General features: G+C 35.3%; 3 protein-coding genes across 5 annotated transcripts in view; 2 read left to right on the top strand and 1 right to left on the bottom strand.

The window, feature by feature from the left end:
• Window positions 1–18,109, top strand: part of LOC115450278 (structural maintenance of chromosomes protein 4) — a 26,007-nt gene extending 7,898 nt beyond the window's left edge. The window contains exons 3-24 of the mRNA XM_030178277.2: window positions 514–690; window positions 1,357–1,461; window positions 2,169–2,356; window positions 2,835–2,975; window positions 3,076–3,244; window positions 3,590–3,702; window positions 4,226–4,438; window positions 4,906–5,028; window positions 5,351–5,468; window positions 5,960–6,162; window positions 6,823–7,007; window positions 8,722–8,848; window positions 9,239–9,380; window positions 11,784–11,912; window positions 12,556–12,713; window positions 12,787–12,925; window positions 13,544–13,723; window positions 14,354–14,536; window positions 14,798–14,927; window positions 15,391–15,508; window positions 16,136–16,319; window positions 17,282–18,109. Coding sequence (XP_030034137.2) covers window positions 514–690; window positions 1,357–1,461; window positions 2,169–2,356; window positions 2,835–2,975; window positions 3,076–3,244; window positions 3,590–3,702; window positions 4,226–4,438; window positions 4,906–5,028; window positions 5,351–5,468; window positions 5,960–6,162; window positions 6,823–7,007; window positions 8,722–8,848; window positions 9,239–9,380; window positions 11,784–11,912; window positions 12,556–12,713; window positions 12,787–12,925; window positions 13,544–13,723; window positions 14,354–14,536; window positions 14,798–14,927; window positions 15,391–15,508; window positions 16,136–16,319; window positions 17,282–17,443 — 3,387 coding nt within the window. The 3' untranslated portion in view covers window positions 17,444–18,109. The remainder of the gene's footprint in view (window positions 1–513; window positions 691–1,356; window positions 1,462–2,168; window positions 2,357–2,834; window positions 2,976–3,075; window positions 3,245–3,589; window positions 3,703–4,225; window positions 4,439–4,905; window positions 5,029–5,350; window positions 5,469–5,959; window positions 6,163–6,822; window positions 7,008–8,721; window positions 8,849–9,238; window positions 9,381–11,783; window positions 11,913–12,555; window positions 12,714–12,786; window positions 12,926–13,543; window positions 13,724–14,353; window positions 14,537–14,797; window positions 14,928–15,390; window positions 15,509–16,135; window positions 16,320–17,281) is intronic.
• A 1,201-nt stretch (window positions 18,110–19,310) lies between these two features.
• Window positions 19,311–30,612, bottom strand: LOC115450277 (UBX domain-containing protein 6). Its single transcript, XM_030178276.2, has 9 exons — window positions 30,199–30,612; window positions 28,498–28,830; window positions 27,985–28,115; window positions 27,511–27,652; window positions 26,360–26,454; window positions 25,600–25,753; window positions 25,197–25,354; window positions 24,046–24,175; window positions 19,311–23,485 (listed from the first exon to the last, which is right to left on the bottom strand). The coding sequence occupies exons 2-9, from the start codon at window positions 28,744–28,746 to the stop codon at window positions 23,210–23,212; spliced, it is 1,335 nt and encodes a 444-aa protein (XP_030034136.2). The 5' UTR covers window positions 28,747–28,830; window positions 30,199–30,612; the 3' UTR covers window positions 19,311–23,209.
• A 6,135-nt stretch (window positions 30,613–36,747) lies between these two features.
• On the top strand, window positions 36,748–139,286 carry LOC115452912 (laccase-4). Of its 3 annotated transcripts, none has more exons than XM_037444420.1 (11): window positions 36,748–36,864; window positions 93,330–93,391; window positions 104,449–105,038; window positions 108,348–108,505; window positions 109,506–109,649; window positions 112,030–112,222; window positions 113,146–113,269; window positions 126,983–127,094; window positions 128,222–128,324; window positions 136,520–136,706; window positions 137,677–139,286. In XM_037444420.1, the coding sequence occupies exons 2-11, from the start codon at window positions 93,337–93,339 to the stop codon at window positions 138,414–138,416; spliced, it is 2,406 nt and encodes an 801-aa protein (XP_037300317.1). In that variant the 5' UTR covers window positions 36,748–36,864; window positions 93,330–93,336; the 3' UTR covers window positions 138,417–139,286. The 3 variants fall into 3 exon arrangements, with proteins under 3 accessions (XP_037300317.1, XP_037300313.1, XP_037300326.1); XM_037444416.1 differs by lacking the exon at window positions 36,748–36,864 and adding an exon at window positions 41,860–42,315; XM_037444429.1 differs by lacking the exon at window positions 36,748–36,864 and adding an exon at window positions 64,333–64,528.
• Window positions 139,287–144,179: the final 4,893 nt, after the last annotated feature.

Here is a 144,179-nt window from a genome sequence, read left to right as displayed (position 1 = left end):
ATGCGCGCTGCAAATATCCTTGGACACAAATGGATCGGTTTATAATTCAATATTCATAGTTAAGACAGGACAACGTCTGTCAGGTTAGCTAGTTTGTTATACAACTAACTTTAATTCAGTGGACCATATTTTATTATGTAATGGCAAGCCATAGATTATGGATAAGTAATAAGAATTTTACAAGCCGCTTAATACATATTATAATCGGTAAAGAAATCTTTATATCAACCTCTTGTTTTATTTAACTTACTAATTGAAAATTATTGAGATATATTATAATGTGAAATGTGAAAAAATAAAAACTTTTTAACAACGAATTATACCGCGTTCAAAAACCAGTAAAAACAAATTTTGGAGTCGTTGACTAATTCAAATTACTAGTTATCGTACATTTATCTAGCGTAACTAGCATTTTTTTCCGTAATAATTACATTCCATACATTACCCCCTACATGTCACCAGTTTGCCTCCAATTACTTCTTCACCCCGTTTAATAATAAATATTTGTTTCAGGAAGGAGAAGAATTTACTGTGGTGCCGAACACTGAGATAGTGGTATCGCGTACGGCATTCAAGGATAATTCATCATATTACACATTGAATAACAAAAAGGTGCAGTTCAAAGAAGTGGCCAAAATGCTGCGATCCCACGGTATTGATTTGGATCATAATAGGTTCCTTATTCTGCAGGTAAATATAGTTCGCACTATGCATTTCGTTCGTGTATCTCAAAGTTGAAACGTCAGTAATAAATCTAAACTAATAAATAAAGCTATAGAGTTTGTTTGTTTGAATGCTCTAATCTCAGGAACCACTAAAGCGATTTGATTTTCTTTTCACGAATAGGAAGCTACATAACTCCGGAAGTTTGATTCCGGGAAAATATTTATACTGGAAAAAAAAAACACGCGGCAGAAACCGCAAGCAAAAGCTAGTTAAATATATTTGTATATCAATGATTTAGTCGTTTTAAACTTTAGTATAAGTATACAAAAAAAAATTTAGCCCATACAAGCTAACCCATACAAGTATCATATAATTTATTTCTTGAGTAACTTAGATTATAATAAGTATGGTGGTCAACATTGCACTGATTTCGCTAAAAACCGAAAACAGTCGTACCGTAATAAAACGTATTAAAAGTATTTCGGATAAAGCCAGAAAATAAGTTAAAATTAACATGTACGAAATATTGCCTTTTAATAAGGAATTTAAACTAGGAAATCGGTGATGTTTTTGACAGCTATTTAAGCAATTCTTAACCACATCCTAACACTAAAACAAGTATTTAAGTGAGACTGGCAATGTTTGACTTTTTAAATATTTCGAATGTTTTAAAAAGTTGGTATTTATTAGGGAGAAGTCGAACAAATTGCTATGATGAAACCGAAGGCGCAAACAGAGCATGAATCTGGCATGTTGGAGTATTTAGAGGACATCATCGGCACGTCTCGGTACAAGGTTTGTGAATAAAATTTCGACTTTAGATAATATTTTTGTACATGTATAAGAATGTTCTAGAACATGTCACTGAATGTGGGCAATTTAATTTTTCTTTTATTAAATGTGGTACATATATTCTGCATTTGAGTAAGAATTATTTTAAATTTTATTTAAATAAATGGTATACATATTCCGCCTTTGTGAATAATATATTTTTATTTTCATCTGTGTCGAAATATTAATAACAACATTGGAAATATTTGTGATCTCATACATTATATTTTCTATACATAAATTTTCGTCATAAAAATATCTAAGTTAAAGGCAATATTGTAATATATATATATTACATGACTTAATTCTGGTAGGTCTCTCATATGTGAGTCAGTCCGCCTGGGTAGGTACCACCGCAATGTCTATTTCTGACGCCAAGCAGCAGTGTGTAGTTACTGTTGTGTTCCGATTTGAAGGACATTGTAGCCAGTGTAACTACTGGACATAATAAGACTTAACATCTCATGTCTCAGGATGGCGAGCGCAGTGGAATGCCAAACAATACTTTATAATTAGAGGTGTTTAATGGCGTTTCTATTGTTTACGGGCGGTCGTATCACTTACCATCAGGCGAACGGCAAGCTCGTCTCGTCATTCAAAAGCAATAAAATAAAAAAAATAAATAAACAAATATGAACACATTACATTGCAATGAAACTTCTTACAAACAGGTACCCATAGAAAAGTTATCAATAAAAGTGGAAGAATACACGGAGATGCGCAAAGAGAAGCTAAACAGGGTCCGTCTGGTGGAACAAGAGAAACAGAGATTGGAGCAGCCAATGAGAGAGGCGGTGGAGCAGATGAATCTCACCAACGCAACTCTCAGAACTAGGAATATGTTGCTACAGAAGTACATGTATGTATCATATACTGGCTTAAACGTGACCTGAGTTTTTATACTATGAGCTTATTTTTCATTCCATGATTTTTTTTTATTAACCCGTCATGACTTGTCAAACAGCTACGCGTGTGACGGAAAAATAACCTTATTATGTAGTATATAAGGTTATAATCCCGTGACACACGCAAATGTCATGTAGCTGTCTTGGCTCGCCGGCGAGCCACGAGAGACCAAGAGTTAATGATTTTCAACGTACTTTTATATTGACGAGTTAACTTAGGTTAACATTGATTTTGTTTCTCATTGGGTGCGGGGGGGGGGGTCACCCATAAAGTGTTAGGTGGTGAACAAATTCGGAAAACCTGTAGCATCATGAAAAAAATACTTTTTATTAATAAAAATACTCAGACGTGAAATACATAGATTTGTATTTTTGTAAAAAAAATCGTTAAGTTTTTGTAAAGATTTTTATTGTACGTAATATTATTTTTAGTCATGAAACTAACAAAATAATAGAAGCCAAGGAGAAAGAAATGAACGAATTGAAAGAAACACTCGCAAAAATAGATGAAGTATTGAATAAAATTAAAGAAGATTTACATGAAAAAACTACAGTACTCAATAATGGTACACAGTGAGTATTTGCAATATAAAAAAAGAAAAATCTATATGTCTCACTAATATGTAGTTATTTAATTTTATATAGACCATAAAAAAACTGAAACTTTTTTTAGGAAATATGACAAACTGCAAAAACAGAAAGAAGAAGTGGCAGAGAAATTGCAGAGTTGTAAGAAAAAATTGGTCACAATCCAAGCGGACACGACGCAGTCCAACAAAAAGAAGAAAAATCTGGAACAACTGATTGAACAGGAGAAAGGGAAACTCATTGAACTGGAATTGGTAAGTCACGAGAATTATAAATAAAAGTGATGTAAAATAGGGTAAATAGGGAGCTGAGGTGAATATATTAAATATTTGAATTAATTCTGATTTTTGACATTCATGTGGTATAACTTTAATTATGAGTTATATTTGCAACCTATATGCAAAAAACCTTTGCTAGAAAAATGAACATTTAACTAAAACCCCATCAAAATCGAATTAGTTTTTAAGAACATCGTGGATACATACATACTTACCGACCGTTAAAAATATTTAATTATATCTGACATTTCTACCGAATAAAACACAGACAGGGCCTTTAAATGACATGATATAATTCATCTTTCTTACACAATATGTTAGGTACCAGACAAAAACAAGCGCGAGATAGAAGACTGTGAGAAGTTATTGGTAAAGCACGAAGAGAGTAAGAAGAATGCTGAGGAAGAACTGCAGAGTGTTGTGGCGGGTGTCAGGTAAACATTCAATAATAACTATAAATTATAATAATTTCTATAAGTTTATTTAAATATAAGCTAATTTATTTTGATTAATTATTTCTTTTGTTTATGGGAATGTAATTAGACATCGTAATAAATATAATATATAATACTTTTCGGATTTTCCCCCCGTGACCATGAAGAGTGCAAAGTCTTCGAAATGTTGAGAGAATTATAATATAAAAAACTACGATAAAATCCGAAAAATAGTTTAATGCCGAAAAATTGTATTGGTGGCATTATTCGCTTAGGAAACGGAAAATCTAGCGTTTGAAATATTCTGAGATAATTAAAATAATTTTAACGAAAAATAAACGTGCTTTAGTGCAGGGAATTTGCATGTTATGTTCCTCATTGGCCCTTAATGCTTTAGGTAATAAATCCTAAATTGATGCTTCGTTATATATATCGAAAAAATATATATAAAATTGACGGTGGCTGACAGTTATGACGTTAAATCTTGATGAAAGATTATATTATGTAAATTAATTATCCACAGAGCAAAAACTCAAGGGTTACAAGAAACAAAAGATAAGTTACAATCTAAACTAATGGAGCTGAAAAAGATTGTAGACGAAACCAATAAAAATTACAAATTGGCCGAATCTGAATTGAAGATTTACTTGAGTACTGAACAAAAGGAAGCTGAGAAATTGGAGAAACTAAAGGAGGCTTATGCAAAGGCTGTCAGTGATTTGGAAGAGAAGAAAATGTAAGTTAAATTAATAGTAGATATAAATTAAGTTTAAGACCTGGTATTAGAAGGACTGATGTGAATTCTTACGCTAAATGTAAACTGCAAAATGTTTAAAAAATATTTAACTCTAGCTAAGAAGTTGTAACTTTAGTAGTATTAATACCAGAAATATAACAACTATGTTGAAATATTTTGTAAGCCAACATTTGTTTAGTGTTTCTATTTTCATAAGATATATAAATATGGACCATTATAGTGCTTAGGCACAGATTGCATATCGTATGCATATTAAAAGGCTTATACATCTATGCACAGGGCTTGTGGCAGCACGCGTGCGCGCGCAGTGCCTCCAAAGGAAATATCGAAAATATAAAAAAAAATGCTCTTAAAAAGTAGAGGAAGGGAGGGTGTACAAAAAAGAAGTGGGATAAAGGCCTGCCAATGCATAAATTTAATCCTGTCTAAAAGATAATGAACTTCAGCTTACAGCAGGAGTTAGTAGCGTCGGTGCCGTCCAACGACAAGTTAATGAATGAACTGCGGTCACAGCTGCACGCGTTGAAGAAGGAAGAGTCTAGCATATGCAACGAGGCCAGGGTTTTGAGGTGAATTAAATATTTCGGAAGCATTTTATTAATAATTATCAATCATATACGTGAGCGATTTTGCCAACTGTGGATATTCCTACGAAAAATTTGTCATTATGGTCATATTAAATTAACTAGTGAAGTTCTTACTGTTCTTATCCCATTCCTTTCGCTAGTTTTTGTTTGTCATAAATCGATATGTATTATATGACTTGCAAGAATCCATACATTCAACTGGACTAATGATTATAATCCAAGCGCACATGCTCGATGACGTCACTTTGAATTGAGATCCCTTTCAGTTCATTCCCAATATGTGAATAGCATGAATGTTTCACAGAGCTCAATTAGAAGAGTCGAAGCAGGCAATGAGTGCAAATAAATCCAGGGGCAGAGTGCTGGACGCTCTAATGAGGGAGAAGAGGAATGGCAAGATACCTGGCATATTTGGAAGATTGGTATGTTCATTGTATTTATAAGATGCTGATGATAATGACGTGATTGATAGTACGTAATGATTTTGATGATAGTGATGTAGTTGATGATAATGCAGCTATCGATGGTAGTCACGTAATGGAAGATAATTAAGATATTCGATAATGACCCTGTCAACTATAGTGATAAATTTGATGGTATTGACAATAGTCAGTCAGTTTACAACTACAATTCTAATATGTTGGAAAAATTAGATTTAAAGTTTTCATGCTGATAAAAATTTTAAAAGACTATAATTCGTGGTTCTTTCTTACTTACCTTTCGAGATTATTGGATTTTTTTTATTGGAAAAGGCGTAGAATCATGTGATACATACTATTCAATTTGTGCAAAATATATATCATACCTTGTAATAATGATCCAGCGTCATGTCAAACTTTCACCGTCAATAAATAAACTGACCGTATGACATCATTGACGATAACATTGTTAATAATGACGTTTCCGACAACAGGGCGACCTCGGCGGCATCGACCGTAAGTACGACGTCGCCATATCGACATGTTGCGGCGCGTTGGACAACATCGTGGTGGACTCGGTGGACACTGCGCAGGCCTGCGTGGAGTTCCTCAAGCGGCATGACGTCGGCCGCGCCACCTTCATAGCACTCGACAAACAGCAGCATCTCTTGCAGCATATACAGAGGAGGAGCAGCTTGTGAGTGTTGTTACTAATCATACTTGCTACCCATTGTAAGTACGACTGCCTCGGTGGCGTAGTTGTACTGCATGCGCGGTACGACAGCGCTCTGAGGAGCTGGGTTCGAATCCCGGGTCGGGTTAAGTGAATTTTGTGTTTTTCTGCTCAGTATCAGCCCGGAGTCTGGAATTTGTGCCCGATATGGCGATAGGCTCGCCCCTATCACATCATGGGACGGAACACACTTGGCGAAACGTGGGTGCCTTGGTTGCGCCTCTGCATACCCCTTCGAGGATAAATGCGTGATCTTGTATCTTGGACACTAAGTAGGGTAGGCTGAGTGTTTTCAGAAATTATTGGTTTTATTTAAGGCGTTTTTCCAAGCAAAACGGCGCGCTAACCGCACTCTAAGAGGCTATCTATTAAAAAAAAATTAAATATGTAGAAAAAATTAAACATGCCACTTAAATTGTTGATTTGGTGCAACTCCTAAGTACTCATTAATTTGCAACCAACACTATTAAATAGAAAATTTAATTATCTAAAAAACCTTAGTCATATTCTTTGCAGCAATACCCTCGTACCCTATTGCACGGAATCTAAAACAGCTGGAGAAATGTTTTACACATCTGCCTACCCATAAAAAATAGGAAAAGCGTGATACTATTCTTTTTTTAGTCCAGAAAACGCGCCCCGCCTCTTCGATCTGGTCAAAGTGAAGGACGAGCGTGTGCTGCCCGCGTTCTACTACGCGTTGAGGGACACGCTGGTCGCTAACGACCTGGAGCAGGCGACCAGGATCGCGTACGGCGCTACCAGGTACCGCGTGGTCACACTGAACGGTGACGTCATAGAGATTGCTGGTGAGTTTTCTATAGTAAGATTATTTATTTGGTAAAGGCAAAATTTACAGAGGATTTTTTTGGTGATCATCGGAATGTTTGCCGGCAAACATGACAGCTACATGACATTACGCGTGTCACGGAAAAATAACCTTATTATGTAGTATATAAGGTTATATTCCCGTGACACACGTAAATGTCATTTAAGTGTTTATGTACGGAATGCAAAGTTATTAAAAGATTACTCGTAATAAGTAAAGAGTATTAATACAGCAATGGCAAAGTAATCTAAGATGTTCGGAGAATTCTTTTTAAGGAGATTGATGTACGGATTGCAATGTTGTTTGAAGATTGCTTGATTTAAGTATCGAGTAAATCGTGGATCTAGAATATCAAGATTTTAACCTAAGTATGTTAGATTTAAACCTGTATTTTTGATATTATCTATACTATTATATAAAGCTGAAGAGTTTGTTTGTTTGTTTGTTTGAACGCGCTAATCTCAGGAACTACCAGTCCAAATTGAAAAATTCTTTTTGCGTTGGATAGACCTTTGTTCGTGGAGTGCTATAGGCTATATATCATCACGCTATACCCAATAGGAGCGGGGCAGTAATGGCTAATCTCAGGAACTACCGGTCCAAACTGAAAAATTCTTTTTGTGTTGGATAGCCCTTTGTTCGTGGAGTGCTATAGGGCTATATATCATCACGCTATGACCAATAGGAGCGGAGCAGTAATGGCTAATCTCAGGAACTATCAGATCGAACTGAAAAAAATATTTTTGTGTTGGATAGCACTTTGTTCGTGGAGTGCTATAGGCTATATATCATCACGCTATGACCAATAGGAGCGGAGCAGTAAGGAAGCATGTTGCAAAAACGGGGAAAAATTATTAGTTTTGAGAGCTTCCGTTGCGTGCGCTGCGTAAACGGTTAAAGTTATGCAACAATGATGTATGACGGGATTATTCCTCTTAAAAAGTTCTAAAAAATATATTATAAAACAAAAGTCCCCCGCTGCATCTGTCTGCCTGAACGTGTTAAACTTAAAAACTACTCAACGTATTAAGATGAAATTTGGTATGGAGACAGTTTGAGAGGCTCCCGGGAAACTACTACTTTTATAACGGAAAACTTTAGCCTGAAAAACTTTATAACGCGGGCGGAGCCGCGGGCAAAAGCTAGTATAATATATTTTTCTACTGCTTGATATTTGGCAAAGTTCTTGCAAAACACATTTACTTTCCTCCTCATTGTCAAGGAACTGCTGGTAGATATTTAAGAGCGACCTTAATAGACATAAAATAATGTAAATTTTTATAACTAATAGCCGGAAAGTAAACGAGCTATTGGTGGATTGTTTCTTTTATCCAAATGAACACATATTTATTTGTTGTGGAACGGACTGCCGAGACGAATGCTCGCTGGTTAAAATCCCAAGGGCACACACCTCTGACTTTTCTAAAAATCATGTGTGTATTCTTTGTGAATTTATCGTTCGCTTTAACGGTGAAGGAAAACATCGTGAGGAAACCTACACATCTGAGCAGTTCTCTATGGGAATTTCGAACGTGTGTGGAGTCTTCCAACCCGCACTAGGTCCGCGTGGTGGACTAAGGCCTAATCCCTCTCAGTAGTAGAGGAGGCCCGTGCTCAGCAGTGGGCAAGTATATAATACAGGGCTGATATTATTAAGTATTATCCAACACGGTGTAACGTGTGTGGTGGCGCAGGCACGATGTCGGGCGGCGGCCGCAGCACGCTGCGCGGGCGCATGTCGAGCGCCGCCGCCGACACCTGCGACCTCGAGCCCGAGCAGCTGCGCGCCAGCGAGGACAGGCTCGCACAGCTCGACACCAGGTCACTACACTTATACATATTTATAGGGGTCCGTACCTCAAAAGTTTACACAAAACCGATAGGATTTTTTTTTTATTCCTATGAATGATGAGACGAGCTTGCCGTTCGCCTGATGGTAAGCGATACGACCGTAAACAGTAGAAACACCAACATCTTGAATTACAAAGTATTGTTTGGCATTCCACTTCGCTCGCCATACTGAGACATGTTAAGTCTTATTATGTGCAGTAGTAACACTGGCTACAATGTTCTTCTAACCGGAATACAACAGTGACTACACAGATGCTTAGCGGCAGAAAAAGACATTGCGGTGGTACCTACCCAGCCGGACTCTCACATATAAGAGAACTACCACCAGCAAAATATAATTTATATCGATAATTTCCACAGGCTAACAGAGATCCGAAGTGAAGAGTCGAGTCTAGAAGATTCTCTAGCGTCACTGCAAAGGACTACACACGAAGGCAAGACGAGACTGAACAAATTAGACGTCGAGTTAAAGAATTTAACTGAACAAGTGCCCGTTTTGAAGGTATCCAGTTAGAATATTCGGTTTCCGTGGTATTTAGTAAAGAAACAGGTTAACTTACCAACAAATGGACGCGGTTTTTTGTATGTATAAGGTGACTCCACTGCACCTGGTGGTAAGTAGAGATGCTTCCAAGAATGTCTATGACGAATGATAATTCTCCCTCGCTAGTTGACACAATTATGCCGGCCTGTTCCAAATCAGATATATACGATGTGAAACCGGAACGTGGACTTATTCATGGCACAATATGGCTGTTTTACACCTTGTGTTAATCGTTATTTCGACGTATACAAATTTGAGACCATCCATAAATAATGTCATACGAATTTTATAATTTTCTAACCTCTCCTTCCATCCATGTCATACGTGGTTAAACTACCACTTTTTAAGTCATGTCAAATATTATTCTGATTAATTAGTCAACTTTATTTCGTAGCGGTTAAGATCGGTTATTATATGTAGATCATTTCATTCAAGACGCGCCTGACTACTTTCATTAATCGCTTACAGTGCGCGTGCGCAGTATGAGTGCACACGCACACTCCGATTGATAGCAAAAAGGAAAATGCAAAACCGCGCCAAAAAAAAAAGGATTACGAACCAAAAAATTTGTGTAATAAGTATCAATTTTAATTGTGATGATTCTGCCATTGCACTTTCCCCTATGCTATATCACAGTGTACATTCATACTGTTTACGCATACTGCAAGCGATCAGGACAGTGGGGTGCGTCTCGTGAATGAATTTTTTTATAGTCGTAAAAAATGAGGACCATATTTTGTAGTGTTTCTTAATTTTTTATTTAATATTGATTAAGCTTTGAGCTAGTGTCCATTTGTTGGTAAAGGTGTAAAATGATTAATCGTTTAAAGAAGAAATTGTTTCCATTTACTAATGTCATTGTTTACTTTCCATGCTATATCTATAGGTAATGATATGGGTAAATATATTTTTATTAACTTATATTGTTAGTAATTATTATATTTTTTATCGTAACGAAGTCAGTGCGCATATTGATTTCTTATGATTACGCGAATGTCAGATATAAAAATGAAACTATTTTTCGGATTTATCGAATTAAATTAAAATATCAAAACCGCGATAAAATTCGAAAAATATTTTAATTAAATCTGTGTGTCCAAAAGTGTCCGATTTATATAACTTATTATTCTGCCACGCTAAGCTCAAAAGCGGTATCCCAAAAAAAATCAAAATCTTGATTTTTATGTCATCAGATAGCTTAAAGAAATACCCATCCAATGAATTTACCTAAATAACGGTATCTTGTTTAGAACTTGTTAAAAAACCTTAAAAGAGTTTCTCTATCTCAGTTTTACATACAAAACTATATTTACAAAACTTCGATTATCTCGAAATAAGGTTGCCCTGACATACCGCTTTTGCTCTTAGCAGTATTATGCCTCGCGTAGATTTAAGAATCGTAAGGCGCCGAATCATTTATTTTGTATGCGCAGTGATTTATTTCGCTGTGCTGCGACGCGTTTCTAAAGGAAGCGCTTTTGTAGTACTTGTAAAGCAGGCTGATAGGGTATTTGACTTATTATTATTTATAATTTTTGTAAAATATGTACGTCGATTAAATTCTAAAACAGAAGAAATCATTGAAATCTGGTGATAAGTCTACAAGTTATAAGCCATTGACATTAGGCAGTAGGAGTGAGTGTCAAAAAACAGAAAGGGACGTAATACTTGCATGTGACGTCAGCGGTTTACGATGCGTGCGAAAGAAAGAGATGGAGCGATATCCCAACTCCACGCCCACTCCTGCATGTAGCAATATTTTAAATATGAATTACTGCCTCATTTCTTATCGAACTGTAATGCTCTTATCATAGAAAGATTTCCTTTTCTTTTAATATAAAAAAAAATACACAAAATCAAACATATTCAAATACCCTATTGACACGACTTAATTCGATTCATACAATGCATATATCTAGGTTTAGTTTACCGAGTAAACTTGCAGAAGTTGACTTATGTAAGCAATTTTAAAGCTTGCGGACTTGCGGCGAGTCGCATATGTATACAACTATGGAAGTATTGCCGCTAGTACGCATTTGCAAGTTCTTGCTCAATATATCGCTGCGGCAAATATCTAGTTTAAACTTGCTTAATGCGCAACGCTTTCCGAGACGTGCGTGAAGTTAACAGCAAGACTGAAATAAAGAAAAATTTTATTATTGAAACAATATTAGTATAACATGTACAATAAAGAAGGAAAAAAATATATAACATTTATACCCATTGTGCCAACAATCGGAACCCTCATTGAGCTGCTTGTTGTAGTACTAACAATACTGATACTTCGAATAATATTTGTATTTTTAAATTAAACTTAAAAACGTTTTAAAACAAATCGATAGCAACAGCGATTATTTGTAGGGCCAAATAAAGCAGCAAGAGGCCAGAGCGGCGTCGAGTAAGGTCGACGCGAGACACAAGGCTAAGTTGGAGGACACGCTGAAGGCGTCCGAGGAGAAATTGAACAAGGCGAAGCATGATGCTGGGGAGGTATGGAAATATTTTAGTATAATAATAATAATAATAATATAAATATATAAATAAAGAGAATTGACCATAATAATATCAGCCCTGTATTATATACTGTCCTACTGCTGGGCACGGGCCTCCTCTACTACTGAGAGAGATTAGGCCTTAGTCTAAATTTAACTTTACCCTCAAAATTACTATAGAAAATTTCTCAGGTGTGCAGGTTTCCTCACAATGTTTTCCTTCACCGTTAGGGATAATTCACAAAGAATACACACATTTTTTTTGTTAAATCTTTGGTGTGTGCCCTTGGGATTTGAACGTATAGACACTCGTCTCGGCAATCCATTCCACACCCAACTAGGCTATCGCCGCTTTTTTGGTTAATTAATAAACCAAATAGTGCCATATTCTTTACCTAAGAGTTCATTTTTAATTGAATCGTTGAAAAATCAATATTAGTGGTTGATGTCAATTTTAATAGTCATAAAACTTTGTCTATTTAGTTATTAAGTTAAATTAATAATCGGCATTAATCGATGCCGAAAATATTACTATTAATTATAAAGGCAGTTTATGATCGTAGTTTTCTCTCTGACTTTAGACTTAAACATAAGAAACTTTCCTAGTACTAAAAGTAAGGTTACATTACATAATTGTGTAGGTGGAAAACGAAGTGAGCGGAGTGGACGCCCAGATATCGGCCATAGCCGGCGACAAAGTCAAAGACCTGCAGAAAAAAGTCGATGAAATAGCCAAAAAGATCGACAAAGTGTCCACCGAGATCACCAAACTGAAAGTCGCAATCAACACAAGTGTGAGGTAAATCGATTTTGTGTATTTTTATCGATTTTGTATGTTAGAAGATTTGCTCTAAATAAAAAATATTTCATAGGAACGCAAAAAAATCCAAAGACAAAATAAACCAAATGGAGTCGGATTTGAAGGAAACCGAGAAGAATTTGGAGAATTACAGTAATCAGAAAAAACAGTTAACGTTGGAAAGTTCTCAGCATCAAAAGGAATTGGAAGAGGTATGCATTATTTTTTATATTCTATCAAGAGTCACTTCACCACACCTGATGTTAAATGAAGTGAATGCTGAATAGGGCCGTACTAGAGTTAAACTTAAGGTAGGGCAGCTGTGGTTACAGTTAGGGCGGAAGTAAGAATGTTGCTAGACTAGGTCTGGTCTGGCAAGAAATGTTGTATATATTGATGGCTGCATAAATATGCACAATTATTATATGTTCTTCAAAATTACAAAATCTTAGGTTTATACAAATTTTATAAGTACTTAATACGTATCATTATGATGTAGAATATACTTCTGCTGTTATACAGTAGAATGCAAACTGTTAGGTCTGGTTTGAAAGACTTTGTACGGTCAGCCACAAAAAGTTAAATAAATATATAATTTCAAATTGTCTTTAAATTTTTGTGTATCAATAATCGCCTATTTTTCGTACTAAAATAAACTTCAAAGGTTTGAGTAAATTTTAGATAAAAAAAAATAATATTTCAGTTAAGTTAATGTGTAGAAGCGTTCTGATAATGTTTATTTGTTTTGCTCCTTTTATAACCGATTGTACATGACTGCTATGAACTTAGAGTCTAGTGGTTGTATGTAAGGTTTTTTTTTAAATTTGTAGTTAGAAGAGCAAATTAGCGAAGGCGTGGGTGAATTCTCCGACTTAAAGAAGGAAATAGCGCAATTACAAAGCAAAGAGAACAAAGTGAAAAGCGAACGCTTGGAGGCCAACAACGCGGTCGGTAAGATGGAGAAATCCGTTGACGATTGCAAGAGCAAGCCGCCAAAGTGGGAGAGAGAGGTATTGTTACTATGGATTATTTTTAATTCAACAGTTATTTAGATAAAAAAAAAGTTTTTTTGTGTTTTAGTAGATGTTTTTTATGTTTTTGAATGTAAAAAAATCGAAGGTGTTTTTTTTATTCTTATCCGATATATTTTTTTATATATTTTTTTCACGATTTGGAACAAAAGAAAATAAAATTTTCCATAGTTGTCTATAAAAAATAGTGTAAGTCTTATAAGTACAAGATACTACAATATTTCGAAACATATTATGTACAACAAGATAGAAATCATAATTGACATTCAAATTTAGGGATGTCTTAAAGACGATATTTCAAATCATAATTAATGTAAAATACCGATTATTGAATTTATTGAGTTAAATAAATCTAAACGACACTTGCAATTATATCTAAGCGACAATCGGTAAATTTTTGAGTATAGTGCTTTAAAGTTTTGAAATATAAAAAATCATAACAACTTTTTACTTTATAAAGATCCAAATGACACAGAAAAATTTGCCGATTCTAAATATTTATATAATTAATTTTCAGTATATTTGCGTATTGTCGCATAGATATGATTGCCTTTTAAGCGTCGTAAGGAATTTTTATTTACTTATATACGAGAAATATATTCGTCACAGCTACAAACCTTAAAACTAGAAGACCCTGGACTAGAAGGTATCCCTGGTATCGAAAGACCGGCGCCTCTGGACACGCACACGCCGGAGGAACTCGAGGAGGCGTCTGTAGAAGACCTGAGGAACAAGCTGGCCGCTCAGAAAGCCCGGCTAGGCGATGCGAAGCCTAACATACAGGCTATACAGGTGAGGGCTAACTGCTTTTGTTGTTACCGTATTGGCTGCCCGCGATTAACTTTGAAATTATAATAAATAACTTTCCCACTATGTCGTCTAAGAAATGGTAAAAATTTTAGGCGCCTAGGTGTGCACTATAGCACTGTCTTGGCAGTCTTACATCAGCATTTATTTAACTGACCTTATATTTTCAATAAACTGCATTAAGTATGAAGTCTAGTGTTGTTATTATTCCGTGTGAATATTTTTGATTCTATTAACTTTTTTCAGGATTACAAAACGAAAGAGGAGCTGTATCTAAAGCGAGCGGCTGAGTTGGATGAGATAACGACAAAACGAAATGATATGAGAGCGCTCTACGACCAGCTCCGGAAGAAACGCACCACCGACTTCTTATGCGGTTAGTGATTTAACTGCTCTGTGTCTACATTCTATATAATAATAGCGTATATAACTTTATACCCTCAATCAAAACTAGCTTTTTCGGTTTGAAAAGATTTTCCATGATTAAATGGAGTCAAAATTTTTAAGTTACACCTTTAGCAATACATTGGTGACATTGAATTACATGCAGTTTTTTTAGCGTGATTCGTTTACAATCATAGTGACAGACAAAAATTCTGATAACTAGTTTTGGCTTGCTTGAATATTCATAAAAAAACTTGATTCATGCCGTTTTATAGATCATTCCTCTTAGAACATATAAATAACAAAACGAACGTCCGTTTCGTTTGATTTTGATTGGTTGGGAGGCAAAAACTCACTCGTTTCTCTTATCCAATCACAAACGATAGGGACGTTCCTATCGTTTTTATTATGCCACAGTCCTAAGGTTCAGAGTAAAATGGTTATACTAATTTCAGGTTTTAACACGATAACGGCTAAACTGAAGGAAATGTATCAAATGATAACGTTAGGAGGTGACGCGGAGTTAGAACTAGTTGATTCTTTGGATCCGTTCAGTGAAGGAATTATATTTAGGTATGTAACCATATTGTTTCGTCTCCATATACATGACTTGCGTTTGCGCATGTATGAGTTTAGCAGCACAATGATGCGTTTGAGAGGATTTTGTGGCCAATTTAATACCATTGGGCTGGGTCCGATCAGGCCACTAGGTGGCACTGCGCAAAGGTGGCTGGGGAGAAAGTCTTAGATACTATACGTCAGAGGAAGCCCGCAGCCGTCTCTAATGCTCTGAAGAGGGCCACCGCGGGGTTTTGGGATGCGTCTTTAATGGACGCATTTCTATACAAAATAACCCGATCCGCCCTAGCTGGATACGCTATCCATAAATAACGAACTCAAATCTGTGTCATATATAACACAATTCTTAGATCTAGGTGGTGTCGTTATATGTCAGCGGTCGGCAAGGGCCAAAAGATGGCAAAATTAACTAAAGGCGGGCCATACGTATAACATTAAACCTAGAAACCCTGCTTTAGATGCGCTTACTGTTAATTTAATACATTTATTTTGATGTTTAAGACTTATTACAAAACAACCAAGGGCCACAAACAGAACGTTCGCGGGCCGCGTGTTGCCGACCGCTGCTATATATGATTAAATTGTATAATTTTTTTCACTATAAATCTTGAATTTTCCCAGTGTTCGACCTCCAAATAAATCGTGGAAGAACATATCTAATTTGTCCGGGGGAGAGAAGACGCTGTCGTCGCTGGCTCTGGTGTTCGCGCTGCACTACTACAAGCCGACGCCTCTGTACGTCATGGACGAGATAGACGCCGCGCTCGACTTTAAAAACGTGTCCATCGTGGCTAATTATATTAAGGTATGAGTCTATTTATTGATCTGGAGATAATAAGCCTGTAGTTACTATTCGCGCTATACTACTGCAAGCAGACGCCTCTGTACGTCATGGACGAGATAGACGCCGCGCTCGACTTTAAAAACGTGTCCATCGTGGCTAAATATATAAAGGTATGAGTCTATTTATTGATCTGGAGATAAGAAGACTGTAGTTACTATTCGCGCTATACTTCTGCAAGCCGACGCCTCTGTACGTCATGGACGAAATAGACGCCGCGCTCGACTTTAAAAACGTGTCCATCGTGGCTAATTATATTAAGGTATGAGTCTGTTTACTTATCCAAAGATAAGACTGTAGTCTTAAGTGTTCGCGCTACACTACTACGTCTCTGTACGTCGTATTTCAAGATTTTTTTCGCTAATTATATAAAGGTATTATTTAGTTTATCGCGGCGATAGCCTAGTTGGGTGTGGAACGGACTTCTGAGACGAATGTCCGCAGGTTCAATTCCCAAGGGCACACACCTCTGACTTTTCTAAAAAAACATGTGTGTATTCTTTGTGAATTTATCGTTCGCTTTAACGGTGAAGGAAAACATCGTGAGGAAACCTGCACATCTGAGAAGTTCTCTATAGGAATTTCGAAGGTGTGTGAAGTCTACCAATCCGCACTAGGCCAGCGTGGTGGACTAAGGCCTAATCCCTCTCAGTAGTAGAGGAGGCCCGTGCTCAGCAGTGGGCAAGTATATAATACAGGGCTGATATTATTATTATTATTATATTATTTAGTTACTAGAAAATCCTACAGTTTTTTCTTTTTAAATATATATTTTACCATAAGCTATATATTGCTACAGAATAGCGGGCGATACTGCAAATAATCGCAATATAACTTATTTATAGTAAACAATGTCTTTAGTTCTAATACAATGGTGGAATGGCAACATTGAGTTTATACTTAAAATTCGTACGTTTTACTTTCAGGAACGCACGAAGAACGCCCAATTCATAATAATATCGCTGCGGTACAACATGTTCGAGATGTCGAATCGTCTCGTGGGTATATACAAGACAGAGGATTGCACCAAATCGGTCACGATTGAGAATAAAATTCCGGAGCCGGCAACCATTGATGCTCAAGGATAGACGGTTACTTAAGGCTTAATGCCCTGATGCGAACGGATACCAGAATATACAGGGTCATTTTGACACTGCGTTTGTAATGAAACCACATACTTATCTACTTGGAAATAACACTTTACAATAAGTTACTTGAGCTGTAGATGTAAAATAAAAAAGTTTAAGTTTCGAACAAAATAAATATTAATAAAAACTACTACTACTCTAAGAGAATTCGTTGCAGCGGCAACATCATACTTTCAGGCAGATATACACTCACGCACGCCATATTCGCTTTAAACTACAAAATGATCAAAAAATCAGAAACTAAAACCAGGATTTTTGGTGAAAATATTAGTAATTAATGGATGACTTTTGGTACAAAGTCAGCAAAGGTGAAGACGAGTATGTGGTTTCATTTAGTAACGCAATGTCAAATTTACCCTGTATATTTTTGCTTATATAATGGTAATTGTGATTCTTTATTGTTGTAAAAACTATTAGAGTTGCAGTGAAGAAAGTGATCTTTAATTATTGTTTTATTAATGCGTGTAAAATTGCTACTTGATCCCAGATATCTAAAACATATTTTGTGTGCTTTATTTTGTGAAATTCGATAAGGATTTCCCGGCATGTTGCTAATTTTAATAAATAAGTATGTACATTACTTTAAAATAAATAATGTTACTGTTTCAAGTTTTTTTTTTAGTAATGAGTAATGACCCAAATTAATTGATCTTGATATCTCGAATGATCGACCAATTCGATTGTATGATCGAAATGGACGGAATGAACTTTGATAGCAATGCTCACGTTATTCGTTTTGATTGGTTTGTCTTTAGCCTAATGTTGAGTTAGTTATTGGTGTTATTAATCTCGGTCGTTTTACGTATACTTATCCCTTACTCACATTTTCAGTCTTACGTATAAACTTGTTTTAGCGTTAAGAGGTGGTTGAGAATTGCTTAAATAGCTGTCAAAAACATCACCGGTTCCTAGTTTAAACCTTTCAGAGACAAGATGGCGGGTTTTGAACAGATGATCGAGTAAATTAATGTTTTAACTAAGCATAGCTTAGGGAATTTTAATAAGACTGAGTATGTATAATAATATTATATCTAGGTGGCGCAATGGTAACTGCAGCTGTGAGGTCTGGAGTTCGATCCCCGGGTCAGTATTACGTTTGTCTGCTCAGTATCAGCCTGGAGTCTGGAATTTGTGCCCGATATGGCGATAGGCTCGCTATCGACGTCATAGGACGGAATACATACGGTGAAAAGTGAGTGCACTAGTTGCGCCGATGCCTAGCGTTTCAGGGATGAAAGGTGGATGTGTGTAACATTATCTCTGCGAATCGTCGGGTATATGCTGACCTTGTTTATATTACCGGAACAATTGCGAGTTGGACTCGCTCTCCGAGGTTTCCGTACAACTTTTAGGTAAGGTATTTAAATATACAAGTTTAGACTTAACAAACTTAACTTTGCCGTCCGATCCCTAGACACGGCTATGCACTAACCGCACATAAGTTTGTCATAGTAAATTCTTCTTTTTGTTATTTAAGGTTTTCTGATTTTTCTTTTACATGTGCTGTAACATATTACTCCTTGCCAAATTTCATGATTCTAGGTCAACTTCGAGCCCCATTTGAAATCGTAAAATATGCGTTATAAACGTCATATCTTTTGACCGCGTTGTCTTAAAACTTTCGATTTTTTCACATCTGAAAGAGATCTTAAATCCGAATATTTGACATCGATCTCGACACTTCTACGCGTTCCCAAGAAAAATGGTCTTGACAGACAGGCAGACAAAGTGATCCTATAAGGATTCATTTTTGGGGTACGAAAACCTAAAAAGGGTTGTAAAGGGTGTGAAATAAACAAACATTACATTAACAATCTTATAAGATATTTATTTAATGAAAATAAATAAAAAGCGATTCTATCGCCCATAACAGTCTCAACTTTCCGTTCATACAATAAATTACATTTTTATTTGACGCCGCGATATCCAGGGCAGCTTAAATCTCAATAAGTGTTAAGATATAGGTGGACCCTAAACTGACGCGTACAACAAATGTTGCGCGTGTGTAGTGTCTGTGAATAAATTAATCAGTTGTCATGGCAACGCAATGCTCACGCATCGACAGTTAAGAATATAGCATATTTTGTTTGCATCTATCTACGACCTTTATTTATAATGTCGCCAAATGGGTTAGGGCTCCTTCAACGTAACAGCGCGACAGCAGCGCTTCGGTCACGAGGAAAGGTAAATCCATATTATAAAACATGCCTCAACTGCCGAGCTGCAGCCGTGCGGCACTTAGAGGCAAATTAATAGCCCCCTTAGGCCATTTACTTTAGAGTCGTTTGTATTGTAATTTTTATAGATTTACCGCGCCACGTGACCGCAGCGCTGTTACCGCGCTGTACCGAGCGGTTAATTTGAAGCCGCCCTAATGTTAAAAACGTAAAATTAACACGATAATTTGTGGTTACATTTTTTTACATCGATATTTTTGCACTGAAATGTGGAGGCTTGTTATTAATAATCTGATTATATACTAATGTAATCTAACTTAATGTTATTTATCAGTATGTCTTCTGAAAAATAAATAAATATAAAATACATCAACGCTTCATCTCTATTAGTGCAATAATTAATGCAATAGACGCTAGTGGTCCTTAGCATATTATAACCAGAAATTTATATGACTATAATGTTGATTTTTTAAATTATAGCTTTCAATAATTATACATAGGCCTGCATTTAATATTATATTAATAGTATTAGAAGCTACTCTGGTTGTCGCGGCTTTATATTAAATTTAAACAGTGCAATATTAGCATAACTGAATATATCCACATACTTCGAATGTTATTTTATATTTAACAATTCAATCAAGAGCTAACATAGCCCGTGTGCCAATGTGATTAAGATATATTTTCAAATGGAAATCTTTATTTTCCATCATAGCAATTTGATAATGTTTAAGGTGGCATTTCGTACACGCTGATGACCACAAACACTGCTAAGTTATAGGGATAAGTGGACTTATTCAAAATGAACTACCAGCATAGACATCCGCGAACCGATCTCCCGTCTTTTTTGCAGTCGCGATCTGCTGTTTACAGCACCACAAACACTGTTAAGTTGAATAAATTCATATAAATTTTCGAGGTAGATATTCGCGTTACGATTACCTCCATATGTTTTTGCGGTTGCGTTTCAAAGTTACCTTCGCCCGTTTTTGCAGTCACGATTCACAGCACTGTACGAAACACCCCCTTTAACATCATATTGCCTTTAAATTTTATAATTTATACTATGAAATGGAAATATTTTTCTCCATTTCAATAGATAAGAATAAACATGCTATATATTTTATGAATATGTGTAATACTCAATGAAAATACCAGAGGAACAATTAAAATCTTTTCTAGCACACCGCGAGCCAACATATCCATACATTATATATTATGCAGCACTAATTATATATTAACATACATAATCTATATGATATGGACCAACAAAGTTTGCGTAAAATGTAAACAAAAAGCATAGACAATGTATTGGAAGTTATTTTCCTCTCTTAAGAGCATAGTGTGTAACCAAGGAGGTTATAATTGTAGGCCGAATGATGGAAATTACTGTTTTTCGACTCTAGAAACATTTTTTGCTTATATCACTTAAGGGGACGGAAATAAGCTCGCTTAGATATACGAAAGATCAGGGAAATGTAATTTTTGCATACTCCTTACTTTCGGGGATTAAAACATAATATTTAGTTACTTTTAGGTGACAATAGTAGGTACAGTTTTTTCTAGATTTCCCATATGACTATTGAGTATTGCCATTGATTAACAAATACATATTGGGAGAGTGCGATGAATTGTATTAAGGTAGTTTTTTTATACGTGCACGCTATAGTAACCCCACTGCATCTGGTAGAATGGAGTGGGGTCCAATAGAATATCGAGTGACGAGGGATTACCCCTCAGCAGTCGAACACAATTATCAAGCTGTTGGAACCGGATATACACAGGCTGATCCTGGAACGCGACACTACGGGTTTTAGTCTATGAAATATTTGTTTATACTTTATTCAAAGTTTATCGATCCGGACTAAAATATATTTATTAATAGAATTGCAGATATTGTACATACTTTACTCAATATTTCACTGATTTTTCGCGAAATGATCTTGAATTATATGTATTTAAATATTTTTAAAATTTATAACATACAAAACAATTGGCATTTAATCATAGTATTATACACTCTCTGCAAAATCTATTAATTAAATAAACAGTTGCATAGCTCTTATTTTATTTATTCCATTTATATACATAATATTATATAGATTAGTTCTAATAGTATTGATAAAATTTTGCCTGGGATCATGGGGCAAATCCGTTTTTGTGCGGCAAATAACATTAAAATGTTTACACCAAATTTAGGGAAGTAAAAAAATATGTATAACAAATTAATATATAGATAGAGAGAATGACAAAGGGACTGCATCTGATAATTAAAAGCGGAGTTAAGATACAATATCGACTTAAAGAGATGATTATCTAACCTCAGTGGACACAATTATGCCGGCTTGTTGGAACTGGATATACATAGGCTGATCCAGGAACGCGACACACTTACGTGGGCCGCTATGGCGGGTTTCAACACATTACGTTTTGCAAAAATTAATTCTAGAATTGAAAATAGGTTACTCGTTTGTTTACATTTATTTTTCTCTTCTGAATATGGTAGAGAATTTCGTTTTGCAACACGCTGTATAAGCAACAAGCGATACAGGGTGATTACACTTAATAAACTTAAAAAATCTATAGGAAATAATCAGTGCATAGAAATATCTTCCTTAGAAAAAAATAAACAAGATTTTAATTTAAAATAAAAAAATCTTCCAATTTGCTTCAATATATGTCTTTCAATACATACAGATATAAAATTTTCCTATTAGTACAATGTTTATTAAAAGCCTCAAATTATAACTTTTTCAGCAATTTGGACGTGAGAGCACAATATATTTAATAATAACATACATAATATTAAAGAGGGATTTAATAACAGTTAAAATTTGCCGACCGACATAAAGTCGCACGAATTTTTATCACGTACACTGCCTAAATTCGTAATACCAAATAATAAATAAAAATTGCATAGAGTTAAAAGCTATGTAGAGTTTATGTTTGATAAAATACTGAGTTATATAATCGGTCATGTTATAATTACTTTTTATTAGAGTTACACGAGTTGAAGCATGAAAGACAGTGCGAACAGTTTTCTTGTTTTAAAAAGAAACACTATGCCATAATAAATTACATCAGAATGAAGGTTGCGTTCATATTTCTTCAACATTAAATATTAAAGCATAATATATTTACTGACAAAAAATCGCACGACTTTTTGTCGCATACCGATTATCATAAACTAGCAAAGCTATAAGTCTGCGCTGTGCCTTAACCATTATTAATCAGTGACGAACAGTTCTCCAAACACAACTTAATTAAAACATTGATCGGTTGTACCTTGTAAGACATACATTATCATTAAGATATTTTTATTTGCATATTAATTTATTTAATTTGTATCGTCACATTATCTCCCTTAGGGGGGAGGTCGGGTGAGTGACGTATCAAATAACGGAACCTCCCTCCTACAGCCAATTCGCCAACACAATTAGTAATATTGTAGCAAATATGCGAATTTTTTTTGTGAATTATGTAAAATAAAACCCTGATTAACAATTCGGTAAGACAATATAAATCGAAATTATATATCTTGTACCAATACCATTACCTCTGGCTTGAGATATACATCTTTATTTGGACTGTTGTTTATTTCTTCTGCAACTGACGGGTGCCAGGCGAAAGTGAGCACTGTTGCCGGCACTAATCGAAGGTCGATAAGGGTCTTGTTCGCTTCCTCTTCTATGTGTAGTTTATGGCCAGTAGGGCTATTTAGTAGGAACGGTAGACCGCTGTGTTCTAAGTTGCTTTGGACGAATTCGTGTATCTCGTTGTAGCGTTCGTAAACTGAGAATGTGCCCTGAAATTAGTGAATTATGAAATTAGTACATTTTAGAAGTAGAAATTCAATCAGAGAAAGAACCAGAAGAATAAAAAAATCTGGTTTGATACATTCTTTATAGGAAAGACAAGTTTAAGGCTATATTAACCATTTAGTGTACAAAAATAACAAAAAACTAAGAAACAGAAGAATAAAAATAAATAAAAAATAAGTCATTCTCTATTATTGTGTCAGTATACTATAATACACTGCTGCCTCCTCTACTACTGAGAGGGATTAGGCCTTAGTCCACCACGCTGGCCTAGTGCGGATTGGTAGACTTCACACACCTTCGAAATTCCTATAGAGAACTTCTCAGATGTGCAGGTTTCCTCACGATGTTTTCCTCCACCGTTAAAGCAAGCGATAATTTACAAAGAAGACACACATAATATTTTAGAAAAGTCAGAGGTGTGTGACGTTGGGATTTGAACCTGCGGACATTCGTCTCGGCAGTCCGTTCCACACCCAACTAGGCTATCGCTGCTGTATTGTGCCTTCAGTTAATTAATAATAATAAAAATAGAAATGTCCTGTACCTGTAATAGAATCCCGTCCGGGAAACGTATCCTTATAATGGCGAATTTGTATTTCCGCATCTCGCGCAACTCGTCCTTCTCGCGCATCGCTTTTGTGCGCAACATCTGACTCCTTTCTATCGCTTCGGTTCTGAAAATAAATAGCATATATATAATATATGATAAAAAAGCTATCTCTTGAGCTATGTAAATAAATATTGTACAGTCAGCCACAAAAGTGGCTGAACAAGGTCAACACTTCAAATCGTTTATAGGCGTTAAGTGTAATAGATTTTTTTTTTGTAATGGTCTTTAATTTTATTTTTTTTTGAAGAAAAAATAACACAAATGTGTAGGTGATTTTGAATTTGATCAGTTACTCATGTAGGTTGACTGTGTATAATTAAAAAGAAATATGAAACTAAGTCTGCACATGTAATCTATAATCATTACATTTGTATAAATAATGTAAACAAATTTATACCTATTTATGAGACATTATCTCTTAATTCTGTCCTAATAATGAAGATAATCTTAATAATGCAAGAGATTTTATAATCATTAGTGGCTCTGATAGAATTTTCCTGCCCTAAAAAGGTTATAAAATCCTAGAACCCGAGTACAGCGCCTCCTACCGAGTTCAATTGAGAGTCTAAGCCATCCAGGGACCCCAGCCACCCACTCGTAAACACATAAAATATTTCATTAAAATCAGGCCAACGGACTAGCAGTTCAGTGACGTACATACATACAGAACAGTATATTTATTAAAACTAAAAAAAGGAACTTTATTCTAAGTTCAAATTCATCACACAAATCTTTTCTTTATTTTTCTTTCCATAAGAACCTTCTATAAATAATTAGAGGACTTAAAAAAAATACTAAAAACCAAAAAAATTACGGCGGTAGTACTAAGTAAGGCACTTTCACCGCGAAACAAAAAAAAAAGGTATATACTGAGTGCACGGGGGACATTTGAAGCAACCCGAGACACACAGTTCAGTGAAAAATCACTTTGAAACCTAAAGGGACCGCGTATATTTCCCCTCCGTCTCTTAAGCAGTTCCCATCTTTCCCCACTCTCTACCGGGCCTCTTTGCAGTCGCAAAACTGGGGGATTTCAGTATCCCCCGGTTTAGACTACAGGGACGCCTAATAAATAAAATACCAACCTCAACTGTTGTTCCCGTTTTATTTCCTCAGGCGAGAGTGCGTAGAAGGACGGCGGTAGTTGCACTTTACTTGCCGCTTGGGACGGAAGCAAAACTTGCAGATTCCTGTCCAACTCTAACTGTATCGGCTCGGCTGTACGCAAAGCGTCCACTAGCGTCTGTGAATGGGTAAAATTGGGTGAACAAAAATTACCAACACTAAGATGACTTTTGTTTACGCGAATGTTAGTCATTAAAATAAAACTATTTTTTATTTTTATCGCGGTTTTTTTTTGTAATTTTCGCTCGACGTTTCGAAGACTTTGCGGCCACGGGGTGGACAGACCAGGTTACAACGTCTTTGAAACGTAAAATATTTTTAGTAATAACGAAATCAATAACTAATTAGTCAAAAGTAGCTTACCGTTAAGGTTTCCATAGAGGGCACAATCTCCTTGTTGAAAACTAAGAATTCCTCCTCAACGCCCTCCGCGTTCGTTATCTTTTGTTGAAGAAACCCAGCTGCTAATAGCAGTTCCATCGCACCTTCTATAGGCATTACTCGCTCGCAAAAAGCTCTGAAAATATAATAAAATAAATGTTAGGAACTGAAAAAAAAATTAATAATAATAAATTAAATTAAAAAAAAATAAAAAGAAATATCATTGAGTCCAGAAATACTTTCACTAATATTTCATCAACCAACAAACCGATACTTCTGTCAATGACTAACTACAAACTGCCAACTCCCTCGGTCTGTCAAACATTCAGTATTTTTATTGCACAATGTATCACAAATACCCTCACAAGAATATTTTTATCCTAATTATATATTATTATTTATTTTGTATATCAAGTATCAACTGTACTCAGGGAGTCTTAGGTTAAAAATTCAGCTACTTTAAAATATCTGACGTACCACTTTTTATAGGTTTTTTATTCTATTCCTAATTCAAAGTCTTGGTTTCAAATCTAAGATCGGATTTCAATTTCCATTCTTTTGTACCATCAATATATAATTTTTATCGTGGTCTCCCAAGATATCTCGAGCATATTTAATTGCACGAATGAAATCATTTGAATGTAATAACAAAGAAAAAAACCCATTCGTCAGACGTAAAAGTGTAAATAACTAACAAAGATAATTTATCTATATTTATAGATAAGACAAACAACACACACACCTATTGGACATTCTTATTTTATGATATTTGTCTTCATCCGGATTGTTGGTAATATTCTCTAAATATTTGCATAGCGTTTCAACACATGTTTCGATCTGAAAAAGAATTATATTTTAAATTATATATGTTTATTAATTTACTTACTTTTTATACATATTGTATCAATACGGTCTTAATGCGGAATGCGTGAAAGAGTCTTCTAGAATAAAAGTCCCGCTATATTTGTTCCCGATTGGAAAGTAGCCTATGTCCTTCCCAGGGCCTCAAACTATCTCCATACAAAATTTCATCGACACCTGTTAGGTAGTTATTAAGTTGATCGCGTTCACACAGGCTCAGATACTATGCTGGGGACTTTGTTTTATTATATACTAGCTTTTGCTCGCGGCTTCGCACGCGTGAAGTTTTCCGGGATAAATGTCCCACTATATATTTTCCCGGGATAGTAGCCTATAACCTTCCCAGGGTCTTATACTATCTCCACACTAAATTTTGCTTTCTTATACCACGTCTTATGTCACGTCCAGTTCCCGTGGGAACAGGATAAAAAGTATCCTATGTCCGTCTCCTGGTCCTAAGCTACCTCTCCACCAATTTTCAGCCAAATCGGCTCATCCGTTCTTGAGTTATAAATAGTGTAACTAACCCCACTTTCTTTTATATATATAGATTTTTTTAGAGATTTTTAAGAGGAACAATTCCATCACACATGTTTTTTGTGTAACTTTAACCATTTAAATAGCGCACGCAGCGGAAACCTTTGAAAGGAATAAACTAGCCTCTTTTTTGCAACATTTTCTGTTGATACTCCTTTTATATTGAACATAGCGTGAGGTTATATTGTTCATAGGCTTCTTCGATAAATGGGCTATCCAACACAATTTTTTTTTTCCTTTCGAACCAGTAGTTTCTGAGACACGCAAGATTATTTACAACCACACAACCTCTTCAACAGTTATCATTATATTTCAGTCAATTCACATAAAACAGAAATGTACTATTAAACTAAACCTTCCAAGAATTGCACTATCTTTTAGTAAAAATTGTACAAAAATCCGTTCAGTAGATTTTGAGAAAATCGGTCACAGACATACAGCTTTTGAGGACTTTTTTCTATATGTATAGAAGGTCGGATTAGTAAAATTACGTACCTTCTCTCTGTTGCTATTACAAGATTGTATTATAAGGCAGGCTGTTAACCCCCTTTCCTCTTCTAATTGTTCATACAGGAATGTCTTTATGTTTTTCTTCCATTCGTCCCGTGGAAGTACTTCATCACTTATTATAGGACATCTGAGAATTTGGAAACACATACATGTTTCATGGGTTTAAAATGGCATGATGGGTGAATTAGATTGTCATAAAAAGCAAATTTGGATTCTTTATTGGTACAGCGAACTCCACATATGGTAAATGGAGGGACCTCTAGATAAAATATTAATTTACAAAAAAAAAACAGACATTACTAATTCATCTCTAAAGAGATTGATAGAGGTACAAACAAACTTTTCACTATAATATGTTGTCTGTCCCAAAATGTGATAGGCAAAAGTGTATCCAAGTTATCAATTGACAAAGGTGATTATTCGCCGTCAGTGAACACGATTGTTCAAAACTAAACTCACTTGAAAAATACACCAGATGCTGCAAAATTCCTTGGCAGGTCTATCTCCACTTCTTTTCTCTCTTCAGATGTAGATGTTTCCAATTTGGAAGCTGCGGCTTTCTCATTTTCCAGCTCCTTCTTAACTTGTGCCTTGATAAAATAAAAAATAAAAACATTAAGGATTGAAATGCAATGTCGAAAAAATAACTACTAATGTCCATAGCATTTGTTGCATAAATCACACAGTATCATAAGTAATTGTTGTAGATGAAAGAAATAGCAGTTATAAACGAATTGTACAGAAATCTATTTCTTACAAAGTGTATTCAGTCTATTGGGCACAAATTCCAGATGCACCGCTAATACTGAGCTGAAAAACTTTATATCACTGATCAGGCCTGGGTTTTGAACCAAGGACCTCAGAATGGTTTTGAACCATACACATAATAATAATAAATAAACAATTCAACTACACCACTGAGGCAGTTCCTAACATAAATATGTTCCTAATATTTCTAATATACTTATTTACCTGTATAGCAGCAAGTGAAGTGTTAAATGCCGGATTTTCCCTCTTCTGTTGCAACCTTATCAGGGCTGCCTCTGCCGCAACTTTACTCTCTTCTGACAACCCTGACCGTTTAGGTACCGGATCATTTTTAGAAGAGTTTGAACTTGCCGCACTTATAGTGGATTCACTTAATTTATGACCCGGTCCAGCCAATTTAAATTTTGCATCAACTTTCTTCTTTTGAAAGAATTTTTTTATTTTGTCATTCATTTTTTCAGATTCTGGGTGTGTGTTCTTTGGGCAGTTTTAACTTTGACACACTTTCTTTCAATTGTTCGATTGTGGCAGATGTAGCTGTAACAAATTGTTGAAACTTGAATACAAGATTTGTGGACTTATACCACATAAATCTAGAAGTCCTTCAACACATTGATTGTGGAGTCAAGACAATTAACAGACAATGATTCAGCAGAAGACACACCACCCAGTGTCAACCCCCATAAAATAATAAATACATAATTGAGTCATAAAAAAAGTTGCTCAAAAAAAGCAATCAGATAGAAAAGAACAATCCTGGATGGCTTTATGGAGCATATTTTTTTTTTATTAATAACTATTGACCCGACAGACATTGTCCCGTCTTAACTATGAATTTGCAGCATGCATTCTGTCAATCGCTGACAGTTATTTCAAACAATCAATAGTTATAGAAAATTAACATTTCGGTAAGTTTTCTTAAATTTAATATTTCTAATTATTTATTATCTGCAAATTTTTTTTGAAAATTTTCTTTTATAAGAACCTTCTCCTGACAATAGCAAACACAACAAAAAAGTAGTGAAATTGGTCCAGCCGTTCACACGTGATGGCGTGACCAAGGGAAATAGGGATTCATTTTTATATATATAGATTTCATGTATTATAAAACGATAGGATATTTTTATTTTGTTCAAAATAAGCATAGATTAATAATAGTGTTAGTAAGTTTCATCAATAGGTTAAAATTAAGTTGCAATTACAAGCTTTCACCTATGAAACTCTTAACCTGGTACTTTTCTACAACAGGATATTTTTTTTTGTAGTTTTAAAATAAACGGCATGGTGTCATAGATTCCTACTGTGATTTAGCAACTTTTGTAGCAGGAAAGGGTTTACACAGGCAAAGGCACAAGCAATACCTATTTATTACAAAGTGAATCATAATACGAGTGAAAAATGGTTAAGAAATAAATAAACCATAGTGCAATCCAATTTAAATGTTATGTAACACATAAAAATAAAATTTTTACCATTGATACAATATACTGGTTTATTAAAAATTAGATTACATATATAGGGAACAATGAGATTAGGTAATTTTAAATAAATTACTTATTTACTTTTTAAGTTTTACTATAAAATAAACATAAATTGCTAATTTATTAATTGAATTAAATACAGTGTTTTGATTGGGTATCTCAATTAATTGCTCATGTTAATTAAATTATGTCACTGTGGTTTATATCACAAGTTACCTGCCAGATTCAAAATGAATGTCTATAGACATTAGACTAATTATTTCGTAAATAAAATGCAAATGGCTCTTGGACTTAAATATTCTTAGAACATGTTTCTGCATATTCTACAAAATACTAAGAAAATAGGGGAAATGTCCTAATTCAATTGGGTTGTAGGTATACTACAGAATAAATATATGAAGGCAAAGGTATTAAAATGACTCACCCGGCTTCATAAACCGTTCTGAAATGCGTTTACCGTAAACACGCCACGAAACGAAAATCAATAACAAAGTGAACAGTAGAATCAGGAGGAACGTTTTCAACAACAAAAACTGGAACTCGTTGAAATAAAAAACCTCCGCAATCTCCTCGTAAAAAGACAATTCGTTGAAATTAACGAATGATTTGGGAAAATTTTCTAAAGGTAATGACGACACACAAGAATCAAAGAAATCTTTCGCGAACGACAAAGTATCTCCGATCTGAAGATACAGGGCCTCGTAAAGGGTTGTATTGAATACAGCGTTGTCGAATAAAGACATTACATAAATTATATTATGATATGAAAAAAAAACAAATTTAAATATCAGGAACACTCATACTAGAACTGTAAACCGCATGTCACTTTTCTTTGACACATTGATGGTTGACGTAACAAACTACAGTGTTGCCTCATTTGTAATTGGCAATATTTTTTCTTTACTTACTGTGAACACTGGTAATGGTCATAATATATTATTATTTTAGAAATTTATTGACCAAAAGAAGTATGTAATTGTTGGTCCCTTTTTGCCATTACCGAAAATCAGGGAGCATTGAATGAACATGAACCTATTCTTGGAGTCCTACTGAATTTGAATTGTACCTATGGTTACCTACATTTTACACAATTTCTCGGTTTTGATTCTCTTGTTCGTCAAATACTGTCAGGGTGGCTCAATATGTTCAAGCCTAAGATTGAATCACGGGTGGCGGGTGAATTAAGTATCTCTTGAAATGTTTTTTTGCTCTCGCCCGGTACCTTACGGGCAAATTTTAGATCCGCTACGTATTGAAACACCGGCGTGGTTGGCATAGACTAAACTTTATTTTGATACATGCAATAGACACACAAATCAATCTGTGTACGCACTAGATGGCGCCACTTGCATATTTTGATACAATTAACACACTCCCTTATCAAAATAATGTAACAACTCTAATAATCAATTTTAGTAATACCTAGCTGTTTCACAAACCTATAATGTTTACATGAATTTAATTTTTGTCAGAATATCAGCTGGCATATCTGATGTCTTTAAATACTTTATTTCAATTAGACCTTTATTCACAACTGATCTAACAAAGTGATACTTAACATCTATATGCTTAGTCCTTTTGTGAAACAAACAATTTTTTGACAATTTTTGAGCACTTTGGTTGTCATTGTACAATAATACTGGAGAATCATCTCTACACTGTAATTCACATAAAATATTTCTGAGATAAATAGCTTCTTTACTCGACTCACAAATTGCAACATACTCTGCCTCAGTACTTGATAATGCAATTGTCTGTTGCTTCTTGCATTCATGTGAAACAACACCACCTGACATTTTGAATACATATCCTGTATATGACTTTCTATCAAGGGAATCAGAGGCCCAATCAGCATCTACATAGCCAATTAAATCTAAATTATCTTTAACATATCTTAAACCATAACTTTTAGTGCCTTGCAAGTACTTTAAAATATGTTTTACATGTGTCCAATGAGACTCATTATATGCGTTATTAAACTGAGATAAATAACAAACTGCATATGATATATCTGGCCTTGTTAATATTGACAAATATAACAAACTACCAATAAGTTGCTGGTAAGGATATTTATAACAACAATTATTATCTTTTTCTAGTCTCAAATTTACCTCCATTGGAGTGCTCATAGGTTTACAATTTTCCATATTAAATTTCTTAAGCAACTGCTCAATAAACTGCTCTTGATCAATAGTAAGTATACCATTTTCTCTTTTTATTCTCATACCTAAACATTGTTTAAGAGACCCTAAATCTTTTAGTTTAAACTTTGTACTTAATACATCTTTTAGATATTCTGTTTCCTTAACACAATTAGAAAAGACAAAAAAGTCATCGACAAATAACCCAATGAAAGTTCTTTCATTTTCATTTTGTTTTACATATAAACAAGGTTCATAAACAGAATTTTTATAACCTATTTTCTTTAAACAATCATCAACTAATTTATACCATGATCTAGCCGACTGCTTAAGACCATAAATTGCCTTTTTGAGTTTTAATGCTTTATTTTGCCTATCTGCACATACAAAGTTTGCTGGCAAATGCATATAAACAGTTTCATTCAAAGAACCATTAAGGAAAGCAGTAGTAATATCTAAATGGGTTATTTCTAAATCATATTTAACACTTAAAGCGAACAAAAGTCTCAATGTAGAATATCGAAGCACTGGGGAAAAAGTTTCATTATAGTCAATGCCTGCTTTTTGTGTAAAGCCTTTCGCCACCAACCTAGCTCGATAACGTACTTTATTGTCAGATTCTATTTTCTTTTGAAACACCCATTTACACTGTACAACCGTTGCCTTGTGATGGTTTATCCACCACTTCCCAAGCATCACACTCTTCAAAAGATTTTAGTTCTTCCTTTATAGCTAAGCACCATTCCTTAGATTCTGCTCCATTCATAGCTTCCTCAAGTGATATCTGATTTCCATGTAGATTCATGTCCGTCTGCACACACATGTTCCCAACATCATAATCCTTATATCTGGCTGGCATTCGCCTTTCTCGCCTATGACGTACTGGCATATCATTCTGCAGAACATTCTTCAGATCACTTCTAGGTAATGGATCATACAACTCATCTGATGAGCTAGTGTTAGCATCTTCAACACATGTTCTATCTTCATGATTCATTAAAGGTGATAGAGTAGGATCTGTAGACTCACTTTCTGGACTTTGCTGAAAAGTTTCTGATATAGAATTTTGCTTATCCTCTATAGTAACCTGCAACATATCAGACTCATTATTTGGTTCTATAATTGTTACATCTCTACTTGTAATAACTTCATTTTGAACTGGATTATATAATCGATAACCCTTTACATTATCTGAATAACCAACTAAATAATGCTTAACAGCTTTTCTGTCCCATTTCAACCTTTTTGATTTTGGAACATGAACCATGACTACACTACCAAATATACGCATATGACTTATGTCTGGTTTATTTCCCGTCCAGACCTCATATGGACTTCTTTGGTTTAATCCACTGGCTAATGACCTATTTCTTAAATAGACAGCTGTATGAACAGCTTCAGCCCAAAACTTTTTGTCTAAATTTGCATCGCATAATAAACATCTGGCTTTTTCTACAATTGTCCTATTTAGCCTTTCACAAAGCCCATTCTGCTGTGGTGTGTACGGGTTTGTGCGTTGGTGAACAATACCCATTTGCTTCAAATAATTCGTCATTTCGTTTGAACAAAATTCTGACCCATTATCTGACCTTATCATTTTGATACTGGTATTTTTCTGTTTCTCAACCATCGACTTAAATTCTTTAAAACACTTAAAGACTTCATCTTTACTTTTTAAGAAATACACAAATGACATACGGCTGTAGTCGTCCACAAATAGTAAGAAGTACCTGGACATTCCAATCGATTTTGTCTCCATTGGACCGCAGACGTCAGCATGCACTAAGTCCAACACACATTCACTTCTATTACTACTATTTGGGAAAGGTAACCTTGATTGCTTTCCTTCACAGCATACTGTACAATTAAGTTTACTAATATTTGCTTTTTCTTTGTACTCAAGTCCTTTCACAGCGCCATTTTTCATTACATTTAAGTCTCTGCTATTTATATGACCTAATCTTCTGTGCCATACCATAACCGAAGTCGTTGTTGCTGAGGCTGCTAACAAACTTTCTGACTTTAAGTTTAATCGGTATACACCATTCACTAATTCAGCTATGCCAATTAGTTCATTACTCTGATTTCTTATGGAACATATATTCTTGTTGAATATTACCTTGTTGCCACTAGATATCATCTTGCTAACGGATAGAAGATTTGTAGTAAGGTTACGCACGCACAAAACATTGTTCACTTTTATGTTGTACTCTGAATCTCCAACAGATGTAGTAATGTGTAGATTTCCAGAACATAAAACAGGCACACTTTCTTTATTGGCCACAACAATATCTCGTGTTTCCATGTCGTACGAGACATCCGTCAATAAGTGTTTATTTTTCTCTGAAATTAAATGAGTACTTGCGCCCGAATCCACGTACCAATCCTGATCGCTGAATTTACCGGTTAAAAACATTGAACTAAACGCGTTCACTTGATTCTTGCCTTGATTATCAAAATTCCGACATTAATTTTTGTAATGTCCTAGGCGTTTACATTTATAGCATTTAATATTTTTTACCGGCTTGTTACTAGCATAATCGACGCCATTTGCTTTTTTCTTTATATACTTGGCGTGCCCTTTGGTATGTGTTTTTGGCAATAAAAGCACCTTCGGACTTCGTATTTTCGCAGTCTGCACTCATGTCCAATAATTTCGTTTTTATACTATCTGCACTGATTTTCATCCCTGAATGTTCTATCGCCATGATCATTGGCGCGAACTTGTCTGGCAATCCGGCTAACAAAAGCGACCCGACCCACTCGTCATTAATTTCGAAACCTGTACCTTTGAGTTTCTGAGCTGTATCCACAAGCTGTGTCACGTAGGCTGTCATGGAGTCCGAAGTTTCGAGACGAATGGAAATTAAGTTTCTGAGTAGACTGATACGGCGCGTGAAACCAGAGTCGTCAAACAACGATTTTAACTTGGTCCACAAGCTATGCACTGTTGTTTCACTTTTTATGTGAACAAACAACGACGGATCAATCGTCATCACCATCTTAGCTTTAGCCTTCCTGTCGTCTTGCTCGCTTAAATTACTGCTGTTGCTGATGTCGATGCCTTCAAGGATGAGGAAATTTTCAACCGCGAACGCCCAATCATCGTAGTTATCTCTACCCTTTAACTTCGGTACATTCAATGAATAATTTCCGGCCATCATTACTGTGCTGTATAAAAACTAAACACTTAATTTATAAAATTTTACGCGGGCCTGGGCCCATAACCTATTGAAACACCGGCGTGGTTGGCATAGACTAAACTTTATTTTGATACATGCAATAGACACACAAATCAATCTGTGTACGCACTAGATGGCGCCACTTGCATATTTTGATACAATTAACACTACGGAAGATCATTAGTATACCACTGGTAACCTCTCATTGTTGCTATGAGTATTTCACTAATGGAATTAATTATTGCGATTGATTAGCCTTCCAGTTGTATAAAATTTATCCGTTCAATAGTGAGGCATAATTGTAATTGCATCTGTAGATTTAGATATCCAATTAGTAGAAATCGAAAACTTAGAAAACAAATAATATTTTTTTTATTAGTCGCCAACCAGAGTTTTTGTTAAGTCCGGAATAATAATTATTGCAAGTACATGAGTAACATTATGATCATTATGATTTTAATTTCGAGTCAAATTATTGGATTATTAAAACAAAGAAAGAAGTAGGCACGTTCTTTGAGTATCGTTATATTTATAGTTGTGATTTTGCGGCTGATTCAGCAGTGCAGTTGAAAACTTGATTTTTTTGTTGAAACTCAAGTGCTAAAGTCGGGCAGCGAGTCAAAATATTTTTCGTTTCGTGTACTTGAAACCGTAATGGCTGCTTTCGTTTTTGCTTTACTTTAAAATATAGAGCTCAGCGGGAATGGAACGCTTTGGTGATGTAGTCACTGGTTCGCTGTTACCTACGCAACAAGACTTTTCATTTACTTTGTATCCATTCAATATTAAATATCACCAGTAAAAAAAAAATTCCACCATAAGTATATTATTTGCTTATGATTTAAATATAAAAAATAATACCTACAATGATGTTGCGTAAGGGTAACAATTAAGTATTTAAAAGTTTTTTTTTGTTTTTACTTAGCATGTCCTGCACAAGTTTAAGGTATATCTATTTCTATTTGATTGTTTGCGCCTGACTGCTTTTTATGCAAATACATAGCAAGCACGAATAGTATTAGAAGTATAGGCGCACGCGCTTTGCGCCTATAAGATGGCAAGTAAATGCAAATTACGTGCACAGTTCGCGAGCTCTCGCGGCGTATTCAACTATTTAGACGCACTCTAAAGCCTCTTACTGACTGATTAATTATTGCTAGATATAATTGTAAGCAATTATTACTGCCAATATCGCCAATAATAGTTATGCTCTGTGGTTTCCTGAACCTCTGTCAAAAGACTCATATCTTCGCGGCGGGCGAGAATTGCCTCGCTCTTACACAATATGTTCAGATGTTAACTTTTTAAAGCAATAATTGCGTAATTTTATTGCTGGCTATAATTGATCCGTCTTTATGAGGTCGAGTCGAATTGGTGCGAAATTACTGTTGTCTTTAAGAATGTCTAAAAAGTTTGTCTTGTAAGTTTAATATTATGATTTTATTTGAATATAAAAGTAACTTAGAAAGGCAAAATACTTATGTTAAAAAAAATTAATACATTATAAAAAGTGGGCACATTGTTTACTTTTCTAGAATAAGACCGGTAACGTTTCTTGTATGCCTACCCTTTTTATCTACCGCTGAAGATGTCTATGTCAAGATCATCTATTGAATTATCTCAATGATTGTATTATCTTATATCATGTGAGGCAACAAATAAACACAGAATAATCTGTTTGGGCCGCTCAGTGTGTGCCAGGCTATCTTTAAGATCTAAGCCTGTTGGTGAGTGGTGTGAGAATATAGTGAAAAACCTAAAAGTTAGGTAAGTTTATGTTTTTTTAAATAGTAAAGAGGTTCGCGCGTTGTAAAAAACTAAACCATTTTTGATGCAAGTTTAATTTTAATTTTATTAGGGAAACAAATAGAAAAATAATACGAATTTAAACAAAATAATTATAGGTTACATATCATATCCCAATCAAGTTTCCAAGAAAAAATATATTTTGAGAAACTCAAGTAATAAACCTCAACCTCAACACAAAATTTCAAGAGAGTGTAATTAGGTAAAGAATAAATATAATTAGTAGCGGTATCGCTGTAAATCGTAGCGTAATATCTTAAATCAACTGTTAAATCGCCATAATACAATAAAGCCATTTTTTTCTGCAGCTACACTTTTCTTTTAATGTTATGTTTTTTATGAATATTAATGTGGTTCCAACAATTAAAACACACAACTTGATAGAAAATGTTACTACAATCAATTGTTGTACAATACAAAAAATTATAAGTATTTTTGGTTTGACAAACGTGTTATTGAATGCTAACAAGATTAGAAACCGAATAAGTATCTAAAAACATTTTATGGATGCCCTGTTGCACCTTTGCTCACCTCTTTTGGTATAAAGCCGTGATGTATTTTTGTTTAAAAATCTTTGCGTCAATTGAAGAGGAATTGCATTGACGTACAGTTTTGTTTATTTGGGAATTATTGAACCATAAAACGGTATTTAAAGTCTTCGAGTCTACTAACTTCGGATAATAAAATTATAGTTTGTAAACTATTAATATTATTAACAGCTTCACGCTTGATGAAAGGAAATGAGCCGTAAATTGAATTGTCAATATTTTGCTTCGAATATTAGGACTAGGTTTTTCTTGTAGCTTTGCCCGCACCTGTGCGAAATTAAATGCTTCTTCGACGGTAGTGTTTATTTTAGGGAAATGTAGAGTCTGGGCGAATTTTTATTTAAATCTATTTAATATTCGCCAGGCTAAGCGGCGATAGCGTAGTTGGGTGTGGAACGGACTGCCAAGACGAATGTCCGCAGGTTCAAATCCCAAGGCCACACACCTCTGACTTTTTTAAAATCATGTGTGTATTCTTTGTGAATTTATCGTTCGCTTTAACGGTGAAGGAACACATCGTGAGAACACCTGCACATCTGAGAAGTTCTCTACAGGAATTTCGAAGGTGTGTGACGTCTACCAATCCGCACTAGGCCAGCGTGGTGGACTAAGGCCTAATCCCTCTCAGTAGTAGAGGAGGCCCGTGCTCAGCAGTGGGCAAATATATAATACAGGGCTGATATTATTTTTTATTTATTAATATTCGCCAGGATAGCGTATATGAGTGTAAAACTCGCCATAGTGGCCCACGTAAGTGTCGCGTTCCTGGATTAGTGTGCATGTTTGAGTTTAAACAGGCTTCCATTGTCTCGACTGGCAAGGAATAATCATCTCTCTTCAATCAATTCTCCATATAGACCAGTGTTTCCTTATTTTTTTAGGCCATGCCCCACCTTAACATTTTTAAAAATTTTATGTACCCCATACATAATTTTTAACCATTAAAAATTGTTTTGTTCTCTTAAAAAATATAAATGATAAGTTTGAGGTAGAAATCACTATGAAATTGTTATCAAAACAATATAAGTAAACTTTCAAATGAAAAACCGAAAATTCTGTTTAAATTGCCCCCTTTAATTATCAAATTGTCCCCGTGTGGGGCGTGGTTCCCACGTTGGGAAACACTGATCAAGATTTCTTATGTTTACACGAATGTTAGACATTGAATTAAAACTAAAACCTATTTAACGGATTTTATCGCGTTTTTTTTTATATTATTATTTAGTTAAATCGGATCCCAAAAGACCGGCTGCCAGGCCTCAAGACACTGTGAGCTCACTCTGCGTAGATCGGACCGTCAGCAGCTAAAATTTAAAAAAGTTGTATATTTGAAAAATGTAGGTAGATATTGTAACTTTGACTTTACGGATGAACAAAACCTCAGTCCCCCCCGTGGCCATGGAGGCTGCAAAGTCTTCGAAACGTCGGGAGAAAAATAAAAAACAAAAAACCGCGATAGAATCCGTTAAATAGGTTTTACTTTTAATTCACTGATCAAGACCCTACTCTTTTTATCAACAGGGTCACAAGGTTTACTCTCCATGGTCGTAATCAAAAATTATTTTATGCTTAAATTCTTTATTTATACCCTACTCTTCTTATCAGTGCATAAGGTTCACTTTCCGGTCATTAATAAAAACATTTTATGCGGAATGTTACCAAATATTCAAATATCTTTACAAATTTTCTCATTTATACCTATTATTTTTGTAGCTCCGTCCTTACAATATTTTTCGGTGTAAAATCTTCTAAAACTATACAGGATCAGCTTGAAATTGCTTTACTAAATGAAACCACATACTTATCTTCATGAAAATAATACTTTATAATAAGTTACTTGAACCGTAGATGTAAAATAAAATAGTGTAAGTTTCGAACAAATTAAATATCCATAAAAAATCCATAATTTTAATTTACACGCTCTAATGCCATCATAAGATACTGCTCCAAGAGAATTCGTCGCAGCAATATCATGCTTTCAGTCAAAAATACATTCACACACGCACACACCATATTCGCACTAAACTAGAAAATAATAAAAAAAATAAGCCTGCGATTTTTGATGAAGTATTCGTTATACATTAATGATTTTTGGCACATTGTAAGCAAATATAAAGACGAGTATGGAGCAATTTATCAACGCAATATCGAAATAACTATAATCAATATACATTTCTGGGATAGTTAATTCTATCGTCCATTTCCTGCCACATTGTTTCTCAGAGACCCTTGTGTGTCACATCCTACCGTGTCTTTACAATCACTCAATGATAAATGCACGTATGAGAGCAGACAGTACAGTAAATGCACAATAAAATTATTATAGCATATGTCTACACCTTGACAACGGACATCGTAGGGAGATGTTACAACTTGTTTCGTTTAGTGGCGCCATATTGTGGATTTAGCGGGATTGAATTTTCTGAAAATTATACACTAATAGGTAAGTGCCGTATAGTGGGTTGTGTCCAAGCAGACGTTGGAATAATATTGGACTCTGAATAATAAATGCACTAACAGTAGTGTCAGTTTGCCATGCTCGTATTAAAAAAAATGCTATCATAACGTGTACTTTTTGTCTTACAAGGATGTTCTTGGCTTACTTAAACGTTGTTCTCATGTGACATCGCCCAATGGGAAGTCCAAATCTTGGTTTAAAAACAAAAAACACTTCATTTAGAATATTTCTAGACTTCAAGTGTGTGGAATTATTCCAGTATCGTTACAATCATTTTGCATGTCACTATATCTTATTGGAAATTGAGTGTGCTTCGCGTGAAGTTGATTAGCAGATAAGATATACTTTCCCGGTATTTTTAGATGCTACCATTACGGTGCAAGAGTTGGAGAGAACTTCGATCTTTTACCAGGCAAACTATGGATATTGCATTATTAATACTGTTTATGTTTTTTCGGTAAGTCATTTGAGTTAACACATTATCAGCCCTGAATTTCATATTGTTCTAATGCTGGCTAAAGTCCTTACCCACTCTATAAAAATCTTTGACATGTGAAGTTGTCTCCCAACCTATCGACCAACATTGTGGACTAAGATTTAAGCACTCAAAGTAGTAAAGACGGCATGTCTTTTAATTTTGATGTAACAACATTTTCGTATATTATTTTTTCGACATTTAAGCATATTGCGATTTTGAAAATTTTAATAAAGTCAATCCAGAGACTGTCACTTCAGAAACTGGTAACTGAAAAGGGTTCAGATTTGCCAAACTCCAACAGATCAATTTAATTGGTGCCAGTATAAGATCTGACCATAATCCTTCAACAGACGAGGAGATGTTGCATAATATTGTTTTGGCTTTTCATCGAAAATAAATGAATGAGTAGTAAGTATAATATCTTTCACATTTTCATTGTTGGATTAAGTTACGTAGTATTTATCGATGCTCTTAACATTGGGTCGTTTTTTTATCTATTACCAAAGACTGATAAAAGATATTTGTGTTCGTCTACGTAATTTTTTGGTAAAGTTTACCAGATGTTTAGTGATTTCTACTGCCCGTAAAAATCCGCCATCCAAAATCGTGGATTCATCGGCCTTAAATCTGTTTTCAATAAATGATCCTTATCTCAATTTTCAATCCAATTGGGAGACTAAACCAATCAAAATTGCTCATTTGTAAGCACGTCAAAAAATCTTTGTTCTGATTGGTTCATTTTTGAGATATATTGAAAAAAGCTATTGAGATTGTTCATTGAAAATGGTGGTTAAAAGGAAGGATTATGAATTGGAGTGGGGTGTTTAAATTTCCGGAATCCTCACCATAGGAAACACTATAGCAAACTGTCATTTTTCGTTGGTTTTCTAACAAACTGCAGTGATATTATCGTAGTGTAGCTAGCCTATTCGCGTTGTAGACGACTATCTATATCAAAACGTATCTCTCTTACTTGTCATGATTATTATGTCTGAAGGTAATAGATGAAAGTTAAATATTTTTTTTTGTTAATTATCTTTCTTTATATCGGCGAAGGAAAATATCGCGAGGAAATCTATACCCGAGAATACTCTATAATAATCGGGAAGGTATGTTAAGTCTGCCAATCCGCATTGGCCAACGTGGTGGACTAAGGCCTAAACTTTCTCAGTAGTAGAAGAAATCCGGGGCCAGATATGTGAGTGTATATCATACAGGGCCAGTATTATTCAACTAATTTCTTCCATGTAGACTTTACCATTATTTGAAACAAAGTAACATCTATCTCTTCGTAAATTATTCAATTAAACTTTATTAGTTCCTATTGTATCCCCTCTATATAATTACAAGAACAAAGCGTGCAAACGCGACATCCGTAGCACGTCGCATACAGATCGCACTGTACACACTCGTCTTAAATTATTACTGAATATTTGACTAAAACGATTGTGAGAGCTCCTTCAGTCGCGCACGGGGACCGCGTGGGCTCAGATGCTCACGCTACGCACCAATCACACCATTAAAGGCTAATTTTCTAATAATATAGAGCAAAATAGCCACCACTTAAGTACTTCCGTAGAGCGCGGCCATATTTGTTGTATGACGCACGTTTGCGTTCTATTTTTGAATTTTGCCGCGAGATTTTAAATTGAGAATAGATTAAATGTATTTTTCGGGGGCAACGGTTGTGGTGTATTCAGTTTGTGGAAAGGAGTTTGCATAACGGGAACCGTAAGTGCTCAGATACTATCAAAGTGGATCCTTTTGTGAAGAGAAAGATGAAAATATTTAAGAAGAAGATGCGTTTCTCGATAGCTCCGAGCTACGTTTAAGAAGGACACTATTAGTGATTAACTACGTATTTATCCGGGATATTTAAATACACATATCAACAGCGAGATTTTAATATAACTGACTTATCAATAAAGGTAAGTGATATTATTTTTTCTCGTATAAATTGTATTACACGTACTACTACAATACTTATAATAGTCTATCCGTATGCCAAATTTCAGCCAAATCCGTTCAGCTGTTTCTCTATTTACAACTAACAAAAGTCTTCACAGTCCCCCATTTATAATACAATTAAAATATATCTTAATTCAACGTTTTTATTTTTAATTTGCACTTGTCAAGCCGCAGACAAACATACAGACAAAGTATTTAATCCTATTGACAGTCGAGTAAACATCTCAAGATAACTTATCGAAAGTAGTCAGGTGGTTAGACTTGAATCTAATTCCGTAGTACTTTAGGTAATTCTTATAGTATTCTAGATAAACAATGTTCCTAGTTTTGGAATATTTAAATCATCCGGATTATACCCTTCTCTGTTCGACCCACCAAAAGGCTATTTCGTAGAATAAACGCGATAAAAGTGTCTGTAGAGCTTGATTGCAGTGGACTTTGAATGTCAGATATCTGAAATTTTTAGGAGAGGACGTGTTAAAAACACCTTCAATAGTCGGGAATCCATGAGGATATAGATGAAAGTGAATGAAGCGAAAGAAGTGTAGCAGAATGGAGGAAAGAGGCAGTCTGTCTACTCCTTTGTGATAGAGGCCTGATCTTTTAAATGTATATAAATCTACTATTAACACAGGATTAATATTAGTATTCAAGGCATTTTTAAGTAATAATAATATTATGTCAATTTATAATTGGATGTCCATATTCTGCAAGTAACTTTATCCAATTCAAATTGGGAAACACTGCAGGCACTCCACTGCACTGGTCATCCTGAATCATTAAATACAGGGTTTGGAATTGCGTTGATAAATGAAACTACAACTCCTCTTTATATCTCCAAAGTGCAAAAAATCATTTAATAACAAACATTTTCAAGAATTAGTAACGCAGTAAATATCCCTGTAGAACCCTTAAGTTCACTTATTCTACTTCCATTATCTATCAAACAGGGATACATTGCTACCACGGGGTTTCTTAGTAGCGCAAATAGATATGTTAGTCCGTCCAAGGGTGTCCAAGGGCGTTGCAGGGAGCGGCAGCTGCCTCCCCCTAGAGATTTAAAAAAAAAATGCCAAATGTAAGGTAACCAACGTCCTAAGTCTTTGACTTGACTTGCTTGATTTATCATTTCCGTATTATTAGAAGTCATTACCTGATCTTTTCATTATTTATTTATTTATTGCACTAAACATACAAATGTATATAGGAGACTTAATGCCATAGGCATTCTCTTCCAGTTAACTATTACATCATAACCATTATATATGTACAAAGATCTATATTATAAGATGTAAGTACTATCAGAAATCTTATCTACCCGTCGGTATTTGAGTTTAAATTAGCAATTGCTCATTCAATGTGTAATTATTACGAAATCCTTCATGTGATAGGTCTTTTCTAAGATATTGCCTGGCTGTTTCTTGTGACGAAATACTCTGATTATGACAGCCAAAAACTACCCAAAAACAGTAAAAATACAAGAGAAACTTGAATTTCAAATAGCTGATAATTTTGCGCTGAGCTCCTCGCTGTAATGTGATGCTATAGTCTGACCAGGAAAATAAAAAACCTCGCTATGTTGTCGTAAAATATGGAACCAATTTCTTGTCAACGTTAATTTTAAAACGATACAAAAATGGCGCCCCTAATGCTGATTTTATAGTCCTGATCAGTCCCAAGACTCATAATGCAAAGTTATTACCAATAAAATTACTCACGCTTTTCTTATTTCTACTATATTATAATATCCAAGCAGTGTTGTAACATGCTACGATACCCTATTTTTAAATAAATCATGATTGATGAGTAATTAATTAACCACTTAATAAAGAGTTCAGGTGAGATTTGATTTAATGGCTTTATTAAAACACGCCTTGAACACGTGACATTCTTAAAGAACGAATGATTAATGTAAAGAAGTCTTCCCCTGATGGTAATTGCGCCTAGACATATGTAGTAGCAACACACTACACAACTCTGTCTTGAAATAATACTATTTTTACGAATTTTATCATGGTTTTTATATTATAACAAGCGACCCGCCCCGGCTTCGCACGGGTGCAATGCTGACTATTTAATGGATGTTATTATTATACATATAAACCTTCCTCTTGAATCACTCTATCTATTAAAAAAACCGCATCAAAATCTGTTGCGTAGTTTTAAAGATTTAAACACACATAGGGACAGAGAAAGCGACTTTGTTTTATACTATGTAGTGACTAGCTGACCTGGCGAACTTCGTACCGCCTATTAATGTTACCATCGTATAAATATTGAGAAATCTTGATATTAATATTTATACGATACTAACGTCACTCAATTGTTTTGCCTGCCGGAACCCCTCCACTAACACCTAAACCTTATGTTATGGTATTGAAGTTCAAATTGACTTTAAGTATTATTACGAATCTTTTGATTGGGAATATAGAAAAGTGTTGTTTTTAGGCTTTTTCAGGCAATTTTGTTATTTTTTCTCTCCGTAAGAACCATCCTTGTACTTCAAGGAATATTATAAAAAAAGAATTAGCGAAATCGGTTCAGCCTCTCTCGAAATTTGCCCTTAGCAACACATTCAGCGATTCATTTTTATATTAAAGATTTTCTCCCGACGTTTTGAAGACTGCAGCCTCGTGGTCACGGAGGAGACCAATTTTAAAATAGTTTTATGTCAATGTCTAATATTCGCGTAAACATAAGAAATTAAATTGATTTATAATGATAGATAAAGCTGAACAGTTAGAACGCGCTAATCTGAGGATTTATTGGTTCAAATTTAAAAATTCTTTTAGTGTTTGGTAGCCCATTTATCGAAGAATGCTGTAGGGTATATAACATCACGCTAGAATAGGAGCGGAGCATTAATGGAAAATGTTGCAAACACTGGGATAATTGTAAAGTTATTAACATTATTTGATTTAATATAATTATGTCGGTGTTTGAACACAGGCTGATCCCGAAACGCGACACACGTGGGCCACTACGACGGGTCTTACACCTGGGGCTTTGTTCTCTGATAGTATAAACTCGTAATATGGCCGTGTTATTCACGAAATTAGCGTGAAATGTTATTCTGTATGCTAATTTATATTGTATTTAACGCGACGCGATGTGTTACTTGCTTGTTATATACTGTCAAAATAACATATGGCATAGAGAATGACTTCTGTACGGTGGTCGCTATCCGGACGGATACAATATCGTAACACCGATATTGATATATTTAAAGCGACCTGTAGTAACCCTCCACGAAGTTTGGATGGTAGTCATAATTACGTACTGTTAAAAAAAATTGTGGCATAGAAATTAAGTCCTGTATGGTGGTTGCTATCTGGACGGATACAAAAATACGATTTTGATATATTTAAAGCGATTTGTAGTCATCCCCACGAAACCTGGGATGTAGTCATAAGGCACTTTCTCCGCGAAACTGACAAAAGATGTCTAGCGGAATTAGATTTATGGGGAGATCTTGAAGAAGACTTTTGTTTTTATGTCTTTCTGTCCTTTGAATGACGAGGCATGCTTGTCGTTTGCCTGATGGTAAACGATGCGGCCGCCTATAAACAGTAGAAACACCTTCTAACACTTTGAATTACAAACTATTGTTGGGAATACCACTGCGCTCGCCAACCATTAATATTTAGATGAGATGTTGTCTTATTATGTCCAGTAGTTACACTGGCTTCAATGTCCTTCAAACCGGAACACAACAGTGACTACTCACTGCTACTTGGCGGCAGAAATAGACATTGCGGTGGTACCTACCCAGGCGGACTCTCACATATGATAAGCCTACCACCAGTAAAGCCTTCTTCAACATTGGCACTTCATTTCATTTTATATTTCATGTTTACAAAAACAAGTCTAACTTGATAGCGGCAATACTTAACCATTCGTTTGCCCTGAGAAATTGACCCGCACGTGATTCCAATGAAGCCCTACATTAGCATTTATCAGAGCCAATTTAAGCAACTCATTAAGGACAATCATCAGTTAATGCCCATATTGTTCAGAAACGCGTATGTTAGTACAGGACAAATAATTTGTTTACTGAGAGATTATTTCGTGACGCACGAGAAGTGTACTGGTGGTAGGTGTCTCATATGTGATTTTAAGTACGTAAAGCCCGTTGGTCCTGCGCCTGATCTATCTCCAGTCATGTCGGATTACCGTCTCACCGGACTATGAGAGTGAAGGAGCATAGAGTGCGTCTGTATTGCGCACACGCTTGTGCACTATATCTCCTGTGTACTTGGCTGTTGAGATTTGCCGCCGTGGCCGAAATTCTGTTAGGAAGGAATCATTGTTTATTTTGTTCGTAAAGTTTATATCCTTGTATTTTTTATACGTACGAAAGCTTCCATCTGTGTGAATTATTTAATGTTTTTCCTCATAGCAACTTCTTGTGTGGGCGGGTGGCAGATAGGTATTATTTTTTGTGTGTATTTTGATTATTATTTGTGTGCATGTTGAAACATTTCTATGTCGGTATCGTCTGTAGTCATTATAGTAATTGAATGATCTTAATGATGTATATTCCAAGAGTTAGATTGAGTTAGCTTGGTCGCAAAAGGGGAAAAAGAGCGCAGCTTGAGTAGGCCGAGGCATCTAACTTTTTTGTTAATGTGGGCACGGCATAGTACACTGCACCTATGGTACGTGAACTATAAAGATACTATAGAGAACTTCTCAAGTATGCAGGTTTCCAAAGCAAATTCCAATAGAATTTTGCATAATCATGATCCTGTTTGTTAATTGGTTGAACATAATTTCATTTAAAGGTGCAAAAAAACAAACAAAATGACGTCCACGTGCCCAAAGACGTGTTTCGGGTGACATCGAAGTTAAACGTGTTTTTAGTGATGTAATAAACAACAATATCTACATTAAGGTGGTAGCTCAAGGTCCATTTTCATACATTTTGTTTCGGCTTTAATCTGGGTAACTAAACAAGTATTGGCAAGTAAAGAATTTAAATTCACGTCTAGTTAATGATTAGTTCTCGCAGTTGAAAGAAAAATGTAAAAATAATTAATAATCATGGATATTTCTGCCTTTAAAATTTCGTCATATTAAATTTTAAAGGCCGAAATATCCATGATTATTAATTATTTTACATTTTTCTTTCAACTGCGAGAACTAATCACTAACTAGACGTGAATTTAAATTCTTTACTTGCCAATACTTGTTTAGTTACCCAGATTAAAGCCGAAACAAAATGTATGAAAATGGACCTTGAGCTACCACCTTAATGGATTAATTCAAACATTTTATAAGATTTGATCCGGATTTTAATATATGAAATTGTTAGTTGTTTGTATTTTTTTATACAAGCTCGTCTGATCCCAGTGCACCTGATGGTAAGTGGAGTTGGGTCCAATAGAATGTCGAATGTCGAGAAGATTACCCCTCGACAGTCGACACAATTATGCCGGCCTGTTGGAAGCGGATATACATAGGCTGATCCCGGAACGCGACACACTTACGTGTGCCACTATGGCGGGTTTTAACACCTGGTGTACGGTGGTCGCTATCCGGGCGGATATAAAAAATATCCTCCTAACAGTAATTTGTCGAGATGTATTCGAAACTTTGTGGTATATACTACTAAAATTAAAACTATACCTAAAAAAAGTTGAATGCATAACTGTCACCTAGGTCTGTAAATTTAAACTAAAAAATTACTAGCCCATGGGCTGCGCTAAATATTTATAATCAGATGACACCGGTGTTCTAATCACTGCCGAACTTCACAGGATTACACGCTGGGCTTATCTAAAGATACACAAAAACAAAATTAAAATTGATCCAGCCGTTTTGAATTCCATAAGGAACATAAATATGAACCTTTTTTTAAAAGGTATATAGTTTTTGCTCGAGGCTTCGCCTATGTGAAAGAGTTTTCCCGGGATAGAAAAAATTCTTCCTCCTATCTTATGTCCTTGCAAGGATATCCAACTATTATCATACAAAATTTCATCGAAATCCATTGGGTAGTTTTTGAATATATCGCGTTTAGATATATTTTATAAATTAATAAAATGGGAACAATAAGTAAAAAAAGTAAATTGACAAGACTAAAAAAACAGTACCGACACATCTTAAATAGCCGAATATCGATTCCGTTGTCGATTAATTCGATTCGTTACGTCACTAGCTGGATCAGGAAAATCTAGTCTGACCAATACGGCATTAACTGAGTTCATTCGATCACGTGAAACAGCATCCGTTTGGACACGTGGGCAGTGGGTCCGTAATGAAACACTTATTCGTAATGGTACGATCGGGGAATTACATTGTTATTTGATATTTTAAGTTGTTTATATTTAGTAAAATGTGTATTGGATATTCAAAAATTATGAACTTTAAATATCACGTTCTGGGTTCAACTTGTGTTAATAATATAAGCCCTGAATTATATTATACTGTCCCACTGCTGGGCACGGTTCTACTCGACAATTGAGGGATAAAGCCTGTCCCACTGCTGGGCACGGTTCTCCTCTACGATTGAGGGATAAAGCCTCAGACCACCACGCTGGCCTAGTGCGGGTTGGCAGACTTCAAATACCTTCAAAATTCTTATACAAAACTTCTCAGGTATGCAGGTTTTCCTCAAGATGTTTTCGATGTTCAACGAAGCGATAATTCACTAATAATAATCATATTACTTCATAAAAGTCTGCACGTCCTTGGGTTTGAACCTACAGACACTCGTCTCGGCAGTCCGTTCCACCTTATTAGGCTATCGCCACTTTTTGAGGTTTTAGTTGATTTTTTAACTTGCGTACTTATATCGATTGAGCATTGAACAAACCGGAATAATTTTACCAACGGGCGGATACCAAATGTTTGCAACTTTCTTGCAATTGTGTCCAGAGTCGAACCCGAGACACCACGGCAATCGTAGCGTAGTACACCGCGAATCAGTCATGACAGACCATAAAATACGTAACTGTAAACTGGTTTGTGTTTTACATCTGAATCAGTGCGGTTTTCACTTCGATATTGAATAATTTTATTTTAATCTTGGAAATTCCGAAAAAGCAAGTACTTTTTATTTATAAGTCCACAGCAAAGTAACACTGCATCTGATGGTATATGAATATGGTTCATACTTTATCTTGGTAATTTGTTCCCAAGTTATAATAATAATATCAGCCCTGTATTATATACTGTCCCGGGCATGGGCCTCTTCTACTACTGAGAGGGATTAGGCCTTAGTCCACCACGCTGGCGTAGTGAGGGTTGATAGACTTCACACACCCTCGAAATTCCTATAGAGAACTCAGGCATGCAGGTTTCTTCACGATTTTTTCCTTCACCGTTAAAGCAAGCGATAATTCACAAAGAATACATACATAATTTTAGAAAAATCAGAGGTGTGTGCCCATGGGATTTAAACCTGTGGACATTCGTCGCGACAGTCCGGTCCATAACCAACTAGGCTATCACACAGGCGAAGTCGCGAAAAACCCAGTAACATTATAAAACGTCCGAATTTGTTATCTTTGAACTTTGATTTTTTTTCGAATTTTTGGTTTGTTTTTGTCTGTCAGAGCGAATGCCTTGGTATTTTTTTGAAATAGATATCGGAACTTGTTACCTTTTAACTTTGATTATTTATTTGCATTTTTGGTTTGTTTTTGTCTGTCAGAGCGAATGTATTGGTATTTTCTTGTATCGAAAACTATGTATTACTTACAGCTTCTCCGCGTCAACAGCCGTCCCGGTTCAAGAGTCCTTTAATCACTGTGATGAACTAAAACAGCGTTATCCATTTAAAAAAAATGATAAAAAATATCCCACGGGAGCAAATTACTGGGATAAAAGTAACCTATATGTTAATCCACGACATGGTCTATCCGTATGTCAAATTTTAGCCAAATCCGCACAGCGGTTTCTACTATCAAAGACCTAACATTTGTCGCAAACTCGCATTGACAATACATAATATTTTTTATTAAGCAAGATAAATTAATGGGTCCTCTGATTGCAGACAAAACACTACCATAATATTCCAATCCAATTTATTTTGTTTGGCTGTATCGTTTGTACGACAATTCTGCCAATGTCAAGTTTGAAAAGTACCATAATATTATTTGAACATGTACAAAGCTAGATTTTTTTACCGAAATTTAAGTCGTGTTAAGAAAAGAAATTTTGAATAAAGATCTTTGATAAAGAAATATCTATCGATGTTTCCTTTTATCAAATTGATTTAATCGTAAAATTTATTTCAGTAAAGTTTATTTATAGTTACATTCCATGCGTATAAAACCTCGTAGTCTTCATTCATCAAAATGGGAACTTTAATATTACAAACATAACTCGTAGAGCATTGTAAACTTTATTACATTACAATAAGATATAGCTGTTGTTAAACGGCATAAGTATCGTTGTGCGAGTGTTATCTAGGCTCACAAAGGACGAATTGTGAAGTGCTGATTGGTTAACAATGTCATAGTAGATATTTGTGGCAGTAAATTTGTTTTATTTGAACCCGATAGGTAGAGGCGATTCAACATCAATTGTTTGGACGTTGGTTAGTACTAAAAACATAAATTATTGAATATAAAGAGTTCTATTATATAGAGCGGACATTGGAAGATTGTCATAGAAAAAAATTGCGCTTATGTGATGGTTACTCAATCTACCGCGTGATAGCGAAACATCAATGTAAAATACTTTATTTTTTTCCATATCACGATTTGCATGTTTTTAATGCGACAATTATCATATTTCCTTTAAATATATTATTTTTGTATTAATATCTAAGGACGCGGTGACATCTTGTCAACTGACATTTCAAATAAGACAGCGACATTACCAATTGGTAACAACTTTTGGAGCAAAAATTTGGCCCTGATGTTCGGTATATAACTAACTATATAGTTTAATGTTTTTGATTGAATATAATATTTGGATGAGGTTGACATATAGATTGACAACGAATTGATATTTTTTTTTGGGGTACTGCCGTTGTTGTCACCGGTAGTACCCTGCTAAGGGTGTACAAGCGATCCCTCGGCTTAGCAACCACGGCAGCCCTATGATGAGTTGGTGGGCCCTACCGCCATCACTAGAGGCGCCAGCTGAAGGTTCGCTGGCAGCCTGCAGCTAGACGGTTTTAGGGCCCGGGAGGAAAAAGGAAGGGGATAGAAGGAAGAAAGAGAAGAGGAAGGAGTAGGAGTTACTAAGATGGTTGGAAGGGGTAGGGAGGCGAAATGTTCACGAACCCTTATAGACCTCAATGTGAACTTAGCAACCATGAGATATACACACGAGCTGTGTGTCCAGGGTCGCGGCAAATTTACCCCCGTGCATGGGCGTGCATTTGGTGTGGAGACCAAGCGCACAAGAATTGCCTCGGGGGGGAACGAATTGATATTAGAAGGCAGTAGGCACTGATGTTTTTTTTATACGGTTACAGAGAAGTGACTCCACTACACCTAATGGTAAGTGGAGTGGGTCTAATAGAATGTCGACTGACGAGAGATGATTATCCCACAACAGTCTATACATGCCGGCCTGTTGGAACCGGATATACAGGCTGATCCCGAAACACTTTATGCAATATACTTACATGGGCCACTATGGCAGGTTTTAACAACTTATGTACGGTGTTCGCTATCTGGGCGGATATATAAAATCCGTCAGCAAGATGATATGGCGATAGCCTCGGCAATCACATCATGGGACGGAATAAACATGGCGGAAAATGGGTGCACCAGTTGCGCCTCTGTCTACCCCTTTGGAGATAAAAGGCGTGAGTGTGTGTAAACTTTAAAACTTAAAAAATACAACTAAAATATTTATAACTCAATGAATATTTGTCTAATTAAGTATAACATTAATATTCAAAGTTCGTTTTCCTTTAGACGTGAATTTTAGAGAGAAGCAGATTTTAAAGGATTTAGCATTCCTTAACAATGTTCTAACACGAATGATTTTAATTACCGTGTCTAATTGTAGTTAGTTAAAAGGAAGTTTTACATAAGTCTAGAAGACAGTGGTGAAAGTATACAGTCGAATTGAGAACCTCCTCCTTTTTTGAAGTCGGTTAATAAAACAAAGTCCCCTTTTCTGTCAGTATGGTATTGATTTTCTTAAAATACTGAACGGATTTTTATAAAATTTAGTATGAAGATAGTTCAAGGTCCTGGAAAGGTTATAGGATATCTCGGAAATATATAGTGGGACTTTTATCCTGGAAAAATTCTTCACACGTGTCCTCGAGTAAAAGCTAATTACTAATACATATAAATGCGGCCTGCAAATAGTTCTGATCGTAATTAGATTCCACAGAAATACTACATAAAGGAAAGCCTGCAACAATCGTGTTATGGGGACCCTTTACCACTGCTGGTTGCCTCGGCAGACGTCTTGCCATAGATCAAATTATATGTAAACCTTTCGTCTTTTAGGTCTTTAACACAGCTCCACTTTTCGTGTACAAAATTATCGTACGACTTAAGCTTAAACTAACTAAACCCTTACATAAATACACGCAATACATATAGAATATTTTAAATTTCCCATGTCTGACTACACTACTGACATGGACAATTATTTTACTATAATATATACTATTAAATTAATAACTATATGACATTGCACTAAAGCAATGTCAATGTCTAATATTCGCGTAAGCATAAAAAAATCATAATGACTGTATGAATTAAATTTTCCCAATAAATACTATAATAATAATATAATACAGCCACGTATTATATACCGTTCCACTGCTGGGCACAGGCCTCCTCTACTACTGAGAGAGATTAAGCCTTAATCCACCACGCTAGCCTAGTGCGCATTTGCAGACTTTATATACCCTCAAAATTTCTATAGAGAACTTATCAGGTATGCAGGCATTTTCACGATGTTTTCCTTCACCGTTAAAGCAAGTGATAATTCACAAAGAATACACACATAATTTTAGAAAAGTCAGAGGTGTGTGCCCTTTGGTTGAACCTGCAGACATTCATCTCGGCAGTCCGTTCTACTCCTAACTAGGCTTTCGACGCTTTTAAATATATTTGAATTTCCCAGTATAAAGTGCTAAATATAGGTTTCTCCTTAACTAGATACACGTTTAAAAGCCTAATTAAGGCAAATCCAGTTCATTACGTAAAACATTCCGCTTTAGTTTGCTGTTACAGAAATGTAGGTAAGTTTTGTTACTAGTTATTTTTTATCACAAATTAGAATGACTGGAATTTATTCAATGTCTAAAAAGGTGAATTAAAAATAAGGAAAGTTGATATCAAATGTATGGGCTTTAAGAAAGGTTATGTGTTATGTTCTCATTCGTTAAATCTATAATATGTTCCAAAATCTAGAATGTTTACCATTTTATTTTGTTCCACTTATGAATGTAGAACAAATTTTGTTTCCTCATTTTGTCTCGTGGTAAGCACTACGCCTGTCAAATAATCTTAGCAATGTAGCCAGAGCCTTGATAAAACAAACAAACCCATCCATCAGGTTTAAAGATAGGTTTTCTTAACAGCCCTTTCTTTTGGCTAACCCCTTTATGAGTTCAATCTTGAGTTAATGAGAGTTAATCGTTAAATAATGCTCTGTAATCGAAATTAATAATAGAAGAGTAAATTTTTTTACGTGAAATCAACCTTATTTCGGACCACGATTGTAAACCGGTTAATAATCATAAGGTTTTCAATCGTAACTTGAAATAATAATACGGTTTAAATATTAAAAACGATTTTTTGGTGCCCGATATAAAGGTTTTCATCATATCATAACTTATTACTACTAAGAACTACTGAGTTCATTCTGCGTATATCGGACCACCAACAGGTAAAAAATTTGAAAATTTGTATAATTGTAAAATGTAGGTTGATACTATAACTTTAACTTTGCGGATGACCAACACCTCAGTCTCCCACGTGACCACGAAAGCTGCAAAGTCTTCGAAAATTAAAAAATATAAGCCGCGATAAAATTCGAAATACAGTTTAATTTTAATGCTACTAAGAAATAAAAAATCTTATTAAGCTTGTAACTTTGCGATGCTGAGTTATTTTTGTTATTTTTGTTATTATTGCACCTAATAATAAGTGGAATGGGGTCGAATAGAATGTCAACTGACGAGAGATGATTACCCCTCGACAGTCGACACAATTATGCCGGCCTGGTGGAACCGGGTACACACAGGCTGATTCTAGAACGCGAGTGGGCCATTGCAACGGATTTTAATACCTTGTGTACGGTGCTCGCTATCCGGGCGGATATAAAATATATCCTAAACCAGCAGACTATTAAACCATAGTCCTTTGAAAACACTGAACCCTAAATGCTAGTCACGTGGATTATAATATAATCAGCCCTATATTATATACTTGCCCACTGCTGAGTACGGGCCTCCTCTACTGCTGAGAGGGATTAGGCCTTAGTCCACCACGCCCGCCTAGTGCGGATTAGTAGACTTCACACACCTTCGAAATTCCTATAGAGAACTTCTCAGATGTGCGGACCCGATGTTTTCCTTCACCGTTAAAGCGAACAATAAATTCACAAAGAATACACACATGATTTTTTTTTAGAAAATTCAGAGGTGTGTGTCCTTGGGATTTGAACCTGCGGACATTAGTCTTGGCAGTCCGTTCCACACCCAACTAGGCTATCGCCGCTTACGTCACGTGTATTATTGAGAGCATTTGCGTGATCATGTCTTACTTACGACAGCATAATGTTCTACACCTCACGATTTGTGGAACAATCCGCTGATAGTCACATTACCGCTTGGAAATCCGGTACGTTATGATACGACTATTTGTTTTTGTGTTTTTTTTGAAGTCTGTTTAAAATTAGAATCGTGCTGACATTCATGCATAACCCGTTCTTTATAAATGAGGAAACTTGTATAATTTGGAACGTCCTATATAAGAAGGTATGTGAAGGCTGCCAATCGCACTAGGCCAGCGTGGTAGACAATTTCTTCAGTAGTAGGAAAAGCCCGTGCCTAATTTTGGGACCAGCACCTATATAATATTACTCTTTTGTTGGTGGTAGGATATATTTTATATCCGCCTGGATAGCCACCAACGTACAACGTGTTAAAACCCGCCATAGTGGCTCACGTAAGTGTTTCGGGTTTTGGTATCACCCTGTGTATATTCGGATCTAATAGGCCGGCATAATTGTGTCGACTGCCGAGGGATAATCTCTCGTCAGTCGACATTCTATTGGACCCCACTCCACTTACCATCAGGGTCACTTTCCCGTGCCTATAAAAATCCTGTGAAACTACCAGCAGATTTATCACCATTTTTAAAACCACAAAAACCCATATATTATGTTAGCCTCGAAACTTTTCTTAGTCAAACCTATTACTTCAGAACGTAATGGAATACATCTCACGTCATTGTGGAGTCATTGAGGGAATCCCTGTCCAAAGGACGAATCGACTCGATGACATTAATATAAATTAAAGTTGACGTCACACTGTGAGCTAACCTCGATATTTTTTCAGAAGGGAAGTATACACTTATCTTATTAATGTTATTCTTTGTGGCTAGTTAAAAATTTGCGAAAGTAAGCCATCTTAGTTGAGGTTAATGTCATAATTGTGCCGAGGGGTAATCATCTCTGGAGACAGTATCTAGACAAAAGATTTCTAAAAACGAATTATGGACTCCCATTTTTTGGTCACGCCAACTTAGACCCCCGTCTAGTCGTGGACCCCTGGACCACTTTGGGAATCAAGACCCTATTCTACTTACCATTAGGTTCAGTGGGGTGACCGTCGTGCTCTTAAAAAAGTCTATCTTTGTTTTTAGGGCAATAGGTCACGTGGACACTTCTTATTCGTAAAGATTAATGCGTGCATTCATGTTGAAGTGCTTGGTAGTAATATTAGTGGTAGTATTATTTATTGCCACTTTATTACTTGTGTAGTATGACTACCGCTCTGAGGTGTCGGATTTGATTCTCGAGTCGGGTAGGTTATTGGGTTTTTCACTATCAGCCCGGAGGCTGGAATTTCTGCCCGATATGACAATAAGCCCCCCTGTTACATCACGGGGCGGTACACACATGGCAAAAAGTTGGTGCCATGGTAGCACCTCTGCTTACCCTTTCGGGGATATAGGCGTGATGTGAGTTCGTTAAGGTAAATAGTAGCGTACAATGGTCTTAAAAACATTATCTACTTAGCATACGCATTATTTTATGCTAAAACCACGAGACTGTGACAAAAGATTTTTATCACTCGATTTGTCACACATCTATAAAATTTTAACAGTCAACATATTGTTTTTCAACGTACCTGTGTCATTGTCAAGGCACGTTTCCTTATTATTTATATACAATAGCATTTTAAAGACCGGTATAATTAGAAAAGTATAGGTGTTTCTCTACGGGATCGAATCAGAAATGAGTTCTGTAGAAGAACAAAAGTCACCGACATAGCCCATCGGATTAGCAAGCTGAAGTAGCAGTGGGCAGGGCACATACCTCACAGAATTGATGGCCAATGAGATTCGAAGGTTCTGGAGTGGAGTCCAAGAACTGGCTAGCGCAGCGCCAGACGTCCACGCACGAGGCAGACATATATTACTTTTTATGTATATTTATTTTGTTCGACACCTACAATTTTTTATATTACATCCACCAATCGAGTAACGTATTATTTTTAAATTGAAGTATGTGGTTTCATTAAAGAACACAATTTCAATATGACCCTGTATATCGCACACACTACGACAGCGCCTTTACCTCTGTTTTTATGCGATCATCGGTATATCCTTTTCATTATCATTCTGATGTTTTTGTTATTTAATCGTAACTCATGCCAGAGATGAAGTAAATGTCGTAATATATCCTTGATTGATTTACTGGTGGTAGGTCTCATAAGTGAGAGTCCGCCGGGTAGGTACTACCGCAATGTCTATTTTTGCCGCCAAGCTGCAATGTGTAATCACTGTTGTGTTCCGGTTAGAAGGAGATTGTAGCCAGTGTAACTACTGGACATAATAAGACTTAACATCTCATGTCTCAGGATGGCGAGCGCACTGTAATACCATACAATATTTTGTAACTCAAGGCGTTGAATGATGTTTCTATTGTTTATGGGCGGTCGTATTGCTTACCATTAGGCGAACGGCAAGGTCGTCTCGTCATTAAAAGCAATAAAAAAAAACATATAAAACCAGGATTTTGGAAGTAATAGAGAATAATGACTAATGGAATATTTACTGCTATTGTCTATACATCATTTAACGAACATAAGATCATTTAGAATTCATTCTAAGAACTAAATTACTATAGTTGGAAAACACTGGGGAAGTACAATTAATCAGCGGTCTCCAATAAGTCGACTGTTTCAAGTAAGAAATTGTTTTAGTGTGAGAAATTGTATCTGGACGTTAAGTCTAATGTTAGAAGCATTCGTTATTGTTATCAATTATTGGGGCAAGAAGGTTCTGGTGGAGGACACGAACTGGCAAGCTCGGTGTCGGACGTCCACCCACGAGGTGGACAGATGACCTCATAAAAAAAGTTGACCTCAAAGTTGCAGGAGGTTGCTGGATGCTTACGATAGGTCGATCTGGAGATTATTGGGGAAGGCCCATGTTTAGCAGTGGAACTGCGGCTGATAGTGATGAATAATGCTTGTTGCAGAACGTACTCCAAGTTATGTTTAGCAAAGATTTAACTGTTTTGCTACTACTGCTTTAAGAGATATATTCGCAGCGGCAACATGACACCTTACATATCAGAAATACCTTACACTCACGCACATACCCTATTCGCAATTAACTGTAATATTATCAAAGGATCAGAAAGTAATACCGGAATTATGGTAAAAATATTCGGCACTGTTATTCTTAGCTCTCATACTTTTGTGCAGCCTTCACAATATATTACCTAAGCAGCAGAACCATGCAAGCGAAGCCACAGCTTGATGGTTAAAACCATCACGGCCCGAAGCAATAGGTTTTCGGACTCATCTTTGCCGCACCATCAGGTTTTGGAATAGTGTGCCGGCATGCGTGTTCCCTCTTTCCTATAATACTGGGTTCGGTAGTGTGAAGAGCTCAGAAGGCTAGCTCAATAATGCCGAATGACATGATACAGCCATCTATAGCTATTCGATACTCTATATAAATTTTTATTTGACTTCTGATGCTTTATTAAAAACCCAATTGTAGTTTTGGTTCAATATAGCCTAGGCCTAGAGACTATCTCGCCCTCACACCCACCACTACAACTCCTGTAAGCAAGGATCAGCAGTGGCACGCATTTTATGACACCGAGCGGTGAAGCTCGGCGAGTCTCAGGGAAGACTAATCAAAAAAAGAAAAAAAAAACATAGGCCTGTTGCAATTTATCTGTATATATAAAAGAAAGTCGTGTTAGTTACACTGTTTATAACTCAAGAACAACTGAACCGATTTCGATAAAAATTGGTGGGGAGGTAGCTTAGAACCAGGCGAGCGACGTAGGATATTTTTTACTATTATATAAAGCTGAAGAGTTTGATTGTTGGAACATGCTAATCGCTGGAACTACTGGTTAAACTGAAAAATTCTTTTAGTATTGGATAGATCGAAAGGAGCGGAGCAGTAATGAAAATTGAGAGATTATAACGGAAAACTTTATCTCGAAAAACTATATCACGCGGGCGGAGCCGCGGGCAAAAGTTACACATAAAGTTTCATTGTTGTATCAGACCAAAAATCGTCCCTAAGACAGACAATTTACTTTGCAGACAATTTACGAGTACATTCGACAGAAGTAACCTCGACGCGAATTTCGTAATGACGCACTCGTGTTTTGAAATCGCACGTGTTTGAGTAAATGTATCTTGTAATGAGAATTTATGTATGGTAATATATATAAAATATAATGTTTAGTGCCTCGATATAAGGTATACAAGTAATTACACTTTTAATTGATGGACTTGAAATCAATTTTGCGAAAGTAATTCACCGTGGAATATTCTGGACTTTGTATAATAATTAAGTCAACTTAATATTGGCAAAGTTTGATATAAGTGTATTCTTTTTTTTGTAATAAAATATAAATATACCAGCCCTGTATTTATATACTGCACATTACTGAGCACAGGTCTTCTATACTATTGAGAGGATTTAGGCCTAAGTCCACCACGCTGGTCTACTGTGAGTCGGCAGAGTTCACATGCAATCGAAATATTGATGGAGAATTCTCAGGTATATAGATTTCTTCACAATGTTTCCCTTCACCGTTAATTTATTGATAAAATTTTACTATGCTATTCAATAGTGCTAAATCCAGAAGTTAGTTACATAATATACAATATAATATTACCTAGTATACTGTTGCTTGACAAGTCAATTATTATAACATTTTAATATGCAATATTAGCATAATACTTTGTTGATAAGTTAATAGAGTAAATTGTAGGTTGACAAGGTAAGCTGTGTAAACGCATTTTAAATACCCAAGTTTATGTACCTTAAGATTGTTTTGAACTCTTAGGTATCGACGGTGCGTGCTCGTACTGACGGGAGCATGGTTACCCAGCTCAGGCAATACTTGGTAGATTCTAAGACAAATTGCGAGGTATTTAGCCTCTCGGAACACCATTAGAAAGGCAGCCCATAAACAATCATCATCATCAGCCCGTTGCAGTCCATTGCTGGACAAAGGCCAAAAAATTTGGATGATTTTATCATAAACAATACTTTAGCCTAATTATTTCTGCAGTTTGCTTGAAAAAGTGTGATCCGTTGATCCGACTGGACTGAGATAGGCTGTCTTTTCGAAATTACGTGGGGAGTATTTGTCCGTTTTCATTCGCTTTAGCTGAAGGTAGATATCGTGACGAAACCTACATATCTGATAATTCTCCATAAGAATTTCAAAGGCATGTGAAGTCTGCTAACCAGTTACAAGGGGTAAAGTTTTCCGAAAGGTAACCTGACGCAACTTATAGGTGCTAATATGAATGAACGCAATCTGTAAATAGAACTAATATAAATAGATTTTACATAAATTAGAAATAGGAAGCCGGCAGGAATCGAATTTATATGGATATATCCCCACTGCTGCCAACCATCACTAGGCCAGTGTGGTGGACTAAAACCTAATCCCTCGAAGTAGTAGAGGCGGACCGTGCTCAGCAGTAGGCAGTATATAATACAGGGCTGGTATAACAGGGTAGATTGACTAAGGATCTATCCTCTCTATAGGTAACCACGAAAACAAACTTAACTCCATTCATAACTGAGTCTTTTTTAGTTCATTACTCAGAATTTTAACTTGTTTATTGTACTTCAAAATGTGTTAATATAGCCTTTTTAAGTTTGCATTTGTTATTAATCAAGTGTCTTTGATTGAACTGTGTGATGTCATAGGTGTTATAATCTTTAATACTAGCTTTTTCTCGTTGCTCTGCCCGTATAAAAAAAACCGGGTTAAATGTTTTGCTTTATAATATATATGTATAAAAATGAATCCCTATTTCCCTTGGTCACGCCATCACGCGTGAACGGCTGGACCGATTTCACAATTTTTTTTTGTTGTGTTTCTTATTGTCAGGAGAAGGATCCTATTAAAGAAAAAATTAAGGAAGTTGAGCGGAACGTTATTAAATTTAAGGAAAGTTAATTTCAGCTATTGACAGAATGCGCTGCAAATTTATAGTGAAGACGGGATAACGTCTGCCTGTAATACTAGGAGTAATGTAGTTTCTAATTAGTGAAAATATTATTTAAAATTGGTTTAGTTTCTGAGATTTGCCTGTTCAAAGAGACAAAAACAAACTCTTCTTTTATTCGTATGAATTATTGTAGGATTTATAAGATTTTACTAACATTTTCATTGGCTGTTTTCTGGCATTTAAATTAAAAATGTTATTATGAAACAGTACTTCTGGCAAAGAACTCTAAGTCTGGCATTTAAATTAAAAATGTTATTATGAAACAGTACTTCCGGCAAAGAATTCTAAGTGGTTGCAGAGATAAGGGACTTTCCATATGGAAACGTTTTGCGTTATCTATGCACATAGTGTATAGCTGAAGAGTTTGTTGGCTTGTTTATTTGTTTGAACGCAATAATCTCAGGAACTACTAAACAGATTACGATACACAAATAAACTACATTGCTTTTTATTCCGGGAAAATATGAAGCGGACTTACTCCCGGAAAAACTTTTTGGCGCGGACAAAACTGCGAACAAAAGTTAGTAAATTATAATGCTCTAAACATAAAAAATATATTGTTAACGCGGATAACTACAATTCAAATTGTTTGGCACTAGACATACTATACCGGCTCACTCAACTTCAAAAATAATTGGTTGTAGTGAATTTGAAATTCAGCCACCGAATTTGCGTTTGTTGAACTTATAATAATCAAGCTTTTTCCAATGTTTGAAACTCAAGTTTGGTAACGACAGTGGCGCCATTTTGTCGGACTCACCGGTTAATCTAGGCCGAATTCCGAAAAGCTGGATACGCCCCTTTAATATCATATTTTATTTAAAACCGAGATTGGTTTTTATACCGGTACAGGTGAAGAGGGATGTTCTCCGAGGTAACCTGACACAACATATAGGTATTAATATGCATAAATAATAAGAAATATAATAATATCAGCCCTGTATTATATACTGTCCCACTGTTGGGCACGGGCCTCCTCTACTACTGAGAGGCATTGGGCTTTAGTCCACCACGCTGGCTCAGTGCGAATTGATAGACTTCACACACCCTCGAAAATTCCTATAGAGAATTTCTCAGGTATGCAGGTTTTCTCACGATGTTTTCTTTCACCGTTGAAACGAGCGATATTTCACAAAGAATACACACATAATTTTAGAAATGTCAGAGCCGTGTTTGCTGTCATTATTCTTATGATGATTAGATTATATATGACTAGCCTTTGCTCGCGGCTTCAGCCTAATGACGGAGCTTTCTTGGATAAAAGTCCCCCTATATATTTTCCCGGGTTAGAAAGTATATAACCTTCCCAGGATCTTAAAAAAACTCCATACCAAATTTCGTAGATTTTGAGAAAATCGATAACATACAGACAGACAAAAAAGGAGACTTTGTTTTATAAAATGTATTGATTATGGAAGGGAAGCTGGTAAGAATCGGGTTCTATGGACCCTTTGCCACTGACTGGTACAATTGGTTGCACTTGTATAATCTCACGCTATTATCCATGGGTTAGACAGAGGCGCATTGGTGGATTCACATTTCGTCTTGATTTTTTACTCAAAAATATGAGACCTAAATGTGCCGGCACTATGCTGTTACAAATTTACTACAAGGAACCTTTTTTTGGCTGGAAATGAAGCTGATACTATACTAAACATCTCAATTTATATCATATTTCTAGCAAATACATTAATTTTGAATTTTACTAGTATTACTAGTGAATATTATTTACTTGTTTTTCGGGGCTATACCGCACACAGACTGACAGGCACCATTTTGTATTTTTTGTTAGTTTTAAATTTAGAATCATATTTCGCCGAAACATACCACCGATTCTCGCTAGTCATCTTCGATTGAATCGTTTTGTAACATCGCGATCGAAAAACGAATTAAAAAATGTATAAAACTAAAAAAAGAAACATATTTTTCCTGGAACATGAAGCGAGCTATAGAAATTGTTGGACAGTTGTAAAAACAGTTCCTTGTTTGGGTGATATAACTAGACGGAAAGGTCAGTTTCGCTTCAGAATGTGAAGGTATAATTTAATGATATACCATTTTGATATGACGAACAAACATGTTTGCGTGAGCTTATAGCTTATACCTTAAGGTAATACAGTAACTTTTTCATTCGTTCCATAGAGAACCGGCTCTATATAGTTGTTTTTTATTGTGTATCGGACATGCAGTCTACACCGGGGAAAACCAGCGAATGGAATAATGGAATCCTTCGTTTTAGCAACTGCAGAGGCTTAGAGGAAAGTTGGCAGAAGATATCTGCGGAACGAAAGTGTGGGGGAAGGAAAAGAACCCTCTTAGGATGGGCGAAGGGAAGAAGAGGAAATTAATATTCTTCCGCCCTCATAGGCCTTCATGTGTAGTTAAAACCATGAGGTGTATTGAGGTGCTGTGTGCCTAGGGCTGTGGCAAAAGTCCCCCCATGCACGGACGTGTATTCGGTGTGAAGACCTGACAGAACTATCTCGGGGGCAACAGCTGAATATAGTTAGGTACCTTGGCATTATGGGCATGCATGAGCCAATAATTGACCATCGGACGATAGCTATTTAAATTCCTTTGCCTGGCTAGAGCCAGATCTCACCTCAGAGATAGATCTCTAAAAAAAAACAAGGACGTTTTAATTATTTTTTTTCACAATTTTAAAAATGGAACAAGCAACGTCTTTAAATTAGATCAACAGGATGTATCTATTTAATTTAGTGCAAATTAAATAAAAGGTCTATCACCGAACGCGGAAATTTAATAAGGATCAAAAAGAAGGTTTGTTAGTAAAATTACTTTTCCTTATTAGATAATAGCAATGTCAATGTTACAATATAAGGACGAGTCTGTTATGTACTATGGATTCTGTGTCGTAAATTTAGTTATAATTTATTTTTATTTGTTGGTATGATAGAAGTGTAATTGGGATGTTAAGCGCGGGATCAGAATTTGAGTCCCAAGTTAGGCACCTAAATTTTTAGTGAGTTTTGCAATTTTGAAAACACGTATGACTTGTAGCTTGGATAATTAATATTTGTGCGGTAAAGTGATAGTTTTAATATTTGAATTAGTCATAGTATTTACCAGTGGGTTCTCATATGAGTTAATGTTAAATTTTTTCTTCATGCATAATAATACTGGGTTTGTCAGGATATAGAATAGTAAAAGTAAACTAAGTTTCTAAATTTTTCCCTGCGGAACCCTAATTTATCGAAGCGGTAAGGCCAGTGCGTACGCGCAGTGGCGCTCAATGGATGACGTCGGCACAAGATGCGACCGAACGACCATACCAGGTGTTACACTATCCTCTGGCCATTTACAGTCCACCAACCAAACGTAGAGCGCCGGCAAGCGCGTTTAAATTTCGAACGTCGCGTTCCGAACCTCAATTGTTGTGATTGTTACCAAATTGTGCCGGTTTGAATTTAGAGTGGTGTGAAGTGTAAAAAAAAATATTGCAAGGAGTTTTTAATGTGGATTTTTTGTAGAAGATAACAGATGTAAGTCATTCAGTATTTTGACCCGAAGCGTTGTTTATTAATTTTTCTCAGGGATTAATTTAAATAATCATGTGCGATAATTGCTTTTAATATTTTTTGTTTTATTCATAACGGTTATTATTTATTATAATAGTTATACATCTTACCGTTATTTCCCACATTTTAAATACTCTATGGTTAGATGATATTGTAGATTATTCATTCATTCATATAGATTCAAAGGAAAGCTTTAAATTTATAATAGTGTCGGCTTTTATTGCTTAAGAATACTAATTAACTATACAAAAATATAGTCTTATTATTATATATGCATCTCTTGCGCGTTTTTCATCTAAAATAAAATTATTATATACTTAGATTTATTTTGTATGTTTGTAAAATTAAAAACTAATTGACCGTTTTTTTTTAAATTACTTCTCTAATAATATAATAATAGGCTACATAATGTTCCTTAGTGTGCTGTTGCTAGTGGCTCATTTTTTTTCGGGAATGGGGTGGACCGCGATAAAATGCTCATGCCTGACAGAATTCTTATATTAAAAGTTTAAAATCTATGAAATATTAGGACTATTATGTATAATAGTTATAATCAGAAAGTTATTAAAAATCTTTTTAAATTTAAAGAAAAAAACGACCTAAAAATGCTTTAAAAAATAATACTGAAATTAATTTAAAATAAAACAAGTATGCATGTAAAAATGCGCAATCTTTTTTAAAAATATAATTTTAATACTGGTCGTAAAAAACTAAAAGAGATTAACTTTTTACAGCCATTATGCTAGATTAGTAAATCCATACGTAATATAAAATGCAATGTATTTACAAATGCTAGTTGAATATATGTATTTTTTGTTTAATCTTATTCGACCTTGTCCTCAGTTTAGTCTTTAGTTATCTTAATTGTGAATATATTTAATTAAATACCAGTTTATTGTAGTTTTCACCTTGATTAATTTATTTCTTATTCGTTAATTTCTACACATCTTTAAACGTAATAAAATTGTAACAGTGTGACGTGTATACATTATAAATATATAAGCAAATATAATCTTTATTAGGGTAACAAAAGTCAACACATAAGTTTTTCGAATTTTCGTCTGTTTGTTTGTACACGCATCACACAAAAATTACGGTATGGAATTGATTGCAGTTTTCACCAATGTATTACCGGAACAACCGGTATGACACCGCTGAGTTCCTGGGTTCGAATCCCGGGTCAGACAATAATATTTGGATTTTCTGCTCAGTATCAGCCCGGAGTCTGGAATTTGTGCCCGATATGGTAATAGGGTCGCACCTATCATATCATGGGACGGAACATATACGCAAAAACTAGGTGCCCTGGTTGCACCTCTACCTACCCTCTCGGGGATAAAAAAATACTTTATTTATCACGTAGGTGAACAAAGTTGCACTTTGATACTACAAAATACTGTATAAAAATAATAATCATTATTTGTAAATAACAATTAAAATTACTTATACAACTATGGACATTTTAAATTTATATATTTAAAAATGAATCCCTATTTTCCTTGGTCACGCCATCACGCGTGAACGGCTGGACCGATTTCACATTTTTTTTTTGTTGTGTTTGGTATTGTCAGGAGAAGGATCTTATGAAAGAAAACATTCAAAAAATTGCGCGGAAAATTAGAAAATTTAAGAAAATTTAACGGAAATATTAAATTTATATAACTGTCAATTGTTTGAAATAACGGTCAGCGATTGACAGAATGCGCGCTGCAAATTCATAGTTAAGACGGGACAACGTCTGTCGGGTCAACTAGTTTGGGGTACAGATGGGTGCTTTTGTATTTGGATATCTTGTGATGATTAAAGTCGAAACAGGATTCCTTCATTCCTTCATTCCACCTTTGGATAAAAACCCCTAAAAAAAAGGATTCCTTCCCGGTAGTAAAGTTAGATCCACTCCGTCAATAGCCAGACATTATTCCCACGCGGGCTGGTCGGTCATCTTATTACGTTAAATTGAAGTTGGTATGCGTCTAGGTCTCAGATCTAGGCGGTCTGGACGTGAGTGTTTCACAAGCCGAGATACGTTCAACCCAACTTCTAATGCTATGTCGATGTCTATCTAGTTTTTGCAAGTAAAATACAATCTATTTGCAATACATATCGCGACTTGAAATATCTAAGCGACAATAAGTAAATTAAGAGTAAAGCGATTTAAAATTTTATTTTAATTAAAAATGTATTACAATTAAACTATTTATTTTATTCAAATCGGCGTTTGAAAGGTTATTATATCTAAGCGACAATCAATACATTTTTGAATAGTGCGATTTAAAGTTGTGTTTTTAATTAAATATTCATTACAATTAACCTATTTACTTTATATAAATGATATTAAAATGCAAGAGCTGCAAAATCTAGATTAAACATCGCAAAAATATCTGTCTACTTCAAATATTTATATGATTTATTTTTAGTATATTTGTCGCTTAGATATGATTGCCTTTTAAACATAATATCTAAGGGGTTAGGTAGAGATGTAAATAGTGCTGCCATCTTTATAGAGTTCATATTCGCAGGTGTATTTTGGAATCAATAATAATAATATTTAATTGGTCTACCTGGTACTGAATATAATGCATTACTCTGCGCTTATAACCTTGAGGGATCATGTAATCTATACTATTATACAAAGATAGTTAGCGGCGATAGCCTAGTTGGGTGTGGAACGGACTGCTACGACGAATGTCCGCAGGTTCAAATCCCAAAGGCATACACCTCTGACTTTTCTAAAATCATGTGTGTATTCTTTGTGAATTTATCGTTCGCTTTAACGGTGAAGGAAAACATCGTGAGGAAACCTGCACATCTGAGAAGTTCTCCATAGGAATTTCGAATGTGTGAAGTCTACCAACCCGCACTAGGCCAGCGTGGTGGACTAAGGCCTAATCCCTCTCAGTAATAGAGGAGGCCCGTGCTCAGCAGTGGGCAAGTATATAATACAGGGCTGATATTATTATTATATTATATAAAGATGAAGAGTTTGTTCGAACGCGCTAATCATAGGAACTACTAGTTTGAATTTGCAATTTCTTTAGTGTTGGAGCGCCTATATTTGACATTCCACTAATAGTCGTAGTCCCAACTATTTTAGTCTTTCTAGTCCTATGCTAGTCTGTTAGTCGGTACGGAACCATGCGAAATGGTCAAGTGCGGTCAAGGCGATTTCACGTTAGGCAACCGCACGGACCGGTTCACAGTACGAACTACATAATGTGTGAGTGAGAGTGATTAGGGCAGGGATGGCGAACCATTGGCACTCGGGCTAGTAGCGGCACGAGACTAAATAATTTGACCACGCGTATTAACAAAAACTTTGTTAGGACATAAAAAGGGGTACTCGGAAAGGCGGCCTTAGATACTGCCGTGCTAAGCTCAAAAGCGGTATCTCAAAAAAAAATCAAAATTTTTATGTCGTCAGATAGCTTAAAGAAATACCCATCTAATGAACTTACCTAAGTAACGGTATCTTGTTTAGAACTTGTTAAAAAACCTTAAAAGAGTTTTTCTATCTCAGATTTACATACAAAACTATATTATATTTACAAGACTTCGATTATCTCGAGATAAGGTTTCACTGACATACCGCTTTTTCGCTTACCACGGCAGGATAGCATGTCCCGGTTTTTTTTTTAATAATGGCACATTATCCAATAAAGGCATGCGATTTCTAGATTAGAGTATTCACAAACATTATTTAAGTAAGTAAGGAACAATGCTTTGATTATAATAAGTCTGTTTCTCAGAGCTTACTTACTGGATGAAAGCGTGCGCAGTGCGTAGTCATAGGGGCGCTGTGATTGGCTAAAATTGAGATACAACTTCAGTTGGCTGTCAGATAAATACCTAAACAGAGTCAAAGAAAACTATGAAATTGCTGACACTATGCGTCCGCGCGCGGTGCGTTTTCATAGTATTGTTTGTGCATACGGATATTAGTCAAGATGCATACTACGCGTGATTCAGTCAGATCAGTCCTATATTATATACTGTCCCACTGCTGGGCACGGGCCTCCGCTACTACTGAGAGGGATTAAGCCTTAGTCCACCACGCTGGCCTAGTGCGGATTGGTAGACTTCACACCCTCAAAATTCCTATAGAGAACTTCTCAGGTATGCTGGTTTCCTCACGAAATTTTTCTTCACCCTTAAAGCAAGCGATAATTCACACAGAATACACACATAATTTTTAAAAAAGTCAGAGGTGTGTGCCCTTGGGATTTGAACCTGCGGACATTCGTCTCGGCAGTCCCACACTCAACTAGGCTATCACAACTCGTATCGTAAACTCTATAAATACCTTTAATTATTAAGTTATGTACTTCATACCTACTTGATAAATGATAATATATTATGCATTTGTAGTCCTTCAAATTATTATACAGGATGAGTACGTAAAAGTTGCGTGAATTCTCTCTCAGTGAATAAAATAAAATATAAAATGTCTTTAGTTATAAAAGCGAATTTAAATAATAATTAAATATTCTCATGTACCTTGACTCATTATAAGTGCAACTATGTTCGCCTTCGTGATGACCAAAGCATTTTATATAAAAAAAAAAACAACGTTCATCCTAATTGGGCTGTACACAAACTAACAAGCTATCATACGTATTGATGACTAAGTCAATGCACCCATTAATAAGTAAGTATATTCTGATCACATTTCTCCAAGGCCGTGGTGATATGATTTTGCTAGATGTAGAAAGGTGACCTCGCTAGCTGCTGAACGACGTATTCTATATTCAAATGTCTAAAATATCGATATTAATTAAGTATTTTTTTTATTGATTGACGAGACCAGCATGTCTCTTGCATAAAAGTAAGCGATACGACCCATAAACAGTACATTATATAGAATATTGCGTGGGACTTCATTGCGCTTATCCTAAAACATAAGACGTGAAATCTCATTATATCCAGTTATTACATTGCCTACAATATTCTTCAAACCGGAACACAACTGGATATTAACTGAACATAATCTTTATATATGTCTATTCACCAATCTGAAGAGTCGATCTACTACCATAACAATTTGAATTAAATATGTTACAAATCGAATAAAAAAATAAATAATAATATCCATTCATTCGGACTTCACACAATCTATATCCATAGATAATATTGTGTAATTATTTGATGGTACATAATTCAAATTTAGAATGCATTACGTCATTTCGCAGATCGGTCACGTTTCCCGCTATATACTTGAATAAACGTGAGTATTTGTGGTTTCAAAGGCAGACCTATTATTAAGCTTTATTATATTTTTTTGTAATTCATTTAATTGAAACATGTTAAGATAATGTTCTGTAATATCCTTTAATGGAATGTAAGGTATGACCTCATATATTTTTACATTATTGTGGTCGGACTTGAAGGACATTGTTGCAAATGTCATTATAAGATTTACAGCCGTTTTCCAACACGATTCCAATCTCAATCTTCAATCGCATTACGGATGTTAGCATAGCTGTATGCTAACATCTGTTTTTGTATGCGCTGGTGGTCGGATATATTTTATATCCGTCCGGATAGCGACCACCGTACACAAGGTGCTAAAACCCGCCATAGTGGCCCACGTAAGTGTGTCGCGTTCCGGGATCAGCCTACGTATATCCGTTTCCAACAGGCCGGCATAATTGTGTCGACTGCCGAGGGGTAATCATCTCTCGTTATTCGACATTCTATTGGACCCCACTCGTGTACGTATAAAATAGAAATGTCCTACTATGAACTCTACATAGATTGCGCAATTTGTGTATGAGCCGTATGGTCACAAATTGGTAACTCATTAGGGCAACCTAAATTTTTAAGTTAACACAGTGACTTATTGGAAGTACGTTAATGAGTGTGTAAGTCGTCAATGTTTTAAGTTTAAATAAGGAATTTATTTATTTTTTATGTCGTCATATTGATCACACCTTTTTTTTTTTCTTAATAATAATATAGTATCATTATACTATAATACTAGTTGACCCAACAGACGTTGTCCCGTCTTGACTATGAATTTGCAGCGCGCATTCTGTCAATCGCTGACAGTTATTTCAAACAATTGATAGTTATATAAAATTAATATTTTCGTTAAGTTTTCTTAAATTTTCTAATTTTCCGCGCAATGTTTTATTTTTTTCTTTCATAAGAACCTTCTCCTGACAATAACAAACACAACAAAAAAAAATATTAGTGAATTTGGTCTAGCCGTTTACGCGTGATGGCGTGACCAAAGGAAATAGGGATTCATTTTTATATATATATAGATATGTAATATTACTAATAATATGGGAATGTGTGTGAAAATATTTGTATGTTTGTTAGATATAACTCTGATACAGCTAAACGGATTTGGATGAAATTTTGTATTCAGGTCTTTTTACTCCAGTAAAATGCTCCTGTGGGAAACAATAGAATTTTTAATAGATGGCATTGGTCTTGTGTAGTTGGTGCTTTAAATCACTGATGTGTTTGAGAGACCTTTGTACTAGGAAAGGTTTTTCGCGCAGGCAAATCTGAAAGTATAATACGTTCTACTTATCGATAAAGGGGAAATCTATCGCTGTATTAGGTATAAATACCAATCTTGAAAAACTAAAGTAAAATTTCCTTCCAATCTTAGTCCTCAGTCCAAAACGTAACTATACTGCAACAAAACCAATGTTTAGGTACACAGACCAGCCTATATTTGTATATGTTAATATGACGAAAGTTTGAGTAGTGGGGAGTAATTTTAGACTAGCCAAGCCAGTCAGAAATTAGCCGTACATACTACTCGAAGCCGGTCCAGATCAAAAAACAACTTTCGTTTATGGTTGTAATTATACATTTAGGAATTTACATATATGTTCTGAATTTAAATGCAAAAAACTCATTTTGGGTATTATAAAAAAAAAAAAACAATAGCTATAGAAGAAATATTAAAAATAAATTTTCGTAATCGATGTGAAAGTTGAGTTCATCCTTATAAAGTTGGCGAGAGCCTGTGTTGCCTTTTCTGTATAAATACTAAACAACTATTATACTATAATACAGCCAAATATAAAAGTCACATTATAACCAGTGTAACTATAGACACAATAAGATATAATATCTCATGTCTCAGGATGGCGAGTGCAGTGGAATACCAAATAATACTTTGTAATTCTTCTACTGTTTATGGGCGGTCGTATCGCTTACCATCAGGCGAACTGCAAACTCGTCTCATCATTCAAAGCAATTAAAAAAAAACCGACTGTTTCAGATTAAAATCAACCATTTCTTGTCCCAAGATACCATACCTTTACACAAGGAAAGGTCATTCAAAAGCCACGCGCAAGACTCTTACATATTTTGGACTTTCCATTATAACTGGATTGTGTTTTCCCATATGCAAAGCAGCGTAATATCCAGGTTTTGTAGGTAGCTAGGTTACACGGAATTCTTTGAATATTTAAACATTATTATTATTGTTTCTTAAAATTACTGGAGCCGGAATTAATAATGAACCAAATCTGATAGCTTCAAAAACTGCATGAGCTCTTGCCGGTCTGCTTTTTATATGACGGAATGCTGAGGGTCTTCTACTTCGAAAAACGAACGTCGAAACATCGGTCTGAAACGAAGAAACGACGAACCTTGGATTTAACTTTACTACAAAATTACTTCGGAGCCGTCACCGTTCTGTAGCTTACCTTACTGGTAGGATCAATTTCCCGTATGTTTTTTTTGAAGAAAACAGTGAACTTTCTCCTCGCAGATGTTTTTAAAAAGGGATGGTATAAGTTCCTACAAATTCCATGTCTGAAATATTGCGATGAACCGATCGGATCCGTCGTCGAATCCATCATTGGATCCGTAACACTTCGTAGTAACAAAATGTGCGATCCGTCATCCGAAACTACAGATTTCGTTTTTCGAAGTAGACCCTCTGGTCTAGTTTTGAGAGCTCTTTCGATAAGTAGTGGTAAGGTAAACCAAAAATTGAAATTATAAATTATTTTAAGGTTATTGCATCGCTCGTCGTCATGGCACTAGATATTTGATCGATTTTTGTCTTACGTCCTGAGTTTAAGGGTCATATTAATAAATCAATCTCAACTTTGAGTAGGATCTCAAGTAAATAATGTTTCGAACTATTTAGTACACCAAACTTTAGGTGTAACTCAAGAGCTTGTAATCAGCTGAGTCCGCGTCTATAATTAAACAAAACCTAGCTGTTAAAGTCTGTCATATATTGTTACTTAAGATGTTACTTGAGCTGATGTTAATATGGGTTTATTATATAGTCAGTAAGTTAGTTTGACAGCGTCTCAAAATGAAACTGACTTGTATCTAATGATAAGATTTTAAGTAAAACCTTTTGTTAAGTTAGATAGAAAATATTATGGCCTACTGACTCATAGGACATCCAAGTGCAGGGAGATTTGTGAATCTTCAAATGCTCCTCCTTACTAGTCTCTATTTCTTTAATTTAAGACTGGTAGGTCATTCATGATCCTTCTAGAATTGTAGATGTTTATTGACAATAGTGACAATATTAGGTAATGTTAGCTATAAAAAGCTTTGAAATAAAACCATAATTTTATCAAATTATACTATGGTATAATGATGATTTCCTATGTCCATCGATTAAGGCTGCAGTTTTCGAAACGTAGAGTAAATTCAAACATAATACACAAAATCCGGAAACTAGTTTTATTTCAAAACTAGCTGACCCGACAGACGTTGTCCTGTCTTAACTATGTATGCACGCGCCCATTTTGTCGATCGCTGACAGGTATTTCAAACCACTGACAGTTATATAAAATTAATATTGTCGTTTTCTTAAATTTTCTAATTTTACGTGCAAGTTTTTGATTTTTTTCCTTCATAAGAACCTTCTCCTGATAATAACAAACACAACAAAAAAATAGTGAAAAGCCGTTCACGCGTGATGGCGTGACCAAGGGAAATAGGGATCCATTTTTATATATATAGATAAAACCATTGCTGGATTCAATTTGTTTTAAACTTTTCGCTCGACATTGGACAAAAAATATCCAACACGTAATCCCAGATTGCGGTCTAGCTCCACAAATATCTCAATTGGTTGATTCCGGCGACGGCTATTCGTATCTTTTTTTTAATTCATCCAGGAATGTACTAGACCTGTTAGTACGATTTGAAATACGTACGTCGTCTCACGATTTCTTTTTCTATATCTATATATATAAAAATGAATCTCTGTTACCCTTAGTCATTGCATCATGTGTGAATTGATGGAACAATTTAGCTAATTCTTTGTTGTGTTCATTATTGTCAGGAAAAGGTTCTTATGAAACTAAAAATTAAGGATGTTGTGCGGAACATTAAAAAATTAAAGAAAATTTAACGGCAATATTAATTTTACATAACTGTCAGTTGTTTGAAATAACTGTCAGCAATTGACAGATAGCGCGCTGCAAATTCATAGTTAAGACGGGACAACGTCTGTCGGGTCAGCTAGTTTTTTATTAATTTCGAATAGATGGCTTCCAAAAATACAGTTACCGCACCGTTTTCTTGGGGGATCACCTTAACTCTATCTATCAATTGGCCTTGCGTATCGATAGTACGACCATTGATACACTACAAAAAATGATAATTAACGATACTACTCAGAAATCGAAAGTAAGACAGCAATAAAAATACAATTACATCGGCCGCCACAAGGTCGTTTTTTAAGTCCAATGTAAATTTTCCCATACTAGATCCGGAGTGATTAGCATTCATGGCTTCGTATCAAAGCTGGCTATAAATAATGCAGTCCGTAGACAATACCCTTGCGTCTAGATAGCAGATTATGGGGAACGGTTTATCATATGATTGTTAAAGTTAGATTCTTTGAGTCATTGTTTATTTAAGGGTATATTTTCATACATTATTTTTGTCTGACTGCATCGGTTGTATTACAGTACGACTGTACTGAGTTGAGAGACTGTACTGTACTGTTTCGGGTTCAGCAGTGATTTTGGGTTTTTCTACTGTATTAGTCCGGAGTCTAGATTTCGGGCCCGATTTGGCGGTAGGCTCGCCCCTTATCTTAATATTATAAATGTTTTAGCAGTAAACAATATATTCTAGGTTATGTCATTTTGTATACATAACCGTTGTAAATTCTAATTTGTCACACATATTTTTATTATATACTGTCCCTGGGCTCGGGTCTCCTTTATTAATGAGAGGGATTAGGCCTTAGTCCACTACGCTGGCCTAGTGTGGATTCGTAGAATTCACACACACTCAAATTCCTATAGAGAACTTCTCAGGTATGCAGATTTCCTCACTATGTTTACCTTCACCCTTAAAGCAAGAGATAATTGATTGATGATTTTAGAAAAGTCAGAGGTGTGTGCCCTTGGGTTTCGAACCTGCGGATATTCGTCTCGGCAGTCCGTTCCACAACAGACTAGGCTATCGCCGCTTACTTTTGAATTGATATGTAGATAAAAAAAGGTTTTTTTATGACACAACTTTCCAGTATTAGTAATACTAAAGTCTTCTAGAAATTTCGTCCAACATTCTAAAACAAGTTAAATATGGCAATCGTAAAAACTTTTACAAAAAACTTCGAAACAATAGATACATGATGAGGAAATTTTATTGATAACAATAAAAACTTCGAATTTTACGATTTTAATACAATGAAACCTTACAAAAGAAAGTTAATCTACATAAGAATTAACAATATAATGACATTTTATTTGTTCATTACAGTTTCGAACAGATCTTTTTACTAATGGTAGGTCTCTCATATGTGAGAGTCCGCCTGGGTAGGTACCACCGCAGTGTCTGTTTCGGCCGGAAATTTAAGGTTAATTAAATTTAAATAAACATCAGACGCAAATTTCAAATTCTGGGCTGCTACTGAGCAAAACACCAACCTTGCCTACGTATTCAGTTATATCCACATTACCAAAAGTATTTGTTTTGTTAGTATGTCAAACTATGAAATATTTTCAGCGCTAAAATTAAGAACCAACAAATGGTGATCTGATGACATAATATTTGGTTGTAGTAATCAAACCCTTGACCTTTTTCACGGCCGTCTTGAATGCGCCGTCGTAGTTGATCTATAGTTTGTTTTTAATTTTATCTATATATATAAAAATTAAACCCTATTTCCCTTGGTCACGTCATCACGCGTGAACGGCTGGACCGATGTCACTAATTTTTTTTGTTGTGTTTTTTATTGTCTGGAGGAGGTTCTTATGAAAGAAAAAAAAAAAAAAATTGCGCGGAAAATTAGAAAATTTAACGAAAATATTAATTTTATATAACTGTCAATTGTTTAAAATAACTGTCAGCGATTGACAGAATGCGCTGCAAATTCATAATTTCTTAAGACAGGACAACGTCTGTCGGGTCAACTAGTACTAAATAATTTATCTAATTTTATGATGTTAAACTATTTATCTTACTACAAACATAAATGAAAAAGATAAGAATATATACAGGGTCATTTTGACATTGTGTTAATAAATAAAACCACATATTTGTCTTTACGTAAATAATGAAACATTGTGCCAAAAAACATCAATGAATAACGAACATTTTCAAGAATATGGCGTGTGCGTGTTGTGCATGTTGCCGTTGCGACGAATTTTTAGGCTCAGGCGAAACTTATGCATTCACTTTCCGCCCTATGTGTTCCATTCCATGATGTGATAGGGGGCGAGCCTATCGCCATATCATCCACAAATTCTAGACTCTGAGCTGATACTCAGTAGAAAAACCCAAATATCACTTTGCTCGACCCGGGGATCGAACAAGACCTTAGCACTGCAGTCGTACTTGTTCATACCTGTTACGATAAACACCTATTCTTAAGGGTTTTGAGTGCTTAAAGCGCTCATCCGAAAGTCTGTTGTGTTTGTATAAGCCGCCGCAGCAGCTAACAAAAGTATAGTCAGGTTCCAAAAAAAAATAATCTCCTATTATAAATAATTTTCTATAGTTATTGTGTATATAATGGCTCGTCTTGCCATTCATCATATAAGTGAAAATAATCCACTGAGCCAATATTTACCTTTATTTTTATCTCAAACTTTATAATGCTGTGTTTGAATTATACGTCATTTATAATTCAATTAGATAAATTAAAAAACAGCGGTGTTTATTACTAGCTTTTGGCTGCGGCTCTGCCCGCGTGAAAAAGATTTTCTGGGATAAATATTTTCCCGGGATAAATGCCTAGGATCCAGGAGTAATGTAGCTTAGTAAAAAAAATGGTGTAGTAGGTAGTTTCTGAGATTAGTAATATTTTTCGGGTTAAAAAGGAGCCAATAAAACTAAGGAGTAAAGTAGCTTACTATTAGTAATAAAAATAGTTTAGTATCTAAATAGATAATGTAACTTTGACTTTTGACCAACACCTCAGTCCGCCCCGTGATCATGAACGCTCCAAAATATTCGAAACGTCGGCAGCGCAATTATAATATAAAACCGCGATAAAATTATAATAGCTTATCATCTAATATTCGCGTAAACATAACAAAATCATTATGCTTTAGTAGTTCCTAAGATTAGCAAACAAACAAACGTACTCTTCAGCTTTATATTAGTTTATTATGCACCCAGTACAGAGCAGTGGTGCGAGTATCTCTCTTAACGGACTAATGCCTATATTATCTCCACGCGTAGACCGAGAGCTGGTCAATTATATATTTATAGACTTTTATGAACCACGTATCTGTATATATTAATTAAACAACACGTAGGTAACTAATGTACTATACATAACAGTTTTGAATTTATCACAAAAATTATAGGATGTCACCAATTTGATTTTTGAATATATTGTAAAAAAGAAATCACTAATGGGATTCTTTTAATTAACAGGTTGTTATTAGAAACATATGTTATCTCTTTCATACTCGTAGGAATGTCAAATGTAAGACAGAGAGAGGCTCATGACAATTTGATAAAACAACGGAATATATGACGTAATTAGCAGGATGATGTAAGTGTGTGTGACTGTCAAGGAATACTTCGTCTCTTGACAGTTGACATCTTTCATGGCCTTTGCACGATACAGTGAAATAACTTTTCCAAGTAATTAAAAAACTTAACTTTTCCAAGAATTTATGTTATCCTTTCATGTGGAAAATAAAATTGCAAGCGATGTTATGAGAATTATTATCAACTATTTGATACGTGTACTATGATAGAAATATAGCTCATGCCTTTGCAAAAGATTGGAATACTACACCAAATTTACCAAACCTACATAAGTCCGTAGATATATGTATCCATCGCCGTATCGAGTAAACATAGAACGTGCATGGGGTATTTGGAAAATGTTTCCTAGACATGGAAATAAAACAAGTTTTTGGATGGAATCACGGTCTGCTGTATTCTAATATTTATTTATTTATTTATTTACACTTTATTGTACACCATGGATAAAAATAATGTAAGAAGAAAAGAGAAAAAAGTACAAATGGCGGTCTTATCGCACAAGGCAATCTCTTACAGACAACCATGGGATGGATATAAGAGAAAACGGAATAATAAGGAATAATAATTTTCTCCCGACATTTGACTTTACAGCCTTTAGTCCATCACTAACCATGTTTTTTTAAATACAAAAAGCAGATATAATCCGAAAACAAGTTTTAATTCAACGCCAAACATTCACATAAACATAATAAATCATTTTGTTTCCTACTCATTGTGAACTGTTCCACAGCTCTCGGTCTAAACACCGCTACTCCTCAGTGGAGTGCGAAGTGATTTTTCCATGTTTTTGTTACTCGTTCAGATTCACTGACGAATGGTGCATACAAAACGTTTAATACTTTATTATTAAGATTATTCGTTTTTTTTTATCGTCTTGGTGGTTTATTGGAAGCTTAGGAAGAGAGTTTTGAGTTTAATTTGCTTTAATATGATTGACTACCTCCGGGGCGTAATTGTTTTACGTCTTTATCAGACTTTAGGTATCATTTCTGATACGTGGATAGCGACAGAACCAATCCTTAAACCAACCAAACTTCGCTTAACATCAGGTGCAGTGAAGCCACTTTGCAGAGCTACAATAAAAAAAAAATCATATCCATACAAGGCGCTGTGTTTTGTCTATTTTGTGGGGACCGATACATTGAGTTACACATAAGAGACTGGCTACAATGACCTTCTTGTCTTGGTTGGGCACATGAGTTGTGCACTGAGATTGAAGATGGTTATTTCTTATGTATCAATTGTATAATTTGAAGCTACCCGTACGACTGCAGTGCTGAGGTCTCAGTTTAGAATCCCGAGTCGGGCAAAGTGATATTAGGTTTTTCTACTCAGTATCAGCCCTGAGTCTGAAATTTATGCCTGATATAGTGATAGGCTCGCCCCTTATATCATGCAACGGCATACACAGCGGAAAGTGGGTGCACCGACTCAACTGTAGATAAAAGGCGTTTGTATGTGAATAAATGCGGCGATAGCCTAGTTGGGTGTGGAACGGACTGCCAAGACGAATGTCCGCAGGTTCAAATCCCAAGGGCACACACCTCTGACTTTTCTAAAAAATCATGTGTGTATTCTTTGTGAATTTATCGTTCGCTTTAACGGTGAAGGAAAACATCGTGAGGAAACCTGCACATCTGAGAAGTTCTCTATAGGAATTTCGAAGGTGTGTGAAGTCTACCAATCCGCACTAGGCCAGCGTGGTGGACTAAGGCCTAATCCCTCTCAGTAGTAGAGGAGGCCCGTGCTTAGCAGTGGGCAAGTATATAATACAGGGCTGATATTATTATTATATGTGAATAAATTTATTTGTTCAATGATATTGAGTGGTACGGCTATAAAGGAACGAAACAATGATCTTTAGGCACAGGAAGTCAAATGCTGAACTGAGGCTTCCCCTAAGATTTCCAGACCGACCTGTGAGAAACGAATGGACGAATATAAACTCGAAATTTAAAAGATAAAAAACAAGCTAATGTCAGTAGTTAATTGTACTTATAATCGTAAAGTTAATAAAAATTACAGCATTTGTCAATGTGTGTATTAAAACAAAAACAACAGTAAGTTTTAATTTTACTACTCTTTGGCTTCTCTATGGCTTTAAAGTCATATGTAAATTTCTAAAACGTAAATAAGGTTTCATTTGTAAAGCATAATTAGTTGCAAATCCATTAAACGTGTCTAATTTTATGTCCCGTGTGGACGTTAAATGATAATTGCTCGGTTATCATATTCTTTAAAAGCGTGACGGTCCCTTCGTAAACCTTGTTTATTTGTTTTTCTGTCTCACGTACTTGTAATTAAAGTTTATTTTGTTTTACCACGTTTTATCTTATATTGTGTTTACTAATATTAAGATGAGGCAAAGCTAGTCTTCCTGTCATTGCATTTAGATCGAATGACATTGGGATGCATTCTTTGACATTGAGTGATGCTAAACAAAATTGCTGTTAGCAGATATTTCTTCTTCTTTTATATTATGTCTTCCACTGTTTATCTGTCAATGATTTCGCCAAAATCCAGTAATAGCGAATACATAACAAAATGCATCTAAAATTCATGACGTCATTTTTTTTCTATCAGAGAGGTATTCTTTTGATATTAAGTTTTGCTATGCAAGTCTAAATTTGTTAGGAGAGAATACTACATGCGTCTTGCTTGATTGGATAGCAACCTTTTTACGCACTATGAAGTGTCCACCACGTTATTGAGCTCCGATAAAAATATAAGCAACATTACTAAAAAAAACAAAACACAAATCTCGCATTTATCCCGAAGGGGTATGCAGAGGCGCAACTAGGGTATTAACTTTTCTCCAAGTGTGTATTTGTTTCCCATGATGTGATAGGGGGAGAGTCTATCGCCATATCGGGCACATATTCCAGTCTCCGGGCTGATACTAATCAAACAAACCCAAAATCAATTTGCCACACCCGGAATTCAAACCCAGGACGTCAAAGCGCTGCCGTACCGCATGCAGTATAACTACTCCACCGAGGAAGGCAGCAACTATGCTATTAAGAATTATAAGTTCCAGTGTAATCTTTATGCCAGGAAAATATGCTTAAATAGTGACTCATAAGTCGTATCTGGGGTAATCTAGATTCCTATCAATGCAGAATATATATTTCCTGTACAAATTAACGTAAACATGTAATTTTATAAAGGATAGACTCTTGAACTCTGCTGCAATTGGATAATGACTTTATTTACTTAGCTCCAGTTTTGGATTATGTAAGGATTTAGGTAACTGATTCTGCTTGCTTTGCTCTAAGATCTTGTTTAGAATAAAAGTCGTATTACGTATTTTTAGGATGACAGAAGCGAGTAATATTAACTTTTTTAGGCTGGAACATTTTTTATATATGGACTAAACATCCACATCAGTTCGGTGGTTCAAGAGTTTACTTCTTAATAATCCAATCAACTTCAAAAACTCTTTCAATTATATTATTAAGAGGTAGAACTAGGAGAATAATACGGTGTTTTGTGCACCTGGCAAGTTTTTTAGTATTTATATAAAAGTTTGAAGATTTCAATACATTGCAATTTCAATTTAGGATCCACTCGTAATGAGCACTATTGTGTTGTAAAAATCAAGGTTTTCTCATAAGAGCCACTTAAAACTGACGAGGACATATAAAAGTATGTAAAGTATGATGAAACGTAAGACCTTGTTTAGACGGAATAAATTCTCGAAGAATCGAATGTTATCGCTAATAAAATTAAACGTGTCTTTTCTCAATGAGCAGAGGGTCTACTTCGTAAAACGTAATGTGTAGTTTCGTATCAGTAATTTATTAATATGACCCTTAAACTCAGGACGTAAGACACAAATCGATCAAACATCTAGTGTCATGACGACGAGCGCAATGCAATAACCTTAAAATAATTTATAATTTAAATTTCTGGGTTGCATTACCTCTGCTTATAGTAAGAGCTCTCAATACTAAACCAGAGGATCTACTTTGAAAAACGGAATCTGTAGTTTCGGATGACGGATTGTACATTTTGTTACTACGAAGTGTTACGGATCCGATGACGGATTCGACGACGGATTCGATCCTTTCATCGCAATATTTCAGACATGAAAATTGTAAGAACTTGTAGTTATACTTTTTAAAACCATTTGCGAGGATAACGACATACTTCTTTCTCCAAAAAAATATATACGGGGAATTATCCTACCACCCAGGTAAGCTACAGAACAGTGACGGATCCGAAGTAATTTTGTAGTAGAGTTAAATCAAAAGTTCGTCATTTCTTCTTAATTAGAGTAATTGGTTTATCAGTTCTAATTGAAATAAATAAATAAAATAAATTCGTTTTGGACCGATGTTTCGACGTTCGTTTTGCGAAGTAGACCCTCAGTAGTGAGTAATGCTTTTTGTGGTTGGACTCGAAGATCATCGTACCCAGTGTAATCATTACAAGACATTATATATAATGTTAAATAGGATGATGAGCTCAATGAAATTTAATTCGTATTTCTATTCATAGTTAAGGCTTCTTTTTTGTATTATTTGCTATAACATAGAGAATAATGTACAAAATCAAACATAGGTATCCCTATCGTATCTCTAATCGATACTCTATCTAGACCCAACTTTACATAGCATCAGGTGCAGTAGGTTTCATAGAATAACTTCCTTGTCGTACTATTTGCTGTTAAATAGAGAATAATGTAAAAAATCAAACAAAAAAATATCCTACTGTGTTGTTAATCGATAAATACTTTATCTATATCTAACTTTACGTAGCATTAGGTGCAGTGTATGCAATCTACTGTGTTGTTAATCGATAGGTACTCTATCTGGACCTGACTTCTTAAAATATGTTATAACATCTATCTGAACAAACCCTTACATTCATACAATCTTATATTATCTTTATTTGAAGGACAAACAACATCCTTATTAAACAATTCGCGTCCCCATACTTTCCTGTCGTATCAGGTACTGTTAATCGAAAATGGCTGGTCATTGCCGCGGCCTTGTCAATGTCGCGGGGGGCGATGGTGCGTGAAATTTAGTCACTAGCTGACCCGACAGACGTTGTCCCGTCTTAACTATGAATTTGCAGCGCATTCTATCAATCGCTGACAGTTATTTCAAACAATTGACAGTTATATAAAATTAATTTTCCGCGCAATTTTTTGATTTTATTCTTTCATAAGAACCTTGTCCTGACAATAACAAACACGACAAAGAAAAATAGTGAAATCGGTCCAGCCGTCCATGCGTGATGGCGTGACCAAGGGAAATAGAGATTCATTTTTATATATATAGATTGTTAGCCCAGGCATTGAGGATATCTTACGATTTAAAGATAATACAGGGCTTCCTACCAGTGGAGAAGCATATAACCCGATTCCTATCGGCTTCCCTTTTAGGTTTATTTACGTTTGTCTTAGTTTTTTAAATAAATAAAAATTGGCCGCGATATGTATAAGACATTTTTTTCAGTCTCGGGTTTTTTTTGAACGATTTCACCCTTCGCCGCTGCTTCCTACGTGTATACCATATGAAAGGAAAGTATGTTAAACATTGTACATAGAAAACTTTACTGATAGAAGACATTATTTTGATTTTAAAAACAATTTAAACTGCATACAAAGATTTTTGGATATTCGCCCGTATGAAACGGGAATCGATCCCGTCAAATAATAAAAAAAGGTTGATGAGAGACGACCCTTCGCAAGTCGATGTTATGCAGGCCTATTGGAACCGGATACACACAGGCTGACCCAGGAACGCGACACACGCGGGCTACTACGGCGGGTTTTAACACCTTGTGTATGGTCGCTATCCGGGATATAAACATTGTACCACCCCCAACTAGTATCTATACACCAGAGCTTCATGACCACTCAGGAGGTCCGCAGGCAAAACAAATGTTATAAGAAAAACTTTAAAGTGCGATGGAGCGACAGAAACAAAAACAGAACAGAGAAAAGAATAGAGCGTTTGACAGAAACGAGTAAACAAACAACGCACTATAAAAAAGATTGGGAAACTTTGCTTTAGACCAATGACGATAAAACTTGATATTAGTTTTAATTAATAACTTATAAATATTATAAATGCGATATTTGGTATATTTATCATTATTTAAATTTACGTTTAGGGGCCATGAGTCCGGTTATTTATATACTAGTCACGTGTCGTATGCAAGTGTTTAGTTTTTTTGTAAACAATAAATTATACATACTCCTTTTATCTCCGAAAGGGTAGGCAGAGCCTCTTTCCACTGTTTCGAGCCATTTCGTCCCATGATGTGATAGGGTGGGAATAGAACCCAATAAATGTGAAATTATTCTGAGTGTGATAAATACTATTTATAACGGGTCGTCTTGGTGTAATTAAATCCCCCGTAAAATTTCCAAGCGTGGTTCCACAAATGGAAACATATTTTTTTATTGCTTTGAATGACGAAACGAGCTTGTCGTTATCTGATGGCTAGCGATACGACCACCCATAAACAATAGAAACACCATCCAACACCTTGAATTACAAAGTGTTGTTTGGTATTCCACTGCGCTCGCCATTCTGAGACATGAGATGTTAAGTCTTATCATGTCCAGTAGTTATACTGGCTACAATTTTCTTCAAACCGGAACACAACAGTGACTATACACTGCTGCTTGGCAGCAGAAATAGACATTGCATTGGTACTTACCCAGGCGGACTCTCACATATGAGAGACCTACCACCAGTATGGTATCTACTCATTTATCAATGTTTGATTATTTAGTGTAACCGTGTGACAAACATGATATACCTATAGTCAGCCACAAAATTTGCTGAATAAATTCAACATTCCAAATCGCCTTTAAAGGTCGTGATCATTGTTCTTAAAATATTTTTTACAATGTTTACTTTATTTTAGAGTATTTATATTGTTAAAGTGTACAATCGTTTTGTAGTTTTAAATTGTTCAGTTTCTTTTGTGACTGACTGTACATATAATATAAAATACGTAGGCTTAATCTTAGGTAAAATAAGAAAAAAAAATAAGCGGAACTAGGAATGAAATTATTAAAATTTGAAAGGTGGTTTGATTTTTCGGGATAAATATTTTTCATGGATAAAAAAAATCCTATAGCAATCAGAAGTAATGTACTGGCGTGCTAAGCTCAAAAGCGGTATTTCAAAAAAAAAAATCTTGATTTTGATGTCGTCAGATAGCTTAAAGAAATACCCATCCAATGAACTTACCTAAATAACGGTATCTTGTTTAGAACTTTTTAAATAACCTTAAAAGAGTTTCTCTATCTCAGTTTTACATGAAAAACTATATTTACAAGACTTCGATTATCTCGAAATAAAGTTTTCCTGACATACCGCTTTTGCGCTTAGCTCGGCAGTGTTGCTTGCTATTAGTGAAAAAAACAAAACAAAATCAGTTTAGTAATTACTGAGATTAGCGAGTTCAAACACTATTCAGCTTTATATGTTAGTATAGATACATACATTCTTGAACTAACTCATTTTTATATGAAAATTCGTAGGTCAAAATCAAAGTAAAACTGGTTTCAGTTTTAAATAAATAACCATAACTTATACAATGTAAAGATGACCGATAAACATCTCCAACAACATATTTGTTTTTTTTTTTTCATAAGCATAGACATGCAAATTTTTTGTAGTTTCTAAAGAATGTATAGATAAACATTTATTATTTTAATGGCGCATTATTTTATATAAAACACGTGAACAGGGTTGTCAACAGATATTCAGATAGGGTCAGAGATCATCTCAATTAACAGCCTTTTTCAATAAACGATCCCAATCTCAATCTACAATCTGATTCCGAGAATGAACCAATCGAAATAGTTCATAATATGTAAGTGTGTCAAAAAAAACTTTGTTTAGATTGGTCCTTTTTCAGCTAGATCAAAAAAGGGATTGGGATCGTTTATTGAAGGCGGCTTATGATCGTTAAAAATATTTAACATTCTACATAGTTTGCCGGTTTCGACACACACATCACGCATTTATCTCCGAAGGAGTATGCAGAAATGCAACCAAGGCACCTACTTTTTGCCAAATGTGTTCCGTCTCGGGCACAAATTCTAGACTCCGGGTTGATACTGAGCAGAAAAACCCAAATATCACTTTGCCCGACCCGGGGTTAAAAACCCAGGACCTCACAGCGCTACCGTACCGCGCTTGCAGTATAACTACTTTTTTTTTTTTTATTTATTTCTGTCCATGGATACAAGTCCTTCAGACGCATACACAGTACAACTACGCTACCGACAGTTTGCCGGTTTATGGAAATAAAACATTTGTTTTTGCCCATAAAGTGGCAACCCTACAACCACCATACTAGCGCGTGGTCATAGTGCATTCGAGTTAACAAACGCCATTGACACACATAATGTTTGACGTAACGGACGACAGAGTATTCTGTGACGATCTCGCGATACTGTTGCGATGTTAGGCATGGCCGGATGGTCAGAATTTTTAAATTATACGTTGCTGTACGCAGTATTAATAGATCAATCAGTTTTGAGTAAAATCTCAAGTAGACATAATTTTTTATATATTTATCTTTTTTTCTTAAGGGTCATATTACCGCGATGCACCTACCTTATTTATCTCTGCACTACCCTAAAGTTGACTGGGAGAGAATGCCAATGGCATTAAGTCCAACTGAATAAATTTGTATATAAAGTTCAATAAATAAATTAATGTATATATCTTTTTAATTAAACAAACTTAAGTTATACTATAAGAGATTGTTATTACAGTCGGGGCTGTTAAAAAAAAAACAAATGTCAGCTGTAAAAATCCAATACATATTGTGACTTAAGATATCATTTGAGTTGATGTTAGTTCGGATTTATAAAATAATGACTATCTCATGACTTGAAATTTGGCAGCGTCTCAAGTATCACACTTCAGAGCAAAATTGTCTTGGCCTTAGTCAGACTGACTATACTATAATGAGTTTAAATTATTGTTATAGATAAACTGTTTTTGTCAAATAAACATCAGATAAACTATAATATATAGACGAAAGAGACGCAAATGAGAAATTGTCATTTTAGAAATGCATATTGTGCAGAAGGTATTTATATATATTAGAAAACCAATTATTTTAGCAATGTAGCACTGGCAACCCTATGCTGGTGAACAGACAATGCTTTACCATAATAATAATTTTACGCCGTTATAAATATCTATTAGGTTATACAGAGTCCATTGTTTCCATATTTCTAAAATTACTGATGGGTGTTAATATTAATGCATATTGTTTTGTGTTTATTGTTTTAGAGTAAATTGTGACACTTCATTGTGCGGAAATTAATAATATATTTGGTATATTCAAAATATTTTATTGTCACACGAGCATAACAATGTCTATTCATTTTATAAATTTAAATATTTTCCTTATTTACCTCGTGAAATATTTATTTATAGTATTAATATCCGGGAGGTCATAACAGACGCATAGTTTATTTTTTTAAATAGAGAACATAAGTTGTATTTAATTTAATATATTAGTATGAAATCTAAAGCCAAGAAATAATACGTAGTATGTGGCTGTATATTTTTTGATCTTTAACCCCTTGAGAATAGAAAAAAATTTAATGTATTTAATTTAATATATAGGTATGAAATATTAAAGCCAAGAAATAATACGTAGTATGTGGCTGTATATTTTTTGATCTTTAACCCCTTGAGAATAGAAAAAAAACTAAATTCGAAATTTAAATTATGGAATTCCAAATACGAACTGAAATTTTTCTTTTAAATCGGCTCACGTGTCCGTAATAATGCAGTTCATTCAACTGCGTCATCGTCATGTGACTTTTTTTTTTTATATTATATTTACATATTATAATTAAGTCGTTATGTTATCTGTTAAGAATGTTTGGATAAGCACATGTCCTTACATGTGTTGCGGAAAGTTTTACTGTTTTTTTACGGATTCTAGTTTGATACATCCCACGATTAGTAGCAAGTTAATTATATTTGTTGATTGTTCGTGGTTTGGCGCTTCCAATGGATTACACCATCACATATGATGAAGAATGATTACTTGTATTTTCATCCTGTTTTTTTTTTTATTTAAGCACGGCAAAGTGACCCCACGGCACCTGATGGTTAGTTGAGTCGACTGACAAGAGATGATTATCCCTCGGCAGTCGATACAATTATGCCGGCCAGTCGGAACCGGATATACATAGGCTGATTCCATAACGCGACACACTTACGTGAGGCACTACGCCGGGTTTTAATACCTTGTGTACGGTGTAAATATATCCTACCACCAGCTAATACGGCTTAGAATGTGACTAAATTGAAATTGTTAGCAGTGCAATGAGAGTTGTCTCTTTATGTAGTAGTCATATTATAATAATAATAATATCAGCCCTGGGGCCTTATTCTCTATCCCGCACGTTATTTTGACAGTGCGTAACAAGCACGTAACACAACCCATCATGTTTAGGACTATAGAAATTTGGCTTACAGAATACCATTCCACACACATTTCTCGAAGATAACATGACACGGCCGCGTTACGCGTTTACACTATCATACAGAATAAGGGCCCTGTATTATATACTGTCAAACTGCTGAGCACGGGCCTCCTCTACTACTGAGAGGGATTAGGCCTTAGTCCACCACGCTGGCCTAGTGAGGGTTGGCAGACAGCACATACTTTCTAGTTTCTTATGGAGAATTTTAGTTCTTATAGACTCATATCCCTTTGTCTTTATTGATTGTCACATCCATCTTGACGGTTTCTCGCATCTTTCGCATTCATACATCAGTATTTCTGTTGCATTAGAGCAGAGGTTTCCAAACTTTTTTTCTCATAGACCACTTTCAAAATTTTGCTAGTTCCTGTGGACCTCCTGCAGCTAAATTTCTACGACATTACCCAGAACATGCAAGTTTTTACACGTAACAGTCGTCGAGCTAATTAAAATCTCTTCTTCTTCTTAAAATCTGCCTACATTTATAGGGAAAGTAAAGGCAATATTTTAGTTCTTTACTATAAAAACTATGAAATTTTTTGTGACCCCTGCCTATGCATAGTGAACCCTCATTTTCTGGTCATTAAAACGATGTAAATTTAAGTGGACCCCCGCTTACGAATTGTGGACCCTCAGTTTTTGGTCATGCCATCGTAGACCCCCGTCATCTTCCGTGTTCACTTTGGGAATCAATGCATTACAGTCTTCAGCATGCAAGTATACCAATTCTCTTAAGTCTCGCAATTTCATTATTGTATTTGGCTTGCTGCCAACATTTGAAGATTTTATGTATCCAGGACAATTTCGAAAAGTGCCTGCCAACTTGAATGATTTCAGAGGATTTGACTCAGGAGTATGCCTTCGAGGTTGTGGTTAATATAAGTAGTGGATTATATTTTTTTAGTACGTAGTTATTTACAGTTTTAATATAACTCGAAGCATAGTGCAAATAAAGTTCATCGAGTATAAACAATTTCATTTTATAGTCAGAGGGCTTACTGTGATCTTAACCACAAATTTCGAACACCTAAAACAGATTAAAATACAGGCAAATTTTGTAGTCTCGCCCGTGAATCGAAAGTAGGACAATTCAATTTTTTATTATGGGTATTTATAGGTTTGATAGAAACGTAACGATGAAATTAACGCATTACTCTCAATTGGGATTTTTTATTTTTTATTTTGAACGTTCGCGGCAAAGCGACCCCACTGCACCTGATGGTAAGCGGAGTGGAGTCCTATAGAATGTCGACTGACGAGAGATGATTACCCCTCAGCAGTCGACATAATTATGCCGGCCTATTAGAACCGGCGGCAATAGCCTAGTTGGTTGTGGAACGAACTGCCGAGACGAATGTCCGCAGGTTCAAATCCCAAGGGCACACACCTCTGATTTTTTTAAACAATTATGTGTGTATTCTTTGTGAATTATCGCTTGCTTTAGCGGTGAAGGAAAACATCGTGAGGAAACCTGCACACTTGAGAAATTCTCTATTAGGAATTTTCGAGGGTGTGTGAAGTCTACCAATCCGCACTAGGCCAGCGTGGTGGACTAAGGCCTAATCCCTCTCAATAGTTAAGGATGCCCGTGCCCAACAGTAGGACAGTATTATAATACAGGGCTGATATGATGATATGATTAGAACCGGAAATCTCCGTATTTGAATCAGTCTATACTGTCGTGACGAAATTAAGCATGTGTAATGTTTGTAACTTTATATTATAAATAGAGATAAAAAAAAACAAAAATAACCAGAGTATAGTAAAAAAGATTAGCATCAAAGTTAATGATATTGTGTTCTTTTGTTTTTTTTTGGTTATTGCATATTGCGGGAATTTACTGTAATTAATATTGTATTATGACTATTGTATGTTATTATTAAATATTGCATGTCGAAATAACACCTCAATTATATAAGAGGTAAAATGAAAAATAATATACATTATATTCATAACTTTGTATTTCAATTCATAAATAATGATGAGTGACCTTTATGGTTAAATGTCATTTTGTTAAAGTTTGTTTACAACAATTATTATACCACCCTTATACAAGGTTATTTTAACATTCGGTTAATAAATAGTACCTTGTGGTTATACACTTATCTATACGTTTTTACCTCTGTTAACATTGTGCCAAAAATGATATTAACACTCGCCATACACGCTGTGTATTTTATAGTCGTTTTGGAACCAAAATTTTTCATCATCATCATCATCAGCCACATAACGTTCACTGTTGAATATAGGCCTCCAGCAAATTTACAGACGGACTTGTCGAAAGCGGCCTGCATCCAACGTGTTCCTGTTTTTATATGTTGTTCCAAAATGATTAGAACAATCTGTAGAACCAAAAAAAAGTGAATTAACTATACTGTTGATTTAAAAAAAAATAGTTTCTGATAAGTATTTTTTAAACTCTATTATTGATACAGAATTTATTTTTTTCGGTTCCAAAATGACTATGAAATCACGGTGTATATGCAATGGTGTCAATGATTATGCGAAACTCAAATGCAGCGGGGAATCACCAAAGAAACCTGTTTTTCACCAGTTCCAAAAATGATGGGGTTTTTAACCTGTCACTGAAACTGGTTAATGGTAATTTATTGGGTCAATTCGTTTTACTAATTGAGTATTATCTTTTACTTGAATTTCGATATAATTTATCTAGGATAATTTTAAGTATAATTATTTTTGGACGTCATAGGGTACCTTGCTTTAATGGCGAAGGTAAACATCGTGAGGAAACCTGCATACCTAAGAATTTCTGTATAGGAGTTTTGAGGGTATGTATGCGCTGAAAAAGGCATAATAGTTTTTCAAAAATTTTAATTCTTCAAAACACAATAGTAAGCTCTCTTCCTTTCTCTAGGAGACAACTGCATTAACCATGCATACTCAACGTTTAATAATTTAAAGTTTAAGTGCTATTTCATCTTGCTGTATCCAAAATATATGGATACAACTATTCCTATTTCATTATGCTGTAGCCAAAAAATATGGATACAGCTATAGTTTTAATATCATTCTGTAGCCAAATAAAATTGGATACAGTTATGGACGTCATGCTATAAGGAAATATATCTAAAATACTGTGTCTATCGCTTTAAACACAATCTAAGAGCTAATAGGATCAATAAACTCTATAGTTCTGCTCACCTAGCGTGAAATGTAATAACTGCATACAAGATACGTAATGGCGGTACATTATTTCTAATTAATAAGGCAGTAGCATCCGTGACCTAGTTCGAGCTATAAGAACGTATATTTAAATACACACATGACGCTTGTGTCCGCGAAGGGGTAGGCAGAAGCGTAATATAGTACCCACTTTTCGGCTGAGTTTTCCGTCCTTGATGGGGGCAAGCCTTTCGACATTGGGCACAAATTCCAGACTCCGGGCGAATAGAGCAGAATAATTCAATATCCAGTTTTCACGACGCGGGATATGAGCCCGAGACCACAGTTGTCTTACAGCATACAGCGCATAAACTATAATAACGCCCCCGAGACGGTTCAGATTTTTTTTATCCGTTCACAGCAAATTGATCCTATTGCACCTGACAGTAAGTGGAGTGGGGTCCAGAAAGACTATCGATTGACGAGAGGTGATTAATTATCCCTTATCAGTTGCCAGAATTATGCCGGCTTCATAGGTACCGGATAAACGGGGTCATGTTGACGTTGCTTTATTAAATGAAACCACATTATCTTCATGAAAATAACACTAGAATAAGTTACTTAAGTAGATGTAAAATAAAAAAAACTGTAAGTTTTGAAGAAAATAAATATCAATTAAATCAGTTTTATTAATTCTCGCCATAATGCAACTATTACTGTTCTAAGATAATTCGTCGCAGGGACATCACGCTTTCAGTCAGAAATACCCACACACAGTTTTTATTAAACTACAAAATGATAAAGAATTTGGAAAGTAAAACCGAGGTATCAGCTCGTTTTCATTAAACAACAAAACGATTAAAAATGTGAAAAGTAAAATTGGGATTTTGGTGAAAATATTTGTTATTCATGGATAACTTTTCGCAGAATGTTTGCGGAGGTAGCGACTAGTGTGTGGTTTTATTTATTATTGCAATATCAAAATGACCTTGTATACAGAGTGTTCCCGGAACGCGACCCACTTTCCTCGCTATCCGTGGTGTTACGAATATTCTGTCGCCAGCATTTAAGTATTATGAGCTATCAAATTGTTTTTTTGATAAAACTACCCTTTCTCAGAGATTCATAAATAAATATATTTATACATATAAAACAAAGTTCCCTTTTCCGTCCGTTTTTTCAAAATCTACTGGATATTTTTTTATGAAATTTGGTCTAAAGATAGTTTAAGATCCTGGGATGGTTATAAGCTACTATCCTGGAAAAATATATAGTGGGATTTTTATCCTGGAAACCTCCTTCACGCGAGCGAAGCGGCGAGCAAAAGCTAAAACCAATATACAAGGTCATTTTGACATCGCGTAATGTTGGAAATAACAATTTACAATAAGTTATTTGAATCGTAGATGAAAATAAAGAAAGTTTAATTTTCGAATAAAATAAATATAAATAAAAATTGATTTTAATTTTACGCGCCCTAAAGCCACTACTACTACTTTAAGAGAATTCGTTGCAGCGGTAACATCATACTTTCCGTCAGAAATACAAAATTATCAAAAAAACAGAAAACTAAAGCCAGGATTTTTTGTGAAAATATTCGTTATTAATTGATGACTTTTGGCACAATGTCAGCAAAGGTGAAGACGAGTATGTGGTTTCATTTGGTAACGCCATGTTAAAATTACCCTGTATAAAACTGAAGAGTTTGTTTGAACGAGCCAACTTTGGGAACTACTAAACCGAATTTGATTTTTTTTCACTGACAGGAAGCTATATTACTTGAGTGCTATTGGCTACTATTTATCCCAGAAAAACTTCGTGACACATGCGAAGCCGCAGGCAAAAACTAGTCTATATATATAAAAATGAATATCTATTTCCCTTGGCCATCGCATCACGCGTGAACGGCTCGACCGATTACACTATTATTTTTTTGTTGTGTTTGTTTATTGTCAGGAGATAGTTCTTATGAAGGAAAAAATTCAAAAAATTGCGCGGAAAATTAAAAAATTTAAGAAAACTTAATGAAAATATTAATTTTATATAACTGTCAATTGTTTGACAGAACTATAAGCGATCGACAGAATGCGCGCTTCAAATTTATAGTTAAGACGGGATAACGTCTGTCGGGTCAGCTAGTGTAATATAAATCGGACCTCAAACACTTAGTTTAATTATTTTGTATTGTTTCAGAGTCACAATGCATCGAGGAAGCTGGCGCCACATCGTTTGTTCTATCTTACTTGTTATCATCAGTAAGTTTTTAATTGACTAACTTCATAGAGTAATATTTTTTTTCTAATAGTAATTATTTTTCTTTGTTTTTTCTGACCTGTCTTATTCGTTGTCATCATTTACTAACCTCTAAGGTAATCAACACCTCAGTCCGCCCTGTATGAAGGCTGCAAAGATTTCGAAACATCGGGAAAAAATAATAATATAAATAACCGCGATGAAATCAGTAAATAGTTTTAGTTCAATGTTTAACATTGGCGTGACAATAAGAAATCATGAAATAAAGTTGACTCCAAATGTTTCGTTTTTGAAGGGATCCCTTTGTATTATTAATCACTAGCGACCAACCCCGGCTTCGCACGGGTGCAATGCTGATACTAAATACACTACAGAAAAACTGTGAACGTTGTATATAAAAACATAGCGGCCCGCTCTGGCTTCGCACGGGTATAACATAACAAAATAACAACATTTCTCCACTGTTTAATGGATGTTATTATATATATAAACCTTCCTCTTGAATCACTCTATCTATTAAAAAAAACCGCATAAAAATCCGTGGCGTAGTTTTAAAGATTTAAGCATACATAGGGACAGAGAAAGCGACTTTGTTTTATACTATGTAGTGATACGATTTAATCACTAACCGACTACAAATCCGTCGTGTGCGCCGGCCCTAATTCACGATAATTGCCGCACGTCAAATTCTGTCACATCACTGCCAGTTTCGTTATACGTATATCGAACGATTTCGCAACACGTGTGAACTAGTATAACAGACAAACGTGAAGTGTAACTTCGGTAACTAGCCCGTATTTACACTGGCGCAATCAAATTGTAAATATATTGCAAAAATACTTGTTTTTAGGCGATGTCTAAATGCCCGTGCATCACCAATATTATAAAAGCGAAATTGTTTACATGTTTGGATGTTTGTTAGAAGTAAACGCAGTTTCGTTTGAACGATTTATTAAATAGCAACTATCAAATGCGACCCTTAATTTGACGGCGTGTCATCTACTCCAATTCGCGGCTAAATAACTCAATATTGCTGTTTACAAAGTAAGTTTGATCCGCAAGAAAGGGCACAACTTTTTTAATAGTTGTTACTAACCAAATACCGCGCGTCAACAGCCGCGAGCAAAAGTAGCCTACATATTTGAAATTCGAATGCGTTTCGCAACCTCACCACATTGCGATAATTCCATAGCACATTACTCTAGCATAGATTAAATCTAATGTCAGTGGGCCAGATCTGACCGGCATAATGGCCTCTTACCTTCGCTTTTAATTCCGATGACGTAATGGTACAGTAAATATTAAAGAATGTTCGAATTTACTATGAAGGCTTTTTGTTATTCGAAATTTGAATTTGTTTTTGACGTTTGGTTTTTGTTTTGGACAGCATCAATTGTGTAGTTGTATTGCGTGCGGGTCGCGCGATATGACACCACTCTAAGGTGCTGCGTTCGAATCCCAGGTCGAGAAAAGTGATATAGGATTTTTTTAATCAATATCAGCCCGGATTGTGGACTGTGTTTGATATGGTTATAGGCTCGTTCCCTATCGCATCATAAGACAGAAAATGCTCGGCGAAAACTAGGTGCATCATTTGCACCTCTGCCTATCCTTTCAGGGATAAAAGGCGTGAATGCTGTACGTATACAATGTAATTATATTGGAAGTTTGCATCCGTTAAAAAAATTAAGGTTGGCGCAGTCCGAGCCCAGCGAAGCGAAGACTTTAATGTGTTATGGGTTTAATCGCTGAGAACTTGGGCTGTAAATCATGAGATTTGATTCCCAGATCGGTAGTTAAAGCGGCGATAGCCTAGTTGAGTGTGGAACGGAGTGCCGAGACGAATGTTCGCAGGTTCAAATCCCAAGGGCACACACCTTTCATTTCTAAAAAACTATGTGTGTATTCTTTGTGAATTATCGCTTGTTTTAACACAAATACACAATGTATTATGTGAGGTAGATTGGGCTCTTATACTCATATAGATATGTAATTAGCATATTAATTAAAACGCTGCTAGTCGCCGGCGCTGTACGCAAATATCTGGCTGTTGATTGTAATCGTGTGCAGTGTTTGGCACAGCAGTAATGTAAGTTCGCGAGCGTTGCATGCTCACACGCACGTTTTTTACCAGAAGGGGTAGGCAGAAGCGCAGCTAGTCGTCCCAATTTTCGCCATGAGTATTTATTATGTGATAGGGCATTATAAAAGGCGCGATAGCCTAGTTGGTTGTGAAATGGACGGCCGAGACGAATGTCCGCATGTTCAATTCCCAAGGGCACACACCTCTGACTTTTCTAAAAATCATGTGTGTATTCTTTGTGAATTATCGCTTGCTTTAACGGTGAAGGAAAACATCGTGAGGAAACCTGCATACCTGAAAAATTCACTATTAGGATTTTTTGAGGGTGTGTAAAGTCTACCAACCCGCACTAGGCACGCGTGGTGGACTAAGGCCTATTCCCTCTCAGTAGTAGAGGAGGCCCGTGCTGTGACAGTATGTAATACAGGGCTGCTATTATTATTGTTAGGGGAGAATTTATCACCGTATTGGGACTGTGATGACTCCGGGCTGATGCTGAGCAGCACCGGTAAAGGGTCCATAATCCGATTACTGCCGGCTTCCCTTGCGTAAATTATGTATAATTTAATTATCATTAGATTTGCAGACGGTATTTATGCATATTATTAGTACTTATATATTGTGTCTGTTTCGCTTCGAAAAATTTCACTCTTCGCCACTGCTGAGCACAAAAACCCATTCCAAAAATTGCATGTTCAAAAATTTGCAGCCTTCACGTCGACGAGTCGGTCACGTGGAGGACTTCTTCGGAACTCGTTCGAAAAGTCAAAATCACAGTCAAAGTTAAAGTCTTCGAAACGTCGGGTGAAATTAATATAAAAAAGCGATAAAATCCGTAAAATAATTTTATTTCAAAATTAGTTCCATTTGCGTGAACATAGTTTTTTATTTTCCTGGTCAGGCTATATCAGTAAAATTTTCCGCCACAAGAGGACGGTACATCAATTTGAAACATTAATGCTACTGCTTTCACGGGGCTTCTGTGTCAGTGTACACTATCCAATATTCATGACGTTGGGTGGTGTTAAGCCGCGTGCACACGGTGTACTGAGCAAGCTCGGAATGACTGTTTTTCATATTTTTCTGAACTGTATATAGGGTGTTTTTAAATTGTGATTTCGATTGTACAGGTTGTGTTTTATGTGAATTTGGGTGGGTAAATGAATTTATACTTTATAACACGATATTAAGAGTACTTTTACTTAATACTAGGAAAAAAGTATCGTAGTAGATTCATGGTACCTATAATGACTACAACGACATGAATGTAACTAAATATAACCTTTATTCTAATACATTTAAAACTAAATACTTCATAATTTTACTTTCAAAGAATATATTGTATTATTGGTATCTATATGACTACAACTACATGAATGTAACTAAAAATAACCTTTATTCTCATACAATTAAAGATAAATACTTCTTGAAACTTTTTGCTCTAAATCTTCTAAAATATACAACGTAAAACAAGTAACCCCACGAAAATAAAAATGGCCGTCTTGACAAGGGCCAATTCGGTTTCAATGCATAACATTTAATTACAACGGTAACAGGTTGCTCGGGACGAGGGGCTGACCCCACTCAAGTCTCAACAGTTTCAAAATGCCTCACGAGAAGGTAAATTGACTACTCAATATAAATGCCGTTTGTATTTTTTTATTGCTTTGAATGACGAGACGAGTTTGCCGTTCGCCTGATGGTAAGCGATACGATCGCCAATAAACAGTTAAAACACCATTAATCACTTTGAATTATAAAGTATTGTTTGGTATTCCACTGCGCTCGCCATCCTGAGACATGAGATGTTAAGTATTATTATATCCATTAGTTATACTGGCTACAATGTCCTTCAAACCGGAACACAACAGTGACCACATTGCTGCTTAGCGGCAGAAATAGACATTGCGGTGGTACCTACCCAGGCGAACTCTCATGCGAGACCACCAGTATATGGCTGCAATAGTTTCGCCTCTACCTACCTTTTCAGTGATAAAAGCGTTATGTTTACATCTATTCATGAAAGGCACAATACCTCAAACCGAAGGCGTCAAATCCATTTCACACTATCCCACAGAGATCGGTCAGCATCCAAGATTAAGGTAGTCAATCCGTACAATGCACTACGATTCGTGGCTAGTACGGACGTTTGGGGGACTCTGTCAATGGATGGCGAAATCCATGAGGACCACGATTAAGTGGTCTTGATACTTTCATATTCTTGATTAATATAATTGGAGGAATTAATACTATAGTAGTGATTAATTTGAATAAATGTCTTGGGGTATGTAACAAGAATTACGAGAGACTTTCCTACTTTCAATTTTTTTTGGAACATAAAAACATTTGACTTAATGTTAGATTGAACGCGCTGTCTCCCGTTTCAGACGAATTATCGTCCAACCACAGAGGCTGTCAAATTAATTTTTTCTTCCACAAAAAATTCATAACTACATGTTTGTACAATGATTTTGTATGTAAAATATGTAATTATTCGAATTTTAATACAGTGATATCGCGTGATTGTTCTTTGCATCAAACTGTTCAATTATCGATTATAATTTGAATCCCTTTCTATAAAAATCCTGTGGTCATTTTATGCTTTCTCATGATAATGATAATGGAATTGTCAATAGTCTACATTCCATTAAGGCCAAGTATAATAATGCGGGAGGCGTTGTCTAAAATCAGTACAATAGGGGACCGGCCTATGCTTGATTTTGTACATTATTCTATATGTAATGGTTAATAATATGAAAAAGAAGCACTCCAGCGAAAACTGCATAACAATTGGTTAAAAAATGAGCGAGTAATTCATATTTAAAATATTGTAACGTGCAGAAGTGGGCGCGATGTGGGGATATCGCTTCATCTCTTTTTTTCGCACGCGTCGTAATTCCCGATGACGTCACATGTGGATATTTCGTCTCTTTTCTGTTTCTTGTTAATTACCCCTTCCACCGAAATTCAAAGACTTATAACTTGTTGATTTTTTACCGGATTTTAATAATTCCTTCTGTGTTATAATTTATATTATGTAAATATTTGATAATAGTAAAGAACAAAAATGAGTCCGGTACCCTATTATACGGGCCTGCCTAATTGCGCCAAGATATTCCAATATGTATCACCTACTGTGACCTAAATACTGCAGACAAGTTATAGTTTTAACGTCTGTTCCCGGAATAAAAAGCCTAAATCCGTCTTACTCATAAACTTGTTTTAGCGTTAATAGGTGGTTGAGAATTGCTTAAATAGCTGTCAAAAACATCACCGGTTCCTAGTTTAAACCTAAATAAAAGGCAAGATAGCGGGTTTTGAACAGCTGATCGCGTAAATTGGTATTTTAACTAAGCATAGCTTTTCGAAATTCTTATAAGTAAAGTTTTATAGCACTATTATAAGTTTGAGAATAATCTCTATATTCAAAACATATTTTATATTAGTGTAGATTGTATAATTATTAATTACTCGCGATAATGAATTAAATCACGTCAATACAAAGAACATAATGGAAGCAACCTTAAACTTTGGAGCGATGGTATTAAGTCATATCGATTTTAAAAATACTTTTGAATGCATTTAGATACTAATAGATATTTCTTTAACTGAGTTCTGATTCAAGGCTTTGATTCATATTTATACTAATATGTAAAGCTAATGAGTTTGTTTGAATGCGCTTACCTTAGGAACTACCAAACTGGTACTAACCAGTTTACTGGTGGTAGATCTCTCATATGTAAGAGTCCGCCTAGATAGGTACCACCGCAATGTCTGTTTCTGCCGCCAAGTAACAGTGTGTAGTCTCTGTTCTGTTCCGGTTTGAAGGAAATTGTAGCCAGTGTAACTACTGGACATAATAAGACTTAACATCTTATGTCTCAGGATAGCGAACGTAATTGAATACCAAATTAATTTTGTAATTTAAGGTGTTGGATGGTATTTCTACTGTTTATAGTCGGTCGTATTGCTTACCATCAGGTAAACGGCAAGCTTGTCTCGTCATTCAAACTAATAAAAAAAGAAAACGATTTTTTTCACTAATTGCTACATTATTGCAGAGTCCTATAAGGTACTTTTTATCTCAGGAAATTATAAAGCGGGATTTTATCCGAAAATCTTTTTCACGCGAACAGAACCGCGAGTAAAATCTAGTAACAAATATTGTGAAGTGGTTGAAACAACATTGTAAAGTATTTCTTAATAGTCTGCAGATAATATGCACAAATATAATATTATTGCTTAATATTTCGCGAATGCCCGTTGCACCGATCGCGATAATTGCATCCTTTGAAGGTTATATTTTGTTCAATTGTACACTATATCTCAGAACTTGGATATATTTATATGTAACCTGTCAGAATTCACTGAAATGGCTCATAAATGTATTGAAATAAATTGTTAAAATTAAATCTGTATAACATCGCATTAGTTTCAACTGTTATGGTGTTATAACATATGTATAAATAAATAAATAAATAAATAAAGATTATAAATATCGCAATTATGTTAGTAAGTTCTGTGACAAGACAAGAAATTGTAACAATTCCCCCTTGGGTCTTTTAAAAACTGCGAAATAGGACGTATTTCATAATTTCTGTAAAAAACATCAGTACTAAGTTTAAGTAATAAAAAAAAACAGATTTCCGAACGAAATTATCATCAGCACCAAAACAGTTACTAACAAATCCAAGGCTAATGCTTAAATCATTGTCTATCAACAAATTAATTAAATTTCGTAATCAATCGTGATGTATGTTAAATTACGGCCTTTGATTACGAAATCAGTCCTTCACATTTGAGTATCAAAACTGTCCGGTCGCGCTATAGTTAGATGAATAGAGCGATTAGTTGAACAAGTCGGTACAACCTTGATTGGTGGATCGACGACTGGCGCGATAGTCGTGCGATTCAATTGCGACTATTTTGCCCGCGGCTTGGCTAATATAGGTCTTTTGTGTGAATACTGCTTTATTTATTAGCTCGTTTGTTTCTATTTGACAGTTCTTAGTATTCTATGAAATCAAAATATTATCATCATACATGGGGATGATTCGGATACCCCAAGGAGTGCATACTCCGGAGCTTCGATTGACACTATTTTTTGAGACAGTATATTAGGTTTGATTATTAGTATAATAGTATTATAAATATCTAACATTCTTCTGTCTCATTAGCACACTCATTTTTCTGAGATTTTGAAATATTTGTTACTATTCTGTTGTATATTTTTTTTCGTACAAACCTTCTCTTGACAATAACGAACACATATAACAAAGATTCATCCAATTTGGTGCAGTTTGGAAATTATGCGCGTACAAACATTACGGTGATTCATTTTTATTTATATAGATAGATTTTCCGATAATATCATTTGATTTGCGTCATAGAAGAAGAATATATATGACGTCATAAGATGTCAATTTATCAATAGATTTTAGTATTATAACGTCATTATACTAATATTTACAGGTTTAGGGGCAGTCCCAGTACAAACATTTGAGTTTTTATTAGTCAATTCTTTGCATTTATAATATTGACATAACAATTTACATCTTATGATCATTATTAAGGAAAACGATGGCCCAGTACATCCTACTTAGCATTAAAGGTGCTATACACGAGTGAGGCCGATGGCTGGCACATGCGTCATACTCTTGAATGGGTCCAGCTTGTGTGGACTGCTCTGCACATTTTGCTTATTATTTCTAAGAACTACTTTCTTTTACTGGTCGTAGGTCTCTCATAATGTGGGATTCCGCCTGGGTAGGTACCACAGCAATGTCCATTTCTGACGCCAAGTAACTGTGTGTAGTCAATGTTCTGTTCCGGTTTGAAGGACATGGACCCAGTGTAACTACTGGACATAATGAGATTTAACATCTCATGTCTCAGGATGGCGAGCGCAATTACAAAGTAATTACAAACAATACTTTGTAATTAAAGGTGTTGGATGGTGTTTTACTGAGTATGGACGGTCGTATCGCTTACCATCAGGCGATTGGGAAGCTCATCTCGTCATTCAAAGTAATAAAAAAAAAAATGAAAAAAAAACTAGATGATCCACCAAGGTAGTCCATTTATATTAAGGCGTCCCGCAGACGTTTTAACTCACGACAATACAAGAGGTAGACATTTCGTTAGATATGAATATACCTAGTCTTGCCATAAATATTGTAATAAAGAAAAAAGAAAATTGTTAACTGCAAATAACATTTATTACTTTTACAGTGTGTCAGTTTAATACATAAATATAAAACAATTAAAAATATAAAAAGCTTATTCGAAGTGGTCTCCATTGGCTGCAATACAGTCCTTTAAACGATGAGGCCAGTTATCAATAGAAGCACGCACTCTTTCCATGGGAAAATTCTTCACTGCCAATCGTATAGATTGTTTTAGGGACTCCAAATTATCATGGCGTTTAGAGCAAGCTGTACTCTCTAAAACTGACCACAAATCATAATCCAGCGGATTAAGATCGGGACTAGACGATGGCCAGTCTTCAGCTCTGATGAAGTCCGAAACGTTCGATTCCAACCAAGACTGCGTGGACCGAGCTTTATGACCCGGCGCCGAGTCTTGCTGGAAGGACCATACTTGGTTATTGAACATGGTGATGTTAAGGGGCTTAACTACCTTCTCAAGAATGGTATCTTGATACACTTGTGCCGATGTTTTGATACCTTTTTCACAAAAAATATGGCTCAGTCACTCCTTCATAGCTAACACCCCACCAAACCATCACTGAAGTCGGATAATGTCCACGTTGCACTCTGTCGACTAATTGGGAAGCTTCCTTAGAGCTTTGAGCATAAATACGGTCATTTTGTTTGTTAAAATGTTGCTCAATTGTAAAAATTTTCTCATCCGTAAACAAAATTTTTCTGTGACCTCCCTTTGCGTACCGCTTCAGTAGTTGTTTCGATTTTACCACCCTATTCTTCTTTAAATTATCAGTTAAGAAATGGCCAGTGCGTCTCTTATAGGCTGCAAGTCCTAAGTCATCTTTTAAAATACGCGACATGGTTCTAGGTGCTATCTTCATTTCCCGAGATAAAATCTTTTGCTTTCGGACAGGATTTCTTCGAATTCTTTCCCTTACTGCTTTGACCACCTTTTTCGTACGAACACTACGTGGACGGCCAGATCTTTTTCTGTCACAAACAGAGGAGGTCTCATTGTACCTATTAATAGCCCGGTACACAAACATTTTACTAATACCAAGTGTATGGAGAGTTTTAAAAATTGCATTTGGCTCCATACCTACTTTGTGTAATGCTATCACAGCGATTCGGTTCTCTTTATCACCCCACACCATTTTAATATCGCAAAATATTTTACAATGTATTGGCGCCAAAATGAGAAAACACAATGAACAATCGTATAAAAATGACAGATTCGAAATTCAAATGTAATATTTTTTTATAATTAAGTGTAACAGTATTTATGGCCAGACTAAGTATTATGACTGCTATTTGTTTCCTAAATTCCAATGATAAAAACATCGACTCCAAAAATGAACACCATCATGTGACTAAATTATCTTTTCAATAAATGACATCATTACTTAGAAATCGTCCTGCGGTACATATTCGGAAGTTTTTGCAATGAAACAACAACCGGATGTTTAATGCCTTAGGGTTTTTTCGGTTAAACTTTTTTGATAATTTCAATTATTGTGATCATGCGAACTTAGTTGAGTAAAAAAGAAACACGTTTTTAAAGCACGAGATCTGCCTGCGAGCAAGTGCTTGCAAAAACAGCAAATGAACTACTCGATTTATGATGTTTTTTATTAATGGTGGAACCGTTGCGGTATACCGGGGAAATCCTGAGAAAGGTATACAGACGTTCTTCCGGCTTAGCATCTGCAGTCCTGACGGAGAGTGGTGATAGAAATGCATGTGGACTTTTTAGGATAGGCGGAGGGGTGAAAGAGGGGAAATGTGTGTGGGTCATTTTAGTTATCGATTCGATATGCAACCAAGAGTTATACATACTGCACAGTGTGCCTCGGCTCGCGACAAATGTTTCCCATGCATGGGCGTGCATATTTTGTGAAGACAGCGCATAAGAGTTGTCTCAGGGAGGAGGGAAAAATTGGAATTTATTATTTATTAAATTATGATTAATTAATAGACTACATATTCCACGGAACTTCAAAATTTCGTGTTTATTAAACTGGGTTAAATTGATGATGAATCGATGGCGATATAAACCATCTAAAAATCGAACGCAGCATAAATTTAACAAAATTAAAACAGCTATCATCATAAAATCAATATAAATGTACAAAAGTCGCCCGTTAACACTGAATTAATTTCGCTAATGACAAAAATGTCCAAAGAAGCTAAAAAGAAAAGCCCATATCCGGTCAAATGACCTCGTTAAGACACGAAACGGAACAAAATCTCAAAGTTAGTACAGAAATCTTTAGAAATCTATTCTTAAAAGTTGGTTATTCAGAACTCGACAATTCTACGGCTAACAAGCATCTACAAAGTTTGGAATTTAATCAACAGTTATACCAGAAAATATTTCAACTAAAATATTTGAATTAAGTTTGTAAAGCTTTAACCAAGCCTCCCGGCGTTCCGACACCGCGGAGGTGTTTTAAATCGTAAATTAATTAATTGATGTGATTCTAAAAGCTCCTTTGTGACTGCTCTGTGGATCTTTATCCTTTCTCTATACGAAATTACTTTATCTTGCACTACTTTGTCTTCCAACATTGCATTCGTAGTTTTATTTGCAGTTTATTTTTTGTATTGACTTCATTTCATGTCGGTCCGTTTACGTAATGAAAAAAAAATGAAATACATTTTTTTTATTTCTCCTTTCAAATTAACTTTTGTTATTTCACTAACCTCTTGAACCATTTACATACAAAATACGAACTGTTGTATTTGCTCACATGTTTTTGTAAGGAACTTTGCGTTTTTAAATAAAATTTAACCATAACTTTAATTGCAGGTACACATGGCATCAACTCGCAAACAGAATCTACAGCAGAAGATAATGAATCAACCACAGTTGGTCTAAACTCAGAAAATACTGAAAGCGTATCGGCAAACCTAGAAGACGTCAGTTTAGATAATGACCAGCAGTCCAGTGTCCAAATAAAGAAAGCTGAAGGTTTAGAGAGCGCATCCAGGGTAATAATGCCAGTGAAGCCTAATATATCTCGCAACGACGTCAGTTATGCTAGCAAAGAAAATGTACAGAGACACCCAGTTGAAGAACTGGATGAAGAATTAGCTAAACAGATTCTAAGTAAATACGCAATGAAGAAATCAAATATCAGAGCTCACGTGCGATATGATGAAGTGACAGGTGAGCTAGTTGGTGGAGCACATCCATGTGAACGGGAATGTAAAGAAGGGGAGGAACCTATGGTGTGTTACTACCATTTCAACCTAGAATGGTACCAGACTATGAGTAAGGCGTGCTACAACTGCCCATTTAATGAGACAGATTGCTCGCGTCCTGACTGTATCCCCGCTGATGGAATGAACAGGGCATTGAATGTAGTCAACAGGAAGATGCCAGGACCAGCGATCGAGGTAAGTTTTGTGGAAATGCCTTAATAACTTACTTAGGTATTAAAGTTAGTTTGCCCAAGGTTTATATTTAATTGTAAGAAGATACAAAATGCAATATCTAACTTTCGCTGATAACTTTCCCACACACCTTTATGTAAGTTCGTTATTCCTTATTTCGTAACTTCAAAAAAATGTAGACGTAGCCAAGTACTCAGTAGCAACAAATTTAATTCCCCACTGGCAAAATTAAGTATTGAAAGAGCTGTAATCTAATTTCACTACCACTTAAACATCTACTTTTATTCCGTTCCATTTATTTGGTGTACTTAAAAATTTATTACGAGACTGAAAAAAGGACAAGTATTTTTCAGTGTAACATTACAATGTTAAAAGTTGTCGTGGACGTTGCGAAAATTAGAAAAAACTTTTCTCAATTTAGTTTAAAGCATAACATTGTGTGGAAAAATTCAAACGAGCTTTTTGTAATTTAAAATTTATTGTTATGTTGATGTTACAAATCACAAATTCAGTACTTCTATGTTCAGGTATATATAACTCATGATTTTATGTCTCTTTTAATAAAAAATCCAAAAGAGAAATATAGGAGGAACCATCAATTCTGCAAATTTTAACCACATGCGAAAATAAGAAATCTTATTTTTCCAACATAAATAAAAATACATAGGACCTTGTAATCTGAGCCATTGACATGATTAAAGACGTAATGATGAAGTTTGATTATGTTATCTTTATAAATATAAAAATACGAAGAAAAACCTCTGAACTGAATTTTGTTAAATTTAGTGCAAACTAAACTTTAATCCCCAAAACATAGGCCACATTTTTAAATTTATCAAAACCAAATTCCACTTCGACGCAAGCGAAGGCAAGTAATAAATAAATTAATTGGCTTCAAGTTAAACATCTGTCCTGGAGTTCTCAGGGATGACATTTAGGACGCGCTACGGGTAGACAGTAAACCCTCGCGACCTAATTACTGAGAACTACAGGAATGAGTCGTTTTCGTAGTGCCGGACTAGTTATTTTGTAGTGGAGGACTGTCTCTACAAGTAGAATAATTTTCAGCTTATTTTTATTTCTCTAAAAGATATAATTTTAGAGTTGAATTAAATAAAAAAATACTGGTGGTAGGGCTTCTATATCTTAGAGTCCGCCTGGGTAAATTAGGTTACCAATGTCTATTTCTGTTACTAAGCAACAGTGTGTAGTCATTGATGTGTTCCGAATTAAAGAACATTGTAGCCAGTGTAACTACTGGACATAATAAGACTTAACATCTTATGTTATGGAGAGGGCAGTGGAATATCTATCAATACTTTGCGAATTAAGGATGGTGTTTCTACTGTTTATGGGGGGTCGTATCACTTACCATCAAGCGAACAGCATGCTCGTCTCGTCATTCAAAGTAATAAAAAAATAATAATATTGACGAATGAAATTTATTAATTGCTACAAGGTTATGAAATTAGTGTCTCAGCTTTTAGTCGAGTTAAAAAATATTCTCTAGTTGCATTACTGTCTACCTATCAAAGATATATTTCATTTTAGAACTACATACTAGACTAATTATATAATTGAACAACCATTATTATAAACAAATTGCTCAAAAATCTATTAAGGTATTACAAAAAATATAAATCCCCACGATTTTTTTATACTCATCAAATAATCCAACGCTATCGTAATCACCTAGTTCCCCAATATTTAACCTTGATCGTAAATGTAAGAAAACCGAATAAGATTTCAAAGGTCGGGTTCGATTTTCCTTTGGATAATAACAGATTGGTCTTAGGGGATCCATTTCCTCTGTACGTTTGTAAGTGTATACTCTCAAAGCAAATTTTTTGATAGCGCTACGTTGAAGTCGTGTTATATCAAAGCTCGTGGGATTTTGTTGCGTGATTATGAAGAGTGATCTTAAACGTATTATATGCGATAAAAGGTCTTCTTGTGAAAGATATTAAGGTTTGAAATCGTTAATGGCATGGTCCTTGCTGGCATATAGTTTTGTACTCAGCCACAAAAGCTGCTGACAAAATTCCAAATTTTAAAACGCCTCTACAGATACTTAGGTCAAAATATTATTTTTTTATCTAAAATAACGTAAGCCATATAGAATTCATTTTAGTCAAGGAAACACGATTATAGATACAGACACTTGGCTACACTTTGCTAGTGGTAGGATATATTTTATGTCCGCCCGGATAGCGACCACCGCACACAAGGTATTAAAACCCGCCATAGTGGGCCACGTAAGTGTGTCGCGTTCCGGGATCAACCTGTGTATATCTGGTTCGAACAGGCCAGCACAATTGTGTCGACTGCCGAGGGGTAATCATCGTCAGTCGACTTTCTATTGGATCTCACTCCGAACTATGCCGTGGCAGTGTAAAAAAAACACAAGAGTTTAAAGAGAATTTAAAATATTATACATTCACAAGTAACTTTGCTCAAGCCAACAATTGTAAAGAAAGCAACATGTTTATTTCAAGTTTTAGAATCGATAGTGTCAATTTACTTAATTAATTGCTTTCTATAAGCAATTATTCTGAACACTTCATTCAAGAACATAATAGTTCTTTAGATAAGTGCAACAAGTAAATAACTTTGATAATTAGTGCTTTCTTTAATAGATAAAAACTGCATTCATAGAATACAATAAGTATTTATTAGTCTTTACATTTAATAATATTGTAACAAGGTTATTTTTGTATATTATAGACTAGTTGTGCTGCGGTTTCGCCCGCGTGGAAATCAGAGTGTCACAAAGTTTTTCCCGCATAAATACTGACCCACGGCATTTTTTACAGCCACGCGACCTCTTCAACAATAATCGTTATATTTCGGTCAATTTACATAAAACCGTAATGTACTATTAACCTTAACTTTCTTCAAGAATTACACTATCTTTTAATGAAAACCGTATAAAAACCCTTTCAATAGATTGTGTGAAAATAGTTCACATACAGACAGCTTTTGCAGACTTTGTTTTATATTTTTGTATATTAGAAATATTGAACTAAAACTAATATGGGGGTATATAGAGTTATAGAAGCCAACACAATGATTTTTAGAATTATTGTCTGTCTGTCTGTATGTTTGTACACGCATCACGCAAAAACTACTGCATGGTATTTAATGCAGTTTTCACCGATGTATTGCTAGACGTCTAACTTAAAATATACTCATTTCATCCGGGATAATATAAAGGTATTTTATTCCGGAATTGTCAAGTATATTAGAATAACAATTCCAAAGACATGATGATAAGAGTGCTTACATATCATATGGAAATTTATTTCTCTTCAGGTTTGCCAGGACGATCGAATCATAGTAGATGTGGAAAATGACTTGATGACTGAAGGCACGACAGTTCACTGGCACGGGCAGCATCAGAGAGGGACTCCGTATATGGACGGCACGCCGTACGTCACGCAGTGTCCAATATTACCTGAGACTACTTTTAGGTAAGAATTATAAATCGATTGCTGGCAACCTTATTGACTTACCGCCATTTTTAAAAAGAACGCAATCGCTTTTTTGATTTAGCTCATAAATGGACCAGTGGATATTTTGACATACAAACGAGTTATTTTGATAAGTTCATTCTTGGAATCCAATTGTAGATTGCGATCGTTGTTTAAAAACGGTTCTTAAGCGACAATTTATGACTTATATTTAGACTTTGCAGTCTTCATGGTTACGGGCGTTGTTGGTCATCCGCAAAGTCAAAGTTACAATATCTACCTACATTTTTTAATTTAATAGTTTTTCAAATTTAGTCTGTTGATGGTCCGATCTTTTGTTTTAATTAGGTACCCAGGCCTTTAAATTTAATCTAATTTTAATTTTTAAGATCACCAATTCACATAATCATATTGAAGGGTGCATTAAGTTTGGTATTTGCGTCTTTTGTTTTAATTTCGTCTTTAATAATTACTAAATTAATTTTTTGTTAATCAAGCTTGTACTTGTCACTTAATTTGTATTCACTTCTATTTGGATTCTGAATAGCCAATAGATCCACTGTAATGTGGTAGATCTCTCATATTATGTGAAAATCCGCCTGAGTAGGTACCACCGCAATATTTTTCTATGCCGCCAAGCAGCAGTGTGTACTGTGTAGTCACTGTTGTGTTCCGATTTGAAGGACATTGTAGCCAGTGTAACTACTGGACATAATAAGGCTTAATACCTCATGTGACCATGTCTCAGGAAGGCAAGCGTAGTGGAATACCAATCAATAATTTGTAATTCAAGGTGTTGGATGGTGTTTTCTCTTTATGGGCGGTCGTATTGCTTACCATCAGGCGAACGGCAAGCTTGTATTGATATTCAAAGCAATAAATAAAAAAAATATTTAGATTATTATTGTCAGTAATCTGTTTTATGTATAAATAAATAAATTTGATAATATATAATGTGCGGTAACCAGATCCTCAAAATTTAATGTTTTTTCGTTTCCAGGTATCAATTCACCGCAAGGCACTCTGGCACGCATTTCTGGCACTCTCACTCCGGCATGCAGAGGGCTGACGGTGCTGCTGGGGCGTTTATAATACGGAAACCCAAGTCCCAAGAGCCTTATGAGTCTCTGTATGACTATGACAGGTAAATATAGCAATAACCAGAAGGAGTAGGTTAATTAATTAATTGGTTTCTCAAAACAGGCTCAGCCTAATTTGAGAATCTCTGGCAATTTTTTCTGTACCTTTCTTATATTTAAACTAGCTGACCCGACAGGCGTTGTCCCGTCTTAACTATGAATTTGCAGCGCGCATTCTGTCGATCGCTGACAGTTATTTTAAACAATTGACAGTTATATAAAATTAATATTGTCGTTAAGTTTTCTTAGTTTTTCTAATTTTCTGCGCAATCTTTTGAATTGTTTCTTTCATAAGAACCTTCTCCAGACAATAACAAACACAACAAAAAAAATAGTGAAATCGGTCCAGCCGTTCACGCGTGATGGCGTGACCAAGGGAAATAGGGATTCATTTTTATATATATAGATTTTTTCTTTTTCTCATTTAATTTTTCAAATGTTTCTAACAGGCTGGCATAATTGTTTTCGCAGGCGTAGGATAATTATCCACAGAGACTATCTGGACTCCACTTTATGTAGTATCTACATACCAGTGGCGAGGATTCATATAACCCGCTTCCTACCAACATCCCTTTATGTAGAGTTTATGTAGAATCTAATTATCATTAGAATGATTTGTAGTCCGCATTTATGCATATTAGTCTCTGTATGTATGTTGGGTTCCGTTTTGGAAAACTTCACCCTTCACCATTGGTACTTACCTTCGAGTGCAGTAACGGCGCTTTGCCGGGTCCTATAAAAAATATGTTGAAAGGCATTAGGCAAACTTAGTTCAGTGCTAGGGCTTTATAATTTAAAATTGTGGGATATGCAGGACCATGATTCCGTTCGCCCCATTGTTGGTCCCCTCTGAGGAGTGTTCGGTTTTTTTATTACTCATTGATTAGTTCTTGGTCGACCATGCTGGCCTAGTGCGGATTGGAAGAATTCACACAACCTCAAAATTCTTATACAGATATCAGGTATGCAGGTTTCCTCACGTTATTTTCCCTCACCGTGAAAGCAAGCGATAATTCACAAAAACTCACAAAACTTTAGAAAAGTCAGAGCTTCGAGCTCTTGGGGTTTTTTTTGTATTGAATCCCGCAATCAATACCGGGGCAAACCTCCGAATGGGATACTGGAATCCCCCGTCTTAGCGACTTCAGGGACCTGGAGGAAAGTTGAGAGGGGATATCTGGAGAAGGAAGAGTAGAGGAAGAAGGAACCCTTTTAGGATGGGTGTAGGGAAAAAGCCAGGAATTATTCACGAGCACTTATAGGGCTCAATGGGAATTGGAACCATGAGGTATACACACTTAACTGTGCCTACAGTCGCGGCAAATGTCCCCCCGTGCATGGACGTGCATTTAGTGTGGAGAACGAGCGCACAAGAATTGCCTCGGGGGAAAGCCCTTGGGTTTTGAACCTGCAACCTTCGAATCGACAACACCTTACATTCCCAACAATCGCCGCTTTAATTGAGATTTTGAACCTGGAGACTTCGTATCGGCAGTACCTCCCATTCAGAACTAGACTATCGCCGCTTTAATTGAGATTCAGTATAGCTGGTTTAAACTGTATCCAGTCTTTTACATACTACTTTACTAATAAAAGAGCTATTGAAAATTTGTTTCTACATTCGTTCAGTTTGTCGTTCTAAATTCGATTTACGTATCGTTCTTGAACAGTTTAAACTTTTTCATTCGATCTAGCGTTTCGATTTGGATTTAATTCGAGTTTCGAACACAGTTTAAAGTTTGTTAGGTTTTGTATTAGAACCTGATTCATGATGTTAAAGGAAATGTTATCTGCCATTAAGTTATTAGGATTCATTTTCAATAATCAGGTAAAAACAATCAGTCAATTATTACAACCTGATTGAATATAAATGTCAAATATTTTTTCTATTTTATTCATGCAGCTGTCATTTTTAATTGGTATAATATTGGCTGCATCATACTCATATTATAAATGCGTAAGTTTGTGAGGATGTATATATGTTTGTTCATCTTTCACAAAAAAACTATTGAACGGATTTGGATGAAACTTTACAGTAATATTGGTTATACATCAGATAAACACATAGGCTACAACTTACAAAAAATTATCCCGGAAAACACCTTCAAGCGGGCGAAGCGAGCAAAAGCTAGTATGCTATAAAATGCAAAACATATGACTGCTTTGGTGGCGGAGTTATAATGTGGTATAATGCACGCTGTGTAAGTATAAGTGATATTGAGTATTCTGCTCAATATTAGCCTGGAAATCTTAAATTTGTACACGACAAATTCCCGCCTTCTATCATCATGGGAAGAAATAAACTTGTCGAAAAGAAATTCACTTACATTTAATTTCACCTCTGCCTCAAAATAGTGATGGTAAAATAATACTGTCTCCTTGCAGATCAGACCACGTGATGATAGTGACCGACTGGATCCATCAGCTGGCCGTGGGGATGTTCACCGACCACCACCACTCTTCAGGGGATAACAAGCCACCGACACTTCTCATCAACGGCGTGGGACGCTTCAAGATCTTCAATAATGATACTGAGAAACCGGTGTACATGAAGGCTGCTAGGTTTAATGTTGAACAGGTGAGATTTTTATGCGTGCAAGGCAAAATGACCCCAAAGCACCTGATGGTAAGTGGATTTGAATAGAATGTCGACTGACAAGAGATGATTATCCCTCGAGAGTCGACATAATTATGCCGGCCAGTCGGAACCGGATATACATAGGCTGATTCCGTAACGTAAATGAAGTGGGGTCCAATATAATGGCGACTGATGAGATGGGTGCAGTTTATAGTAATACGTGTGATGTGTGTAAAAACATAAAGACAGTCAAAAATTCTAAAAACTGTTATTCTAACTTCTGTTCCCCTAAAAGACCCTAAGTCTTTTTCAATATCTTTAATGTATGGACATCGGCTTTTTAATTTTTTTTTGTAAAAAAAACACACATCACGCATTTATCCCCGAAGGGGTATGCAGAGGTGTAACCAGAACACCCACTTTTCGCTAAGTGTGTTGCGTCCTATGATGTGATAGGGAGCGAGCTTATCGGCATATCGGGCACAAATTTCAGACTTTGGGTATACTGAGCAAAAAACCCCAAATATCACTGCCCGGACCGGGATTCGAACCCAGGACCTCAGAGCGCTGTCTTACCGCGCATGTAGTACAACTACGCCACCGAAGCTCTCTAGTTACTATAATAATTTTATTAGTTAATATAAAGTATTCGAGAAATATGTACAGTGAAATAAAATAATACATTATTTCGGCAAAAGTCCAAATTATATTACAATCTCGCTTGAATCATCTTTACTCGAATCAACGAAAGAAAATATTTTAAAAAGTTACCCACAATAATATAATTTCATAAATACATTACGCACAAATTTAAGAACAAAAGCGAACTTTCCTTTTGCGCTCTAAAATGTTTTTGTCCTGAAGCATTACGAACCGCAAAGAGAGTCATGTAACGTTTATTGGATTGTGTGCTTTGTCCTCAGGGTTATAGGTACCGTTTTCGCGTGATCAACGCGGAGTTTCTTAACTGCCCTATAGAAATGTCTGTGGACGGACACAACATAACAGTCATTGCTTCGGACGGCTACGACCTGGAACCTATTACTGGTAAGAGATTGTTTTGTACTTTACTTTCGATACGTTGCTTTCAAAAATGCTGCTTCTACACTCACACTTGGTTTTAAATTGATGACAATATCGGAATTTATATTAAAAATTTAACAATCATTTATTTATTGCACTTCATATATATTGTGTAAAGGCGGACTTAATGCCAGATGCATTCTGTACCAGTTAACCTGAAATGGCGCAGAGATAAATATAGTGGGTATACGTTAATACATTTAAGATGTTACCAACATTTAATTCATTGACTTACTATTATTGGTTATAATAAAATTATTGTATTTATGTGAAACGAAGAATGGTTCGGTTTCGGCCGATGAAAAGCCTTTCCTGTAACAAAAGTCTCTAAAATACGATATGACGCTAGCGTCCTCTATTAAGAAATGCAGAAAAAAACATTATTTACTAGGGAAATAATTACCAAGAAAGTAAGTAGCCTGTGTTTATTCAAAACATGGTTTACCCGTATGCCAAATTTCAACCAAATCAATTATTTACGTAATTATTTTGCGACTTAAACATTTCGGTTCATAATAAACTACCTGTAAATAATATTTTTTCCTTCTGCCGTAATAAAAGCTAATCTAAGACAATACCTTTTATCCCTAAAATCTATGTTCCTAGCAATTTCTCCTAGGCGCGTTCTAGCATTGCGAATAGAATATTCACGAGTAGTACATGGATTTAAACATATATACTATACCCGTAAAGTTCTTTATTCAAATCTGATCAAGATTTAAATACTTTAATACTATATTACACTACAAAAGTAACGTTCTTTATTTAAATTTGAGCGGGATTTAAACACGTTAATAGTATATTACACTATAACAGTTCTTTATTCAAATCAACAAATTTAAAAGGTAAAATGCGAAAATTTCGCAAATTAAATTCAGCATTCGCAATGTGAGCGTTAACAAAGCGAAAAAATATACGAATAAAGGCTAATTGAAACTCGTGTCGTCTCGTTATGATATGCAAAACAGTGAATTTGTCGACTTCCCTGTACGGATGACGTCGGCTTAGTTTTAGGGCTGTCAGTTTAAGTGTTTGTTTCCTCTAAGATTGTTTTTATTTGGGTTAAGAAAAAGTTTAAAATAAATTATAATTATTGATTTTGAGTGAAGAATTGTTTTAAAACTACCAAAGGTCGTAAAGGATATGACGCGGATACATGCCTAATTAAATATTACGCAGAGATTTGTTCTATTATTATTTTTATTTATTGGTTTGAATGACGAGACGAGCTTGCCGTTCGCCTGATGGTAAGCGATACGACCGTCCATAAACAGTAGAAACTACACACTGCTGCTTGGCGACAGTGTGTAGTGTGTGCCTACCCAGGCGGACTCTCACATATGAGAGACCTACCACCTTAAGTAAGTGATGAAAGAACTGACTTGCTTGGCCATGCCAGGCCACCATACATCCCAGCAGAATATTATAATAGTTAATAGTAATAAATAACCGACTAAATTGATTATAGGGAGTTATACTCGGACTGTATTCCATAAAGTACGGCTATCGATTAACCCCCTTATTCATAGACGTGTTTTATCTAAGGACGGAGCATTGCTGTGATAACAAGTCTGTTTCTCAACTTTGTTTATCTGACAGCCTAGATTCAATTTGTATCTCAATATTAATCAATCACAACGGCCCTATGTCTACGCACTGCGCATTCTGTCATGCCGAAAGCACTGAGAAACAGACTTGTTATCACAGCAATGCTCCGTCTTTCGATAAAAAACGTCTATGAATAAGCGGATATATCTTTTGATTCGTGAATCCAGAGTTGAGTTGCATGGGATTTGAATTTATGCGCTACAATATAGCTATATAATTGTCCCCAATTATACAAAAGGACGGTAGGAATACGGTGAAATATCAGTGTATGAGTTGTACTCCAAACTTTAAATTAATATTTCATGACTACGAAGTAATATTAAAATCATAAAGTTATATTTAAATTATTTCCCAGTGCCAACCCTAGTTTTAATACCGTATGTCCACTTTTAAATATTGAAATATTCCGACGAAGTTTCTGAGAAACTGGATTCACCATTTGAATTATCAATATTTCAAATAAAATTTTCTAAGTTGCATTGAATTTTTAAACTAGGTTTTGAATTAAAAATATAAAATTTTTAAATTATTGTTCTGTTTTTATTTTCGAAATAACGAATTGTATTTTATTTTGTTTCACACGTGTTTAAGTTTTATTGGGCCAGGTTGCTAGTGGTATGATGTATTTTATATCCGTGATAACCACCACTGTACACAAGGTGTTAAAACCCGCCATAGTGGCCCACGTAGTGAGTCGCGTTCAGGGATCAGCCTGTGTATATCCAGTTCCAACAGGCCGGCATAATTGTGTCGACTGCCGAGGGGTAATCATCTCTCGTCAGTCGGCATTCTATTGGACCCCACTCCACTTACCATCAGGTGTAGGTGGGATAATATGCCATGCATGTATGGAAAAAATCCAACAGACATACAGAAGTATTTTTGTCATATATGTATGAAAGAAACCCAACAGACATAGAGAAGTATTAAAAAATAAAGAAATAAGCCAAAATATAACTAGCCTATTTCGCGATGTCTGAGGAAACGCTTGGGATAGAATACAATAATATCAACCCTATATTATATACTGTCGCACTGCTGGGGACGGGGTCCTTAACTATTGAGAGAGATGAGACTACGCTGGCCGAAGGCGGATTGGCAGACTTCTTTTTTCAAAATTCTTATAATAAATTTCTGATGTATGCAGGTTTCCTCATTATGTTTTCCTTCACCGTTATAGCAAGCGATAATTCACAAAGTATACACGCATAACTTAAGAAAAGTTAGAGAAGAAGAGAGAGGCCTTAGGTTTTAAAACTGCGGACATTCGTCTTGGCAGTTAGTTCCACTGCTGACTATCACCAAATGAAGTATAAGGTGACCAAATACAGAAGTCATTCTACCATTTAAAAAGTAAACAAAAGAAAACTATATACTATAATTTTTACTTGAAAAGTAAAACGTTCATGTATTAATTTAATTAAATTTATATTCTATGTTATTGTACATAATGCGTATAGTGCAATGAAGCAGAACGCTGTAACAAATAGAAAACCGCCGTCACAATGAATAATTTCACATTAGCGCTCGTTTTACATTAATTTTAACGCAAAACGCGCGAAAAGCGTTTACCATAAAGTTTCGGGGATTTTAAAATTACGACGCAGTGCGCGGTTAGTGCGTTATAGCACAGTTTATTACAGAAGGGTTGAATGAGATATTACTGTTATATTTTTGAATTATAATGGAGTTATCAATAAACTATCATTTAGAGCAATGTTTAACCGCCTTAATAACAGAAGTATGCCAAATGTAGCATGCTGGTTGGTTGAACGCTGTTCCTTTTTCGAATATCGTGACGTCTTTTCATTTCATCGAGTTTCAAATCACAACGATTCTAAAGAAGTTTCACTTCGAAACAACTGTATACATGTGACATTACAGCCAGTGTAACTACTGGACATAATAAGACTTAACATCTCATGATTCGGGATAGCGAGCGCAGTGGAATACCAAACAATACTTTGTAATTCTAGGTATTGGATGGTATTTCTACTGTTTATGGAGGGTCGTATCGCTTACCATCAGGCGAACGAGAAGCTCGTCTTATCGTCTTATTTGCTTGACCATCAATTAGCATTTAATATCTCTGGGTATAGCAAGTCACAACATTGTATAAATAATAAGGTGTTGCTATTGGCAGAGTTGAAAACTTTACTGAGTAAATTACGTAGAAAGAAAATAAGAAAGACCCAAGTATCAATTTTCCCGATACAGAATTCGAACTTGGGACCTTAGCGCTGTAGTCGTACACATTACAACTACGCCATTGGCGCTGTCGGTATAATAATGAATAACGGAGTGAGTACTCTGTACAATGCTGTACTATGAGCCTTACATACATTGCATGCGAGATTTCATGATTTCCATGAGGCTGAAATGTTATTACCGTCGCAATGACTGCACAGTACAATGATTGTAGAAATAAACTGATTGAACGTATTGTTTTTGCGCGAAACTGTTGATGTTTCGTATTGTTATTTTTGTCAGATGTTTGAAAGGAAGAAATTAGTATGTACCTGGTGTTTGGTGACATTCGGGTTGACGACTAAAATCTAAGCTGATTAGTTCAGGTTACCTCGCGTAGAACATAGCTTCAATCAAAATCAATTTGTTTACTAAAATCATGGTATAAATTATAATGTTAAATATCATGTACATCATTTTTCTCCGTTTCAACGTCATGCAAAATTTTATATACGTACTTAAAATTCAAAAAGCTTTTCTTTGTGAATTATCGCTTGGTTTAACGGTGAAGGAAAACATCGCAAACCTGAGAAGCTCTCTATATTAATTTCAAAGGTATGTGACGTCTACCAATCAGTGCCGGATTTATGTTTTTTCTGAGTGTAGGCCACTTTTTTTCCGCCGCCCAATGTAGATAGGTTTATGTATGTATGTAGGTTTCTAAAATACTTAATAATTTTCCATTTGTTTGTATTATGGAAGGCACTAAAGTTAAGTAAACGAATGATTAATTAAATCGAGTGAGCGTCCTCTGAAATCTGCCGCGCCTAAGAGACTGCCGCCCACAGGCCGCGGCCTATACAGCCTATTTACAAATCCAGGACTGCTGACCAATACTCACTAGGTCAGCGTGTTGGCGTCAAGCGGCAATAGCCTAGTTGGTTGTGGAACGGACTGCCGAGACGAATGTCCGCAGGTTCAAATCCCAAGGGCACACACTTCTGACTTTACTAAAAATTATGTGTGTATTCTTTGTGAATTTTCGTTTGTTTTAACGGTGAAGGAAAACATCGTGAGAAAACCTGCATACCTGACAAATTCTCCATAATAATTTTGAGGGTGTGTGAAGTCTACCAATCCGCACTAGACCAGCGAGGTGGACTAAGGCCTAATCCTTCTCAGTAGTAGAGAAGACTCCTTTCCAGCAAGTTAAAGTAAAATGAAGACTTGCGAAACGTCGGGAGAAAATAATAATATAAATAATCGCGATAAAATAGTTTTATTTCAACAATATGTAATATACAAAATGGCAAATACTATAGGTACTATTATTTGAATATTTGATACGGAAAACATGATTTCCAGAGCAAAATTCTCTATTTAATAAAGTTTTTGTGTCAGTTCTTCTAAGAGTAAGCTAGTGAAATAAATTGTCGCCCTCTTTACGGCCATGTTCTAAGTAAATCTGCTTTTCCCGTAACATTCAATTTTCTCAGAGACATAAGGAAGTACCCGTGTATGTAGATTTTAATGCAAATAGCTTTCGGAGCCAATCTAGAATTTTCGATGAATAAAAATTGTATTTTCGTATGTTATATTGGAACGCAGCCATCACTCTATTGTTTGTGGTTAAATTAAAATTTAAAAAAGATAATAGGGTTCATGTAGGACAATATAACCTCCTTAATGGCGTAAATTTACATTATAATATAACATAAAATACCGAAAAAAATAGATTCCGTTGCGGGTGTCACTATTAGATTTAGATAAAACTAGTAAATACGATATATTATTGGCTGTATATACTAAATTTAGATGTAGGCTGAATATTAAACAAACTTTTTATATAGCATAAAAAATATTCCTCAGTATTTATTTGATATTTAAAAAAATATTATAACTTTTACATACGCTTCGAAATTTAAAAAATAAATAAAATTTTTTCGTACGCTGAAACATATAAAGTATTTGATATTTGAAAATATATTTATCTATAGCATTCAACCGTTTTATAATCTTGTAGGGCCGAAGTCCAATTATAATTTATTTTAAATGCACTCGAGCGGTCCCGTAAAGACAGACTTCGCACACTTGAGCCTTTACTCGGCGGCCAACTTTTTCAATTTCCTGCGATAGGAAAAATTTTAAATTCCGATCTCGTATTTATATGCGCATAACACGTCTTTGTGGTTTGGTCTGTTTTAAACCGTCAGAATTGTAAAATTAGTTTGTGAGTAATGCCGAAAGGTTGGTTTTATTTGAAAATCTGAGAGGATATTATAGGTCTATAGACAAAAATCTATATAAATAATAATCAATGTTTGTCCTGTATGCCTTGCAAAACCATTGATCAAATTGTGATGAAACTTTGGTACAGTGTCATGGGACAGCTCGTGTGGGTACTGGCCTGAAAAATCAATACATAAATTTTCTTTGAACTTCTTTTATGGAACTTTTTACTTTAATGAATAAAAAACATTTTACTAAACATATTATACTACCAATCATTTTTTTTATTTTATTTATTTGTTATATTCTTTATTTCTTTTACTTCACGTGGTATTGCAGCGCATGCCGGCTACAGCTAGTATATATACATATATTATATTATATATACATTTAATATACTTTGATTTGATTACGTAGAACATAGTTACTCTTACATGAAAAATAACATTAAAAAAAATCCTAAAAATAAAGTGAAATATCAAAATAATAAAGTGAAAACAACACAAGAACTTTCACCATTCGAAACAGCTTCGCCGAGTTTATAATTTATAAATTAGTACAAGTATCCCAACTTTTCTATTATATTTAGAATTAACGTTTATTCCCAAGCGAGAAGGATCACAGGGACTTTTATCACAAAGATAATCTTGTTAGATAAGATAGGCGCTTCGGAGTAAAGAAATCCCCTTACTGGAAGCGTTCTCTACGTAGTGGTATTAGGAATTAATTAGTTCCACAATCCTTAATAAAGATTAGGGGAGTTATCCAGAAAATCGGTTGGTATTAATAATCGATTTTAATCTTTGTTCTTTATTTAAAAATTTGCGATTATGAGTCTCTTGTAACCTATTGAGTTCTTTTTTTAAATATTTTCTTAATTTGTATGTTGAAAGAATCAGGCCAAATCGGTCACACAGACTCCGAGCTGATATTGAGTAGAAAAATCACTTTGCCTATCCTGGGACTGGAACCCAAGAACCGAGGGCGGTGTCTTGGTGTCAGCTTTCATATAAGACTACTCGGTCGTTCGACACTTCAGTCCTCCCATGGTCACGAAGACTGCAAAGTCTTCGAAATGTTAAGAGAAAAGTAACCCCCTTATTCATAGACGTTATTTATGTAAGGACGAAGCATTTCTGTAATAACAAGTCTGTTTCTCAGCTTTGTTTATCTGACAGCCAACTAGATTTAAGTTGTATCTAGTTGGCTGTCATAACGGCCCTATGTCTGTGCACTGCGAAGGCTGCCATGCCGTCAGCACTGAGAAACAGACTTGTTATCACAGCAATGCTCCATCCTTGACTAAAAAAACGTCTATGAATAAGTGGGTAAAATATTAAAACCGCGAAAACAACAGAAAAACTGTTTTATTTTAATAGCTCATGCAACTTAATTAAATAACATAATGTAAGTATAATAACCCTTGGTTCTAACAAATGTTTTCTCATAACATAGTTTATCAAAGTGCAAATTAGTTGAGACTTAGTAAGTCGCGCGAAAATCTTGTTCTTACGTAATATACGCGGGACACAAACATTCCTTTTAGTTTCTGTTAAATGTTTTTCAGCCAGCGATAGCCTAGTTGGGTGTGGAACGGACTGCCGAGACGAATGTCCGCAGGTTCAAATCCCAAGGGCACACACCTCTGACTCTTCTAAAATCATGTGTGTATTTTTTGTGAATTTATCGTTCGCTTTAACGGTGAAGGAAAACATCGTGAGGAAACCTGCACATCTGAGAAGTTCTCTATAGGAATTTCGAAGGTGTGTGAAGTCTACCAATCTGCACTAGGCCAGCGTGGTGGACTAAGGCCTAATCCCTCTCAGTAGTAGAGGAGGCCCGTGCCCAGCAGTGGGACAGTATATAATACAGGACTGATATTATTATTATTATAAATGTTTTTCGGTGTTCATTTAAGTGTAATATTTAAATTAATTTTGATATAGCTAGCTGCTCACGACTCCACGCGTAGACTATCGGAATTCAAGACTGAATTTTTGGATATAATGTAGCTCTTATATTAAATCATGATATGACTGCCTCGGTGACGTAGTTGTACTGCATGCAGTACAGTAATGCTCTGAAGTTTTGAGTTCGAATCCCGGGTCGGATATAGAGATATTTGGGTATTTCTGCACAATATCAGCCCGGTGTCTGGAATTTGTGACAGATACAGCGATAGGCTCGCCCCCTATCACATCATGGGACGGAACGCACTTGGCGATATAGGTTGCGCCTCTGCATACCCCTTCGTGGATAAATGCGTGATGTTGTGTGTGTGATGTGATTTACTCGACTGCTGAATTTCATCCAAATCCGTTAAGCTAAAAACAGCTTAAAATAAAAGCAAAAGATTTTATGTCTATAGATTTTTAGAATATTTCGCATTTATAATTTTCATTTTTAGTAAGTACTTCTTATTAGGTAAGACTAGTGGGATGTTTTATATCTAATTTATAGGCTATTTATTATTAAAGATAAGTAATAAAGGTAGGCTATAACTTTGAACACTTCAACTGTCTAGGTTTTGTAACTCAAATATTAATGAGTTGATATCAGTTTGTTTCGAAATATTGATTTGTTACCCATTCTAAAGTTAAACAAAACGGGACTGTTACTGATTATTGAAAATAGATATTTGATGAAAATTACTTTTCAGTTCCAAGAACGTCATCAGTCACTCGTTCTAAAGATATTTGATTATTTCATATACTAACCTATTTAAAAATCGAATAAATTTAAAAATAAAAATACATTTAAAAAGTCGATTATTTTAAATGTTGATCCGTTCATAAATCAATAACTTAAAATGTTGAATAAATTGTTGATTATTCAAAAATCGAACACAAAGGGATAGTACAGCCAAGATGAACTAATATTTAAATTAAAATCAACATTAATTTTCTGCACTATACGGAAACGCGCGTTTAGCCGGCGAGTTTCGTACAGGTACGTAATTAAGTGGTTTCCTGGGAGCCTGACCCTCATCTTGGCGCCAAATTAACTCGACCCTCATTATGAACTTCGCTGGGACAAGTTGGATTTTATTCACGTTAAAAATGTCTTTATAATATACATTTGTAGGGCTTATTTTAAGTTTTACTTTCGATGTTTTTTAAATGGTTTTTGAAAGATGTTGATGAGTAATTTTTAAAAGAAATCGAATATCCCTTTTTAGAATCATAATAATTTATATTGTCGTTTCCATATCAACGTGTATGCACTATTGTGTTCTGGTTGGAAGGTCATTGCAACCAGTGTCATTTCGTAGAATTAGAAGGCGTAACATGTGTCTCTCAGGTTAATAGCAATAAAGTTAACCAAGTCCTAGTCCTACATGGCCTTTGCAGGCGGATCGCCGCTAGCATTTGATTTAATAACTAGCTTTTGATCGCTGCTCCGCCAGCGTGTATAAGTTTTTCCGGGATAAAACTCCACTTTCTACTTGTCCAAGATAGAATAAAGCCTCTATTTTAAGTTAGACATCTAGCAATATATTGGTGTAAACTACATTCAATTCTATGCAGTAGTATTTGCGTGATGCGTGCACAAACATACAGACAGATAAAAAAATCTAAAAACTGTTGTTTTAGCTTCTGTTGCAAAGACCCCATATCAGTGTTACTATTTAGATTTTATTATATGCAAAGATTTAAAACTTTACTACAACAAAGCTTATGCTAAAATAGAATTAAACCTTTATGATATTTGGTAACTCGTTATGCTGTAAAACCATCACACACACTGGAATTCGACTTCAGCTATTAAAATAACTAAATTATATTACAAATAGAATTATTTATTTATTAATTAAAGTAATTTGTCTATTACAATTTTTATTTTAAAGTCATTAGTCTCTATTATCATTTAAGCATACTGTGTCTTATCCAAAATACCCATTGCATTAAGTTCGTATCGTATTTAATATAACAAAGACAGATATTTTCAATGTAAAAGGATTAAATTTAAACAAGTCCGATAGAGGCTAACCAAAAGCCGATTAAAAAAACCCCTGCGACACAGTACAGAGTACGCTCCCCGGTTTAGCCGTACTCATCCCCTTTTCAAATTTACATATTCAAATGTAGAGGAGGGATCAAAGAGCTGCGAATCCGGACCTGGTCAGACGTTTACTAAAACCGTTAGAAATGGTATCGATGCCGGGAATTTGTTGGGGAAATAAAATTGTGAAGTTACTGCGGTTGGCGGTAGCCATATGGGGCATTTCATTATGTTATGGATACATTCACACTTTCTATCCAAGAAGGGCTATGCAGAGGATCTGCAGTACCCTTTTGCCGTACGTATTCCGTCCTGTGATGTGATAGGGAGCGAGCTTATCGCCACATCGTGCGTAACTCCGGGCTGATATTGAGTAGATAAACCCAATTTCGCCATGTGTATTTGGTCTCATGACGTAGGAGGCGAGCCTATCGCCATTAAGGGCACAAATTCCAGACTCCGATACTGATTATATACTATACTGATCGAACCCGCGCAACTACCGTCATACCGTAACACGCCTAGCCACCGAGGCAGTGCCTTATAAATAATGATTAAAACCGAGGAGAGAAAGTAATGAATAAGTCTGATGAAAGAGTTGTAGTTACCTACCCAGACAGCCTCTCATATAAAAGAAACTTACCAGTAAAGTTTCTGCCATAAAAACGTATAATGCATTTCTTCACATAATTTTATTAACAAAACAATAGTTTAATGCAGGCTAAAGTCTTAGAAACGTCAAAAAAAAAAATATTATATAAAAATTGGCGATAAAATCCAAAAGTTATTTTTATTTCGATGTCTAACATTCGTTAACAAAAGAAATTAAAATTGTTCTTGCTCGGTTCTACTCGGTGGTAGAAGAGCTTGAATACGTATACAACTGGTCTTGTACACGAGTAATATTCTTGTCGATATAATTCACCGATAGTTCCAAAACTTTTACAAACGCCTTTAAAACAGTCAGAGAGACTTATTTATTTGGCATTTGTCATTTTGGATATTTAAAATTGTATCAATTTTTATAGTTCACTTTATAAATTGAATTAAATTGTATATGGGCCTGGCAATGTTACCCTACTGCACATGTTGGTAACTGGAGTGGGGTCCAATCGAATGTCGACTGTCGAGAGATGATTATTAAGTTTAAATCACATTGATTTTTCACTACCAAGCTGTCTTAATAGTATGCTGTATATAGCAAATAAAGCTAGCAAATAAATAGCAAATAAATTATTTGTGTCTACCCTCTGCCCCGCCGTGGGGACTTAGGACCAGAAGAAGATATAGCAAATAAACGCCACATTTATCATATGTCTCTTAATGTATGTAGAAAATTCAATCAGTCCTGTGTCATATTATAATAAAAAATAACCTATACTAATATATAAATCTGAAGAGTTTGTTTGATCTGAGGAACTACTAAACCGATTTTTTTCTTTCATTTAGGAAGCTTTCTTGAATGCCATAGGGTCTATATCCCGAGAAATATTTACCATGCGGACAAATTCGTGAGCAAAGGCTAATAAAAAAAATAAACTATGCCCCTCAGAATACGATATAGTGAAATATTCTTTAGATATAAGTTAAACTACAAAGAGAGCGTCAAGTGTCAAAGGGATTTTTCACGACACCACCGCGGCTTACACTGTATCGCTTTTTAAACAAAACCGGGTCACGACAAATTTTTATTCTCGTTATTTGACTTTTCAAAGTAAATCTCGTCTCTCTATCTTGTTTGTAAGGAGTTTTGTTGTGTAGTATATAATTAGTGTCCGATATACGCTTGTTTTGGCGAGTCGTTTGATATGAGGCAATTTACATTTATACAAAATATAATACAATTGTAACAGACTCTCTGTACTTTATAGTTGTTGAAGCGAAACTAATATGGTTTCTTTATTAGAGCAACAGAAGCGAAAACAACAGTTTTTTTGTCGATATGTATGTTTGTATACCATGCAAAAACTATTGCATGGAATCGAATGTAATATTCACCAATGTATTGCTAAAGGTTTAACTTAAAATATAGTCATCATTTTATCCTGGATAAATGTTTTCACGTAAGCAGAGCTGCACTGCTCGGTGTCATAAAACGCGTGCCACTGCTGATCCTGGCTTACAGGAGTTGTAGTGGTGTGTGTGAGGGCGGGAGTCTCGAAAAAACCAGAACTACAAGCAAAAGCTAATTTAATATAAATCTGGTAACCATCAAGGGAAATAGTTCGGTATTAAATTGACCGTTTTGGTTGCATAGTTGTATTATAATACGACTGCAGTGATGAGGTCTCGGGTTTGACGGGACGAGCAAAGTGATATTCAGTTTTTCTACTGAATATTAGCCCGGAGTCTAGAATTTGTGCCCGATATGACGATAGGCTCGTCCACTATCGCATTAAGGGACGGAATGCACACGGCGAAAAGCAGCTACAACAGTTGCTGCTCTACCAAACCCTTCAGGAATAAACGCGTGAAAGTATCTCCAAACATGTGGATAAGCAGGTACAACAGTTGCTTCATTGCCTACCCCTTCTGGAATTAACTTAATGTATGTCCAAACATTCAAATGGATGTAATCCGACTAATAATGACTAAAATATAATTCTGGAACTTCGACCCTCTAGCTGATTTAATATTGAATTCATGGCAGCACATTCCAGAAGTGCTGGGAATTGTCAGTTGGCGAGAGCTGCAATACCACTAGTAGTCAATTCTCACCGTTCAATAGGATTTGCATAATCCATTGACGTTACATCTTAGACGAATATACACTTGATTGATGGTCCTGCGAGGATGTAGTTATGATCTAGAAAATGAACTAGTTTCAGTGTGTAGATAATACAATAAAATGTAACTTGATTTTAATAAAAGGAAATCTCACGAAGAGCTTTTATCCCTTCTTAATATAAGACAAAAATTAATTCAATTTAAAGGTTTTTAAATTATTTTTTCTTTTTAGAACATTTTTTTATTGGTTTGAATGACGAGACGGGCTTGCCGTTTTCCTGATAGTAAGCGATACGATATACAGTAGAAACACCATACATCAATTGATTTACAAAGTCATGTTTGAAATTCCACTGCGCTCGCCATCCTGAGTCATGAGATGTTAAGTCTTATTATGTCCAGTAGTTACATTGTCTACAATCTTCTTCAAACTGGAACACATCAGTAGCACACTGCTTCTTGACGGCAGAAATAGCCATTGCGGTGGTACCTACCCAGGCGGACTTTTAGATATAAGAAACATACCACCTATAGCATTTAAATGAACCTTGTTTTTAAAAATGTTTGTTTAACTATAATTTTCTTCATATTGATGGGTCAAGGAGAGTCAATGGTTCTATGATCATTTGAATTGATCGACAGCTCTTCAATAAAAACACCAACGTTTTCTAAACGACTAAACATAAAATAGGAATTTCGACCTTACGGAGTAAATGTCGGCTTTGGAACTTTTTAAAATTATAATTTAAGTTAAGTTCTCTATACTATTAAATATAAAATAGGAATTTTAAACTTAGAACCTAAATGTCGGGTTTGGAACTTTAACATTTTAAAATTATAGACATATTGCAGCATGCGATTTTAAAACCCAACGGCTTGTAAAGAACCGATGAATAAAAATTAGTAATTTATTTTTTGTTACAGCAACGTCACTTGTAACCTACGCTGGCGAGCGCTACGACTTCATATTGGATGCAAACAACGAGATAGACAACTACTGGATCAGGTTCAGAGGGCTTATGGACTGTGATGAAATGTACGTATTAATCTCTCATCCACCGTAAGATATTCATTGCTGAACATATATCACCATATAAATCCCTCATCATCAGCCTTAAGATGTCATAAAATATAAATCAAGATTTTCCAACTGTTAAAGCGATCTGTATTTAGTAATTCCACAACCTTTGTTATGTCTAAATAGGACCAATGGTGCGTTCAAAAATAAACTCTATCTTATCTTACGTCGAAACTAAAGATGATAAAACTATTGTTCGGCTTTTGTTGCGGTTAATCATATTATAAATTTTTTCTTGGCGTTTCGAAGACTGCATCCATGATCATGGGGACTGAGGTGGACGTAAGAAGTCAGTTACAATATCTACCTACATTTTATAATTATATCAAATTCGGAACACTTCGCTTCGAAACTTTAACATGCATGCAGCAGAACATAAGGCGTAGTTATACTACTTATATTTTACGCTTCATTAATTTTAGTACCCTCTTTTATTCACTCATCACAGTTAATTAAAATTATTTAATTCCTCTCTATATAGGCATGGTAGTGGCCACACTGTAGCTGATGGTAATTGAACGACAGACGAGAGACGATTCTCGTAATATAATTTTTCTTTATCTAAAATCTAAGTTTATTTTAGTGTAAAAAAATCATTATTGATAACATTATATTTTAATTAAATATTATAAATCATGTAACCTAAAGCTAATTATACTAGACTGTACTAAGATATATATAGGAAACATGATATTGTACTTCAAGAAAATATCCTTAACCACATATATAAATACCAGATACAAAAAATAAAAGGTCAAAAATTTAAAAAGATTTGATTTTTTTTTGGTACTATAATCTAAGAATTTTGGTCCCCAACCAACACAGTACTCTTACCTATACACATACAAAATATTAATAGTAACATAAAGCACGTTTCAATGGAAATAAAATGTACAGAAAATCATAATTATCTAATTGTACTTACACAAAAGGCGATTTGAAGTTTTGTATTTGTTAAACTACTTTTGCCTGATTGTACCTACATTCGTCGCTTTCTGGATGTAAATATCCAAATATCACCTTAATACCGGTTGAATTTTAGTTCAAAACCCGATGAAGATTTCTGACGTTAAAATATTTCGCAGCTACACGAGAGCAAAGCAAGTCGCAGTGCTGCATTATGAAGGCGCAATGGATTTGGAGCCGCCAGGCGATCCTTCTTGGTTCGAGCTGCATAATGAAGGACTTGTGAGTATAAATATACTTTAGTTGCGAAGGGACCATATAACCCGGTTCCTGCTTCCTTTTCGTAATTTCGCACTCTTAATAAAATAATGATCCTTTACCAAATTGCCAATTTGTGGGAATCGTCAAACCACCAATTTCTGTTTGCGTCCTTTTAGTTTTTTCCCATTTTTTTTTCATACTATAGGTTTCATTATTTACCTATCTTTAATAAACTCAATTTTATAGCAACTTCAAAAAAAGGGTAGCAAACCTAAAAATATGTTTTGCGACGACTGCAACAAATTAACGATTTTGAAATAGGTCATTATTTTGTTAAGAGTGCGATTTATGTAAAATCTAATCATCAGTAGAGTGATTTGCAGACCGCATTTCTGCATATTCTTATAACTCCATTAGTTTATATAGGTATAATTAAACAAGCATAATCTATATATATAAAAATGAATCCCTGTTTCCCTTGGTCACGCGATCACGCGTAAACGATTCGACCGAATTCACATTTTTTTTTGTTGCGTTTGTTATTGTAGGGAGAATATTCTTATGAAAGTAAAAATTCAAAAAAATGCGCGGATAATTAGAAAATTTAATAAAACTTAACGACAATATTAATTTTACATAACTGTCAGTGGTTCGAAATAACTGTCAGCGATCGACAGAATGCGTGCGTGCATACATAGTTAAGACAGGACAACGTCTGTCGGGTCAGCTAGTTAATTATGAGTAACATGCGAATCTTGTAAGTGGTAATTAGACAACTATATCACTGTTTATTTATTTATTAGACAAAATACTGTTTGTTTTCCAAATAAAATAAAATATTAGTACCTATAAGTCGTATACGCGCCCTAATGAATTCCTCCTAGCCAAATTTCGGCCACGGTGACCAATATCAACGGAGATCAGCCACGCAGGAGATATTATTGTGCCCAAATGTGTCCAATACACAGGTGCACTCTCTGTTCTTTCACTTTCGTACGGTGAGACAACAATCCGATGTGACCGAATTATTAAATTGTACTAATACTATGCGAGCATTTGTCACAGAGGCATCACACTGTCAGTCAGAAAACTAAAACTACAAAATGGAAAAAAATATATTCGTTATACATGGATGATTTTTGCCACAATGTTAACAGAGGTTAAGATAAATATTTATTTTCTTTGTTTTTAATTACGAGACGAGATTGTCGTTCGCCTGATGGTAAACGATAATACCAACATGACCTGTATTACTGATATTTTAGTAAAAATCTGAAATTGGTGGACGATGGTCGCTATCCGGGCGATTATAAAATATGTCCTACCACCATTTATTAAAAAATCAGTACTGTATACAGTTTCATTTCATGGTTTTTTCATCTCTACACTAGTCCGATTTACCCGATCAATAATAAATTCGTGTTTTCAGCGTAAACATATTCTGTAGGACGCTATCTTTGAAGGTCATCCTATAAAACTGTATTGCTTCGATACATCGTATGCTGCGGCATAAATACGTACACCATGTATTGTATTCGGACACAATAAAGTCAATTATATTCTTATTTTTTTTATAAAAAATACCTTTTTAAAAAAAATTCAAGTACTAATTTGTAAAAATTACTTATCTGTGTCAAACATAATTATATTGTTTTGTTTACAAAAAATACATTATAAAAAAAAAAAGTTTTTTTTTAATACTACATTTATAAAAATGACGTATGTATCTGTATCATTTTTGTAATAAAATAGTAATATAATAAAATTTTAGCAATGTCACTCAGAGATAATAATCATCATCATCAGCCGTAGGATGTCCACTGCTGAACATGGGCTAGAGATAATATAATTGTGTAATTTTACCTCGTCTAATTTTGTTACTTCATCTTACCTCTGCTTTACTCGAAGGAATACAGGTATATCAAGCCTAAGGCATTAAGTCCACCTTACATTGTATACAAAAATAATTTAATGTTATCTTATAATAATGAAGATTATTTTCACAAGAATATACAACTTACTTAACAATCTATCTTACAAAAGGAATCCGTTCAGTAATAAAACTCTTAAGAAAAAACCTAACCAATTACCTACAACAAAAACAAAAAAAAATACGAACAGCAAATTTTTACGTTTTTTTCAAACTCTTGCTATAAAATAAAATCCTGTAAAATTCGAACGTATGGATACCTTATTCACAGGGCACCCTTGTTGGTCGTAAAAAAACAGGTTTTCACCGCACGTGGCCCGGATATGATAAGTTATTTTGTAACCCTCTTGCCCTTGTCGTCATATGCATATTTATTCTTATAATAAAAACGTCTACCTCGACTGTTGTGTAACGTAGCTGTATTCCATAGACGGTACGGCAGCGCTCTGAGGTCCTGGGTTCGAATCACGGGTCGGGCAAAATGATATTTGAGTTTTTATTTATTTTACACTTTATATACATTAATGTATAAAGGCGGACTTAAAGCCAAAAACATTATCTACCAGTCAACCTTTGGATGATGCAAAGACGAGAACAATACAGGGTTTTTATGCTCAGTATCAGCTCGGAGTCTGGAATTTGTGCCCGGTATGGCGATAGGCTCGCTCACTATCGCATCATGGGACGAAAAACACTTGGCGAAAAGTGGGTGCCCTGATTGCACCTCTATGGGGATAAATTCGTGATGTGTGTGTGTGTACAAAAATATCAGCCCGTAGTCTGGGACTTGCACATACATATAACACGAATTAGAAACATGGTTGTGGTTTAATAGTCACTTATTAACACGTATGTAATGATCCAATTCGTTTGGATTACAGTTGTCTCGGTTATTACATTTATTTATTTTTTTATTTTATTTTATTTTCATTTATTTGGAAAACTTACAGCTAGGTAATACAGTATGAATTCATAATAAAAAAAACGAAGGCCAATTACAAGTTTTCACCATTAGGTGAGACAATTATGATGCTTTGTTAAAAAAGGTGTTTTTTATACAATTAGTTAAGTTACAAAAAGTGCCTTAATTACCATTACAACAAAAAGAGAAAAACCTATCACTCAACAAGCTCTTAATATTCTTAGCAGTTGTATTAAATAAGTCTATATCTACATCTGCATTGTTCTCATCAAAACCCGCAACTACGTCGTTAAAATATCTACTTGCCCTCAAGATGTATGCATTCTGCCTGTAGTTCGTTCTCATTGGTTGCACATATCTGCACGGAAAAGTAACCCCACTGCACCTGATGGCGTAGGAGTTACTAGAATGGCGACTGACGAGAGATGATTACCCCTTAGCAATCGACACAATTATATTAGCCTGTTGAAACCGGTTATACACAGGCTGATCCCGGAACGCGACACCTAAGCCACTATGGCGGGTAACACCTTGTGTACGGTACTCGCTATCTGGATATAAAATATATCCTACCAACAAAATATTTGAGCCTTAACACTTTTCTAATTCTTATGTCCAATAACTTAGATAACGGAAAGGCTTAAGGGCCCTTATCGGTAACATTACGCAGGTCGCAAAATCAAATGGTTTGCAGATGCGGTAATATCCCTTTGGCTGTAACATTGGCGGCTAGCCAGCCACTATCAGGCCACGCGAAGATTAGAATTATGGAGTACGGAACTTGAAATATATCCCCTTCATATTATAAATGTTTTGCTAGATTCCACCGTTCTTTGAATGTTGTGCCAAAAATGTTTGCTGTTTGTTTTATGTTGAATTTTTGTACAGATATTTGTAGTAATTGAACGTAGTTTGAAGTTACATCGAATTGTACACAGTACGTATACGACTACCACGTTGAGGTTCTGGGTTCGAATCCTAGGTCGGGTTGAAAAATAATCGCGACTGGGTTTTTCCATATTATGAATTAGTCGCATTTTGGATTCAAGAAGTTGCCGATGTGACACATAAAGCCGTTGGTCTTGCGTCTGATCTCTCTCCCGTCATGTCGGATTGCCGTCTCACCGAACTGTGAGAGTGAAGGAACTGAGTGTACTAATGTATTGCGAACACACTAGGAAGAAAATAGACTACTTTTATGACGGAAAAAATTATCCTGTAAACGGAGCTGTAAGCTAAAGCAAGTGAAATATAAATAACTAGCTTTTGCTCGCGGCTTCGCCCGTATGAAGGAGTTTTCCGGGATAATTTTTTTCCGACTTACTTGATATGTATTATATTATGACCAAATTACACAAAATCATTATAAATTGTAGCCTATGTGTTTATCTGATGTATAACCAATATTACTGTAAAGTTTAATCCAAATCCGTTCAGTAGTTTTTTCCTGAAAGAGGAACAAACATACATACATCCATCCTCACAAACTTTCGCATTTATAATATTAGTAGTATTAGTAATATTAGTAGAACCAGCTTGGAAAAAGAGATTGAAAAGAAAAATTAATATGTTTAGAAAAGAGTTAGGGCAGTTAATAGAAATAGATAGAGGAGTAAATTCACACAGGATGTTAAAAATAAAAGATAAATTATATAGGAAATACAAAGTACAAAACGAAAATGATCATGCCAATACAGCCGAAATTCTGAAGCAAAAAATTAAGGCACTCGCGGGTAGAATTAAGAGATATGAAGAGATAAACGCCAAGAAAGACCAAAATAAGTTATTTAATGAAAACCAACACAAATTTTACAAAAGTTTAGAGAACAATAGTTACAGAGTAAGCCAAATACCAAGTAAAGATAGTATAGAGCAGTATTGGACAGATATTTTGTCTAATCCGAAGCAGTACAATAAAGATGCTAGATGGATAGAAGAGATAGACGATTTATCACAGAGAGTCGAAACAACAGAAACAGATGAGATAACAGTAGATGAAGTCGAATTAGCTATTAGGAAACTACATAATTGGAAAACACCAGGAATAGATAAGTTACAAAATTACTATTTAAAATATTTTTCTAATTCACATAAATATCTTGCAACAATATTCACAAAAATAGTCCAAGGGAAACAGAATCTAGAAGAATGGTTCACTACAGGTCAGGTAATATTGATACCTAAAAATAATGAAACAGCAAACCCAAAGAATTGGAGACCCATAGCATGTTTACCTAGCATGTACAAACTATTAACTTCCGTTTTAGGTAATATATTACACAACCACTGCAGCAACAATGACATTATGGCAATAGAGCAACGAGGTTGTCGACGTGGAGCCAAGGGATGCAAAGATCATCTCATGGTCAATAAAGCAATATTAGAGGATGCACATCAGATGCAAAAGAACCTGAGCATGGCATGGATAGATTATCAAAAAGCCTTTGACAGTATCTCGCACGAATGGCTTCTCAAGATCCTTGATATATACCGATGCCCACTAATTATCAGAAAGTTTTTGCAATTGACCATGCCCTCATGGAAAATCATTATGACAGCCCGAGGCTACCATGAATCAATAATAACTGAACCGATTCACATTAGACGCGGTATTTTTCAAGGCGATTCTCTCTCACCGATCTTGTTCTGTCTAGCAATTAATCCTTTGTCGTATATATTAAATAAATACAAACTTAAAGGGTATAAGCTTAAAGAAAGTTTCCGGATTAACCACTTATTGTATATGGATGATTTAAAAGTTTATGCCAACAATAGAAACAATTTAAAAACTTTGCTTGATAGTGTAGAAGTGTTTACAAATGATATAGGAATGAGTTTTGGATTGGACAAGTGTAATATTATTCATATTATCTCAGGTCGCATTAGCAGTACAGTCGGAGAAGGTCACGTACTTTTAAGCGGAGAGACTTTCAATCAACTAGCAGTAAATAATACATATAAGTATTTAGGGGTTCACGAATCAGGCAAGATAGATCATAATATAATTAGGGAACAAACTAATAAAGAATACTTCAAAAGAGTCAAAAAAATACTTAACACTCATCTTAAATCACGTAATATTGTAAAAGCCATAAATATTTACGCTATGCCGGTTCTGCTTTACTCATTCGGCGTCATAAATTACAAAAACAGCGATTTAAAAAAAATTGACATAAAAACAAGAAAGTTACTCTCAATTAGCAAAGCACATCATCAGAAAGCAGATATAGAAAGATTATACTTACCAATAACACAAGCGGGAAGAGGGTTAATAAATATAGAAAATATGTACAAAGCACAAATTGTCAAATATAAGCAATACCTAAGAGAAGAACAGGATCATTTGATAAAAGTAATAGTACAACATGATGTAAATAAAGAAAAATATTCAATAATAAAAGAAGCAAAGATAATAGAGACAGAATTACAGCTAGATCATAATAAACATACAGATAAGGAAATCAAAGAAGCTATCATTAAAAAGCAAAATCGGCAATGGCGTAACAAACCACTACACGGACAGTTTCCCAAGGAAGTACTTGACCAAGCTAATATAGATAAAGACCAATCATTCAAATGGATAAAAAAGCAACAAGTAGCTCCCTCAATAGAATCCTCTATATTTGCCATACAAGATCAGGCAGTTACGACGCGGCAACACCAACGTGACATCCTCAAGTTACCAATAGATGGTAAATGTCGTCTATGTGCTACTAAAGACGAAACAACGCAGCATATCATCTCTGGTTGTGAAAAACTAGCAGGGAATTATTACATATATAGGCACAATAATCTTGTACAATACATCTATTGGTGTCTTGCTCGAAAACATAATATAGAGGTTAACAAATTATGGTGGAAAGAAAACTTAACACAACCGAAAGTAGTAGAAAATGAAACAGTTAAAATAATGTGGAAATTCCAATTCAGACCGATGTCACTGTAATACATAATAGACCAGATTTAATATATGTAGATAAAGTTAACAATTTCACCTACCCTCATAGATGTCACGGTACCTTCAGATTATAATATAGGAGCAAAGGAAATAGAAAAACTTAATAAATACCACCTACTCAAAACTGAGATTAGGCGTTTATGGAACACGGAAACACAAGTCATCCCTATAGTAATAGGTTCAACTGGTATGGTGACAAAAAGTTTATCCAGATATATTAACACATTAAATTCCAGCATAGATATCAACATCCTCCAAAAACAAGCAGCAATCCATACGTCCGTTATATTAGGCAGAGTGTTAGGAGACACGTTTTACGTATACGGGGAACAACAGGGAGACTGAATCACCTCTTCCCTGAAGGTATCAGGGTGGGTGGTCAATAAACCCGAGCAAAAAAGCTCGAGTCAGAGAAAACTTTGAAAGTTGAAGTAGTATAATACCAGCCCTATATTACATTTAATGAAAAATCCCACTACAGGGAACCGGCCTTACTACAGAGAGGGTTCAGATATAACATGTATTTAATTTGACAGTGTAGTTTGTACGTAGCACAAGTTCCCGAGCTCTTTACCATGGAAATAATGTTTCATTCCACTTTGTAAGAAGTTGCTCTAAATTTTTCATAAAGATATACTGGTTGGCAACGGTCTACGATGCTCTCACAAGCTATTTTATAAGTCCGGTTCACTGAGCTAGGGCTTTCGGCAATTTTAGATATGTTAGATGTTTGTTCTTTCTTTATTTTTGATGTGAGGCTTGCAAGATTCGAATAAACAATTATAAAAATTCATTATGTAAATTAAGAGTGCACGGCGAGAATTTTTTTTCAATTAATATTTATTTTTCGCTATGTTATTCTCATGTAAGTGGCGTTTTGTCTCATTAAGAACAAAAAAATATTTTACTTAAAAAATTAAAAATACTGTAAGTAGTTATATTTTGTTTGGGATATACATAAAGTGAATATACCCATTTGATTACAAATTAAAATGACGAAAATATAAAAAATACTATGCTTTCCTCGCGACTTCCTCACAATTTGTTTCTCAGAAATAAAATTTGTACAAAAACCGTTCGTAACTCGGAATAAAATGTAACCAAGTCATTCTCTGTTACTATGAAATAACTTAATATACAAAATCATACACTGTTGCATTACTATATGTTAAAAGAAATTCAATAGTTATGTAAAACTGAAGAGTTTGGTTGTTTGAACGCGCTAATCTCAGGAACTATTAAATCGATTTTGATTCTTTTTTCTCGAATAGGAAGATCATTACTCCTGAATGTTCTAGGCTACTTTTTTTTTGGAAAAATGTTTATCTCGGAAACACATTCACGCCTGATAAGCCTCAGAAAAAATATAGTGTGAAATAAATCTTATAGTAAATAATTGTCCACAGCAATTAAACGCGCTGAACAAAGGCGAAGAAGAGAACGAGACCATAAGCGTGGCGGAGATGAGATCTCTGGCAGGATACGACGACAGTCTGAAGGAGATAGCAGATTACCAGTTCTACATAGCTTACGACTTCTACGCTAAGAATAACTCGCATTTTCACAGGTCACCGTATTACGGGTATTACCAAGGTAAGAATAAGGCTTGTTTTTGCTTATTTTGAAGTGTTGGAAGATTATTGTATTTTGAGGGTAGGATTTAATTTCGTAGAGTCTTGAACCTTAGCTAATCTAATCAAGTATAGATATCCATGATTGACCAGATTTTAGACTAGTATGATTTTATTTCTTAACTAGATGACCCGGTGAACTTCGTATCACCTACATACATTTATTATTATTATTCATCGTGGAACGCAATTTTGCCATACCAATACGTACGTTATCATAATTATCTGTCTCTCGCTAGTCGAGAGTACGGTTTACGCGTGCGGTAGCTTATCGCACATTTGATTAACTTCGACGATCTAAGTCATCTTCTCCGTGGCATTTTGCGACAATAAAATTAAATAAAGTTCTCACGCACTGACAAATTGATGATAGATTTTAATAATAGTCTTGAAATTTATTTATTTATTTTCTATTTTTAAGAACCCACTGACACTTTTACACTTTATTTATTTCTGAAATGTTTTGTATTTGAACAAAATAAACCAAAGAAATCGGACCTCATATTACAACTATGAAACAGACTTATTTCTGAATACATCTATATATATGTTACAGTTCTTTATTTCTAAAAAGAGAAAAGACATGAAATGTTTGACAGGTAGGAACATTTTGTATTGAAAACTTATATTGTCGTTTTTAGTATTTTCCTTTATTTATTATTTATGTTCGTCACCGTTTAATCCATCCCTGGACTTCCACAAATAATTCAAAACCAAAATTAGCCAAATCGGTTCAGCCGTTCTCGAGTTTTAGCGAGACTAACGAACAGCAATTGATTTTTATATATATAGATAATAAACCTTGAAGTAAAACGTCACTGTTTATTTGGTAAAGTAGTTGATCAAATAAATTTTTAAATACATTTTTAAATATAATGTTAATTACATCTTTACAATTTATCAATCATACATTACTTGATATCCCTTTACAGTGCCCGAGCAAGTCAATCGCTTGTACACGCCTCAACTCAACCACATCAGCATGAAGATGCCCACCAGCCCGCTTCTAATAACCAGACCTTCACCAGAAAACTTCTGCAACGCATCTAGCATCGACGAGGGCTGCAAAGAAGGTTACTGCGAATGTCCTCACGTGCTATCGGTGAAACTTAATGCTATAGTAGAAGTGATCATCGTAGACGAAGGAGTAACGTTTGACGCAAACCATCCTTTCCATTTACACGGACATAGTTTCAGAGTTGTGGGTCTAAGGAGGCTAAACAGAACAACGACCATTGAAGAAATAAAAGCGTTTGACGAAGCAGGGCTGCTGAAAAGAAATCTAAAGAACGCTCCAATCAAAGACACCGTCACTGTTCCTGATGGTGGTTATACAGTGATCAGATTTAAAGCTGACAACCCTGGTTACTGGCTGTTCCATTGTCATATAGAATTCCATGTTGAAGTTGGCATGGCTCTTGTTTTTAAAGTAGGTGAGCATAAAGATATGGCGCCGTTGCCCAGGGATTTTCCAACTTGCGGGAATTATATGCCTGATGATATGTCGTTGCAAACTGAGAAACCAAAGGAGGAGAATCCTGTGATTTCTATATCGCAATGGTGGCCTGTCGTTTATGTTAATAATACTATATCGTCAGCCACTAGTGTATCTGTGTCAGGGTTCCTAATTCTCTGCAGCGTTTGGATTCTAAAAATAAATGTAGACACGTAGTATATTTATATTTGATGCTGTTTTGATGTATTTGAATTTGAAATCTTTGTAGCTAGGGTCAATTCGGTAAATCATTGTTGTGCTTTGTACTGTACTGGATTCACTATTACCGTAAAATGTTAATAAATAAAAATTATTTACAGTAATTTTTAAGGGTCTGTTTTAGATGACCACTTATGAAATTATACAAAAGTAGTAAATACCCTCAATAAGATATTTTTTGTATCAGAGCATTAATTAGTGGCATCTCTAACTTTGTACCTTTGATCATGAGCGTGGCCAGCTTTCGATTTTGGATCAAGACTTTGCACCAGCATCTTGATCGTCTCCAGGGGGTTTGAGCTTTGCTTTGAACTACTGATTTGAGCTTGCCAATTTAAGTTTAATATTGTATAGGTCATAAAAAAATCAAAAGTATTTTTTTATTCTTTTGAAATTTATGGTGTGTCACCAACCTGGGGTAAACACCACACAACTCAGGGGTCAGCGCTTACATGTACCCACCTTAGGGCTTATTACCCCTACACCTTTGACCCTAGCTATGTTCAAAACAGTGGACATAACGAATTTGTACTTACCGAATTTATATTTATTCCCATTAATGTTCAAGTTGTAGCTTTTATTAATTTATTTATGAAGTACTTACGTGTCACGATTTATCTGTTTGAAAAAGGAACGTTGCGATTATTTTTACTCTGTGATCGAATTTTGGTTAGCCAAATAAAAAACATTTTTCAAAAAAATGTTGCCTTTAAGTATGAAATGTCGCTGCTGATATGTGATATTACTTAGTTAAGTTATTTCTAAGTTAAATGTATAATAGTATTAAATATTTTGTAAAGAAAAATCAAGTACAGTTATCGCAGATTATCGTGTTGTTTCTATTTATCCTTTATCTGTCTTAATCCCTTGAGAATAAAGTCTAAATTTAAACGTGAAAAATACCAGAGGAAAGGATTAAAATATTCGCAGCGAAATCCTCGATATTTTAATTTCCTTTGTTCGATAGTTTTTTATGTTCTATTATTATTCCCTTAAGTACAGTGGAATATTTTGTTTTAATTTATATCTATCTAAGTAAACATATACATATAATAGAATTCAAACAGGCGGATTTCTGTTATAGATATTGAAGAAAAACTGGTATAAGGGGACTTTATTAGAGCGACAGAAGCCAAAACAACAGTTTTTAGAATTTTGGTCTGTCTGTATGTTTATACACGCATCACACAAAAAATACTGCATGGAACTGAACGCAGTTTTTATCGATGTATTGCTAGAGGTCTAACTTAAAATATAGGCGCCATTATTTCCTGGGAAATACAAAGCGTAACTTTTATCCCAAAAAAGTTTCTACACGCAAGCGGAGCTGCGATCGAAACCTAGTCGTATATAAATCTGTTAGCATGACTCTTAATCCCTAAAGGGCAATGTACATAGACATAGTATGCTTTGAAATTACACTAATACTATATCTATTCCATAATGTACAGGGTGTGAGCACGCTAAACCTACTTTCACTTTCTCGCAAACAAATTTTAATACCTTACGGTAGTGTACCTTGTGCAGTTGCTATAATTAATCATAAATCACAGTTATTTAACATGATTGCCTGACCTTGAAATCGAGTCCAAGTCAGATTAGCTGCAGAAATACGCTAAAACTAAACCAATATGCCGATGTAAATTTTCCGTTTATAAATATGTGGGTAGAGTTGTGTGCCGTCCGAACAGTGTCGCATAACATCAAGATATAGATAATTTTATCCATAAAGACCCGCCCTACCAACATTTCTGCGAGCGTGGTGTTGCGGGGTAAAAGGATTGATCAAAGAAGTTTCCTGACGCTTTCATCGTAGTGACGCTTTCAGCGGCTATTGCGTAGTTGGGTGTGAAACGGACTGCCAAAACGAATGTCCACAGGTTCAAATCCCAAGGGCATACACCTCTGAGTTTTCTAAAATCATGTGTGTATTCTTTGTGAATTTATCGTTCGATTTAACGGTGAGGGAAAACATCGTGAGGAAACCTGCAGATCTGAGAAGTTCTCTATAAGAATTTCGAAGGTGTGTGTGAAGGTGTCTCCCAATCCGCACTAGGCCAGCGTGGTGGAATAAGGCCTAATCCCTCTCAGTAGTAGAGGAGGCCTGTGCTCAGCAGTGGCCAAGTATATAATACAGGGCTGATATTATTATTTATTATTTGTCGTAGTCTGCGTGTGCACGTATACTGCATATGCGCACAATAACCCGTTAGGGAACGTAGTGGAGCGCATCTTCATGGTTGAAATGAATCTATACACCGATAATTACCCAGTTATGAGATTATCAGATTACCCGCTTATTATCGAAATGCCTCTTTCTAAACGTGTTTTATTGATTGCTTTGTCTGTCAGCATTTGGCATTTGCGCGATGCCGTCCACATAAAGTATAGAATGGCAACAGATGGCTATCCCATGCCATTCGACACAATCATGCCGGCCTACTGAGTTCTTCATGCTACGGCAGATAGACCCAGGGTTATAGGAAAGGAGGATGTTATTGTGAGCTCTCATACTACGGCGGATGGACCCAGGGTTATAGGAAAGGACGGTTGTTATTGTGGCCAACATTTTTTATTACAAACGCTATAATAAAATATATGGCCATAGGAATAAACACTAATATTGGACGAAACACTTCAGAACCTATTAAACTTCTATTGTCTCGGTTTATTTGTTGACTGTTGGGGCTAGAGATGATTAATAATCCAACAAATTGTTTCTACAGGCTTGTTTGTCAAATGAACAACATTGTCATTTGTCGACAGGGTTTTGATTAAATAGGAACACTATTATATTTATGTCTAACATTATATTTTTTTTTGTGGGATTGAAGTGTGATTACATTCCAAAATACTGGTGGTAGGTCTCTCATACGTCAGAGTTCACCCAGGTAGGTACTACCGCAATGTCTTTTTCTGCCGCCAAGCAGCAGTGTGTAGTTACTGTTGTGTTCCAGCCTGTGTAACTACTGGACTTATAAGGCTTATCATCTCATGTCTCAGGATGGCGAGCGCAGTGGAATGTCATACAATATTTTGTAATTAAAGGTGTTGTTTCTACTGTTTATGGGCGGTCGTATCGCTTACCATCCAGTGAACGTCAAGCCCGCCTTGTCATTCAAAGAAATAATATAAAAACTTACAATTTTATATTCACTAGACAAGCCTATCATGAAAAGGTATCCGATAATCTTATTTAACTGAACTAAGCCAATTAAGATAGCAAAGATCCTAAATCACGTCACAAAGAAGTAATAAATATAGCACGGATAGGAGCTTTCGGGTAAATGCGAGAAAAATAGGCAATGTTGCCACTTATCTTGGATCTTTGCTTGCGTATATTACGGTGAGTGAGGACGTTGGTCACACCGTTGGTTGTTGTGGCGTGTTCGTGCGACAATCATCTTGAAGGTTAGACTATCAGAATAATTAACAAAAGTTTGCTGGTATATCTATACTATTATATAAAGCTGAAGAGTTTGTTTGTTTGTTTGTTTGTTTGAACGCGCTAATCTCAGGAACTACTGGTCCAAACTGAAAAATTCTTTTTGCGTTAGATAGCCCTTTGTTCGTGGAGTGCTATAGGCTATATATCATCACGCTATGACCAATAGTAGCGGAGCAGTAATGAAACATGTTGCAAAAACGGGGACAATTTATTAGTTTTGAGAGCTTCCGTTGCGTGCGCTGCGTAAACGGTTAAAGTTATGCAACAATGATGTATGACGGGATTGTTCCTCTTAAAAAGTTCTAAAATATTATTATAAAACAAAGTCCCCCACTGCATCTGTCTGCCTGAACGTGTTAAACTCAAAAACTACCCAAAGCATTAAGATGAAATATGGTATGAAGACAGTTTGAGACCCTGGGAAGAACATAGGCTCCCGGGAAACTATTACTTTTATAACGGAAAACTTTAGCCTGAAAAACTTTATAACGCGGGCGGAGCCGCGGGCAAAAGCTAGTATTTTATATCTGCCCGGATAGCAACCGTACGCAAGGTGCTAGAACCATAGTGGCCCATTTAGTGTGTCGCTTTCCGGGATCAGCCTGTGTATATACGGTTTCAATAGGCCAGCGGAATGTAACGACTGCCGAGGGGTATTCATCTCTCGACAGTCGACTTTCTATTGGACCACACTGCACTTATTATGAGGTGCAGTTGGATCACTTTCTCTTGCCCATATAAAGTAAATGTTTTGTTTAAATCTGTGGATTAAACTGAATACTTAAAAATCACCCATACATACAAGTTAAGTATTTTTTTCTTTGTCTTTAGATAAAGTAAATCTTTTATTTCAGCAAACGGTATGTTAGTAAGGACATAATTAAAGTAGTTAAGGTGATTTGATGTTTTGTGTAAAACTATTTTTTTGGTTGGAAGTACCTGGTCTGCGAGTTCTTTATAGTGGAGTTTCGTGCGCATACGCATGAATTCGGACGACATAATATCGTACGAAAACGCATATAAATGCGATTGAGGTCATTCAAACGTCATCCCTAACAAGAATTTACGCGTTATCGATAATACAATAGCTTCGGTGAAGTTAATTATCGTATGAAAATTTGAATAGTGTCCGCTGAATGTATTTGTAGTCTAAAACTCGACAGCATTAACATTTAGAATAGTGAATTGTATAACCATAGACATGCCGATGTCAAAATGGATGGAAATCGGCAGCATAGGTCTCTTTTTTGACTTATCGTCTAAAACATACGTTAACTTTAAATACCAACCCCGTATTATATATTGTCCTTTGTGTCCTATTGGCCTTCAAAAACTGAGAGGGATAAGGCCTTAGTCCACCACGCTGCAAAAAATGATATGATGACGCTGATAAAATTTTATAAACAACTTCTCAGGTATGTAAGTTTCCTCATGATGTTTTCCTTCATCGTTAAAGTAAGCGATAATTCACAAAGACACACACATTTTTTAGGAAAGTTAGTGGTGTGTGCCCTTGGGTTTTGAACCTGCGAACATTCGTCTTGGCAGTCTGTTCCACTCCTACCTAGGCTATAAAGTAATAAATAAATAAAATAAGCCTTTATTTCTGTTACTGCTAATTACAATAGGTATCTTATAACTTATTACTTATTTAATTAACTATTTTTAAAAATACTATTACTTAATATCGGCAATCGGTTTCTTTTTTGCAATAGATTGTCCTACGATAAAGGCCTCCTCTAAGGATTTTCATGAGCCTCGATCTTCCATTCTTCATTCATTCTTCGGGTCCTTTCAAGGCCTGCTACTTGCCTTATGTCATCTTTACTTCTTTTTTCAATAAGAAAAAGAGGCTTTAAAGTAATATAACTTGCTAAATACGAAGAGTATACGATGTTGCGTAAATTGCAAGGGCAGTTCGGTGTAAAATCGGTCTCGCGCCGCACGTTACCTACAGGCCTGGTAAATAGGTATTAGCTTTGATGGAATTGAACGATATTGATTTCTTTGAATCACAATATCTTCTGCGACCTTCCAAACCGCTCTGACTTTAGAACTTATTTTCCTTTGTCAAACACTGATTATTTTTTATATAAAATAGGTTATTTCTTTTAAATCTTCTTCGATTTTCGAACTTTTTTTTATTGTTTTTTTTTTGTATGCTACAGCAGAAGCTATTGTCTTAATTATATCGGTAGTGCAAAGAGAAATAATACTTATGTGGCCTTCCTAGTTAATTGGGCTAGCCAAAACGAAAAGATTTTTTCTATTCG

The sequence above is a fragment of the Manduca sexta genome, chromosome 5, assembly GCF_014839805.1.
Source record: "Manduca sexta isolate Smith_Timp_Sample1 chromosome 5, JHU_Msex_v1.0, whole genome shotgun sequence".
Lineage (NCBI taxonomy): Eukaryota > Metazoa > Arthropoda > Insecta > Lepidoptera > Sphingidae > Manduca > Manduca sexta.
This window is presented reverse-complemented; position numbering and strand designations above follow the sequence as displayed.

Bases quoted from the DNA above. Each gene is read 5' to 3' on its own strand.
- LOC115450277 (XM_030178276.2), bottom strand. From the start codon at position 28,746: ATGAATGACAAAATAAAAAAATTCTTTCAAAAGAAGAAAGTTGATGCA. The intron at 26,455-27,510 runs GTACGTAATTTT...ATTCTTTTTCAG, and splicing joins GTAATAGCAACAGAGAGAAG to ATCGAAACATGTGTTGAAAC. The intron at 25,754-26,359 runs GTGTGTGTGTTG...TTATATTTTCAG, and splicing joins AAAATAAGAATGTCCAATAG to AGCTTTTTGCGAGCGAGTAA.
- LOC115452912 (XM_037444420.1), top strand. From the start codon at position 93,337: ATGCATCGAGGAAGCTGGCGCCACATCGTTTGTTCTATCTTACTTGTT. The intron at 93,392-104,448 runs GTAAGTTTTTAA...CTTTAATTGCAG, and splicing joins TATCTTACTTGTTATCATCA to GTACACATGGCATCAACTCG. The intron at 128,325-136,519 runs GTGAGTATAAAT...AATTGTCCACAG, and splicing joins AGCTGCATAATGAAGGACTT to CAATTAAACGCGCTGAACAA.